This window comes from Capra hircus, chromosome 14, assembly GCF_001704415.2.
Source record: "Capra hircus breed San Clemente chromosome 14, ASM170441v1, whole genome shotgun sequence".
Taxonomy (NCBI): Eukaryota; Metazoa; Chordata; class Mammalia; order Artiodactyla; family Bovidae; genus Capra; species Capra hircus.
The window spans coordinates 80,805,644-80,908,780 of record NC_030821.1 but is presented as its reverse complement, the minus strand read 5'-3'; the positions used below and the strand labels follow the sequence as shown (position 1 = coordinate 80,908,780).

General features: G+C 62.0%; 3 protein-coding genes across 7 annotated transcripts; 2 read left to right on the top strand and 1 right to left on the bottom strand.

The window, feature by feature from the left end:
- On the bottom strand, positions 1,657 to 11,039 carry GSDMD (gasdermin D). 5 transcript variants are annotated; one of them, XM_018058675.1, is made up of 12 exons: positions 7,871 to 11,039; positions 6,674 to 6,929; positions 6,311 to 6,503; positions 5,569 to 5,737; positions 5,326 to 5,428; positions 5,014 to 5,067; positions 4,476 to 4,574; positions 4,294 to 4,352; positions 3,212 to 3,353; positions 3,046 to 3,119; positions 2,788 to 2,925; positions 1,657 to 1,959 (listed from the first exon to the last, which is right to left on the bottom strand). In XM_018058675.1, exons 2-12 carry the CDS (start codon positions 6,885 to 6,887, stop codon positions 1,672 to 1,674), a joined length of 1,533 nt encoding a protein of 510 aa, XP_017914164.1. In that variant the 5' UTR covers positions 6,888 to 6,929; positions 7,871 to 11,039; the 3' UTR covers positions 1,657 to 1,671. The 5 variants fall into 5 exon arrangements, with proteins under 5 accessions (XP_017914164.1, XP_017914163.1, XP_017914162.1 ...); XM_018058674.1 differs by having other exon boundaries at positions 4,177 to 4,352; positions 6,674 to 6,891; positions 7,871 to 11,036; XM_018058673.1 differs by having other exon boundaries at positions 4,177 to 4,352; positions 7,871 to 11,031.
- Positions 14,862 to 77,052, top strand: ZC3H3 (zinc finger CCCH-type containing 3). Its single transcript, XM_018058668.1, has 12 exons — positions 14,862 to 14,974; positions 16,765 to 18,100; positions 19,118 to 19,314; positions 40,020 to 40,173; positions 60,930 to 61,114; positions 65,209 to 65,251; positions 65,326 to 65,487; positions 65,577 to 65,646; positions 67,322 to 67,453; positions 74,249 to 74,433; positions 74,957 to 75,309; positions 76,681 to 77,052. Exons 1-12 carry the CDS (start codon positions 14,887 to 14,889, stop codon positions 76,710 to 76,712), a joined length of 2,937 nt encoding a protein of 978 aa, XP_017914157.1. The 5' UTR covers positions 14,862 to 14,886; the 3' UTR covers positions 76,713 to 77,052.
- MAFA (MAF bZIP transcription factor A) lies at positions 84,460 to 85,979 on the top strand. Its single transcript, XM_018058685.1, has one exon. The coding sequence runs from the start codon at positions 84,829 to 84,831 to the stop codon at positions 85,882 to 85,884; it is 1,056 nt and encodes a 351-aa protein (XP_017914174.1). The 5' UTR covers positions 84,460 to 84,828; the 3' UTR covers positions 85,885 to 85,979.

Here is a 103,137-nt window from a genome sequence, read left to right as displayed (position 1 = left end):
AAGCTGAAAGTCCAATACTTTGGCCACCTGATGCAAAAAGCCCCTGATGCTGGGAAAGATTCAAGGCGAGAGGAGAGGGGGATGACAGAGGATGAGATGGCTGGATGGCACCACCAACTCAATGGACATGAGTTTGGGGAAGCTCTGGGAGTTGCTGATGGACAGGGAGGCCTGGCGTGCTGCAGTCCATGGAGTTGCAAAAGACACGACTGAGCGACTGAGCTGAACTGAACTGAGCATGTGGCTGGGGGTTGGGCCAGCCCTGGGCGGAGTCAGGCAGGCTTTGCCCTGACTGAGAAGCTGTGCTGCCCACACAGGCCCTGAGCAGTCAGAGCTTAGCCGGGAGAGGCCGGGGTCTCCTCGTTGGTCACTCTGAGGGCAGGGGAGGCCCCAGCCAAGGGCACTAGCCCGTGAGAAGCCAGGGGCATAGTTTGGTGTATTAGTTCACAATTCTCCAAGGGGAATGCCAAAATTGGATTAAACTACAAGAAATATCCAGGGACACACTGGGGAGTCCAGGAGGCCGTCGGAGCCCGGGAGGCAGAAGGAAGGGAGGCTGGTGAGAATGGCCTCAGGGGTCTCCAGCCCGACCCCATCAGGGAGGTGCCAGGTCCCAGTCCTGCGGCCCCTCCACTGCTGCCGGCAGGGTGGTGGGAGGACCTCCCTCAATCGCCTGATGGTCGGGCCCCTCAGGGTCTTGCAGCCTGGAGCCAGAAGCTGGGGGAACGTCTGAGGCCCACTGCCCCCACCAGGCACGAGCCTGTCCAACCACAGGGTGTGGCTGCACAGGCGAGGGGCAAAGCCCCCAGCAAGGCTCGCTGGGAAGTGGGGTCCAGCCTCACGAGGGGCTTGGCAGGCAGCGCCCCGCCTCTTCCATGCCTCCCCGCAGGGCCTGGGCCTCTCTGCCCTGGAAGCCCACTCCCCTCCACTCCGCAGGCCATCTGGAGTGAACCTGCCCCCCGCCCCCCTGCCGTGAGGGCGTCCCTTGCCCTGTAGCTGGGCCCCCGCCAGACACCCTGCTTGCCGATTTGTCCTGGGAGTGGGACGCTTCTCAGAGATTTCTCTGCTGCGGTCCCCAAGGAGGCTCCAGTTGGGGCGGCGACACCGTAGCTCTGCTCCTGGATGAGCCCCGCTCCCGGGTGAGCGCTGTTGGTTGGTGGGCGTCCAGGTGACCAGGCCCAGCAGAGCCACCCACAGAGTGCTCACCTACCCCCAGGGTCTAGGGTCGGGGTATGCTGCTTTACACAGACGTCCCCCTGCCACGCCTTGATCTTGATGCTTAGATGCTCTCAAATGAGCTGTCACTGGAGACCTCCGGGCACTGGCGACCCTGGAGCCTGAGGGCCAACAGTGAGATCCTCCAAAGGGTGCCTGTGTGGGGCTCAGCAGACTGTTCACCACCTGATCCTGTGGGGAGTGTCTCAGCGCGCCAGAAGAAGCGCCGGTGGGCCCACTCGCTGCTTTCCAAGACCTGTGCTGGTCCAGTCCCGTTTGCCTTGATGGTGCCTTTCAGTCCTCTAGCCAGGTTCCCAAAAGAGGCTCTGGGGAACACAAACAGGCCTGGGAGGTGTCCAACTTCTCCCTTGCCCTGGGTGAGGGGACAATTGCTAGGCGTTTCTGTACTGGGATCTGGGATGTTTAGGGAGCACTCTTTTAATATTAATTTTACTGTCAACCTCGATCCTGAGTTTTCTCAGGTTGGTCACAGCTGGGCCAACCACCTCTTCTCTTTATTTTTATTTTTTTGGGCCACTTTGCTTGTGGGATCTTTGTTCCCCAACCAGGAATCAATCCCGGGCCCCAGCGGCGGAAGTGCCGAGTCCTTAACCAGCGGACCACCAGGGATTCTCCATTCCTTCTGTTTAGCCAGTCCTGGGGCTGCAGGGCAGCAGCAAGCCGGACAGGAAGGGAACATGGTTTCCCTCGCCTTCCACCAAGTGGAGGAGTGCCGACCGGCTCCTGTAGGGAGAGGCAAGTTTCTCCTGGCTGTGACAACTCCAAGGTGAGAGTAACTGCCTGGCTGAGTCAGTCACCCCCTCTCTGTGCCTGGCGAGGCCCAGGGACCACGGCTCAGGGCCGGGAGGTCTCCTCTCCTCTCGACAGACTCTTACCTTTGAGTGAATGAATTTGGATGAGACACACCCCAAAGCCCAGGTGTTCAGGTCATTTCCCCCAGGCCCCCAGCCCCAGGAGTGCAGAGCTCTCTGTCTGTTAGCGCCCAGTTCTTGCCCCCCTGCAGCTCTGCAGAGGGAGGGCGGCCTGCTGCCTGCATCAGAACGTCAGAATGCTCTCAGGCTCCCTGAGGTGGACAGAGAACAGTCCCGGGGGTTGGCATCGCCATGCACTGTTCTTTCCAGGCCAGCCTGCTGTTGGGGGGCACGGGCAGGGAGGAGCCTGGCCACGTGGCCAGTCGCTCCGGAGTGGCCGGATCCAGCACAGGGAAGGCCCCTGGTGCCTGCTCCCGGCCCTCAGGTCCCTCCCCGTCCTGTGTGGGCAACCCCCACGGGGCCCTCAACCCCTGATAGAGGCTCCTCAAAAGCTCGTGCGTCATTCCCCTGTGTTTGCCATCTCACATTTATTGGCTGTCCCCACCCCCTAGGTCTTGTGGAGAGGCGCCCACACGGCTGGGTGTGGCTCCTGGCAGCCGGTGGGCACTAGCTGTGCCTGCGGTGGGCGGGCCGCAGACTAGCAGAGCCGGCTCAGCCTGAGCAGCAGTGCCAGGCAGGCATAAAGCGCGCACACGCGGCTGCGGGCCCCAGGCTCCCAGCACACCTGGGGGGTGCCCACCTGGGGCTCCAAGCCGCACACCTCCAGCAGAGCCCAGGCGGGTGCCTCTGAGCCCCAGCTGTCGCCCAGGCGCTCTGGCGGCAGGGACACAGCCCGGTGCTCCTGCCACGGGCTGCTCTGCTCCACAAGGCACTCCACCTGGCAGACAGGGTGGGGACAGTCAGAGGGCCTGGCACCGGGCATCCGCCCATGCCACCCCATCGCAGGGCACCAGGTCCCACACTGGCCCACCCCTCCCCTACACCCAGGCCTTCTCACCAGCCAAAACGTCCCTGACAGGGCCCCCGTCTCCAGCACCTCAGCCAGCAGCACATGCTGGGCTTCGCTCAGCACTGTGGAGAGACCTCCGGTGAAAGGGCTTCCAGGGGCCAGCCAGAGGAGCTCGCGTCCCTGCCTTTTCCCTGCCCCGCCCCAAGCCCCTTACCTGCTAGCGCTTGCAGCAGGTAGAAGACGGAGTCCGCGAGCTCCATTTCCAGCTGTCCAGAGGGCAGCACCAGGGATTCAAGAATGGCGCCCACCGGACCGTCCCGAGGCTCCATCTGCCCACCACACAGGCCCTGCTCCAGCTGGAGGCACCCCGGGGGAGTTGGGGTGAGCAGGGTGGGACAGGCCCTGCTCCAGGTGGGGGTGCCCGGGGGACTGGGGGTGAGCAGGGCGGGACAGACACCTGCTCCAGGTGGGTGCGCCCGAGGGACTGGGGGTGAGCAGGGCGGGACAGGCACCTGCTCCAGGTGGGTGTGTCCGGGGGACTGGGGGTGAGCAGGGCGGGCAGGCACCTGCTCCAGGTGGGTGCATCCAGGGGAGTGGGGTTGAGCAGGGCGGGACAGGCACCTGCTCCAGGTGGGGGCGCCTGAGGGACTGGGGGTGAGCAGGGTGGGACAGGCCCTGCTTCAGGTGGGGGCGCCTGGGAGACTGGGGGTGAGCAGGGTGAGCAGGCCCTGCTCCTGGTGGGGGCACCTGGGGGAGTGGGGGTGATCAGGGAGGGCAGGCACCTGCTCCAGGTGGGGGCACCTGGGGGAGTGGGGGTGAGCAGGGCGGGCAGGCACCTGCTCCAGGTGGGGGCACCTGGGTGAGTGGGGGTGAGCAGGGCGGGCAGGCACCTGCTCCAGGTGGGGGCACCTGGGGGACTGGGGGTGAGCAGGGCGGGCAGGCACCTGCTCCAGGTGGGGGCACCTGGGGGAGTGGGGGTGAGCAGGGTGGGCAGGCCCTGCTCCAGGTGGGGGCGCCCGGGGGACTGGGGGTGAGCAGGGAGGGCAGGCACCTGCTCCAGGTGGGGGCACCTGGGGGAGTGGGGGTGAGCAGGGCGGGCAGGCACCTGCTCCGCTGCCCCACTCAGCTCTCGTGCTACCCTACCCCCAACACCCTGCACGCACAGCCCAGCTCACTCACCGACTCCTCCAGGGCTTGCAGAGCTGGCTCGTCCCGTAGCACCTGCCCCAGGCCACCCAGCAGCCGCCCACACAGCCCCTTGGACAAGCCCTCCAGGCCCACGGCCCAGGCCTTCACCTCTGCCTGGAGGCCCTGGAAGTCGTCAGTGGTCGCCAGCCAGTGCTCCATGGACCCATCTGTGGGGACAGGTCTGCAATTGCCCAGGTGCCCCTGTGGCCCCAGGGAGCCCTGGTAAGGGAGGGCAGATGCTGGGGGCCAAAGGGGAGCAGGGGCCCCAGGGTGGCCCAGAAGGTACTGACCCGACTGGAACTGGCAGGAGGAGTAAGAGAAACCCCTCATGGAGGCAAAGCTGAAGCACGAACGTGGATGGCCGTCTGCACTGCTGGAGGGCCTGTGGCCTGGGCAAGGTGGGGCTGGTCAGTGCTGGGGGCAGGGGCCCGAGCCAGGGAGGGCTGCCTCCCCTGGGCCCTCACAGCTTGTCATCCCAGTCCTGGCAGCCTGGGGCAAGGAGCAAGGCCAAACTTGCCTGGTGCCAGCCTCTCGCCATGTTACTCGTGTGTGTGTGTGTTTACACATGTGTGTATGTGTGCGAGTGTGCATGTGTGCATGTGTATTACATGTGTGTATATGTGCGTGTGCATTTGTACACACAAGTGTGCATGTTGCATGTGTGTATATGTGAGTGTGCATGCCTGTTTGCATGGGTGGGTGTGTGCATTTGCACTAGTGTGTGCATGTGTGTGTGCACGTGTGTGTGTGTGTGTGTGTGTCTCCCAGATGTACTGTTCTGGGCTCTCCTTATCAGCCTGTCCCACTTCCCAGGAGCGTGGGCCTCACCTGCCTGCAGCGACGAGAAAGTCCTTTGCTTCTTGTCTGGGAAGAGGAGGACGTCTAGAAGCCGGGAGGGGCAGAGATGAAGGAGGTAGGTTGGCGGAACACCTGGCCTCTCCCTGGCCCACTGGGCTCCCTGTGCAGCCCCGCTTTGTGCCCCGACCTCCCACCTGCCTGAACAAGGGGCTCTCGGCCACCCCAGCCCACAGTCATGCCACCAGATGTCCCCAGCACCGCCAGGCAGCCGGTGATTCTTCCAGGCCTCCCCGCCCCTGCGATGGAGCCTGGGCCCCAGAAGTCACTCAGACCCCAGCTCACCCCAGTCAGAGCCAATAACCAGCTGGGCCACCCGAAATGCGAGGGTGCTGCCTGAGGGGATGGTGACCGTCTTCTTCCGGCTCAGGTGGCCCTCGCCTTTGCCCTGAGGGATGGATGTGGGCTCAGGACTGGGTTCCGGGTGGTGGGGCTGGGGGCAGCCAGGTGCTGGTGGCGGGGGTCTGCGTGGGGACACTCCCCTCCTGCCTCCCCCGCTGTGCCCATTGCAGGGTCCTCGCCGCCCACCTGCAAGCAGAGGGCTCCCAGAAGTGCAAACTGGCCTAAGCCCTCCTGCTTGTGTGTCCGGGTGACCTCCACCTCCTTCTGTGTCTGCAGCACCTCGGTCACTACGAACACGTCATGCCCCCGACTCCGCAGCTGCTGCAGGGTTTTGGGCTCAGGCTGCCGCAGGCGCCTGCGGTGAGTGGGCCAGTGGGAAGCTTGCAGGGTGAGCCTTGCCCTTGCCTCCCCCTGCCCTGAGATGGCCTTCCCTTCCCTGGACCTCAGTGTCTGCAGCCATGGATGGCGTGATGTGGATGCCCCAGCACGGGACCCCTATCGCCCCATCCCCTGGATGCTCCAGTGCCTGTGGGCAGACAGGGGGCAAGAAGAAGGGACGAGGAAGCCTGCGGGCCTCTGGAGGGGCCCACCCTGCGGCTGGCTGCTCACCTGTCTGCTGTCTCTCTCCACTCCCTGGGTTCAGATCTCACGTATGTGTGCTGAGCTAACCGTCCTTCTCACCAGGGTCCCTGTGTGTGTTCCACCCCAGCCTCTTTGCAGCAGGGCTCAGTCTGACCCCTGGCCCTCTGACCTGCAGGATGCAGGCCCCCAGGACCTCAGCAGCCTCCTTCCCAGCCACTGGTCCCCGCACGGCCCCTGACTCTGGGACGTCCCTCAGCCTGCACAGACACCCTGTGACTGCTGCGGCCCCGAGGGCCTGCCCAGGGTCAGCTGCCCAGGGTCAGTGGGCCTGCGGCCCTGGGCTCACCTCTCATGGTGCATGGCTTCCCAGGTGTTGGGGGCCACTCTCAGAGTGCACAGGTCCATCGAGGCACTGGAACTGCCGGACACTGTGGCCCCGCCTGAGAGCCTGCCCTGTCCCGGGGCCTCCAGGTTCACGCTGCCCTGCAGCTGCCCGTCCATCGCATCGTGGAACTGGAAGGTGCCGCCACACTCCAGCACTGGAGCGAGAGCGCGGCTGAGGACCCGCCCGCCGGCTGCCGCCTGTCCCGCCTGGTGGAGGGGCCTCTGGAAAGCGCCTGCCCTCTGGAGACAGACCAGGGGCCCGAGCAGGAGCCAGCTGGCCCACCCCCCGCCCACCCACGGCTCGGACTCAGCACCGGTCGGGTACCTGGCTCCGGCGCATCGGGCTCTAGGATGTCCCTGATGGACAAGTTGACACACATGTAGCGCGGTCTCCAGAACCGTGAGTGCAAGGGCCTCCTGCTCAAAAGGCTGTAGGGCTGGAAGCTGGCGGAGCTCCACAGGCTATCCACGGGGGTGAGCTCCTTGTGGTCCAGCTCCCGGACCACGCTCCTGACCACCTTCTCAAAGGCCGATGCCATGCTCCTGAGGAGGGCAGCTGGTCAGGCCTTTCACCCTCAGGGCTGGAAGAGGGCAGGGGAGGGGAAGAGCAGAGAGGTGGCCGCTCAGGTGTCTCCGAGGCAGTCCTGCCTGGCCAGGCCTGCGATGCTGGCCCCCGAGTTTACCCTGTCACCCACTGTCCATCTCTGCAAGGGGCCCTGAGCGCCTCCAGGCTGGACGTCACTTGCAGCCCTCCATGGGACTCGGGCCAGTCACGCACACCATCTGTCCTGTGACCAGAGTGCCCACAGGAAGCCCCAGAAAGCCCTGGGACTCAGCACTTGTCGGGAAGGGGGCAGCCCTGGCCGCCCACCAAGCCCTCCATCACTTGGCTACTTCAACAAGGCTTTGGGTGACTCATGAAAAGTAGCCACTGAGGAAGGGCAGGGCAAGGCTGGGGCTCTGTCTGCCTTAGCAGCTGCCTTCGTGGCCGAGGTGTTCAGAGAGCAGGGAGCAGGCAGAAGCCATCGCCTCCTGGGCACTTGGTGCGAAGGCCCAGGCAGGGCCTGGCCCAAGCATCCCCAGCCCTGAGGCCTGTCCTCCAGGGCTTCCTCAGCGCCCAGAGCTCTGTGAGGCACCCGTCTGCCTTCAGGGCTCAGGAGCCATTGCGGGCCTGACTTAGGACCCAGGACGTCGGGGCTGTGGGAGGCCTCTAAGCCTCGGTGCTGGCCTGAGATCCCAGAGTGGGCCCAGGGGCACCTGGAGGTGCCTGCCTGGAGCTAAGCCCAAACCAGCCAGACTTTGGAGGGAGCCCCCTTCCCAAAGGCCTGGGGCTTCCCCAGCTGGTCTGGGATGCGGGGAGTCCCGGGGGGCTTGGGGAAGCCCAGGGAAGGTGACAGGACCTGGTCTCCACCCAGAGGTGCTGGCCTCCCCACCCAGGAGAAGCAAGGGCCGACCCCGGGAGCCAGGGCAGGCAGCCCCCTGTGAGGCACAGGGGCGAAGGGCATGGGTGGGGGCAGCTCACCAGTGACCGTGACTGTCGCGTGCCTGTGCCCACTAAGCCGAAGCCAGGCTGCCCTGCAGGCCAGGATTGGAAGCCTCTGCCGTGGAGTTGCCCAGCGCACACACAGCCTGAAGGTTCCCAGACCCAAAAGTGAAACCTCCGCGAGGCAACCGGAGGCGCTGAGAGGAGCCGGAAATGCCCCTGGTGAGCTCACCCGCAGGCTGGCTGGGAGCGGGAGTGCAGGGGTGGGGGCCTGGGAGGCTCTCACCCCATCCCCCATAGCCTCCAACCAAGCCGAGCTTCTTTGATCCTTCTCTCCTAAAACCCTAGGACAGGGCAAAGGGTCTGAAAAAACATTTCTTCAGGGAAAGTGTACAAATGGCCAGTGAGCTCGGAAGAAGAGGCTCAGGTCAGTGTCAGGGAAATGCGAATCAAAGCAAGGTTAGAGGCTGCCTCACACTCATAGGTTAACTGTAATATAAAAGGGGGAGTAACAAGTGTGGGAGAAGACCTGGGAGAATCTGGCAGCACACAGCGCTGGACTTGTAAAAGGGTGCAGGCGCCCATGGAAAACAGTCTGGCAGTTCCTCAAAAAGTTAAACAGAGAACTACGATAGGCTCGTCCATTCCAAGGCTAGGTGTGCATTCAAGAGGAATGAAAACATGTTCATGCAGAAACCTGCACGTGAATGCTCTCACAACGTTATTCTTAACAGCCACTATGCACTGCAAATGTCCATCTGTGGAAAATGTCCGCCTATGGACGCACGAACAAACAAAACGTGGTCAACACACACGATGGAGCGGTCGGTGTTCAGCCACAAAGAGGAAGTTTTGACACATAGCACAGTGTAGATGGACCTCAAAAGCGTTACACCAAGACAAGATGTCAGGCCCGCAGGACGACAGCTCTCAGGATCTAGGCGTATGAAATGAGAACAGGCAGATCTGCAGGGACAGAAAGCAGAGATACAGCTGGCAGGGGCAGGGGCGTGACAGTGTCTTTGGGGTGACGGAATGTTCTCAGATTGGTTGTGCTGGTGGTTGCCCATGTCTGGATATGCTAAACCCCCAGAGTTTTACACTTTTAATGGGTGAATTGTATGGTTTGTGGATTATATCTCACATACCACAGTAACATTCAGAGCTGTTAGTGTGAAAACCTGAAGCCAAGTGATGACATCCAGGCCTGGCACAGGCTCTCGATGTCCTTCCTTCCTGGGCTGTGTGTGGATCGTGTCCGGGGCAAGGCACCCAGGAACCCCATACCCCACTTCTCCACTGCCACATGCTGCCTCTGGATCTCCTGACCCTCTGGAGCTCACGCCAGGGCCCCTGCTGGCTGGCTGGCCCGAGACTCAGCCTATAGGCTCCACCGTGCACACTCACTCGCGGGGTGGTTGCATGTCAGCACCCAGCACTGCGTGCTCCTGCAGATGAGGGCTCTGAAGTGAACTGGACGAGGGCCCCGCCAGGAAGAGCTGCTGGCATCAGCCCCGATGCCAGTGCAGCGGTTGTGTGTTTTGGAACGTTGCAGCTGCAAATAAGTGGAAATGCTGATTCAAACGGAAAGGAAGCAATCTTGCGAAAGCAGAAGTTTGGAGCCGCTGTGAACTCTGGGCAGACACAGGCAGGCACCGTCCATTGGAGGGGGTGGGGTGGGGAGCAGGGTGGCTTCGGTGCCTCCCTGGGGTCTCTGAGGCCCTTTCTCTCTCCACGTCAGGGGACCAGAGTGCAGGCCAGCGAACTCTGCTGGCTGAGGGCCTCTGGGGCAGTGGGTCCCCACCCAGCTCAGTGTGGGGCTCCCACATCCGACCCAGCCGCTGGAGCCCATTTGCCAGTACGAGCAGGGCATCCTGCTGGTGGTGGCAGGATGCTCCAGGAGGCTGAGTGCGTGTCTGTGTTCCTGTGTGTATGTAACGTAAGCATGCATGCACATGTCCGCAAGTATGGGTATCCGTGCGTGATGTAGGTCTACGCACGAATGCGTGTGCACATCCGTATGGCTGTGTTTCGCGTGTCACGTGCTTGTGCCTGGGTCTGTGTGTGCACTCCTATGTCCAGTCCTGTATTCCGTATGGTGTGTGCTGGGCCCACCGGGCCTTCTCCTGCTTCTCCCTGTTCCCACAGCAAAGCTTCTGGAAAGCTGTGTAGCCTCCTAGTGGCCCCTGACTTCCACCTCTCCAGTTGGTCAGGTTCCAGGCCAAGGGTGGGGGTAGCAGGCTCTTCAGTATGTGGTGAATCTATTGTGGGCATCTAGCTGAGGTATGACTGGCCCCAGGTTTGTTTTTCTAGAAGGCCTTGCTGCCATGTGGGTGGACCGGTGGAGGCAGGTGCCATCCACACGGAGGAGCAGTGCGGCGGTCGCAGTGGCCATGGTAACGGGGGGTGTCGTGCTACACTGTGCCCCTCTGCCTCAGGCAGTGACCTGGGGCTGAATGAACCATGGAAGGGTGTTGTTGCTGCATGCTCATGGGGAATCTTAGTTCCCTGACCTGATTAGGGATCATGGAACCAGTGCTCCTGCAGTGGAAGTGAGGAATCTTAACTGCTGGAGGGCCAGGGAAGTCCAGAGTTCAGTTCTTTAGCAACAGCCTACACAAGAGGCACTGGGCTGGTGAGTGGTGGTGTCACTAGGCTCCTCAACGCAGAGGTCAGTCTGAAAGGGCAGGAAGTGAATCCACTGGAGAAGCAGAAGGAAGGTGGGAGGGGCTGGCCCTGCATCCCCCTCCCCCATGGCAGGCCTAGGGAGCCCCAGGAAGTCTGCGGCAACATCAGGCGACATGAGGGTGCAGAGGCCTCCCTGCGCAAGCTCCGGGGGCAGGCCCTGGGGTCCAGAGACAGGGAGGACACCGTGCCTGATGGAGTACTGTGACCAGGGCCAGGAGGGGCTCTGGGCTGCGTGCAGGGAGGCTGTGGCACCTCCGAGAGAGTTGGAAGGAAGAAGCTCACTGCAGCCGCAGGCCTCTACCACCGAGTGGGGCAGCACCCGGCCAGACCCTGGAGGGAGCTGGGCAGTGGGGGCCGGTCCCTGTCCTCGAAACGCCTAGCCCCTGGGAGGAACACAGCAGGTCCTAAGACGGGGAGATAACCAGGACCGGCTGTAGGATGCAGCGGCTGGGAGCCCCTCAGAGGAGATGGGGGAGCGGGCTGAGGGAGGGTGGTGTCCAGGCTGCGACAGCAGAGGCCATACCAAGAGAGACAGGGAGACGGGTGGGCGACGGTGTGGGGTGAGGGGAAGGGCAGTGGTCCCGAGGAACCCACCCGCGCTCCCGCCCCACCGGGCCCACCCAGCCCCGGACCATTCGGCTTCAGGGCACGCCGGGTCAGGGTTGCGGGGCCTCAGCGCGGGATGGGGGAGGTGCGTGGGGAGCCGCAAGTAGCGGCTCCACCTTGGGCCCTCCACCCAGTGGCACAGGAGTTCCCGGGGCGCCGCGATGTCGCCGTTGCCCCGTGCCTCTGGCTCTGGAACCCGCGCCGGCAAGAGGCGGCCCGGAGGGAACGAGCGAGGCGCTGCGGGGCCGAAAGGGTGCGGAGCGCACCGAAGTCCAAGAGTCCTTTCCTCCGGGGTTGAGTCCCCCGCGGTCCACGCTCAGCGGATCGCTGGGCGACGGGGCGGCCTCGGGCCCAGGGGAGCTCCGGAGTCAGGAGGGGCGGAGGCCGCAGAAAGGCCGGGCAGAATCGGGAAAGGGTGCGGTGGGATCAGCGGAGGCTCACAGCTGGTCTCCGCGCCGAGGAGGGTAACGAGCCGTTCCCGTCGCCCTGCCCGGCTCCCTCACGGCCCTCCCGGCCCTGATGCCTGCCTGCCTCCCTGGATTTTCTGCCGAGAGGGGCTGGGGAAGCGGCACAGAGCCCCGCCCCACCCCGAGTGACCCTGCAGGGGATGGGGCTCTACTGCTCTGAGCCTCACTTCACTTTGCCCTAGCAGGACCGCTAGCCTGACCACCAGCCTCCAGGCATCCCTTGGCTGGGGAGAAGTGTCTTTTGCACCTGGCAAGGTCCCTGTCCGGGCTTGTCCAGGACTAGGGCATGTGGGACATTGTGGTGATGTCCAACCATCAATCCTCCGTGGCCCCTGAGAGCCTTGTGGAAAGGCTGCCATCTAGGAAACAGCAACTAGTCAACTTTTCTTCCCAAAGGATCTGGTTCTGAGGGTCATGCTTTGCAGCGAGGGTGGAGTGGGGGTTAGCGGCTGGGATGGGGGAACCCACAGAGTCCTCAATGGTTGGTCTCTTCTACAGTCACTTCCTGCTCCTCCCCACTGGGACGGAAGGCAAGGGGGCATCCATGGGGTAGTGGTCCCAGCCAGTCAACACCTGTTCCTATGAGGGCCTGTGGTTGTGGTTAGTCGCTCAGTCTCGTCCGACACTGTAATTCCATGGACTGTAACCTGCCAGGCTCCTCTGTGCGTGGTTCTCCAGGCAAGGATACTGGAGTGGCTTGCCATTTCCTTCTCCAGGGGATTTTCCCAACCCAGGGATAGAACCCAAGTCTCCTGCATTGCTGGCAGATTCCTTTTACCAGCTGAGCTACCAGGGAAGCCTAAAATTACGAGGTGCCCTAAATCATGACATTTAGGCTTATCTCTGCTCCACATGGCATCGCGTGGGTTTATCAAGTTTGTGGCTAGCTAGCAACTGATGGCAGACAGCAGGCCGTCATGAGGGTCAGAGGTGTTAGCGGGCATGTGCTGCCCATCCCCCCGTAGGCCAGTCCTGGCACATTCAGGAGGTGATGGCTGCAGGATTCTCAAGAGCCAAGACAGCACCAGCCCAAAGAAGTGCTTTTCACGATCCCTGGTGGGAAATTCCATTTCATTCTCTGGGAACTCCCATACCCTGCTCTCACTTTTGCCAAGGCCTAAGGGTCTCACACAGTGTTCAGCATGACCCGTGGCTCACCTTGTCCCACAGCCTGAGTGCAGGGGCCATTCTATTGCCTGGTATTCCCAGCCTGGAGCTGCCACTGCTAAGAAACTCCAGGGTGCTCACTGCTGCGTGTTAAGCAGAGTAACACTAACACCCTGGGGCGGGCTCAGGCACTGGCCTAGGAGGCAGGCTGGGGGTTGCGTCCTTACCTGCAGGAGACATAATGCATGTGACCCCTTGCATCACTGTTGGCATATTTTACCTCTACCTACATTACAAACCCACAATACATTTTTATTATTTTTGTTGTATCTATCTTTTGGAGAAAATTAAAAAATTTAAAGTTATTAATACTGTTTCCTGTTCTCTTTCTACATAAAGATCTGTTTCCATATTGTATCATTCCCCTTCAGTTAGAAGAATTTCCTTTAACATTTCCTATTGTTCAGGTCTGCTGCAGACACACTCTGTCCGCTTTTTATTATTGTGGTAAAATATATACTAACAGCAGCAGCAATGGACGCTTTTGAATTGTGGCGTTGAAGACTCTTCAGAATTCCTTGCACTGCAAGGATAGCAAATCAGTCAACCCTAAAGGAAATCAAACTTGAATACTCATTGGAAGGACTGATGCTGAAGCTAATACTTTAGCCACCTGATGCAAAGAGCTGACTCATTGGAAAAGACCATGATGCTGGGAAAGACTGAAGGCAGAAGGGGGTTGCAGAGGATGGGATGGTTGGATGGCATCACCAACTCAACAGACATGAATTTGAGCAAATTCTGGGAGATAATGAAGGATGGGAAGCCAGGCATGCTGCAGCCCATGGGGTCCTAGTGTTGGAGACAACTTAGTGATTGAATAACAAAATATATAAGTTGTCATATAATTATTTTAAATTTTTATTTTTATGTATTTGGCTGCGCCAGGTCTTAGTTGTGGCATACAGGATCTAGTTCCCTGATCGGAGACCGCAGCTGGGCACCCTGCGTTGGAAGGTTGGAGTCTCAGGCACTGGCCCATCAGGGGAGTCCTCATATAATCATTTTGAAGTGTCCAATTCGGTGGATCAACTAGATTCGGAAGGTTGTGCAACCATCACCATATATGTTTCCAAAACTCTCTCGTCACTGCAAACATAAACTCTCTAGCCAAAAAGCATTAATTCCCTGTCTCTCCTCCCCTAAACCCTCCCTAACTTCTGATGCACTGTTTCTACAAATGTGTCTATTCAAGATGTCATGCAAGTGAGATCTTACCCTATTTGTCCTTTCGTGGCTGGCTTATTTCATTTAATGTTTTTGAGATTCGTTTACGCTGTATCACGGACCAGTCCTACATTCCTTTTCAGGGCTAAATCCTATTCCATCGTACAGATAAACACCGCTTACCCATTCACCCTCATGGGCACTTGGGCTATTTCTACATTTTGTTATGGCAAATAATGCTTCACCCAACGTTGGCGCACGAGTATTTCGAGTCCCTGTTCTCACTTCTTCAGGGTATATACCCCGAAGTATTTGACTGCCGGCTCAAAGCGTCCATTTTTAACTTTCTGAGGAAACATTAGTTTACCACAGCGGCCATATCATTTTACACCCCCAGCTGTATACAGGGATGTACACACCTGTTTTCATACTTGTTTCCACCGAAACGGCACAGTCCTTCACGCTTTCAGAGGTTTAACGCGTACTTGCAGTGCCTCCCCGATCCCGGACGTCCCTTCCCCTGTGCCCGGCCGCCCAATAACAGAGCCGCAAAGGCCCTCGCCGCGCCGGCTCACTCCTGCAGAGCCCCCCTCTAGCTCGACGCGGGAGGACCTGAGCCGTGGATAGCGTGGAGTCCCCGGCTCTGCCCCTCGCCCCGGGCCCACAGGGAAGGGACACTCTCAGCGAAGAACCCGGCCAGAACTCCTCAGGGCGCGGACTGTCCGCCACAACGTCCCCTCCGCAGGCGCAGAGAGGGGATTCCTGGCGCTCCATAGTGACGTGGCCTCCACCCCCAGCACTGCGCGTGCGTGACCCCGCCCCTCCAGGCGCAGCCAGAGCGTGGGCGCACGTCTCCCGAGGCTCCACTTCCGGCCGGCGGTGGCCCGGGCCCAGCCGCAGTGCACAGTCGTGGTGCCTCCCAGCGCTCCGCCCCGCCTTCAGTAAAACGGTCGCCCGGCGATGACGTCGCGGGGGCCTGGCCGGGCGTCGCGGACTCCGGAGATGGAGGAAAAGGAGCAATTACGGCGGCAGATCCGCCTCCTGCAGGGTGGGTCGCGCCGGGCCCGGGTCGCGCGTCCCCTTCTTCCCCCTTGCTTCACAGCGGGCCTCTGCCCGCCTCCCCGAAGGGGGCCGCTCCCGCCCGCGGGTCAGAGGCCGGGTCGGGTCGGTGGGGAGGTGGGTGGGGTCGGGCCGGGTCTTGGGGACCCTGAGGGGGCGTTCCCGGCTGGCCCAGCTCAGCCCCGCTCGGGTTTCCGCGGCGGGTGCGGGAGTTACCGGCGCTGCGGCCGCTGGCGGCGGGGCTGTCGCTTAGTAACAGGCGGGAAGCGACCCTCCCCGCCACCGCGGGCGTGCGCGGCCTCGGCGCCCCCCCCGCCCCCCGGCGCGCTCCCTTGCTCGGGGCCAGTGGTGTGTATTTCTTCCCTGGACGCCCGGTTCTGACTCCTTTGTCCCTCCTTACAGCCACATTTTGCTTGATATTCCTGGCCCAGAATCCCCGGCCTTCGGGGTTTTCCAAACTTTTCCATTTTTAGACCTAAGACGGCGTGTTGTTCAGTCGTTAAGTCGTGTCTGACTCTTTTGCGACCTCAGTGACCGTAGCCCGGGGCTGCCCCATCCCTCCCATCCCTCATGCTCTGAAGAACCCGCCTGCGGTGCAGGAGGCACAGGAGACGCGGGTTCGATCCCTGGATAGGGAAGATCCCCTGGAGGAGGGCATGGCAACCCACTCCAGTATTCTTGCCTGGAGAGCCCCATGGACAGAGGAGCCTGGCGGGCTATGGTCAGTGAGGCGACTGAGCACATGTGGACTGCAGTCTGCCAGGGCTTTGAAGGAAATGGGCTGCCGGTTCCTTCTCCAGGGGGTCTTCTTGACCCAGGGATTGAACCTGCATCTCTTGTGTCTCCTGCATTGGCAGATGGATTCTTTACGAGTCATGAGAGATGGCTTGCTGCATTTTTTTAAAAATTGTTTTAAAGGTTATTCCCACAAAGAGAAGACTTAAGAACTTGGGAAGTGTGTATTGGGAAGAGTTCAGTTGGGCTGAGCCCATCTACCAAGCCACTTCCTGGCCCTCCATCATACCTGCTCTGAGGTGTCACCAGGTCTGGATGTGACTCTCTTTGGGCCTGGAGGTGGGACATATGGTGGGGGGTGCTGTAACTGGAGGGCTTGTTGGCTGAGTTGTGACAGCTTGGGTGGTTCCAGCTGAGGCCTGTGTCTGCCTGCACAGCCACGCGGTCCAGGGACTTCCTTGGAAAGGCACCTGGTGGTCCCCTCTACTGGAACTCCAAATGTTAGGCCTCGTCTCTTCTTGTGGGAGGATGATGGACATTCTTATCACGTGTGGAGTACCCGGGGTGTCAGTTATCTTACACTCGCTGTTGAGTGTGCCAGGCAGGGAGGTCGTGATGGAGCAGCCCTGCCCCTTTGTGTTTGGGGCAAGCCGGAGGCCTTCCGTGTCTCTCTCGAGGCGCTGCAGCATGGGCCCTGCTGGTCTCTTCATGCTGGGTGACACTTTGCCTCAGAGGATTGGGAACCCAGCGTAATATCCCTGGTGAAGAAGGAATATTATGCCACAAGAGTGCATTTTAAGGATAAGCAGCCAGAAATAGGATTGAAGTAGGACTGATGGGAAGAGGCTCATGGAAAAGACTGGCCTAGGGGATTTAGGCTGACTGTCAGTGGTTCTCAGGCCCTGGGGCTGCCCGTCCTGTACTAGGACTTGGCAGGGTCCAGTGGGGTCTACAGGGTGTCTGGTCAGCTGATGCCCCTCCAGGGGATTCTCCCTGATTTTCCTCACCCTCCGGTTGACAGAGTCTATGCTCCTGCCTCCTCAGGTCTGATTGATGACTACAAAAGCCTCCACGGCAGTGCCTCTGCCCCAGGTACGTCCGCCGCCCTGGGCACCTCCACCACTTGCCAGTGGCAGCCGCCCACTTACAACAGCAGCAGGACCTTCAGTGCTCGCTACCCTCGTCCAAGCCGGAGGGGCTTCTCCCTGAACCATGGGCCTGCGTGGCGCAAGAAATACTCCCTCGTGAATCGGCCCTTGGGCTCTTCGGACCCGCCCGGTGATGGTGCTGCGCAGCCACCACTCAGGGCTGAGGGCAGCCAGGGTCCTGAACCACAGCAGTACATCCTGGAGAGGCAGGTGCAGCTCAGTCCAGACCAGAACATGGTCATCAAGATCAAACCACCATCCAAGCCGGGCTCGGCCAGCACTGCGGGGGTCCTGCGCACCTCCTTGGAAGAATACGAGGACCCCCCCTGGAACGACCACAGGCCTCAGGAAGGTGAGGGTGAGTCCCCTGGTGGGCAGCGGCAGCCCTCGAGGCAAGGAAGAGCCAAGGGGAGCTGCAGCGCGGAGGACCCCCTTCTGGTCTGCCAGAAAGAGCCTGGCAAGCCCCGGATGGTGAAGTCAGTGAGCAGCATGAGTGAGAACCCCTCGGAGCCCCGGCGGACGGTCAGTGAGAGTGCAGTTGCGGTCAAGGCCCGCTTCCTGCCCTCTAGTCTGCCCCAGCGAGGCGGCATGGCCCCAGGCCGGAAGGCGGGCTCACACTCTGTGGCCAGCTGTGCTGCACAGCTCTGTGGGGGCGGGGCCACGAACACCAGCCTCTCAGGCCCCTCCTCCGCCTCTGGCCTGGTGGTAGGCCCAGCTAGACCTGCTGTTGGACCCAGGCAGACCAGGGAGCCCTCGATGCTGGTGTCCTGTCGAACCAACAAGTTCCGGAAGAACAACTACAAGTGGGTGGCCACCTCGGCGAAGAGTCCTCGGGCCTCTCGGCGGGCCCTCAGTCCCAGGGCAGCGGCGGAGAATGTGTGCAAGGCCCCCTTTGCTTCAGCAGAACGAACAGAGAAGCCGCAGCTCAAAGCCGACCCAGACGCCAGGCCCAGGAGGTCTGCCGTGTCCTCTGTGCCTGGGGCCTCCCCCAGCAAGTACAAGTGGAAGGCCTCCAGCCCCTCGGCTTCCTCGGCCTCCTCCTTCCGTTGGCAGTCAGAGGTTGGCAGCAAGGACTGTGCCTCCCAGCTCTCCCCCGTCCCGTCTAGGTCCCCCCCAGTGGACAGACGGGCAGTGGAACCCAGCAGCTTGCAGCCTGTCTTCAGTGAGACTCCGCTCTCGGCTTACAAAGTGAAGAGCCGCACCAAGATCATCCGGAGGCGGGGCAGTGCCAGGTGCGGGCCCCTGCCCCTCCCCGGGTCTTGTCTGGGCAGGGGTGTGGGAGGCAGGGAGGAAGCATTGCTGCTGATGGGGCCTGAGGACGGAGCTTTGCCTGTGGTGCGTCAGCATGTCTGGCGGGAATGAGGCCGCGGTTACCGCTGTCCCTTTCAGTTAATGGGGAGGGGACGAGTGGAGATGGCGCCAGCAAGCCCTCCCTTTCCCTTGTTGGTGAGAGACCAGAGGCTGCTGGGGTGGCTTCCATTCTGGGCCTGTGGAATGGTGGATGGACAGCTTTGTGCCCAGGCCAGGGGCAGGGTCTCTGCAGGAGAAAGGTAGCCAGGTGACAGTGACTCCCTCACTGAAGGCACATCAGCTTCCCCGCCCTCTACCCACTTGGGTCCAGAGGAGGCTGGAAGATGGCATGGTGGCCCAGGGCTTCAGGGTCAGGGACTTAATTGTGGAAGCTGCCAGATGGCTCTGCCATCAGGCGTGGCAACACATGCCGTCTGCCAGGGAGTCCCACTCAGGTCCTTCCCACCGCTGACCTTGCCCTTGAGCCCTGCTCCCCTGGACAGGCGATGTCTGGGCTGCTGGGCTCTGTGCTCTCCTCCTTGCTGTTTCTCTCTAGCGGCCTCTGTGTCAGTGAGTGTGGGGAAGGGAGCCACGGGGCTGGTGGCGGCCCCTCCTTGCGACGACGCCTGCCTCCTCTGCTTCTCCCCCAGTTCCACGTGGGGGCTCATCTCATCCTGCCGGGAAAGTGCAGGAGGTGGTCGTGGAAACACCTGGTGGGAGTCAGGGGCTGTGCTCCTCTGCCCTCCACCTGCCCTGGCTCTGGGGTCCTCCAGGGTGGGGTGGGGTGCGGGGGATGGACGGGCAGGGAGCCACTGAGGTGGGTCAGGTGGGAAAGTGAAGTTGGGGGGCCAGACCCCGCTGGGGCTTAACTGCCTGCCAGGGCTGATCCATCGGTTCTGGGATCTGGGTGGGCAAGGCGGGGAGGGTGCCTGCTAGAGCTACCTACTCTGTCTCTGCAGCCTTCCTGGGGACAAGAAGAGCAGCCCCCCTCCTGCTGCCATGGCTAAGAGTCAGTTCAGCCTGCGGCGGAAGCAGGCCCTCCGGGGAAAGAGCAGCCCCGTTACGAAGAAGACGCCCAACAAGGGGCTGATGCCGGTCTCCAAGCCCCGGCCGTGCTGCCTGCCTCCCGGCCGCACCTACCTCCCCTCCAAGGAAGGTATGCTGGGAAGAGGGGCTCCCTGGGCCTGCGCTGGCTCTGCTCCCTGCTGGGACCCATGTTCCCCGTCCACCTTGTGCTGTCAGGCCCTGGCCCAAGAGCCGCTGGGCCTGGCGGCAGTGGACAGCCCGGGCTGTGGTGCTGTGCGCTGCACTGGGGGCCGTGGAAAGGCTGCCAGGCAGGCACGTGCGGCCTCGTCAGCACATCCCTCCGTGCCTGCACAGCCGCATCGTCTTGGCAGAGGTGGGAAAGGCAGATAGCCCTGAAGGGGGTGGAGGCCTGGCTGTTGCCGCCCAGGACCCCTCCCTCCTGTTCTCGCTGCCCTCCCTGCGGGCTGCTGCCTCCTCCTCTCAAGGCCTGAGCAGGCCTGGGAGGGGTCACTCTGCCCTCTCAGTGAGTCCCTGGCGCCCCCCGCTATGGAGATGGCAGTGCTTCGGGGGGCTGGTCCTGGGTGTCTCCTCGGAGCAGCTGGGGCTTCCTCACAGACACACCAGGGGTCTGGTCCTGGGTGCTGCCGCCGGGGCTTGTGCTCCAGGGACTGTGCCGCCTTGGTGCTCAGGGCCCAGCTGGGGTCCAGGACCGCGTGCAGCACCTACACAAAGCTGGCCAGAGAGTGTGGACCCTGGGGCCCAGGCGGAGGCCTGCGCGGGGTGGAGAGAGCACCAGCCTCCCTCCCACCCAGTCGCCTTTGGCTGCATGTCCCTGGGTCCTGGCAAGCGTGGATTTCAGCCTGGTGGCAGCAGAGGGAGCCTGTCAGCAGCCCCTGGGGGCTGCACGGAGGCTGGGTTGGGGGTTGGGCCTTGGCTGTGGGACTGACTGGAGAGAACGAGTGGAGAAGCCTCATGTTTTGAGAGGCTGGCAGGGGCTGGGGAGCCCGCCGGGAGCCTGAGGCCAGCTGGGGCCTCTTGGGGCAGCCGGGAGAGGGGCCAGGGTGCTCTCTGGAGGCTGGGCATCTGCGGGGCCGCGCGGCCCCTGTCCGGGTGCTCTCGGTCACAGTGCTGTCTCTGTTGGCAGAGAAGGTGCAGGCGGAGCTGTCCCCAAGTGGTGATGCTCCGGGCCTGGAGTGGGAGGTGGGCTGCCCCGGATTTGGGGGTCCCAGAACCCCGAGGCAGGGGTGTTCCCTCCTGCCCTTCCGGTGCCTGCATGCGAGCGGCAGGTGCTGAGGTGTCTCCATAGTAACCAGCTGCGAGCAGGGAGTGGGGGTGTCCAGGAGGGGTCTCGCATGGAGGTTGTGTTTCAGAGGGTCTTGAGGGAGGGACGTGGTAGGAGGGGGCTGGGGAGGGTGTCCCAGCAGGGGCGGCGCGCTCCTGCCAGCAGAGCCCTTGGGGAGCTGGTGCGTGTCTGCCAGGTGCTGGGCTCCTGTGGAAGCCAGTGTGTGTGGAGCAGCCACTGGGAAGGCGCTAAGGGCGGCATGGTCGTGGCAGACAGGGCCCTGGGCCTCTTGGCTGCCTTCCTGCTGCCCGGAGTGCTAGGTCCTGATGTAAGGACTGATGCTGGCCTCGACTGTGTCTCTGCCAGCCCTGTGCTGCCCCTGCCCCACGGAGACTGGGCTGCAGGCCTATGGGCCCAAGGCAGACAGTTGCCATCCTGTGTCCTGGGCCCCTGTGGAAGGAGCACCGTGCAGTCAAAGAGGTCATCCTGTGCTGTGGGCTGGGAGCGCTCTCCAGATGGTGGGGAGGTTAGCACTGCGGACTGTCCATGCAGAATTCCTGGGGGCCCGCTCTCCCTGTTCCAAGCTGGAGGGCTCTGGTGGTTTGGGTGTTGAGGTGAGGGCTGCCCCAGGCCCAGGAACAGCCTGGCTGCGGCCGTGCTGTAGGCGCCACGGGCCGAGGGGCTGCCAGGGAGCTAGAGGGCGGGACGGGCCCGTGGGCTGGAGACGCTCTAGGATGCTCACCCTGTTGTAGGGTGAACAGGGTGACGGGTTGACGGGGCCACGGATCTGGTGCCAGGCCACAAGGGGGAGGTGGCTTGTGTCTTCCCTGGAGCTGCACCTGCACTTGGGAACCACGTGGTCCCGTTTTAGGCCTCGGGCAGAGTGGGGTGCAGGCTGGGGACGGTGGAGGCTGTTCCTGCTGGCAGGGTGCTCTGCTACTCGGAGGGAGGGGGGAGCAACGCTCTGGGCACCACAGGGTGTGGGGTGCAGACTGCAGCGCCTTGTGCTCTCCCGCTCAGAGGCGGACAGATCAGCCTGCAGGGGAGATGGAGGGGGAGCTGGGAAGAGGCTCGTCTTGGGGGGCTTGGAGAAGGCTTCCACTCGCTTAGCCACTCTTCTTACGAACCCCACGTGTCCTCCACCTGTCAGCCTCCCATGTGCCACACCTCTGGGCTCTGCCCTGGCCCCTGTGGTCTGCACGTGCCGGGGCGTTGGTGGACGGTAGAAGCAGAAAGCTCCTTGGGTGCTTGTAAACAGGTCGAAAAACTGCCTTCAGCCTCTGTGGAAAAGGAAATGGGCGGTGGTGTCTCAGGAGCTATGGGGAGGTGGGGGCAGCTTTAGCCAGGCAGGCAGTCTGGGGCGTCTCTGAGGAGCACCCTCTGAGCCCTGAACCCACCTGTGTGAGGAGAGGTGAGAGCGAGGGGACACACCTGTGCAGGTGAGGTTGCGGCGGGGCTGAGCTCCGCTTGTCCAGGAATGGAGACCCGCTCTGCGCAGCGTCCCGGAGGGCGGGAGAGGCTCAGGCCAGAGGCAGGTGGGCCTGGAGGGTGGGAAGGGGTGCCGTGCTGCAGTAAGGAAAGGGGGTCCTGTTGGGAAGCCGCCGAGGGACGGTGGAGGCACAGGGGTCCTATGGAAGCATGCTCGGGGACACAAGGCAGCCATGTCCAGGCCCGAGGAGTGACCGGGCCGGAGGGGCAGGAGCCAGGGTGGGCCTGCGGGTGAGGGTTGACCTCCAGGCCTAGGGCAGGGGTCCTTACCTCCAGACTTGATGGCAGGGAGCTCATGGGAGAGGCTTGTGTGGAGACTGGGCAGGGGTGAGGCCTGGGGTGGGGGGAGGGGGGAGGCCTGGGGTGGGGGCAGGAGGGAGGGGCAGCATTTCCCCGGCCCTTCAGCTCTGTGCAGGACTTGGGCTTTTATCTAATGTTGTGGGTGCTTGGGGTGAGCAGGTGAGCCCCTCCTGACCCCCTTGGTGGGCCTGAGCAGCTGTGTGTGTCCGTGTGTCCATATCGCCGCAGGGGCGGCCCCTTCATCTGCCTATTTCAGCATCTCTGCTCTGTTTCCCCACACAGACCTTAGCGCCAGGTGCAGCCCTTCTCTCTGAGCTGGCTGCAGGCTGAGGATGGGGAGGGAGAGCCCTGGGGTCCCCTCCAGGCCTGCTGTGCGGCCCGGCAGCCAGAAGAGGGTGCGCTCGCCCTTCTTATCACTCATCCACCTTTTTCTGGTAATTGATTGCCTAATTTTCTCTTTATGTGAAAGAAAGCAGATATCAAGTAATTTGCAGCAATAACCTGCTAATGCTGGGCCAGTATCGAAACTCCCCTGTTCATTTCAAGTGGCAGATAAAACACTAATACATAATTATCCTTGCAAATTGGATTGTTTTAAATAACCAAAAGGCTGCGGCCAGGAGAAAGCGATCCCATCTCCCTTGAGTTACTATTGCAGTGTAATTGCCGCGTTCAATCAATTTCCCTGGCATTAGAAATTCCATCACAATCAACATTAAGCTTTATTCATTGTGATGGCTAAGAGCCGGGCCATTTCTCCTCTTTTTCTTAACTGGCAAAATTAATCAGGGAAAAGATTTTAAACATTTACCCGTGCAAAAGAGGTCAGCTCTGCCACTATATTGCTCAGCAGATAAGAGGGCTAATAAAAAGAAAATTGAATTACTAATGATCACCAGGAACAGAGTATATAAAACCTGGCAATCGCCGGCTCAGGAAAAGGGAGAATCAATTTTCTTGGGACAAGGTGCGCTCATTTTTTATTTTGGCGCATATTATCAGCAATTTAATTTGAGAGCGCATAAACAGGAGGAAACAGTTAGGGAATAATGAGCCCGGAGGTGTAAAGTGCCGCAGGATGTATGCTGTACACAATTTATTTGGCACAACAGATAATCACTTTAATTGAATTCAAAACTGCATTGTTCAGCAGGCGCGTGGACACTGTGCCTGGGGACTGAGCTGGAGGTTCAGCCTGACTCCGCCTCTTACTTTCTTTGCCTTCTCTGCCTCTCCCCTGCTTTCCTGGCTCCCAGCCAAGCCCCACCCCCACCCTCCCCCTGACCCTCCCCCTAGTCCCTGGGCCTAGAGGCCGGCTCTGGCTGGGGAAGGGGTAGGTGGTCCCTGGGGGTCACCATGCGACAGCGCCCCCCATGCTCCCTGGGGAGTGCCTGCACCTTGGTTGCCAGAGACCTCAGTTAATCTGCCTCAGGGCAAACAGACCCCAGAGAAGGCTGCCGAGAAGAGAACCTTCAGTAGAGAGCTTCTAGGGAGTATGTTGAGGGCGGGCACTTTCCAGCGCCTGGGGCTTCAGGGCCCGCTCTGGGGTTCCCCTCCCCACCACACTGGGCCCAGCACTGTGACTCAGGTGCCCTGAGGTGACAGGCTCCAAGTGTTCCGCAGACCCTGACTCCCCGTGTGCAAAGAGAGTGCAGCGGGCGCCACAGGAGCCCCGCGCTTCGCTTGCCACTTGGTTCCAGGCTGGCTTCCTGCCCCCCCCTCCCCCCCACCGCAAGGGGGCTTCCTGGGAGCAGCAAATGTTTGCTTCTTGGGCCAAGGAAAAGCCGCAGGCGACTGCACGGGCAGTGGTGTCCTCATCTCCCAGGACTTGCTGGGGTGGGGCCTCCTCCGCCTCACCTGCCCAGGACAGTGGGCACACGGCCATAGCCCCCACCACTCGCCCGCCTGTCCGGAGCCCTGGATGCGGCGGGGCTGTGCGTGTGGGCCGTGTTTGACAGGAAGGGCCCAGTTTCCTGGGGGAGCCAGGTGTGGGTCTGAGGGCGCCAGGGCCTTCCCTCAGGCCTGCTGGCCTCACACAGCGCCTGCCTCTGGCCGAGAGCTTGCCAAGCTCGTGGCGGGTGCTCCCCACACGCCCCTCAGTCTGCCGTGCCAGCCACACGGTCTGGAAGGTCTGCCGTCACCTGTTTGTGGGTGCAGTGGGGTGGGCACGCATCCTTGGTCACCAACAGAGAGGGCGGTCGCGGGGTGGGGCTTGCCCAGTCTTCATCTTGCAACTCCAATCCCTGTGTCCGAGTTTGTCCAGGAAGCTGTCAGGGAGTCTCTCCCGTGCAAGGCCCCCATGGGCTCCTGCCCGGCTGCCCTTCCCTGCCAGTGCTTGGGCTCCTCACCAAGGCCCCAGGTGACTGTTCTGCCCTCCCCCAGCCCAGAACAGGGGCCTGTGTGGACCGGGGTTCCCTGAGGCACACAGACCCGTGGTGGGCCCTCTGCTGGCAGACTGAGGGGACATCCTGGGGCTGCCCCCCCGCTGCTCGGTTGTTTGGGCTTGAAGGGCCTGCCTTGGGGCTGTCCCCAGGTCCCTTGGGTGCCCTTCTGTGCCAGTGGAGGTCAGAGCAGGCCCTCAGCTGCCTGGGTGCCAAAACCAGCCGGTGGGGCTCAGTTTGTCGAGGGCCTTCTGCAGGGCTCTCCTCGAGCAGCACCAGCTCGGGGACTTGGGGTGGACACCGACAGGGAGTGCTTCGCCCGCCTGCTGTGTGCTCAAAACCATCCTCACTTAACCTCCTCCGTGGCCTGAAGGTTCCAGGTGCACAGCAGCCCTGCTCTAATCACTCTGCCCACGCCGCCCCTCTTCACACCCTCCCTGGCCCCTCCCGTCTCACCAGGCCTGCACCCCTCCTGACAGGGCCCCGCCCCACCCCCGCTTCTGACCAGGTGTGCCCAGTGGACAGGAGCAGGCAGTGGGCCAGGTAGTGGCCCTGCAGCATGGCTCTCGGAGGCAGCCCAGAACCCACTGCTTGGCGCCGGGCAACCCCGTGCCTGGCCTTGCTGGCATCCGGGCCGCGGTCAGTGGTCAGAGGGGCAGAGCGAAGCCTGCCCTGGGCCTCCACACTCATCAGTAGCATTTTCATTACTAGTGCCCTTTGGGGAGTGCTTTGGGAGGGCCAGGAGGCAGGCTTACCGTGGCACAGAGGGGACACAGGCCTGGGGGCTTCCTGAGGCATCCCCATGCTGGCCTGTGCTCCGATCCTGGGGCCTCCCCAAGGTGTGAAAAGCCCTGACCCTGAGCCTCCAGGCTGGCGCTGACCGGGCCTTGCTCTGTCCTCGTGTTCTGGGCGTTTCTGTGCCGGCTGAGGGGACAGGGCGGTCAGGTGCTGAGGGCAGGTTTGGTGGATGCTAGACTGGCTGGCTGCTGGATTTTCCCACCTTGGAGTAATCTGTGATCCAGCCTCTCCCGCTGGGGTGCAGACGGGTTGTCAGTTTTACTGCCCCAACACTGCAAAGGGCGCAAGAGCAGTTCCATCCGGAGCCCTGCTTTCCTAAGAGAAAAGGAAAACGCTGAAGCAGGCCCTGTGGAAGGCAGTCGCAGCGATCCTGAGCCTTGCATAAATTATCAGGCATGTCGGAGGCTTCCCGGTTTACGTCTGTCGTGGCAGTGCTAATTAATTATTTGGGCAGAGCTGGCGTGGGAGCGTGTGCATGTGCACGCAGTGCTGTGTGGTGCTCGCAGGCGTGGGCCTCCCGGGGTGCTGTGGGCTCCAGGAGCCAGGGCACCGCCGTGTCTCTAGCTGAAGCCCTGGGACCGCTCCTGCCTGAGAAGGAGGGGTGGTGTTCCCACTGCGGCCCTGGCGGCTTGTGGGCAGGGTCCCCAGGTGTCTTAACGAATGTGGATGGTGTGCTGGGGCGGCCCCGCCTGGCCATGGCTCGGGGATTGGTGCTGGGAGCTGCCTGGGAGGCAGGGCCGCGTCAGCCTGAGTCCTCTGGGCGGATTTCTTTCCTGCCAGGGCTAGCCGTGAGGAGGAGGGAGACCCCCCAGGCCGTGGTGGGGGTGTCCCCAGGGTGGACCTTGTGGAGCCGGCCTCGGGAGAGGGATAGTCACTAAGCTTGGAGCGGTCCTGCCCTGAGGTTCCAGCTTTAGTGGGAGGAGCAGGAGAGACCACCATGGCTCCCAGTCCAGGAGCCTGCCCTGAACTCCTCCACACAACACCCCCAGACTCCCCTGGACACCCTGGCCGGGCCCTGTGCAGGGCAGGCAGTGATGCAGTGGACCCTCCCTCTGAGACTCAGAGCCAGGCTCTGGGCTGGAGCTGCTCTCCTGTCCCTCTCGGCATGGAGCTGCGGCCACTGGGGTGGGGAGCTGATCTTGGGCCCAGATGGTGTCTCAGATCTCGGCAGACGCCTCTCCCGGGGAGCACTCTGTTCCTGGCTCTCGTGACCCCGTGTGTTTTCACGGGGAAGGGTGCCAGGAGGGGTTGGGGCCTGGTTGAATCTGGCTCAGGCTGCTGCCTCCACGCTGTGCTGTGAAGGCAGGGAGCAGGTGCCAGGCTGCAAGGCCTTTCTGCCTTGATGGTGGGCCTGGCTGGAGGTGTCCCTGGCTGGCTCTGGCAGTGCCAGCCGTGGAGGCAGGAGCCTGGGCGGGGGCTGCTGTCAGAGCCACCTGGACGGGCCAGTGCGCCGAGTTTGGACGCAGCACACCAGGGTCAGATGGCTGGACATTTCCCTTCAGCCTCTCTTTTCTGAAATATGCTGATGTAAGGTTGTAAACTTCCCCCTGAGCGTAGCCTTAGGTGTTTTTTGCAAGTTAACTAATTTTGTGTTCCTCTAAAACGTTTTCTAAGTTTTTTTGTAATTTTTTCTTTGACCCAGGGTTATTCAGAAGGGATTGCTTCATTTCTAAATCTCTGAGGCTTTTGAGGTTCTTTGTAAAATGACCACTCCCCGCCTTCACTGGGGGGGTTTAGGGTCCACTTTGGTAAAGCTCTTGTGTGTGCTTAGAATGATTCCACTTGGTGAGATTGGGGCTGTAAGGAGAGTTGTATTCGTTGTGTTTTTCAGACCTGTGGTGAACTTCCCGATTTTGAGGGGCAGGAAAGACTTGTTTTTTCCAGTCTCTGAGAGGGTGTGGAGACTTTCCACTGTGCCTGTGAATGTGCTCATGTCTCCAGTTGTCACTTTTGCATTAGTATTTATTTTAAGGTTATTTTACTGAGTGCAAAGTATTTAGAATTGTTACATCTCCCTGCTGGAATGAATCTTTACTGTTATGAATTTTTTTTTTTTTAAATTTCCAGCTTTTTGCCCTAATGTCTACTTTCTCTAAAGTAGGTATATATAGGCCGATTTTCTTTTAGTTAATGTCGCAAACTGTGTACATATACACTTGTGTACATACATACATTGAGAAGGAAATGGCAACCCACTCCAGTACTCTTGCCTGGAAAATTCCATGGATGGAGGAGCCTGGTAGGCTATAGTCCATGGGTCTCAAAGAGTTGGACACAACTGAGCGGCTTCACTTTCTTTCTATAGTTCCTTTTGGAGAAGGAAATGGCAACCCACTCCAGTGTTCTTGCCTGGAGGATCCCATGGATGGAGGGGCCTGGTGGGCTACAGTCTATGGGGTTGCGCAGAGTCAGACACGACTAATCAACTAACACACACACACACACACACACACAAACACATACTCTGCAAATATTGGTGCATGACATATGCAAACATGTTTACTTTTATAAGTAAACAACACAAAGTATTGTAAACAATCCAAAAAAAGCCATTTTGTATTATGGTTAGATTTTTTTTTTGTATTTAGCAAATAGTTGCTTTTAGAAAAGGGCAACCTGAAATTGTCCTTGTAAGAAGAGATTTTCTGTTCCCAATAAACTACAGTTGGGTGTATTTTGTGTATTTGGGTTTTAACACGGTCTCTTCCTATGTGCTTTTTCTTTGTTGTACCTATTCTGTATTTTTTTCTTTTTTTTTCTTCTTTTGGATGTATATGTTTAAATTCCATTTTTTCCTCCATTAGTTTGTTATGTCTCCTTTTATTTTCCTTTCAGTCACATTGTACGTTTTTGAGTCTATTATCAGGTCTTGGAAATTGCCGTCTGACCCCTCCCCAGACAGCCTAAGAAGCTTACAGCACCTTCCCCTTGTTTCTTCTCTTCCATCAGACGTGCTGGAACTACCATGATTTTAATTCTCCATGTGTTTTAGACTCTAGAAAGCGTTGTGTATGGTCAGCCTTGACCCAGACTCACCTACGTATTCATTTTCCCATTTCGTTTCATTCCTTCCTTGCCTTCTGTTGAGAAACACCTCTTGAGATTTCCTGTGATGTTGCAGCCGTTCTGGGGGCCATTGCTCTCAGTGGATGGTTATCCGAAGGCTTCCTCTCTGGAGAGCGATTTTGCGTGGGAGGCTGTGGGACTCCGGGGGGAGGCCTGGCCATTGCCGGTCGGCCCTGCTCTCCTGTGGGGTCCGCTGTCCCCGTCTGGCTGCGGAGCTCTCTCCGTCTCTGGTTTTCAGCAGGTGTGTGACGGTGTGCTTCCCGCGCGCTTTATCTATCATGCTTAGGTGAATCGCGGCTTGAAGGTTTTCATCAGTTTTGGTCTAGCTGAGAGCTGAGCGCCTCAGTGCACACTCCTCTGGGCCGCCCGAGTGTGGCGAGGCCTCTGCTGGCACTCACCCCGGGAGGGCAGGAGTCTCTGCTCCACGGTGCCTGGGGGCTGGGCCGGTGGGGCTCAGGCTACTGGGCAGATCGCTCCCGTAGCTTGTGGGGAGGAGCAGGACCTGGTGCCATGCGGCCCCCAGCTCCATGCGCCCGAGGCCCTGTCTCTCCCCGTTGGGTGGGGAAGGGGCCCTGGGCAGGAGGCGCTGCCGCCCCAGAGCCGGCAGGTGGTGGCCACTGGTGTGCTTGCTTGGAGCCCCCAGGACTGTGCCCATGTCACCCACTCCAGCCCTGGGGCCGTATCGGCACAAATGGAGCCCGCTCAGGACAGGCCCCAAGTGCGGGCCTCCCCCGGTCTGAGCTGAGACCCTCTGCTTCCCACGCTCTGGCGCCCCACAGTTAACTCTGCTGCGGGAGGGACTCGGGCTGAGGCCTCAGCTGTCCTGGGAAGGCGGGGCCCGGTATCCCTCTGCAGGGGGACTGCGCCTTTTCCGCTGTCGGAGCATCTGCACGGACCGCGTGACCCTGCGCGCGCGCCGGTGTCCTCGGGGCCCTCTACTCTTGGTGGCCCTCCTGCTTTCTTGTCTCCTCTGGTGTCTGTGGGAGGTGAGCCTGGGCTCCCCAGACTAATCGTTGCCAGGCTGATGCCATGCTGAAAAGGCCTTCCCGCCCAGCGGGACCTCTGGTGCCACTTGAGCATCACCTGTGTGGCCCGGGGCCCTCAGTGCTCCCAGGGATCCTTCCGGTTCCAGGTTTGGTCCTAATGCATACAATTGATGGGATTTGCAAAGAAAGTCTATAGTTGCGTACAACGACTGCAAATCCATCAGCTTCTGGCCATGAGACGTGCAGGTGCTTGCTGCTCTGCCCCGTGTCTTCTCCTGGCCCCCTGGCATCTCGCGCTCGATGGTCCTCAGGAGTCTGCAGTCCCGCTGCTGGCGGTCCGGGCGGCGTCAGGACAGGGTCCAGCCCAGGGCAGTGGCAGGTCCCTCCTGTGGGGTTTCATGCGTGGGAGCAAGCCGCTGTCCTCCCCACCTCCTGTGCCCCCGGCAGCTGACCCTCGGGTACGTGCTCGGGCAGGCCCTGGGGGTTCTGGGCCAGGGTCTCTGGGGGCCTGTCCTCACCTGCTACAGATGTACGGTGCCCCCCCCAGGTGCGCTGAGGGAGTCAGTGTGCTCCCGGGCGTCCACGGGGTGGCGCTGGGCTGGGCTCTGGTTCTTGGTGTGCTCACTCCCTCCCTTTGCATTGGTTTTGGGTGGCGAGGGCCTGGGGGCATGGTGCTCCTCCTGGTGCTCCTGCCCGCCTGGCTGAGGAGAGTCTGAGAGTCTGGGGGCCCAGTGCCTGGGCCATCAGCCTGGCCCCAATCGCTCCGCCCTAGAGAGGCGCACGTCCGGCAGGGCCTCTGGGGGTCCAGACAGGGCCTCTGGGTGCCATGGGCCTGGGGCAGGGCCCAGCCCCCCACATTTGCTGGCTGCTTGCTGTCCTTCTCTGGAGCACAGCGCTTTCTGAGCCAGTTCGGAGCTGTTTTCTCCTCACGGTGTGCCCCAGGCCGTGCAGAGCCCCAGGCTCTGGCCCCTGTCCACCTGACTGCCTTTGCACATCGGCGGCCTGTGCGGAGCCTGTTCTCCGTGGTGCTGGGTGTGACAGTGGCTGCTGCTCCAAGCGCTGGGCACGGGTGGGCCCCGGCGGCTGGCAGCAAATGGCCTCGCCACCCAGCAGGGGGCATCCTGTGAGGCTGGGGCGGCGGCTGAGCCCGTCTGTCTGTCCATCCAGCCGTCCCAGGGTGCAGGGGCGAGTGCCTTCAGAGCCGCTCGCTCCCTCACACCAGCAGCAGCTCAGCCACCTGGTCCTGATTCGTTGCAGGCGGCAGAGGTATGTGGGGTGGGCAGTCGGGCCTGGGGTTTTGGGGGAGAGACGGCATACTTCGCTGTGTGCAGGAGACGGAAGGCAGGCCCTGGCCCTGCGAGCAGACCCACACTCCCAGCCCTGGTGCCGCCATGGAGCCTGGGGGGTACGGCGGGAGGGTGGGGAGGAGCAGGCCGGGCCCACGGCTCCCAGCGCGTCCGGGGTGAGCCTTGCTGAAGCCACGCTGTGCAGCGAGTCACCAGCACCACGTGTTCCCATCTCTGCTCATCTGCACCCGTGTGGAGTCTGGAATGTTGGAATGGGGCGGGCTCGCCCTCAGGACCTGCCCTCCTGAGCTCGGGCACCCCGAGTACCCCTGCAGAGTGCGGTACTGGCAGGCCCTGTGACCTGGGCATCAACAGTGAGGGGTGGCCTTCCCTCCCTCCGGGCACCTTTGCCTCCGGCTCCAGACGGCAGCGCTGAGCCTCACGTCAGGCGGCGCCCTCTGCTGGAGAGCCCACCAGCCTCAGGCAGACCAGCCTGGGGCACCCACCACCCTCAGATTGGGAGGCCTCTGCTCTGGGCCTCTGCCTGCCCAGCCCCCTCCCACCCCTCCTCCCCCCTTGCCAGCCACAGAGGCCCAAGGCCCTGTCTTCAGAGGTGTGTGGGGCTACAGCCTCCTGCAGCCTTACCCTGGCCCTAGCAGCGTGCTTTCTGCGGGTGGAGCCTGGGAGCTGTCCCTGAGCAGGGCTGCTGGGCCAGAGGACCCTGAAGGGGCCCAGGCCCAGGCTCCTCCCTGAGGGCTCAGAGCTGAGGGTGGGGGGCCCCTGGTCCACTTCTTGGCCAGCCCGTGCTGCCCTCCCGCCACCTCCACGGTTGGCAGGGCGGCACATGGCAGCGGGCCTCCTCTGGCCAGTGAGCCCCAGTGGCTCTTGCTGCCTTCTCGCCTCCGCCGCGGCGCCCTGTCTCCGGCTCGTCTGTGGCTGGGCCGGCTGGCTCCAGGGCTGAGTGAGGCCAGATATGCCCTGCACCCAGGTGCCCTCAGGCCTGCTCGCTGCCCCTGGGCTGCAGCTCTGCTCCTGTGGCCACCGGATAGGACAGGTAAGTGGCCAGGAGAATCTGGGTAGCCTGGCACTTGTGAGGACACATGTGGTTTTCTCTCCGTGGTCACTGCTTTTTATAGAGAGGTTATTTCCAGGCTCTCTCAGAAGCATCTGTCTCTGGCCCCGACTCTGAGGAAGCTGGGCTGGGCGCCCGAAGGGCCAGGCTGTGGCCAGGAGGAGCGCTGTCCTCGCCCGGGCCACCGGCTCTGGGCCATGTAGTGGGACTGAGATTCCTGGGGACGACTGAGGCCCGGTATCTGTCACACGTCTAGGGGCACACTCCGTGTCTGCTGGGTACCTCCCCCCCCACCCGTGGGTGAGGATGGGGTCCCTGAGAGTGAGAGGGTGGAGGCGGGCATGTTGGTTGGCGCCTGTCCCGTGGCACTGTGCTTAGTATCTGGGCCAGCCCCGTGGGGAGAGCAGGCGTGTTCTGCACCATGTCCCCCGTCGCTCACACTTGGAATGTGGGCCTCTGTCCACCTGGGACTGGTGGGCACTTTCCTGCCACCAGAAACCTCAGCAGAAACTGCCAAGGTGGGGTGGGCCTTCACCTCCCAGGATTGGCTTTGTCCCTTCAGCTGACCTGGCTTGTTGGGGGCCCTGGTGCTGTCAGTGGGGTGTGGACAAGGCCCCTCCACTGCCTTGGTGGACCTGGGAGTCCCTGATGCTCCCTAGGGCTCTGGCCTTCTGGGGTCGCAGCCTGGTGGGGGAGCGGGTTCCCCCCCAGGCCATCTCCCTCTCCTCCGGGCTTGCCTGGCCCAGGCTCCCAGATGGACGGACACAGGCGTGAGAAAGGCCTGCTGTCCTGTGTGGACGGAGACCATGTGCGCACAGACCCAGTGAGGGGCTAGGTGTTGGCTGGCCCCTGGTCCCCTGGGCAGTCAGGCCTTGGACCTCTGCAGGCAGGCGCGTCAGCCCAGCACAGCCTGGTTCAACCCGGGCAGGGGCTGCCTGGTCTCCTGTGGGAGGGGGTTCAGCCATGTCTGGACACTGCTCTCTGCCCACTCGGGCCTGGCCCTGTCTCTGGGGGAGTGGGGGGAGGGTGGGCTGTCTGCCTGGCCTGGATCCTGCCTTCCCTGCCTTTATTTGGGGCGCCTGGCCTTGGGGTGTGGCTGTCTCTTGCACCTGTGGGCCCTGCTCCCTGAGTTTGCCCCCGCGCCGATCCCCAGCCACACGCCGTGCTGTCTCCTCTGCCTTCTGGGGCGCGCCTCCCTGGAATGTGCTCGGGCTCCCTGCCCCCTGTGCCCAGGGCCTGCAGGTGGGGCGGGGGCTAGGAGGTGCTCCCTTCCCCTCCTCCGTCCTTTAGAGTGTCGCCTAAAGGGGTGGGAAGACCCACCCCCCATAATGTACAGCGACTGCCAGGGAGCAGACTGCCCCCATTTCCCACAGACGGGGCGGTGTCATCGTGCAGTCGATGGCTCGTGCACGATAATTACAGGAACCGGCAGCTTGTGTTGCTTGAGTGAGTTTGGGAAGAGTAGGGTCTCAATCTTCCCTCTAATAGGGCCCTGACAGTCCCGGCGCTGTGCGTCTCTGGCTGACAGTGTCGTCATTAAACACCAGGTAGCGTGGGATGGCGGTGCGCGGGGCCAGGCGGCAACAGGGCTGTCTGTCACCTCCCCGGTGCCCACGCTCCTCTGGGCAGGTGACGTGCAGCCCAGTCGGGCTGCCGCTGTGACTTGGTGATGGTAGTTGTTCACCGTGGCTGGTCCCTGGAGCAGGAGACAGGAAGCCTCGCGGGGCAAGACCCAGGCCCACCTTTCCCCTCTCAGGGACAGGCGTCCCTCCCCCTTGCTGACATGTGCCTGCAGCCTGCGTGTGAGTGAGCGAGTGTGTGAGTGAGCGAGTGTGTGAGTGAGCACATGTCCACGCGTCCACCCCTCTCCCCAGGGCCCCCTGTGCAGACTCTGGCCTGGAAGGCACGGGTGGGTCCTCTGTGTGTCAGAGTCTGGCAGAGCCTCTCTGCAGGCTGCCTGAGCCGTTCCTGGGGGACATGCAGGAGGGCTGGCCCTGAGGGCACAGCTGGGTGCTGTGGGAACTGGGAGGGGCCTCGGCAGCCCCGTCCCTTCCCCCCATCCTCTACCCTCCCCCCCACCTCTCCCCCATACCCAGGCCCCGGTGTGGCTGCCTGCGGGGACGCGGCCGAGCCACTGACTGTGGCAGGGCTTGTCCACCGTTTGAAGTGCCAGCAGCCATCAGGCACAGGAAAAGTGGAGTGATTTATTAGACTCATAAAAATTCATACTTTGCGATCCCCGTCATCCCCTGTTTGAAGCTCGTTAGAGCGCTGGGGGCTGCGATTCCTGGCAGCTCCCACTGAGCGAGTGCAGGGGCGGGGCGTCTGCCTCCTCCAGGAGAAGGCCCTAGCCAGTGCGGTTTGTCCTGAGGCTTTGTCCTCCTGTGGTGGGAGTGGGAGGGCCAGGCCTGGTCACCGCACGCCCTGCACCTGCAGGTCCTGGGCTGGGACCGGCCAGAGCACTGACTGCAGTGGGCCCAGGGTGGCACCACGTGAGCGCTGTCCCGGTGAGGACTGGGGGCGCAGGGAGCCTGCAGGGCGAGGTGGAGATCTGGGGTGCTGGGGGAGGTGTGGGTGCAGGGGCAGGTCGCAGTGTGTCTCTGGCTGTCTTTATGGTTGGAGCCGTGTGTCTTCTAGGCTGACGTCAGAGTTGAGCCCCTTTTTTGTCCTTCCTGAGAGACTCCTACACAGAGGCCCCTGGCCTGGCGCCCGCCCTGGCCCAGCCTGGGTCCCTTCATGCGGGGCAAGGTGGACAGGTCATTTTTCTTCTCGTCCTTAGGGCTGATGTGCCTGGCAGCTCTGCTGCACGGTAGGCACTGTGGATCCTCTGTGGAGTGGGTGGAGGGCTGAGGGTCCCCACTTCTCTTGACAAGGAGGCACCTCCTAGAGCCAGCCCCCCCTGGGTTTTCCCCTGAGAACTGAGGTCTGGGCGGGGTGAGGGGGCCCAGCCTCCTGCCATGACGCTTGCTTTCATCCACCTCTTTGCAGGCAGCATCTCGCCGGCTCTGCTTTAGGTCCCGGACCTTCCGCAGGGTGTGTGGGGCCAGTGTGGGAGCTGCCCTGCCCCTGGTGTCTGCTGGGAGCACCCCTCTGGGAGCAGCTCTGGCCTGGCAGCCATCCCCCTGCTTCCCGCAGGTGGTGGAGCTTCTCCTGGTGGCCCTTGGGGTCTGTGTGCCCCTCCTCAGTCCTCCTGATGCTGTTGTGGTCTCACTGTCTCCAGGACCATAGGTGTCATCAAGGGAACAGCTCAGATAGGCTGATGTTCAGAAAAGGTGGTGTCCAGAGACGATAGGGCTGTCATTGGCGATCTGGCAGGCTCTTTTCTGCTGGCCAGGTGTGAGCCTTCCACCAGCCTCGAGGCAGCACAGGGCAGTCCCAGACTCTCTACCTGCCTGCAGGCCTCCCTGCTTCCCACTGTCCCAGGAGCTGTGGCCATGCCGTCCCCTCTGTCTAGACCCACCCCCCCACCCCGGCCAGCGATGTCATTGTGGGCGTACTCCCTGAGTTCCCTGCCTTGTGATTCCTAAGCAGGCAGTTAGCTGGAGGGGCCTGTTCTCGTGGAGGCTGGGGGTGGTCTGGGGGGCGCCCTAGGAAGAGGCGCCATGGGGAGCCCTCTTGGGAACTGTGGGCTTGAAAGCTCTTTCAGACCTCGGAACCCAGGAGGAGCAGGTTTGGGTGCTCAGAAGCTGCTTCAGTTGTTGGTGCCCACGGCCCCAGTCAGGGGGAGGCCTCCCCCGATGTGGGGCCCTTGAGCAGCCTTAGGGAGTGGGGTGCAGTGCGGGCTGCTGGTGAGGCGACAGGCCAGTGGGACCCGTGTTACTGGGAGTGGAGGGCAGCTCCCAGGGCTTCTGAAAGCCTGAGCCATGACATGGCCTCTTGGCTGTCTTACCCCGGAGTTGGGGGTGTGAGGAAGTGTCAGGGCAGCTGCTGAGGAAGAGCAGGTTCGGTGACAGGGGGACTTTGAGCCACACAGGACTGGGCACGGGACACCCAGGCTGGCAGGAGGCTCACCCCACAGCCTGCCGGCCGTGCTGCAAGACCCTGGGAGGCTGGGTGCTCGACTGACCCTGTCCACTCCGTTCACTGGCGGGGCCTGGGGCCCCCTTCAGGAGCAGAGCTTGGTTTCTGGGGTGTCTGACAGGCGGGTGGGGTTATCGGTCCTCAGGCTGTGCCTGGCCCAGGCGCCTCGTGCGTCTGGTTCTGCCGAATCCCCTGCCTGGACGCCAGGCGGTGGCTGTGGCCCAGCTGTCCTGTTCTGCACCCCACTGAGCGGGAGGGCTGGAGGCGGCCATGCTCTCCGGCTCAGCCTTCCCCGGTGGCGCTGAGCTGTCTCCTCGCTCTGCTGGCCCTCAGGTGCGAGGGTGGCACCCTTGGACTGCGCGGGAAGCCCAGCCGTGACTGTCTGCTTTCTTGGGTCTCTTCCACGGCCTGTTGCTCAGTCTGCCCATTCCAGAGGCTCCAGTGCCCGTGTGGACCTGGAAGCTGGTGCACGATGGGCCGCGGGACCTGGGGCCCAGTCAGGGGAAGTCTGGCGACAGGCCTCTGGTCCACGTTCCTCAAAGTCCCAGATCTGCCTTGCCACCCCCGCCCCGCCTTTCCTGACGGCGCCCACCCAGCCTCATTGGGATGTCCAGAGCTGACTGGCCAGCGGCTGTCGGGGGCTCCTCCTGCCGCCTCGTGCTCCCATCAGCAGCCCCAGGCAGCCTCTGCTCAGAGGCGCTCCGGTTCTAGCTCCTCTTCACTCGTTAAAACAGTCGTGAAATCAGCTCGTTTCCTCCTAGTTCTCGCCCTTTGAAGTTCCATAAAAGCCTGAACTCCCTCTCAACCCCAGTCCGCAGTGACACAGCGAGGGCCTGCCCTCCGTCCGGTGGCTCTGCTGTCTGTGGTGCTCGTTGAGGGGGGGTGGGGGCCAGGGTCAGCTGGAGGCCGGGCTGCTGCGGACGGTGCTGCCCGACGGCCACCCCGAGGGCTGGTTCTCCCCCGTTCCCAGACGGCCGGGCCCCGCGGCTGGCCTCCCTGGCAGCACCCCCCCACCCCAGCCGTGAGCTCAGCATGCGGGGCCAGGGCCTAGCTGATAGATGGGCTCATACCCATTCAGATATGATGCCAGCAGTTTTTTTGTAGTTTGTCTTCCACTGCGGTAGTAAAGTTTTTAATTAGGGAAGCTAATGAGATCGATTAGTCATTAGAAGTGACCTCTGCACAGCGGGGCGGAGAGGGCTGTGTGTGTGGGCCTGATAACGCGGCGCCCGGGCGTCGTTGGCAATAAAGGCGCGAAGGGTTTGATTTGAGTGAAATGTGCCACGGGGAATACATCATGCGGAGAAAAAAATTACAGCCCTGGGAGTCTGTAATGAAGGGAATTAAACCAACATCCTATCTAAATAACATGATTATCTACACAGACCTCAGCCAGCCAGGAGGAAGGGGAGAGCCTGCTGCCTGGCGGGGCTGTGCTGGGCTGGGCTCAGGTGGCCCTGCCTGCTCGAGGAGCATGCTGCCTCCTGGAGACCACACCCGCCGCTCTGCCTGCACACAGGCTTTGGGGCTGCCGGGCCTCCCGCCCCAGCTTTCTGGCCCCTGTGTGCCATGTGCGGTCTTAGGAGCCCCCAGTCCTACCACCCCTAGGACGAGGGTGGCACGCCACCCGTCTCTCCGCCTTGCTGAGCTCGTGCCCTGGACAGGGGCGCCCTGGACAGTCCTCTCTGGGGCCGTTGTCAGGCTTGTCCACCCCTGGGCCCATGCTTCCCACTGGAGAGCGGGAGGGTCTGCAGGCCCAGGCCGGGGGCCGTAGCACGCTGTGGGGGCGGGGCACGGGCTCTGTGCTCTTCCCCTGCCTCTTGGATCTGGAGGGCGGAGGTGTGACGCGGGAGATGTCTGGAGAGTGACAATGAGCCTCTTAAGAGGGAGGGTCTACTTAATTAATTTGTGTATTTTTGGAAGCGGTAACGGGGCACCAATAAGGAAAATGCAGTAAGTTGATGATAAAGTTGCTCTCATAGTAGGGCTGCATTGCAAAGAGATGTGAATATCAGTGCTTTTTGCAGGCGGGAGTTAGGGCCAGGCCTGGAGGCTGTGTCTCAGTCCCTTGGGCGATGGGGACTAGGGGCTTCCTGAAGGAGGTGGCACCTGGTGGAGCAGGGAGGGGATGGGAGAAGGGGGCCTGCATCTGGTCGAGGGGGCGGAGCGTGGGATGGAAGCAGCCAGGCTGGGGCGGGGGCCTCCTCAGGGCCCAGCGCCCATTCCCACCCCACACAGCTGTGCCCCAGGCTGCAGAGCAGGGCACTCCTGGGCTGTGCGGTGCGTGTCACAGCCCCAGCTGGTGGGTGGTGGCCGCTGTAGGGGTCAGAATGGGGCGGGGGGTGGGCGGCCCCACTGGAGGGGACAGGCAGGGGTCTGTCCAGGTGCAGAGGCTCTGTGAGCAGGGGGCTGGGGTGGGTTTGGAGGCCATGAGGTCAATGTGGGGCTTGATGATAACTCAGAGGAATTCTCATGTTTCTCAGCTCATAGTTGGAACAAGCTATTATTGATTTTCGTTGGTCTCTCCTTGTTTGTAAGACCTTGAAAATTCAATTCAACAAACATTTATTTATTGATACCCAGGGTATGGTGGGCTGTGTATGGTGTGGGGCTGCCCGAGGCTGCAGACCCGCCCGCTCGGTCACTCACCAGGACTGGCCCCCCAGGTGAGCCTGTGCTTTTGCTGAGCTCCCCACGTTCTCCGTGACCCCTCCTGAGCTTCCACCCTTGCGAGGAGACCGACAGATGGAGACAGGTTGGGGGGGGGATGCCAGCCCGGCCTTGCCCCGACTTCTGTGGACCCCCTTGGTGGGCAGTGGTTGTGGGTCCCTGCCATCAGTCCCGGGGAGCAGAGGCGTCCCGCGCCCTCAGCATTCCCTGGGCCTTGCAGCCCACACCTAACCTGACCCGGCTGGGTGCGTGGAGCCTGCACTTTCCTCTGTTGTGGAGATTGCTAGGAGGGCCTGGAGTCTGTGCTGCGTCCTGGCCATCTCACATGGGAAGGCGGGGCCCTTCCAGCATCTGGACAGGGAGGCATACTGCCCGTTCCAAAGGCTGTGCAGGTACGGTCACTTCGCTGGGTGGGCGGGTGGGCATGGAGAAGAGGTCCAGGCCGAGGTACTGATTGCTGACAGGGGAGGACTGGTTGTGACTTGGTGGGCTGTTGTGTTCCCAGCTCTGGGAGATGGTTTTTAGTTAGTTACCGTCACCATTCACAGAGCAGTAACTGCTTCCTGTGGGGTTTGCAGGTGCTGGGAAGATGTGTCCTTGGCCCAGGGGAGTAGGTTCAGGTCAGGACGCACTGGTTTGTGCCACTGGACAGTGGGGAGGCTGGGCACCGCCGGGACTGGCGTAAAGCAGCGAGGCACGTGGGGCCCTGTGGGGCCGCGCCCACTCCTGGGCCATGCCGGGCCCGGGCGGCCTTCAGCTGAGGGTTAGCTGATCCTTGCCCTTCCTTGTGCTGGAGTTCTGGTGGTGAGACCAGTGCATTTTCCTGGCGCCCCCGTGTGTCCATCCCCCCTAGCTGTGCTGCCCAGAACTCACCCGCTGCGGGGGTGGTGGTTGTAGCCCCCTTCCAGGCAGAGCCCTGGGCTGCATGAAGGCATGTGGAAGTGGGCCCCAGGAGAGGCGCCCTTGGGAACCTGGGCCCGAGCCGCCTGGCCTGAGTGCTGGCTGAGCCACGAGGGGTGGCAGCGCTGCGTTAGCTTTAATTATCTGGGCAGTTAGAGCCGTGCGTTACGAAAGGCGGGAATTAGATGCGTTCCTTGAAGCCATGGAGAAATTGCTGGCTATCAAGTTGAGGGAACTGGGGCAAAACAGATCCCTGTTAATTGCATGAAACCTTCAGCAAGGAGGAAAGCTGTGGTGTATATCACTCTGCAAAATGTTATGGAAACGGAAGTGATTAAGGACATAAATCTGCGTGGATGCAGGGGGCGAGTGAGGGTGGCCAGAGAGATGAGCGCCTTGCACCCCAGCCTCCGCGGCCCACCCACAGCCCCTCCTCACTGCCCACGGGAGCTGGGCCTGCCCTGCTGCTGGCTCTGGCTGCAGGAGCTGCTGGGCTCCCCGGAGCGGGGTGGGTGTGGGCAGGGTGGATCGAGCAGTGGGCAGCTCCCCCACCTCCCCTGACCACTGTGTCTGGGTCTCCCTGCAGCCTCCAGCCTGCATGGCCAGCGGCCCCCTCCCACCAGCAAAGTGATCAAGACGCGCTACCGCATCGTCAAGAAGACCCCGACCTCGCCTCTCAGCACCGCCCCCGGCCCCCTGGCCCCCCCGTCCTGGCGGGCCCGGCGGCTCTCCCTATCCAGGTAAGAGGCCTGCGCCTAGTTGGCTCCAGAGGCTGGGGTGGGCCGGAGGGCCTCAGGGCCTGAGCGCACCTCCTCAAGTGCTTGGTCTGTAGTTGGCTGATTTTTTCACCCAGCAATTTCTGCACAAGTCGTGTGGCCAGCCTGTGTGTGCCACGCACTCGTGCATTCTCACGCTCCCTGTCCCGTTATTAGCAAGCCGCTGGAGCTGGTCTGGGAGCAGCCACGGCCCAGACTGTTGAGGCCACACCACACTGGGTGTCCCTCAGGGAGAAGCTTCTGGTGAGAGAGGCTGGGCCAGCTCTCTGTCCTACGGCGATCGTCAGGGGCCGGAGGCAAGGCTACAGCCTGCTCCACCTGCCGGCCCCAGGGGCCTGCTGCTCGCGAGGGCTGTGGCCTGGCTCCGGGCGGCCTTTGGCTGAGGGCATGTGCAGGCTGGGTGGCCGTGGGAGAGGAGCTGGGGACCTGTTGGCCCGCGGTAGGTGTGCCAGGAGGTCAGCCTGCCCAGGCGGTCAGCAGTGCCCACCACCCTCCTCCCTCCCGCTAGGCCAGACGAAACTTGGCCCTGCTGCCGGCTTTTCTGGAGGCGATAGCTGGAAGTATATTTTAAATTAATTTTACTGTACTTTTTGTAATATTTTTGTTTTAAATAGATTTATAAGCATCTTGGGGGCTATTTCTACAAATTTATGAAGATAATTTTCACTCTCTCGATAAGGTTAAATTTACACCTGCTATTTCCATATTAATTCACAGTGCTAAGTGGGTCTAATTTTCTTCCGTTCTCCTATCTGGTGAGCATGGCCTTTCCTAATGCAATTTCCCCCTCACTAAATCACTGTGATCGGGAGTCATGATCGAGCTAAATTAACTTAAATTAATTTACTTAATAAGAGCCCCAGATCATCGTGAATGAGGTTCAGATTTATTGATTCTTGCTCCCGCCTCCCCCCCTGCAATCGGCGTCCGGCCACCTCGGCAGCCCAGGCCTGTCCCCGCCTCTGCCAGGCTGTGTGACTTTTGTCAGGAGGCGCCAGTGGGCCTCTCCTTCTGGCTCCTGGGGTCACGGGAGCCCAGGTGTGGATCCAGCTGGGCCAGTATTGAGTGCTGAGTGTGCCAGGCTGTGATGGGGTCACTGATCAGAAATGAGCGCCAGGCTTAAGGGGCAGGGTTCTTGAGGGGGGAGGTGGCCAGGCGCGCCCCCGAGGCAGCCTCCGCCTCAGTTTCAGCCAAGTGTCCAGCCCCTCAGGCGGAGGATGGCCCAGTCAGCAGCAGAGCCTGGGCTGTGCCTCCCCTTCAGCTCTGGGGACTGGCGGGGCTGCTGCATGGACAGGTAGTGGGGTCCACATTTGGGTCGGGTGCACAGCACGGGCTGCTGGGACAGGCCCAACCAGCCTGGCCGCCAGCCCCTCTCGGCCACTGCCTGCCTGAAGCTCCACATCCCCGTCAAGGCGGTCCGGGCCTGGTGGGGAGGCTAGGTCGCCGCCCAGGAGCCTTGCCAGGTGCCTGGGGTGCCAGCCCCGCAGCCCTGGCCGTGCTTGGTGGCTGCAGCTGCTCCAGCTCTCAGCAGCCCGGTGCGGAGGTGTGGCCAAGACACGTGTTAGCTGAGGGCGGGTGTGGGGCCTGCTCGGGGGCTGCTTCCCTGAAGGCCTTTCTGACCCTCGCCAGGCGCCTGGGCGGCCCCTGAACGTGGTCTGGGGGTGGGGGAGCTGAGTGGCTGAGAGGCCCAGGAAGTGTGGCTGCCAGTGGATGAGTTCCTGTGCCCAAGGTCACCTGTGCCCTGGCGGGGCCTCCTCCTCGGCCTCCTCCTCCGCCCACCACTGCCCGGCCTGCCGTCAGCTGCTCACGCCCAGCTCAGCTTGTCAAGGCAGCAGGATGGGCCTGTCCCCGGAACCGGCGGCCACCTTGATGCCTGTCCACGTTGCTCCTTCAGTCCCTCAGAGTTGGGGCTGCCTGTGTGTGGCTGGCAGGTGGTGGAGAGGCCCCAGGGCCTGCTGGCCTTGACTCTGATCTCTGTCCTGCAGCGGCAGCTTCCCCAGCTCTCCCTGGCAGAAGGAGGAGTTGGGATGGCAACTGGGCTGAGGCCAGGATGGGCTCCTGGCCGCTGAGTAACCACGAAGCAGGGCTGTCCACCAGGCACCAGACTGAGCCCAGGGACCAAGAGCTTTTCTCGGGCTCCTGATTGGTGCCCCAGGGAGAAAGGACACCAGCGGTGGGGCTGGCGGGTAGGCCCTGCTGTCCTGAGGTCTCAGGAGGGCGTGTGGCCTCCGAACGCTGCAGCCTGCTCTCACCCCACCCGCTCATCCTCGGGAGGCAGCGGCCTCTCTGCCTGACCCCTGCCCTTCTGGAACCAGTGGGGTGGGTGTCCCCAGACCTGGCTCCTGGTGTCCAGGAAGTGACAGAGACGGCAGCGTCCTTGGCTTCTGCCCCCCGGAGGCCCGTGAGCCTCACTGTGGCCTGACCCACGTGCCAGCGTGGCCACCGCTGTTAGCGCTGTCCCGTGTACCAGGGCGCACGTCTGCCTCACGAGATGGCTTTGCATTTTGCCCCCTGATTTAGACGGAAACCTACCTACTCTGAGCCCCCAGTCAGTTTTGGCCTCATGTTGTGGGGGCTAAGGCCCACCTGGTAGCCTACATTTGCAGCAGGAGGCTGGGGTCCCCGCCCACCCCCGTTGTCTGCTCTGGAGGTGGAGGAAGTTCTGGTGCTGCTGTGGTGAGGCTCTGACTCCAGAAACACCTGAGAGGAAAGTCCGCTGGAAGTAGGGGCGTTAGCCCATCAGGTCCATCTGCTGGTCAGCCCTCATCCCATTGGGGCAGATGGAAGGTGGGAAGCCCCTGAACAGCAGGTCCTGGAAATATGCACTCCCAACCCGGACACTGCCCACCAGGCTCCCTAGACATGTGTCTGTCGTCACATTGAAAGCCCTTGGCTGCCCTGGCCAGGAGAGTGTGCAGAGGCCCGAGCAGGCGGGACACAGTGGCGTCTGCCCCTCCTGGGAGTGACGCTGGCATGAGTTACCCTCGGCGCTGTTCCATGCTGCTGTCCAGGTTGGCAGATGCCCCACTGGGGGGCTGCCTGGCTGTGGGGGCCACAGAGACTGGCCCTGCGGGCCCAGGCTGGTGCTCGCTCCAGAGGGGCTCACGGAGTGTGCCCCAGAGCTGAGGCTCACGCTGAGAGAGGGCTTAATATTTTTATTCTAAGATTTGTGGATTTGCCATGCCCTCGCTGACTTCCAGCAAGTTCATGAATCTGAACTGAAGCTGAGATGTGACTTATGTCCCTAAACGGCCTGTCACTTGTTTTCTCTCCGAATTCATCTGATGGGAAAGTGCGGAATAAACAGAAGCCGCTGTGCTTAAGCAGCCGCGTCTGCAGGCTGCGCTACCCTGACTACAAATGGTGCTGTCACCGGGCCTGCCGCCCGCCGTGCTGCCCTCTTTTATTTTATTTTTGTGTCTGTGCAGTAAATCTTAAGTAATCTCAAATGTATGACGAGGTTTGGGCCATGACTTTGAAGGCTCTAAAGCGCTTCTCCAAAGTGACACTCCTCGTTGTGAGGATGGGCAGCGTCCCTGCGGGGACCATGGCTCCGCGCTGTCCCCTCAGCCGCCCTTCTGGGGAGCAGGCAGCCCCCTTGCCCCACCCAGCCTCCCCCCACCTGCCTTGCCAGGGTGCTGGGCGGCCTGGGCTGCCACGAGCAGACGCTGCACGTGGGGCTGCTCACACAGATGTTGACTGCTCCGTCTGGAGCTGGATGTCTGAGGTCAGGGCCACCCCTCCTCCTGTGGCACACGGCCGCCTGCCTGCTGTGTCCTCACCTGAGAGGGAGACAGAAGCCCGGGTCTCACGGGGACACTCATCCTGTCACGGGCCTGCCCTGATGACCTCGCCTCACTCTCGTGCACGCGTGTGTGCTAGGTCGCCTCAGTCATGGCTGACTGTGACCCCGTGGCTGTAGCCCACCAGGCTCCTCTGTCCTCGAGATGCTCCAGGCAAGAACACTGGAGTGGGTTGCCACGCCCTCCTCCAGGGGATCTTCCCGACCCAGGGATCGACCCAGGTTTCCCACATCGCAGGCTTTACCGTCTGAGCTGCCAGGGAAGCCCCATCTCACCCTCTCACCCCCCAAACGCCCCGTCTCCAAACAGTGTCACACTGTGGCTAGGGCCTCAACATGGGAATTTGGGGGGACACAGCCTTGAGTCAGTGCAGGGGTGTCCTCTGAGGGCAGTGGGACTAGGGTCCCCACAGTCCCCCACCCTGGCCTGAAGGGTCTGTGGCACTTGGAGGAGCTCAGGGGGCACCCCTGGGGAAGCAGCACCCCCCCCCGAGCCCCACCCCAACTCCGGGGGCCAGCCTGGGGGTGCGCAGAGGCCCTCCCAGCTCAGCCCAGGTGGGGCTCGCAGGGTGCCCCGGGCTGGGCAGCGGGGACCCCTCCCCCGAGGGGCTCCCCACGGGCAGCCGTCCTGTGCCGGGCAAGTTCTCTGGTCAGAAGTCAGCAGAGAGTGAAGCGGAAGCTGCCGTGGGTCGAGTGCCAGGAAGCACTGAGACTCGTCCAGGCTGACAGAGGTTGTGGGCCCAGAGGAGGCTTCTCTGGGCAGGGGCCGTGGGGTCGGTGAGGGCCACGTGGCGGGGGCTTCCCAGGGCGGGGACGTAGCCCAGGGTGTCTGCTCAGAGGGCAGTGGCCGCGGGAGGTGCTGGGGGTGAGATAGGCCTGCTGCTGCACCTGCGGGGGCCGCAGCCTTCCTCCAGACGGCCCCCTCCCCAGGAGACTGCTATGTGCAGCCCTGGGTCACACACGGGGTGCCTTGTGCTGTGAGGGCGCCCTCCTGCCCTGGGGCAGAGCCTGGCTCCACCCAGCTGTGGCTCTGGCTGCCCTGCCGCCAGTGAGTGGCCTGTCGGACAGCGGAGGAGGGCCCTGGGCCAAGCGCCACTCAGGCAGCTCCCATAGGGGCTCTGAAGGGGCCGTGCAAGTGGAATGCAGTTTTGAACTGGTCCTGCTACAAAGGGACGTGTCCGTTTCAAGCGGGGATAATGATGGGTGTGGGGGCGGGGCTGGTGGCTCTGTGGGCAGTGGGCCTTCGAGGTGGTCCTGGTTCCGTGTCAGAGGCAGTCTCTGCCCCCTCACTGGGTGTGTGAGACGCCAGGTGAGAGCACTTCCTTGGGGCGTTTGAGTGGGACAGGAGGGGCCCCCACACTCTGCAGGGCCTGCCGTGGCCCCCACGGGCTGCTCCCTCTGGAGACAGGCCTTCCACTTGGGCTGGAGATCGCGGGTGTTTGCACATGAGCCCTGGCTGAGTGTTTTCTCTCCTGGGTCGTCAGTGCCGCAGCTCAGTCCTGGCCAAACAGAGCAGGCACAGAGTCTGGTACCCAGGCAGGTGGCTCTGGTGACGCCTCGCTGCCCCTGGGTCTCTGGAAGAGGAGCCAGTCCATGCCTTTCTCTTGTCCACTCAGTCCCCAGGTACTCGTGGAAGGCCTGCCCTGTGTCAGGCCCCTGCTTGTCTGGAAGCTGTGGCCCAGTGGCAAACAGACTGTGTTGGGCCCCACCTGGGCGTGACTGCCGCCGAGGTCTCCGCCAGGCCTGGCTGTGCTGAGTGGAGGGGGCCAGGCACAGCTCTGTTCAGACGGTCACTGCCGGGCTGCAGCCCTGCTCTGTGGCTCGTGCCCTGAGTGGCTGCTTTATGTCAGCATGTTGGGGACACTGCCCTGTTGCGGCTGACCCCCGTCCACCCCAGGGGAGCTGTGAGCCAAGGGCTGTCGGGGAGAGGGCTGCGTCAGGAGGCAGGGTGGGGCTGGGCCAGTGGGCAGGGCGGGTTGGCAGGCAGTCGCCATGGGCTCACGGCCTCACTCTTGGTCCCTTTCCTAGTCAGTTTCTAGCATGCAGTGTTTCGGGTAACTTTATTCTCACCTACACAGAAGCAGAGAAGAGTTGCAATAATGGTACATGGAACCACAGTGTTCTTTGCCTGGGCACCCCGATTCTGGGCACGCCGCTCCATCTGCTGCGCTGTCCCCTCTGCTCCGTCCCCTCTGTGGGGACGCCCTTCGGCAGGAGCCCTGTAGATCCCTCAGGGTGTTTGTCGTGCCCAGCCGTGTGAGCGGCCTGTCCCTGCTGGGCCTCCTGCCCCGGGGGCGCAGCGTCCTGCAGGGAGCTGCCGCCCCTCCACCCCATCGCCCTGTATGTCCTTCTCGCATGCACTCGAGGTCCTCACTTGACAGACTGTGAGCTGTTACCGTTTGCTCCATTCTAACCGTCCATTTGCCTTCGCACTGGCCTGTGGAGGCCCCTCTGGGCTGCTCCGGCTCCCTCCATGTGGCACCGCCCCTCACCGAGCCTCCTTCGCCCGCACAGCAGAAGCTTCCAGGCTCACCTGGGACTTTGGCTCCATGGGCCCGACTCCTGGGAGCCCAGTAGCTCCTGGTGGTTCTCAGCCGTGAGGGGGCTCTCTCAACAGTGCTGACGGGTGACGGGAGCTTGTCGAGGGGTCTGGGCGGGGGTGTGCCTCCTCCTCGCAGGCCTTCTGGGTTCCCGTCATGGCATGCTCTCAACGTGTATGGCTCTCTGGCGCTCTCACTCGCAGTCTCCTGGTCACCAGGGGTGTTGGACACTTAGGCACAGACGCTCGAGGCCCTTCCTGTCCCCTGTGTCTTTCGTGCTCACAGCCTGGGTCCATTTTTAATGGCTGGTTTGTCTTCTGCTCCTGAGCCACGGGACCCATCCACTTGTGTAGGGCTCTGTGTCCAGCTTTTCCCACCTCGGAGCCTGGGGTGGGTCCACCAGGGCTCTCGGCCCTCTGGGGGCTTGTGTCGCCAGCCTTGGCCCCCGTTCAGCGTGAGGTCGAGGAGTGAGGTCGCAGACCCCTCCTGGGGGCTCTTGCCTGGCCTGGCGGCGCTCTGCGGCATCGCCTGCCTCTCGCAGCGCCTTTGTGCTGGAGCCTGGCCTCTGCCCTCACGACAGACGCCTGTGTGCTCCGAGAACAGACTCTCCTGCGCCCGCGGGAGCCACCGAGAGCACGCCATGTGGGATTTGAAGAGAGAGGAAAGAAATCACAGCAGGAAGTTCAGCCTGCGGGTGACAGCAGGGGCGCAGAGGGGTTGCGAGACCAGAACTCTTGGTGCTGAGCTTCAGAGGGGTTGGGGTGCCTCCTCTGGGCCTTCTTAGGGACTCGGTGGGACTGGCAGGGGTCAGGGCGGGCCCTGGGGTGACCCCATCCCCTCTCCTGCCTCCCACCCGCCTGCCTCCCTGCATGATGCTGAAGCAGGTCTCCTCTGGCAGGTTTTTTAGGATTCTATTTTATGAGAACAGGCGGTTACGGCTCCCCGAGTGCTGTAAAAGTTAATGTGATGGCCTCCCTGTGCCTGTGCTCATTTTTATAATTTTTTATTTTATGAAACAGGACAGAGAGCTTAGTGACTTATTACTATTCATTTCGTTTCAATGCAGTAAATATTGATTCAGTTGGGGGTTTTCAATTTAAACCGCTTGGCGATTATATAAAATATTACTGGCCTCTGAAATTATGCTTACCGATCCCTTCGGCTGCTCATTAAGGAAGGAGTGCAGTTGTGGGTCCCTTTGCCTCCATCATTCTAATAGATGGTCTGAGGTGCGTTTCTGCGCGGGAGGTGCCACGGAAACTGCTGGCGGGGGCCTGACAGCAAGGATGCAACTCTTAATTTGGAAGTCGCTTCAGAGCGAGCCTAGGTGGTTTATTCATTTCTCTAAGTCTAGCAGGCCTTTCGGCTGTCGGCAGCCCTGAGGCCTGAAGCCTGCCTGCCTCCTCGGTGGGGCTTGGGAGGGCCTGGGGCCTTGGCTTCTCGCCCCCTTGGTGGTTTCGGGGAGGTGAGGGAGGCCAGCCTTGCCAGGTCACGGCTGCCCCTGTGGGCACAGGGGCTGGGGTGCCATGGGTGCCTGCTCTCCCTCCAGAACCTGGTCCAGAGGGGCCTTGCTTGGCCTCGTTAGAGCCCAGTTCCTGGCTGGTAGGCCAGGCGTGGGACATAGGACCCTGAGGGGCCCAGGCCGGCCGCCGTCTTCCTCTTCTGTCCGTGCTCTGTCAGCGCGCCACCCTGGGTGGGCTGGCACGTGGAGCCCCCGCCCAGGGCTGCCCTGACTTCAAACCAGCTGGTCATCTGGGCCCGGTCTGTCCCCCTCCTCCCCAGCACGGGCAGCTCCAGGGTGGGCCATGTGAGGTCGGTCGGGGGCAGCGGCCAGCACTGCCGGGGCCCAGCACCAAGGAGACGGTGTGCTCGGCGGGGCCACCGGTGCTACACAGCCCCTGGGCAGGGGCGAAGCTGGGCCGTCCTCCTTGGCCAGCTCTGAGCAGACACTGACAGAGGCGTGCAGGTGCCTGTGTGGGGCTCCGTCCGAGCCTCTGGTCCACCCTCCTCGGCGTCCACACGGTGCTGTGACAGTCACCCCTGAGGCAGCTCCGTGCCCCGCTTCTTCCTCGGCTGTGGGGCTGCTGGTGTGGGCCCGGGTCACGGGCCCGGGTTGCTGCAGTGTTTGTGGCTAGACTTCATGACAGGTGGCACCTGGGTTCCACCTGTGGAGGGTGTGGGAAGTGGCACACACCGGACTCACCTCTTCTGCATCTCAGGCTGGAGCTGCCGGCACACGGCACTGGGCCCTTCCCTCTCCAGGCCCACCGCGAGCTGGCCCGGAGCCCATGGGCCAGGGCGTCTCTCTGGGCTGGTGCCCCTGAGGCCATGCGGGTTGGCAGGAGCCGAGGAGGGCTGGTCGGGCATGGTGGCCCCTGGCGTGGCCTGTGTTCTGCTCCCGCCAGGCTCTGCCACAGGCCCCTCTGGGACGGTCTCTGTCGTCTGCAGCCCCAAGTTGCCCGCCTGTGCTGCTGGTCTCCCGTCTGTGTGTGACTCGTGGGCCCTCCAGCCTTTGGCCTTCTGTCTTCAGTCTCTCTGTCCTGCTTTCCTGTCACTGCCTTCTCACGTCGGTGGCTTCCTCGCTCTCTGTCCCTTTTCTCCACGCACGGACACGTGCACCCCTCCCTCTGTCCTGCCCCCTGGCACCTTGGCTGCTTGCAGGTGCCTGGAGCAGGGAGGCGAGGAGGCCGCCCTTGTCCCTGGCCCCTCTGGCAGTGACCCTCGAGCCTCCCTTGTGCAGCCTGGCAGGGCAGCGCTGCCCCAGGTCACCCTTGTCCTTGCCACACGTGAACCCCCCGCGTGGACCCCAGGCCATCCACAGCGCACTGCGTCTCGATCGTGGCCCCCCCGCTGCGTGGACCCAGGCCATCCACAGTGCACTGCGTCTCAATCGTGGACGTGCAGCTGGTGTCTCTGCTTTTCGGGAGCTGGCTCAAGTGTCCAGGGCCTGCCCGGCAGCCTTCAGACCAGCAGAAGAAAAGAGTCGGGCAGGTGACGCGTCACGCAGGCCAGCCCTGCAGGGCCCCGTGTGACTGGCCACCGCGTGGCCGCCCCACGTGCTTGGCAACATGCCTCACGGAGATACCAGTGGATAGGCCAGAGTGCTTCAGAGCAAACCTAGAGGGAACCCTTTCGTTCGCCTGAGCGAAGCTTCGCTCTGTAGGCAGCAGGACTGTCAGAAGGACGCTGGGAGGGTCCCTCAAGGCCCCTCCCCCTGGAGCCCCGTGGGGCTTCCCTCAGTCGTGCCCAGGCCCCAGCCACACCTCGCACCAAGCCTTTGTGCGTCTGTGTCGGTGCCCCCAGGGGTTCCTGGGGGTGAGGGACAGGGAAGCTGGGAATACTGCTCCTGACAGGAAGAAATGAAACGGCCTTGTCACCCAGCGGTTCCTGGGTGCCTTACACAATCAAACACCGTTTTAAACACCACTTTTATCTTGGTTTTAGAGGTGGTAGTAAAGCAGCATTCAGATAATCAATACCACATTTAACTCTTTGCATATATCAACCTCCAGCCTGGTCGTACCCCAAAGCACAGTTCCCCTCTCAGGGCCTCTGGAGATGGGTGAGGGAAGGCGCTGTTCTAGGGGTTTCCCTGGACGGGAAAACAGGCTCCCTGAGTTGGCTGTGGGGTGTGGGGGCTCGCTGTGCTGCGGGCCATGCCCTACAGGCCCTGCTGGGCCTCAGGCCGCCTGGCTGCTGCCTGTCCCCAAGGCCCCACGTGCGTCTCTCAGGCGCTCTGGGCAGGCAGCTCCCAGCAGGCACGGGCACCCTCGGGTGGGCTGGGCACGTGCTACCCCTGCCAGAGCTCCAGTTAACCTCCTTCTCCCCTCCTGTGCTTGCCCGCCCCCAACAGTGTGTGCCCTGTGGGTCCTCAGAGGGGGGCCTTCAGTAACCCCTCAGCCACCCCTTGCCATTTAGGGCTCCGTCCAGCATCTGCTGAACCAGACGCTCAGCAGCGCTTGCTCCAGGTGGGAGGGACTGCGGGTGCAGAGTCTCTGTGTGCTGGGACAGGTCCAGCGACTGCTGCCCTCCCCCGCCACCCGCGCTCCCCGCAGGGCGGGACCCTGACCCCGCTGCTGCGAGCCTGACTGGCAGCCTGCCTCCTGGAGTCCGGGCAGCCGGCGAGCGAGCTGGTTTATTTTTCTCTGACTTTCCTCGAAGTCAGCAAGGTTTCTGTGGCTGCCCCGCCCACTCCCCAGAGTAAGGAGCCCCGGTTTAATTTGCGGTTAGATGTCTGTTAAGATTGCGTCCACTTCCCAAGTCAGCACTTAATTGGCAAGGCGCTTGATTTAACAGCGTGGGAGCCTCCACCGGAAAAATGGCTTGAATAAATCACCGCCTGACGCCAGAAAATAGATATAATCTCAGCATTAACTACATTAATAGTAGCAGGAGCCGAATTAAGAAAGCCATAAAGCATAGGCGGGGGAGCATAAATTATGGCCCGGGCTCTGTCCCTCGGCGGGGCTACTCTGGGGGCCCCGTGGGTGTGTCCGGGGCGGGGTTTGCTTTGGGGCGCGGGCTGCCAGCTGTGGCGCCCCACCCTGCTGGGCTCCGGTCCTTGAAGGGTGGGCTTCGTCCCCTTGCCCTTCAGGGCTCCCCCCAACCCGCCCCTCGCCCTAGTGGGGGTCGTAGGGGCTGAGTGCTTTGCACCTGGATGGTCGTCCGCTGGTAGGTGCGGCAAGGACTCTGCCATATGAGACCCTGTGCAGACTGCGCTGCCTCCACCTCCCGCTCCCACAGAAGGCTTCCCCCAGGGTTCTGCCTCTTGGGGAAGCCTTCCGGAGGCCTCCCGGGGCTGGCGGTGGAGGTGGATGCTGCCTGAACCGCAGCCTCCTAGGGTGGTGGATGCTGGACTGTAGCCGGGGGGCCGGTCTCCGCGGCGGCTGCCCTAGTCTGCCCTGGTGCCGCAGCAAGGGGCTGTCCTGCTCGGCGGTGACCTACTGTCCGCCTCGCTGAGGTGGGTCCATCCAGGCCGGGCCTCGGCCCCTGGGCTGTAGGGAGAGTCAGGTACGCACCTTCTGCCACGCTGGTATGCGTCTTCTGTCCTTCCAGGTGTTAGCTGCCCCTGCCAGAAACTTTGCCTATTCTGTAGAAGAGATTGCGATCCAGTGTTCATTCAGACTTTGGTGGTTTTTGTTGCTGCCACGCCACCTGGCCTGTGGGATCACAGTTCCCCCAGCAGGGATTGAACACCCGCCTTGGCGGTGGAAGAGCCAGACCGCTAGACGCACCAGGGAGCTCCTGTGCAGGGTGCTCCCCCCGTATGTCCCCACCTACCCTGTGGTCCCTCTCCTATGTCTGGAAAAGCTATGTCTCCTTTAATGTCAGTTGCATGCATGCTCTTTGTTCATTCAGTTCAGCGTTTTTTTTGTGCACTGATCATTTGCCTCTAGCCTGTTTCTTACAGGTTTTCAAGAATCTAAATATTTGGGGGGGTGGGGGGGACACCGTTTTGTCAGACTACACATTTTTCCTCAGTTTCTGTTTTGCCTTTTGTTTGTGAAGGTTTTTAATGGAGCTTTTATGTTTTCTGTGTTCTTAGATCTGTCGGTCTCTTAAGACTTAGTATATATAACACACTGAATTGCTTAGAGCCACTTTCCTTGTCCCGTGGTTACATGGGTTCAGCTATTCTCTTCTAGAGCTGTACTTTCTAGTTTTACATTTAAAATTGTAATCTACCTGGAATTTATTTGGAGACTTGGTGTGAGATTAAAGGTCAAATTTAATTTTGTTTAACGCTTATCTGGTTGTCTTCCGGAACATTTATTAAACATTCAGACCTTTTCCCATTGTTTAAAAATGTCACCTTTATTATGTAAAATCTTGTTGCTGAACTTGGCCTTCTGAACAGACCTTTGATTTCCATAGGCAAAACGTGTGGTTTGTTTGTATTTTCAGTGGTCAGTTCTGTGGATTTTTATCTTGTGTACCTACCACAGGGTGTGCCCATTACCTACCCCCGGACATTACCTACCCTGTGCAGGGTGCTCCCCCCGTATGTCCCCACCTACCCTGTGGTCCCTCTCCTATGTCTGGAAAAGCTATGTCTCAAAACTCTTGAAATTCATGTAAGTAGGTTCGTAATAATAGGTGCTGTTTTGTGTAACTCCTTTTGCTTACCATTTGTTATCCAAACAGACTCTTAGGCTAAAAGTCTGAATCCCAGTGTGGCTTTTTGGAGATGAGAGGTGATCAAGGCTGAATGAGGTCGTCAGGGTGGGGCCCTGATCTGATAGAATTGGTGTCTTTATATGAGGAGGGAGAGCTGACAGGGCCTGCTCTCCAGTCACCTCTGCAGGCGCCTTGATCCAGGCTGCTGGCCTCCAGGACTGTGGGGAGATGGGGTGATCTACAGCAGCCTGAGCCAGCTTGTCCTGCTCCTCCCCAGGTGTGCCCACACTGCTCTCCGTGTGCTCTCAGTGGACATCTGGGGGCCACTTGTCTCTGCTGCTCTGTCCTGTGGGGCATGCTGCCGAGTGACGAGGAGCTGCAGCCTCAGTGGGCAGGTGGATGCTGGGCAGCGGGCAGCTGGGGAGGACCCCCAGGCTGCACACGCGAGGTAGTGTGCAGTGCCCTGTGCAGTCTTTCACCCACGTTTTTATTAGTTGGTCTTTTTATTGATTTGCTAGTACTCTTTATATATTACGGCTATATTCTTGTGCCAGAGATCTTCTTAGCGTGTAGGGCTTGCCTTCAGTGCTGTCTAGTTTATCAGTCTTCTTTTATGAGTGTCCTGTTTGAGAAATATTTGCCAAGGTCACATTTTCTTCTAGAAGCTTGGCTATTTCAGTGTTTGTATTAAGTCTGAGATCCCTTATGAGTTAACTTTTACTTGGGGTCTGAGGTGGGGGGGTCAAGGTTTCTTGGTCTCCTTACAGCAAAACGTTTACTGAGCTGACGCCCCCCTCACCCCCACCCCCAGAAAAGCAGAGCCAGAGACTGTGCTCTTGCTGGGCTGTGCCTCCGTATCCCTCAGGTCAGCCATAGGAACACTGGCTTAGTCTCGGCCTTCCCCAGTGGACACCTGCCACAGCGTCACCTGCGGTGCTTGTTCGGCTTTTCCTGGTGGTCCAGCTGGCCCCACTGGTGGCCTGGCGGCTTCAATGGGCGAGCTTCACTTGTAGTTGGCTCCCTGCTCACCCTCTGGCCCCGCAGGAGCTTTTACGCTGAGCTCAGGGGCCTGTCCCTGGGGTCTGCAGGCCCATCGCAGCTTCTCCCAGGAGCTGTGCTGTGCTCACATGATTCTGAGAGGAGCCCTCCTGCTGGGGCCTGTGGGGCGGGTCGCCTGCCTCCCCCATCTCCCCTCTTCTCGAGTATCTCTAGGTAGCCGTGACACGAGGGTCCCTGATGGCTGGGGCTTGTGGCGTCTGGGGGTGTTGTGATGTTTCCACTGTGTCGCGTGTCCCTGGCTTGGGCCGCCCTCCAGTGCCTCTCAGCTCGGCTGTGTCCAGGTGCTGGGGCCCCTTCATGGCATGCGTGTGAGTGTGAGTGTCCTAGGGCTCCCCAGAGGGGCGCAGGCAACTGGTGTGAGACCCAGAGGTGAAGAGGGGCTGCAGCTGCAGGGACAGGGAGGCTCGAGCGAGGCGGACAGTGGCGCTAAGTCCTGGGGCCAGTGATGGGTCCGCGTGGTGGCAGGGGGAGCTGGAGAGACAGCGTGGGGTCCAGGTGGCCAGCGCCCTCCTACTCTGAGCAGTAGGCCCTGCGCGGGGCTCAGCGAGGGACGGGCTGTGAGCGGTGTCCTGGGAAGGGCAGGCTCTAGCTTGCAGAGAGCCAAGTGCCGGCCAGCAGTGCTTCCAAGGAGGGTGAGGGCAGAGACCCCAAGTGAGATCACCAGGCAGGATGTGATGGGAGGCCTTGCGAAGGCGTGCAGCCCTCTGCTGCCAGAGGCCAAGCAGGCAGACTTTTGATCGGGGCTTCAGCAAGACCTGTCCTGCCCAGAGGATAGTGACAGGCAGCAGCTGCCAGGGCTCCTGGGGAGGTGGTGGTGGGGTGCGCTCTGGGCTGGCCTTCACGCCCTTGGTGATGGGGTTTGAGCCACGGACACCAGGGCACAGAGGAGGGGTTGCAGTGAGGGGGCTGTGTGGGCAGCGGGGCTGACGGCAGGCCCAGAGTGGAGGAGGGAGCCCCAGGAGGTGCTCCCCTGGGGTGTTCTCTGGGAGCCATTGAGCCAGGTGGGGCCTCAACTTGCTGAGTTCCTCCCAGAGGACTCGGGGCACAAGTTCTGCTACCCCAGCTTCCTTCCGTCCCCTCTTGCCCATGTGGGGAGAGGACACGGATGGGCGAACTGGACTTCATGTGCACAGCGGGCGGGGGCTAGGGTGTCAGTGGGCCAGAGAGAGAGGAGAAGGACGCCCGGAGCGAGGGGTGCGGGAGGGGTGGCTGCGGCGGGGCCAGGCCCTCCCCGCCCTCCCCAGTGTCAGGCCCGGGGCCTGAGCGACAGCCCGGCCTGCAGGATGACACTGGGGAGCAAGGATCGGGGCAGCTGAGCCGGCCCCCTGGCCTGTGCCCGGCACGCTGAGCTCTGCACTCGGAGGGGGGCCACTAAGGCCCAGTGATACCTGCTTTTTGTAGCTAACACACAAAACACCAATATCTTCAGCTAAAATGGATTTTTAAAAGTGTCATTTTATGGAGAATTTTACTTTCTATCTTGTTGTTTATTAGGCTCTTAAAGGGAAAGCTTGTAATGCATCCATTGATCGCAGTACCGATTGAATAGATGAGAACACATAAAACAGCCCCCGCTCCTTAAGCAGCTGCCGTGCTCGCACTGGGGGCAGTTAGTGTCCCCCCACCTCCCGGTGCCGCTGGCCACGGTGCCCCCGAGTCACTTCTGCTTGTGGCTGGGGAGAGCCGGGGCAGTGGCCCCTGGGGAAGGAGCAGGGCCTTCAGGTGTGTCCGCACCCCCACCCCCAGTCCCTCCCAAGCGCTCAGCCTGCACCCTGGCCCGCCAGCCTACTCGGGGGCCGTTCTGTCCTTGCTGTGACCCACCAGGGTCCTCAGGCCTCAGCTCCCACCCAGGCCACAGGCCCCAGCCACTGTGAGCAGGTGCGTCCTGGGAAGCCCAGCCATCACCTTGGCCCTGCCGCAAGGTGGCCAGAGCTCAGCGGGCAGGTGGGCACACTCGGGAGGAGGGTCCTAGGAGACCAGGTGGCTCCAGTCACCCTGAGACCCGCGCCGTCCGTCCGTCCGTCCGCTGAGTTCCTGGCCCTCCTGCCCTGCCACCCCGCCTGGGCCCTTGTCCCCAGCGTGTTCTGTCAGCACCTGTGGGACCAGCCTGTGGGGCGCTGGGCGTCAGCGTTTCCGCGGAAAGCCCGCTTAAGCAGTTTGCAGCCGTCACAGTAGCGGCGCCAAGCCTGACCTACTTGGGATTCGCTGCGCAGCCGCCTGGCGCCCTTCTGCTGACGGCGCACTCCTCGCTTGCTCAAGCTGCGTGGAACCTGCTCCATGTCCTGAAAACTGCTTCCCCGCTTGTTTTCTCTGCTCCAGGCAGGCTGCCCACCTCCTGGCCTGCCATGCTGAGCCAAAGGCCTTTCCTGGTGTGAGTGCCCACACGTCCCGGCTCCCGCCCACCAAGGCCGCCCCATGTTTCTCTGATGGGCCCTCTGGCAGACCCCAGGGTGAGAGACTCAGGTGGTCCCCAAGCCTCCCTCCTGGTGTGCGCTCACCCCGCACGAGTCCCTGGAGCCTGCAACTCGCCAGCACGGCCCCTGTCCCAGGTGCTTGCTCCCAGGTGTGACTGGGCCCTGTATAGGGTCAGGGGAGGCTTCCCAAGGCCCCGACATCTGAGCTTGGGCTCAGAGCAGGACTCAGGTGATGGCAGAGGCCCAGCATATGCACAGGCCCTGCGCAAGGATGGACAGCAGGCAGTGTGGGGGGGGGGGGCCCGCAGCAGAGCAGGGAGCGCTGCTGGAGTGGCGGGGAGGTGACGGGAACTGGATCAGATGCGAGGTGTTCAGATGAACTGCCGGACAGGGTGCGGCGGGGACCCCGCCAGGGAGTGTCAGTGACGGCAGGGCCCCAGACTGCCTCTGGGGCGAGAGAGGAGGCTGGCTCAGGAAGGCAGGGTCCTCGGTGACTGGGGTCTGGCCTGTGGTCCCCAGAGAGATGAGAGTCTCCAGGAGGAGGCAGGGGACGCAGACTGTGGGGACTGGGAAGAACGTGCCAGCAAGACGCCTCTGTGCTGAGAGGCCTTCCCGTGGGGAAGGCAGCCCTCAGTTCCACCAGCAGCTCCCTGTCCACGTGTGGGCCCCTTGGCCTGGCCCTGTCCCCAGGGGCTCCCCACCCTCTCTGGGTGCACAGGACCCGCCCTTGCCAGGCTGCCTTAGGACTGGGCGCTGAGAGGCAGTGGCACCGTCAGCACTGGGTGTGCTGGAGCCGGGCCCCTTCAGCTCCCGTGTGCTCCTGCGGCTCTGGCGAGGCAGCGGCAGCCAAGGCCGTGTCTGCGTCCGGGCTGGAGGGGGGCACAGCTCCAGGGTGGAGCTTGTCCTGCCTTGGGCATCCTGGAGGCTGGGGCCGCTTCCAGAGTCTCCCCGGCCCGGCCGGCCTTCTGCCCCTTGCCTCTCTGCACCCTCAGGGGGAGCCACTCTGCGGCCTTCAGGCGACACAGCCCCACAGGCTGCCTGTCCCCGGCCCGGGGCCCGGGGTGCGCTCACTGTGCATCAGGTCCTGTCAGTGGGCTGGCGAGCCACGTGTGCACGCGTGTTTGCGAGCCCGTCTGCCTGTGGTTCTTTGGGTGCACACCTGTGCCCCAGGCTGCCAGGCCACTAGCGAGGATCCCTGGGTGGGCCCATCTCAGCCGGGCAGCTCGAGAAGCAGACTGGGGCAGGCGCCCTGCACACAGTATTGGGCCTGCCCCAACCTGCTTGGGCAGTGGCCAGGGAGAGTGCAGGGAGCCCAGGGGGACTCTGGCAGGGTGGGCTCGGCACTGCTGGGGGGGCTGCCCTGAAGGGTGGGCTCAGCATTACTGGGGTGGGGCGCCCTGCAGGGTGGGCTCGGCGCTACTCGGGGACCACCCTGCAGGGGGGGCTCAGCACTGCTTGGTGAGGGGTCCTGCAGACCCAGCAAAGGATGTGCCACAGTCATCCTGGCTCTTGGGAGAGCCTTCCTGTCCTGCCCAGACTGATGCCCTGGCTCTCAGGGTCCTGCTTCCATGGGACTGTCCTCTTGCTTCCTGGGCACAGCAGCTGAGAGGGTACCTTGGAGGGCAGAGCCCCTGGGAGCTCCTGGACGGCCTCGGGCCTGGAACGTTTCAGCTGCTCCCTGGGCAATGGACATATGGATCGCTTTTCTTTTTAAACCTACTTTTGCGGTGTGTGTGTCTTTCTCCCCATTACCAGCTCTTTTCATTTAAAATGTTATCTCCCCCCAACCCCGTCCTTCGTGGCCCCCCCGGAGGGGGGCAGGAGAAGCCCAGCCCTCACCCCAGTGTAGTCAAGGTTATGGTGATAAATCCTGGGGCATTGTCACTTCTATTCGGAGTAAATTGGCTGGCCGCTTTCGGGCTGAAGGAAAGATAATTTGCTGTAGTATTTCAAATGGATTAGAAATGGATTTGAAGGGAAAGTTCATGCCTCCCATTACAAAGGCGAGAAAGAGGACTATCTTAAGGCACGGTTCCCTCCCTGGCCTTCATTATCCACGCTTAATACCTTTCCTATTTTCCAGCGTTAATGAAATTTCCTGGCGGCGTGGGCCTGCCGGACGGATGGGAGAAGGCTTTAGGTCTGAGGCTCCTGTTGTAGAAAAGGAATTACAGGCCCTTGCCGCGAGGGCAGGAGCGCTCCCCGGGTCCTTGGCCCTGCTATTATCTCATTAATTTTATCCCCTCTTCTCAATACAGCTCGTTTCCAATGGCTGTCCTCTCCATTAGGGTAACAATTTACTGGAGTGCCGTGACACCCACAGCAGTGAGAGGCTGTGAGGCGTTTGGGGCAAGCACCCCCAGCCCAGTGTTCCAGCCCCTGCCTACCCCAGTGTCTGCTGGCCACAGGCCCAGAGTCAGCGGGCCCAGTGGGTGAGGACAGGCAGAGGGGACTGTGTGGCTGCTGGCTGGGCCGGGGCCCATGGGCTCAGGGCCCTCCCTGAGTTGTTGGGGGCGCCCACCTCCCCCCGGTGGCCCCAGGGCACCATATGAGGACGCAGCTCCTCCCAGCCTGGCTCCCAGGCTCCAGCCCTGCCGCAGCGCTGCACCCAGGCCCCGCCCTGAGGCCCGTGCATGTGGGTCCTCAGGCCCGGTTGTACATGTGGGCCATGAGCACAGAGCGGAGGCCTGCTGCACCCCTACCCCGCCCCGCAGGCCCGGGGCAGAGCCCAGGAGCAGGTCTTCTCTCTAGAAAGAGGGGCTGGGTTGGTTGGTCATACTCATCCATAAGAATAGTCATTCCCAGGCCCTCCATCCTCCACCCGCTGGGCCTGCCAGGATTGCTCGCCGTGTGCTGCTGGGATCCATAGCTTCACCTGCGTGACTGCCTCTGGGGGTGGTGTCCTGTCCAGCCTTAGCCCGGAGCGCGTGCCCAAGGAGGGGGCGCTTCCTCACCCCCTGGAGGGCTGGTCTCAGGGCGTCCGTGGCTCTGCTTCCTCCCCTCCACTGTCTCAGAGGCGTCATGCAGCCTGTGTCTCACATTTCATGGGGGCCAGCGCAGTGGACTGAGGGAAGGTGGGGGAGGGGGTGCCCCAGCGAGGCAAGGATGGCTGAGAGGGCCCTGTTCCTGCAAGTGCGTCCTGGCATCTGGGAGCACAGCCTGTTGAGGGGGCACTGGGGTGGTGCCCTGATGGTGAACCTCCATCCGGCCCCCCGCCCAGGGCACATTGACGGAAGGGCAGCTGCTTTGTGGGCAGGAGGCCCCTGAGGGCTCCGGGCAGTGCGGGGCTGGCACTGTGGGCGCCTCTTGGCCTTGAGCTGGGGGCTGTGGTGACCACTGGCTGGGCTCCACGCACCTTGGGGGTCGGGGCTCAGGCCAGGCTGAGCCTTTGGGCGGTGTCCCGGATGCCTGCAGGGGCTCCAGAGCTCCCAAGGCTGACGGGCTTCTTCAGTGAGGGTGGACCCCCATCCCCGCCGCTCCTCAGCCCCTCCCCGCCTTGGAGGAGCCCAGGAGACACATCAGGTGCCCACTGGGCATGCAGATGCCCCGAGCCCAAGGCGTGAGACTTGGGTCCCGGGGTCTGGGGAGGGCCTGGGGTCTGGCTATCTCCCCAGCGCTCGGCTAGGCCAGGGAGCGGGCAGCGGGAGCCCCTCTGGCTCAGCCAGGGTGGACAGGGCTGCCAAGGACCCTTGGTGGGGGTCACTCCCTCCAAGATTGGTGTTTGTGAACTTGAATTTTAATTAAGGGAAACTGGGTCAAGTACTTTCTGGAGGCCTGCTTGGCGCTTCCCGCCTGACGCTGCAGCTTCAGGTCTCAGCGCGCCTGGCTGCTGAGAGCAGCCTGCAGGTGGGGAGTCAGGCCAGTGGTGGGCCACCTGTGGGGCCTGCTCTGCACTGCAGACCCAGATCCGGGCCTCCCTGCCATGTGGCCCCTGGGTTGCCAGAAGAGCACATTCTGCCACCCCAGTGGAGCTGGAGTTTGTAGGCTCCCGTGGAAGGGGCTTCAGGGCATGGGAGCCTCAGCAGAAGGTGCTGGGGAGCCCAGGACCCCCTGACGACCCGGAGCTGCGGCTGGTGGTCCCACCCTGCCGCAGCAGAGGCGACACTCCTGCCCAGCTTTGCCAGTGGCCCAGACTTGCCTTGAGCTAAGAGAGAACTGAGCTCAATTTGCATAAGTAGGTTTCTGCTAAGACACGAGGAAGGTCAAGGCCAAGTCGCTCTGGAGTCCTGAGCCCCTCCTGAGGCAGCTCAAGGAGCAGCCCACCAGGGCACCTGCAGGCCCACTTCTGTGGGACCTGAGTTTTGGGGTATGGCCCCTGTCTGCTTCGGCCAGGGGGTCTGTGGGGGACTTCTGACCCGTCTGCCTTTGGGTTGGCCTGGGCCTGCACTCAGGTGACCCCCAAGGCCTTTACCAGCCCTTGACCTTGAGGGGACTCCATTTCAGCCCCCAGATAGCTTCCCTGGGTTGGAGGTCCGTGAGGCTGTCCCTTCCCGGTCGTGATGCTAGGCGCTCCGTGCAGAGGACAGAGGAGCGGAGGGTGGGCAGAGGCCCTTGCTGACCTCACAGCATGGCCGTCCCAGAGCCAGGGTGCACCACGGGGCGGCGTCCAGGAGGCGTCCCGGACCCTCAGGGCTGCCTTAGTGCTGGCACTGAGGGCTTTCCCCCACAAAAGTGCCCCAGCCTCAGAGGTGGGGTTGAGGGTGCCACCTACTGGGCCCTTGAACGGTGGGGGACAGAGGTCTTCTGACCACCCCAGGGCTGAGCTGACGGTCCTTCCTGTCTCTGCAGGTCCCTGGCGCTGAACACCCTTCGTCCCGCCGCAGGTGGGAGAGCCCAGACTGGCTCCCCTCGGTGGCGGAGCAAAGGCTACCGCTGCATTGGAGGCGTCCTCTACAAGGTGTCGGCCAACAAGCTCTCCAAGACCTACAGCCGGCCCGGCGGGGACGGGGGCAGCAGGCCCCTGCTGCGCACAGGTGAGGCCCCTGGGGGGGAGCTGTGCCTGTGCTCTTGCAAGGGCGCCCCGACAGTGTCCTGGAGCTGCCCCTGCCAAGGCGGCAGCAGCAGGGAGGCCCCCAGGGCATGCAGGCTGCACCCTCTCGCTTGGCTGAGCCTCCTCTGATTTTCCGTGTTTTGCTCCTGGACAAAGGAGATGAGCCAGGTATGGTAAACACGGCCTAGCGAGTAAACACCTGGGGCCGTGGTGCCTGATCGCATTGGCAATGCCTCCCAACTGTGCTCGGAGGCGCTGACACCCCCACGGGCACGCCTGCGGGCCCGGGGAGACAGGCCACGGAGAAGGAAATGCTTCAGATTCGCTTATTGTACAAATTAACTAGAAAAGTGTTTCGGTTTCAGTCCAGTTTTACTGCTTTCGTTTTCTTTCAAAAAAAAGGTGGGATTTGCAGGGGCTGTGGAGATTGCACCGGCCCAGCTACCCTCAGTCCTTAGCCTGACCACCCCAGAAGGGCAGAAGGGAGAAGAGCCCAGCTCAGGAAGAAGGTGGGGCGCAGGGCCAGCTGGTGCAGGAGACAGTGGAGGGCCCCCTGGAACCTCCTCTCTGCCAGGACAGCTGCAGGGGGCTAGGGCCCAGGGCTCTGCTCCCCCATGTGCCCTGCCCCGCCCTCTGCCTGGTGGAGCCACAGGTACAGGCTTGTCTCTGACGCCCTCGCCGGCACATGTGGTCTGTGGGCCTCACAAACAGCTCTGGATGTCTCAGAGCCCAACACTGTCCTCCCCAAACCTGGGGCCCGCACAGGGCTCAGCCAGGTGGTGTGCCCAGGGCCCTTCCACATGAGTCCACGAGGGCTGTGGAGCGACCAGGTCTCTCTGTGGGCCTTGCTCTCTGCCCCCTCGGGCTGGGCGCTGGGGACTGTCCTGACTCTGGCGGAATCCCAGGCTGCACGCGAGGCCTATCCTGAATGGACTGGTGGGCTCTGGTGGGCACCCATGACCTGGGCTGCTCCTCCGTGCAGGGCGCCCGCCGGCGGAAGGAAGACGCAGGTTTGCCCCCTCACAGTCCAGCAGCCCTGTCTGGTCAGGGCAGGCAGGGGGCCGCCTTCGGGGGGTGGGGGTATACGTCCCCCTTCCCCTGGGGGCCCCTCCGCCTGGGCTGGCAGCAGCCGGAGGAGTGGCCGCACTTCTTTCTGGGGGGTCACCACACTGAGTGCTGAGCTCCACAGAACCCACCTCCCCTGCAGAGCTGCTGGGGTGTCTTGGCCTTCCCCAGCCTTCTCCCCCAGCCCCCCAGCCGCTGGGCCTATGGTGAGGACAGAGGCCGCCTCCCTGCCCACCTGCTCCTGCAGGCCGCCGCTGCCCACGCCCTGCTAACCAGTCAGCTGGGGTAGCCCCCCACCTCCGCGTGGGGGCAAGGAGGTGGGGTTTGGGGTACAGACCACAGGGGAGCCTGTCCCGGGGACACAAGGCTGGCCAGACAGCACCAGCCACCTGGACCCCTGCCCGGTGGCCAGCTCCTGGCTTTAAGGAGAGTGGATTGCTCCCAGCTGTGGGAATGCCCACAGACCAGCAGCTCACTTAGATGAGTAATAATTAAAGAAATAAATTTTCTTCTCTGGTGTCAACAGAACTGTGACTTCAGCAAGAAAGTGCAGCCTTCCTTGGGGGACACGGGGGCTCCACCCCCCCTTCCTGGCTGCAGGACTCTCAGCACAGCCTCAGCCCCGTTGGGGTGCCCGCCATCCCAGGCTTTGTGGGGAAGAGCCGTGCCCTGCCCATCTTTTAGCTCCACGGGCAGGGCCTTCTAGTAGGCACACCTCACTTCCCTGGAACCGGAATCAAGCACTTCCTCCTGGTCTAAGTCTGCCTGCCCACAGGACCCAGCCAGGGGCCCCTCCCCATAGGTTCGGCCCACATGGGTCAGCCGTAAGAGCCTGCAGGGCCCGGCGGTAGAGCAGACCCCGAGTCTCCTGCCCCAGCCCCCTTGCTCAGCCTGCGCTGCAGGACTGGCTCCCAGGCTTGTTCTGAGCCCCAGGCCCCAGGCGTAGGCTGTGGGGGGGCAGTCTCTCTGCTGCCAGCCTGTGTCTGTGGGCCCTGGGCAGGCGGGGGGTCGCTGCACCTCACCTGTAACCTGTGACCTGTCGCCCCCTCCCTGGGTGCTGCAGGGTCATGCAGAGCTGCATATGAGAGAGGGTCCCCCTGGTTGGTCAGTCTGCCCCTGCGCATCCAAGGCCCTGCCCCATGGCCTGGACGCCTCTTCCCCAGGGTGGCACATTCCAGGGCAGCGTGGGTGGGCAGGGAGTATGGGAGCTGGTGGTGCTTGCCCCTCTGTGCCCTCGGACCCCAGGGCCCTCGACTGGGGGAGGGTGAGCCCCTGCCTGGGCGGGAGAGGGGTGGGGCGGCCTTGCTGCTCTATTTCGGGAAGACCCCTAGGAAGTGCGAGTTCTCCAGAAGGCTCAGCCCTCCTGCTTCGAGGTTGCCAGGGTTTTCAGCTGAACTTTTTAGCGCCTCTCAAGCCAGCTACTTTATGTGCATTTTTTAACACTGCAAAGCATTTGAAAAGGTGCCTCCTCCTGTTCCTGTAAAAATTCCTACCGAGGCCTACACTGGCATTTTTTTAAGAGCCACAGTGGAAAGAGGACTAAACTTGAGCACCCCCCAGAGGCCAGACCTGGGGCTGTTCTGATGACTCTGACGACGGCGGCGTCCCTGGAGGGCAGATGCTGCCCCAGCGTCACTGGCAGCCTGGCTGATGGCCGGGAAGCCGTGCTCACTGACCGCTATCAGACTGCACTGTCATCCTTGGGCTAGCAGGTGGGGGCCACCACGTGCCGTCTGGACTGACCTCCGCTGCCACTGGACGATGGGTGTCCCCTGCCTGGAAACCAGATTCCAGGACGGCCTGGAGCCGCCCTAAGACCCCTCCCCGCCGGCCCCCCAGCTCTGGGCCCCCCTCTCATTTCCGTGTCGTGCCCCCGCCCATTCAACCCTGTAACTCGGCCCCCTGGGCCTGGATCCCCGCAGGAGCAGCCTCCCTCCCAGGGGTTCCGCTGCACAGCCTGGAGCCGCCTTCTAAACGGAGGAGACGGGCTCGGAGGAGCGCCCCAGCGCGGCAGTGCAGGCGCTGCCCAGAGGGCTCGGTCGGCGCGTGTCTGGGTTGGCGCTGGGCGCCCTGCAGCAAGCCAGGGGGAGGGCCCTCCAGGTGGTGAGGGGGCCGCCTGTCCCATGGCCGCCTCCAGGCCAGACATCTTGGGGACGTCCCTTTTTAAACCAGGAATGCTTTGTCATCGCCTCAGGTCCCTAGAATTTCTGAGTGATGTCACTTGTGCCTCCTGCCGTGACTCCATTTCAGCAGCCGCCTGTGGGAAACCTGATCTGGTCTGGGGAGGGTCACGTGTGTGTTGAGGAACTGTGGCTGTCTCACCCTGCCTGCCCGCCTCAGTCCTGGGGACTACCCGGGTATGTAAATGGCAGGCGGGAGCTGCGTGTCAGGCTGGATGCCCCCTCTGCAGGCAAGCCTGGCCGCGTGTCCACCTGTCTTCCTGTCACCATGGACTCCCCTTCGGGCCACAGTCAGTGACCTCAGAGAGGCCCTGCTTGGTCTGCACACTTGGGGTTTTGAGGAGTGTCTTACGGGATGCCTCCACAATTTCAGGAGCCAGGTGCCTGCCTGGGCCTTGGAGCCGCGTGAGGCAGGCCAGCCTGCACCTGCTCCTCAGGCCATCTGGGAGTCTGGTTTCCAGGCAGGGGACACCCATCTTCTGGTGGGTTTTAGCATTTGTGGCCATACACTTCTTAGCTTCTGTTTTACAGTGCTTTAAACAAGCCGTTCTTAGCTGCTGCAAAACTGAGTGGCATTCCCAGACCCTACTCAGGTCCCATGTCCCTGGGTTCTGCTCTGAGCAGAGGGAGGTGGCAGGGAGGCCCTGCCACCCCCTGTTCCTGTGACCACCCGCTTTGAGGCAGGACCACTGGCCAGACACCAGGGTGGCCTCTGCCGGCTCCCCTTGGCTTCCCCCCTGCCCTGGCCAGGGTGGTCTGGCTGGTGAGCAGGGGCAGGGCAGAGCCCCCGGCGGGCTGTGGGCCTGGTGTGACCCGTGCCCTCCCCCCACAGGCCGCTTGGACCCTGCTGGCAGCTGCAGCCGCTCCCTGGCCAGGTATGTGCCTCGGGGTTGGGGGGCTCCCTGGCCTCCCTACCTACTGGGGCTCACGGTTCTCTCCCTGCCTCCAGCCGGGCCGTGCAGCGCAGCCTGGCCATCGTGCGGCAGGCGCGGCAGCGGCGGCGGCGGCGGAAAGAGGAGTACTGCATGTACTACAACCGCTTTGGCCGGTGCAACCGCGGCGAGCGCTGCCCCTACGTCCACGATCCCGAGAAGGTGGCTGTGTGCACCAGGTGCGCCCCCACCCCCAGGTGGGCGTGGGGTGGTGGGGGGCCAGGGCCGCCCTGGGCTCCCGCCCCTCAGACCCACCCTGTGTGCGCAGGTTTGTCCGGGGCACCTGCAAGAAGACAGACGGGACCTGCCCCTTCTCCCACCACGTCTCCAAGGAGAAGGTGAGCGTCCCCCGCGCCCGGGCTGGAGCGGCCCCAAGGCTCTACCCCTCCTCCCTGCTAGGCCCACCTGGGCCCCTCTCCCATCCCCCACATGCCCAGTGCCCCTCCCAGATGCGCCAGTGGGGGGCTGGCGGTGGGAGAGGGAGGCGCACAGCTGTGCCGGCCCCCCAGTGCGGGCAGCTGAGGTCAGGGGTCCATGCTGGCTGCGGGTGTCCTGCTGGCCCCAAGGGGGGGTCGCTACAGGCCCGGGGAGGCAGTGCTGCTGCTACAGCTTTTCCCCTTGAGGAACTTGGGAAGAATCAGCATTTTTCTCCCTAATAGAGCTTCGAAACTCTGTTGTGAGCAATTTGGAAATTCACGTCGAGTTTCGGGTTCATTAGCTCCGGCTTTGGAGCCAGCACAGGCTCGGAGCTGTCTGAGGCTGATGCCCCGCACCAGCGCCCTGAATTAATGTTATTGTTATTTGTGTGGACGTGCTGGGTGCAAACAAGGTTAATTGAAATGAGAATGCAGTTTCCTCTTGATAGCAGCGCTGACAGCTAGGAGGAGTTCCGTTTGGTGCAAGAGTTGGCGTTATTATCCCTTTTTATTAGCGCTAATTTGGGCCCTGTATCAAAACGCACATTAAGGGAATTGTCTGCAGCCGCAGCTCCACCAGCCCCAGGCCGGCCGCTCCCCTCTGCGCTGCAGTTAAAAGACAATTAAAAATAAACTCTCCTCGCTAAATCACCCTTTGTTTCTCTGCTTCCTCCCTCCTTCCCTCCTCGGCTACAGTCATACCAGCCCTCCCCCACCCCCCCCACCTTCTCCCAGAAAAGTGAAGCCCCTGTGTGTTCTCTGGAGGCAGGAGAGCGCCCAGTGGGTGCAGTGGGCACCACATGGACAGGGCAGGCAGGGCTGACAGCACAGGGAGGGCCCGGGAGAGGCAGGCGGTGTGAGACCCACAGGGCCACAGCTGTATGAGCTCCTGGCAGGGTTCCCCCCCCCCCCACCGCCCAGGAAACTGGCCTGCAGGGGGCAGGCCTCACTCCAAGGGCCCCAGCTGCAGAGGTTGGTGTGGGTGGGAGACACACACACCCTCGCCTCTCCGCCTCCACTGGCCCTCAGGCCTCACTTCCCCCTGCAGGGCGCAGCAGACTGCCAGCCTGTGTCCCCCACCAGGCCTCCCCTGGGCCGGCCTGCCCTCTGCCAGGCCCCTGTGGTGCCCACCCACAGTCAGTGCCAGCAGAGCCCCTGCAAGGGCTGCTCCTAGTCAGGCCTCCAGCTCACGGACGCTGCCGGTGCCCACGCGTCAGGCAGCTGGGAAGCCTGCTGGCTGTCAGGCCCTGTAGGCTGCCACCCCGCTGGGGCACCCGCATGCTGCCCCCTCCTCCCCTGCCCTGCTCTTCTTGGTGCCAGCGCCTCCAGGCCCGCCCCACAGCCCAGACCAGGCAGGCTTGGGGCAGGCAGCGGACGTGGGGACAGCACATCTGGGCCTGAGCTGTCCCACTGGCCGGGTCCCCGTCTCTGTCCTCTTGTGACTGCAGGCCCGGGCAGCGGCACCCCCAGAGAGGCTGGGGGTCTCCCTTTGGGGTGGGCCAGTCTCTGTGTGGCTCACGCCTGATGATGGAGCCCTGGGTGGGCCCCTGGGGTCCTGGGGGAGCTGCCCTGGGCCTCACTGCCTCCCGCCCCGCAGATGCCTGTCTGCTCCTATTTCCTGAAGGGCATCTGCAGCAACAGCAGTTGCCCCTACAGCCACGTGTACGTGTCCCGCAAGGCGGAGGTCTGCACTGACTTCCTGAAAGGCTACTGCCCTCTGGGCGCCAAGGTAAGGGGCATGAGGTGGAGGGGCACTGGGGGTGAGGAGCTGGCCCGGGGCCAGGCCCACCCTGCTTCGCGGGCCTGTCCTCCCCACCTGCCCATCGACAGCTGAGAAGCACGCCCGCTTCTCCCCCGCTCCTCCAGGGAAGGCCCCACCCACCCTGTGGGCCTGGGTGGGGCCCCTGGGCAGGGGGTCCCAGTGCCCTAGAGGGAGCCTCCTCACCAGCTCAGGGGCCTCAGCAAGGCCCACTGCCTCCTTGTCCGCAGATGCTGTGAGTGACCACCCTGCCTCGGGGCTTGTGGGCTGCCCTAGGGGGCAGGCCGGGCTCTGAGCCCGGGGATCGCGTGTCTCTGCAGGCCAGCTCCTTATTCTGGGCTGGGCTTCACCCTGTGGGGAGCACGGTGGGAGCATAGCCATTCCCCTGCCTGCCTGTGCACAGCCCTCGGGGGCCCCCCGCGGAGGCCCCTCCTGCAGAGGTAGGGCCTGGCTGGTGGCTTCAGAGCAGCCCAGGTGGGGTGAGGTGGAGGCGCAGGACCCCCAGGGAGGCTGTGGGTGATTATCGTAAAAGATTCCAATGTAAATGAAAATATCAAGGCGATATTTAAGTTCTGCTTCTATTAGTGGAAGTGCTTACTGCGTGCGTTTCAGCGTGTGGGCGCTGCGTGGCTGCCACATGATGGATAGCGGCTTGTAATTATAGATGGGAAAAGCGCTGAGCAGGCCGGATCCAGTGGGGGCGGAGGCAGCAGCCTGGGCTGGCAAGGGTTAATTTTATTCTCTAAATAATATAAAAAGTGCTGAGTCGTCACCTTGCTTCTGAAGTGGAAGTCCTCAGATGGGCCCCAGAGAGTTTATAATATTCCACTGAATCAAGTGGAATTGTTAACCTTGCTTCATGAAGCGCTGGCTTGTTAAAGACACACGTCCCCTTTTCTTGTGAATAATTTAAGCTGGAGTAGATCCGTGTCCTTCACCTCTTCAGGGCCACGTGCTGCTCCTGGGCCTGGGGCTCACTGGTCAGCCTCTCTTGTCTCCTCAGTTTGTCCCTCTGGACTCTCAGGACACTTGGGGACATGGCCAGCCTCCTGTGAGCCGCTGAATGTCACGGCGACCGCCTCACGCTTGCTCCGCCACTCCTGGTGCTGGTGGTGGGCTCCCCTGATGGCTTGCTGGTGAATCCGCGCGTGTTGGGGGAGACACCGAGGGCGGGTGCTGCAGCGCGGCCCTCCGCCCCGGCCAGCCTGGTCGGGCATCTGTGGCGCTGTGGCCTGGCACGCCCACCAGACTCATGCTGCTCGCACATCCCCAGGGTGCTTTCTGGCCAGAGGTCCAGCCCTGCCTGGGCCTGGAGCACTGCGCCTCCAGCCCCTCCTGGCGCAGAGCAGACCCGAGCGTGGGTATCATCCGCAGCCACCTCTGTAGCAACAGCGACTCCCCGGCCCTCATGGTCCCCCTCCACGACTTCCTTATCTCTCTGTCCCCCGCCTGTCAGCGGCCCACCCCCACCACCTCCTGCCCTGCAGAAGCTCCTTTTCCTCTGGACGTCTTTCTTGGAAATCACAGACAGTGTCTCCGTGTCAGTTCAGTTCAGTCGTTGAATTGTGTCTGACTCTTTGCGACCCCGTGGAATGCAGCATGCCACGCTTCCCTGTTCATCACCAACTCCTGGAGCTTACTCAAACTCATGTCCATCGAGTCAGTGATGCCATCCAACCATCTCATCCTCTGTTGTCCCCTTCTCCCCCGGGCCTTCGATTTTTCCCAGCATCAGAGTCTTTTCTAATCTTCACAGCTTTACTGAGATAGAATTCATATCCCGTACAAATCACCCATTTAAGTGCACAGTACTATGGGTTTTGGTGCATTACATTTAAAATTTTTTAATTTTAGCAGAATTTGCCATTTTTAAGTGTATAGTTCAGTGGTATTAATTACACAGACAATATTATACAACCACCACTATCTGTTTCCAAAACTTTTTCATCGCCCCATACAGAATCTCTAAACAGTTGGCAATGACTCCCTGTTCCCCCTCCTCCACCTCCTGGCAGCCACAAATCAAGATTTTGTCTCCATGAATGTGCCTATTCTAGGTATTTAACGTAGGTGGAATCTTATAGCTATTTGCCCAAATCTTTTTTGTATCAGTTGAGATAATCATGTGGGTTTTTTTCCCTTCATTCTATTAAGCTAGTCAATCAGACATACTAACCACATCGATCAATCACAAGTATATTGATTGATTTTTGGATGTTGAACCATCTTTGCATTCTGAGAATAAATCCCACTGGATCATAGTCTGTAATCTTTTTAATATGCCATTAGTCCAGGTTTGTAGTATTTTATTGAGGATTTTGACATCTGTATCCATAATAATATTGATCTGTAATCTCCTTTTCTTGTAGTATCTCTGTATGCTTTGGGAACCAAGATAAGGCTAGCCTTGTGGATTGTTTTGGCTATTGTGTGTTAGGAAGTATTCTCTCATCTTCTGTGTTTCTGGAGGAATTTGAAAAGAAGAGGTGTTAATTCTTTACATGTTTAGTAGGATTCACCTGTTGAAACCATCTATCTTGGGCTTTTCTTGATTGGGAGGTTTTATGATGACCTGATTCAATCTCTATACTATACAGCTGACCCTTAAATACCACCCCACCCCCAACACAGTAAAAAATCTGCCTGTAACTTTGCAGTCAGCCCACCACATATACTGTTCCCATACCAGCAGCTCTTGGTATACAGTCAGTTCCTATTGCAACCTGGATTCTTGGCTGTTACACTAGTCTAGGTCTTATTTAAACAGTCCCAGGTTGTTGTTCAGTCGCTCAGTCGTGTCTGACTCTTTGTGACCCCATGGACTACAGCACGCCAGGCTTCCCTGTCCATCACTATCTCCTGGAGCTTGTTCAAATTGATGTGCGTTGAGTCAGTGATGCCGTCCAACCAACTCATCCTCTGTCACCTCCTTCTCCTCCTGCCTTCAGTCTTTCCCAGCATCAAGGCCTTTTCCAGTGAGTCGGCTCTTGGCATCAGGTGGCCTAAGTACTGGAACTTGAGTTTCAACATGAGTCCTTCCAATGAATGTTCAGGCTTGATTTCCTTTATTGATTGGTTTGATCGCCCTGCAGTCCAAGGGACTCTCAAGAGTCTTTTCCAGCACCACAGTTCGAAAGCATCAGTTCTTCAGTACTCAGCCTTGTGGTCCAACTCTCACATCCATACATGACTCTTGGAAAAACCACGGCTTTGACTACAGGGACCGTTGTCAGTTATTTGAGCTTTGGGATAAGTCATAACAAGGAAGCAGATTCCTTCACTTTTTTCTTCCTTGTGGCTATTTTAGCTGTTCTTGCCCCTTTATCCTTCCAGAAATGTATTTTAAATTCCAGGTAAGGTTTTTAGAGTTGAAATATGGATTCAGGTTGTCTTGAATCTGTGCTTTAGTTTGGTGAGAACTGGTCTCACCCACCGGTCTCTACAGTGAGTCTCCTGTGTATGATCAAGGCGCTGTTTCTAGTGACACAGACTCTCCTTTGATGTCGTTTGATAAAATTCTTGCTTGTCTTATCTCTGTTAAGTTTATTTCTCTCACATCTATTATTATTATAAAGAGCTTGTTTTTAAATGTTATTTTCTTACTGTTCATTGGTTATGGACATACGATTTTTAATATTGATTTTGTTTCTAGCTGTCTTGCTAAATTATATTAGTAATTGTAGTAAGTCATCCATGAGACTTGGTCTTTTGGGTTTTTCTACATAAACAATCATATCTTTTGCAGATAATGACCATATTTTCTTCCTTTGAGTTTAAATGCCTGTTCTTTTTCTGCCCTGCCTATTAGCCCAGTCAGATAGTAACTCATGGCCGTGGGCTTCCAGCCGCACCCCTTGGTGAGTGATGATGGTGGTTTCTTGAAGGTTCTATATTAAGCTAAGGAAGCTCCCTTCTGTCGCTAATCTGCTAAACTTTGAGTTGATTCTGACTTCCATGGCGCTCTTGTTTCTTGCCTCTCGAGGTGATCACGTGGTTCCTTTCTCTTAGGTTGCTAATGTGCTGATTTCTATTCCCTGATTTTCTAATGTTAAACTAACCTTGCATTCCTGAGATAAACTCAGCTTGGTCCTAACATGGTCTTTTTACACATTTCAGGACTCATTTTTTACACATTTCAGTTTATTTATGATTTGTGTAGAACGTGAATCATTGTTCATGCAGTTGGCCTAAAGGTTTTTTGATCATCTCGCTGCGGTCAGGTTCCAGTTTTAAGACCCCTTTGGCAGAGTAGACTGAGCTGAGTGTTCTCTGCTGTCCTCTTCTGTGCGCTGGTTCATGAGAGGTTGGGTAGCGCATTCTTGAATATCTGGTAGAACCACCGTGAAACCCTGGGCTGGCGCTTGCCTTATTTTTTTAACTACTGATTCAAATTCCTTTATGGTCATAGGAATATTCATTCAGATTTAATGTCAGATTTTGGCAGTTTTTCTAGAATTTGTAGATTTTGTCTGGTTTCAAATTTATCGGCATAAAATCTGTTCATTGTGTCACCTTCTGCAGCGCCAGCAGTTAACGGCACTTTTGTCATTCCTAATGTTGTTTATATGTCCCTTTTGCCCGTATGTGCTTCTCTCTGCTTTCTCTATTTTTCTGTTTCCTCTGACTCTGAGGCGTCTCCTCTTTGCTCATGTAAGGCTCTGAGGCTGAGGGCTTTGCTCCGAGCACCCCTTTAGCTCCAGTCCATCGACTTTGATGAGTTGTTTCAGTGTTGGCATTTGGTTTTAAATATCACCTGACTTCTGTTGCTTCTTGACTGACTGACGCATTATTTAGCAGTGACTTTCTTTATTTCCTGCCTTCCCTAGTAGCTCAGATGATGAAGCATCTGCCTGCAATGCAGGAGACCCGGGTTCGATCCCTGAGTCAGGAGGATACCCTGGAGAAGGAAATGGCAATCCACTCCAGTATTCTTGCCTGGGGAATTCATGAACAGAGGAGCCTGGCAGGCTATAATCCCAGGAATTTTCCTCGCTTCCAGCTCTGCTGGGCGCGTGGGGCGGGGGCAGGGGTGTTGGGTTTGCTTTTTCCATGGCAGCCTTGCTTTAAGGATGGCAGGGGGCCCTGAGGTCTGAGACCAGCCCTGCGCCCAGTAGATTTTCCTCCATCATTTCACCTGCTCAGTAGTTCTTGGATGATTTCAGAAAGTTCTTTACATCTGAGCCTAGATTTGGGTTGTTCTGGGAGGACGGTCAGTTCAGACGAGCCATCTCTAGTCCCACAGTCAACCGGATGTGAACTGCATTTGGGATTTCACAGTTTCTAGTGCCACCATAAGAAAGTGAGACAGAAACAGCTGGAATGAGTGTACGTGACCCAGTAGCTCACAGATGTCACCGTGCAGTCAGGGAGGAAGCCGAGGTGCTGCCTTTTACCGGGTCCCTCTGTGCTGAGTCCCGCCTCCCGTGTGTTGCTCCTGTTGAGCTACCTGGGCTCAGGGCAGCAGCGGGGCTCATGGCCACCATGGGACGGCACAGAGACAGCACCCCCCAGCCACCTCTCTGCACCCAGCCCAGGGTGGGCTCTCCACCCAGAGGCCCTGCCCATCCCTCTGCCTGCCCAGGAGACCCCGCTGCAGCATGTGCCCCCGAGGGGACCGCTGGGATTCAGGGCAGAGGGCCATTGACTCTGGGGCTGGGGGAGCAGGCACTGGGGGGCAGGGCTGGGGCTGCCCAGCACAGGGAGGGGTAGCCGTCTGGGTGCAGGGGTGCTACCTGCCTGTCTTCACACCAACCCCAGCACCGGTGTGAAGGGCCTCTAGTTCCTGGGTGGCAGCCAAGGGCCAGGTGTGGGGACAAGAATGGGGTCAGTGCCCAGATCCTGCTCACAGAATGGGCACAGGCTCCGTGGGGTCCTCGGCCAGCCTTGTCCTGGGTGCTGGGAGCCAGGCCGACATCTGGGGCTCTGAGGACACGTGCCCAGTGGGGGTGGCGGGTCCAGAGGAAGTGGTCTCAAGGCTGTTGCCATGACTCTTCCAGTGGCTGTGCCAGGGGTCACCCCCAGGCACCAGAGCTGGCTTTAAACTTGACTCTGGGTGTTCTTGCCTGGAGACCCCATGGACAGAGGAGCCTGGTGGGCTACAGTCCATGGGGTCACAGAGAGTCAGACACAATGGAGCTGACTGAGTGCATACTGGTGGCTTTGGGGCTCTGCTTGCAGGGGTTTCCATCTGGGTCTCTTTCTAGCACGTCACTTGTCACCTGGTCAGCATGAGGGTGGCTTCCTCCTCCTGGGTGGTACACACTGAGCCAGCTATTGGGGGTGAGAGAATAGGCCCCCTCCTCTAGGAGGACCAGGCAAGAAGCAGGCACATGGCAGGGGGCCCATGGAGAGGCGGGCCTTGGGTCCAGCCTCTCTGCTCCCTGTGGGCCTGGTGGGCAGAGCTGAGGCCACCTGTTGCTCCGACCTGCCTGACAGTGCACCCTCCATGGGGTGCCCCCCACCCTGGTCCTCTGCCATGACAGGTGGGCTGCAGTCAGGAGGAGGAGGTAGCTCCCTGGGAATCCCCACCCCAGCCTCAGTCCAGGCCCAGGGCCAGGCTGGGTGGTGCTGCTACAACCAGGGAAGTGCCCTTGATCCTAAAACTGACCCTACCCATCTTTGAGATGGGTAGGGGTGAGCACCCTGGGGCCTCTCTGGCCTGAGGACCTCAGACCCCCAACAGGAACCCTGGGCAGAGCAGGCAGGGCCCCCAATGTGGTGCCGAGGTCTCCACCGGCTCGCCCAGCCATGCCCCTTCTTCTGCAGTGCAAGAAGAAGCACACGCTGCTGTGCCCCGACTTCTCCCGCAGGGGCGTGTGCCCCCGCGGTGCCCAGTGCCAGCTGCTCCACCGCAACCCGAAGCGCCTGGGCCGGCGAGCAGCCACCCCCACGGCCCCAGAGCCCAGCAACACGCCCCCCAGGAGCAGGGCTTCCACCAGCCACGGGCCCAGGTGATGGGGACTGTGGGTGTGGCATGTGTAAGCTTGGGGTGGGGGCAGGTGGGAGCCCTGCACCCCTGCCCAGCTCTGGGGGCTTCACACCCCGCAAAAAACCTCTCTCCAAAGTTGGTGAAGTGACTCCAGAGGTGCCCTACTCCCAGTCCTCAGGCTGGATGAGCAGAAAGCATCCCTGACCCACCCCACTCCCCAGGGGCGGGGGAGGTCCTAAGCAATGCCCGTGGCTGGGCCCCACAGTGTGCTCCCCTGTCTGCGTGTGTGGGAGCCCGTGTGGACGGGGAAGGCTCCAGGAGGTGAGGACAGCGTCAGCGTGCAGCTGCTGGAGGCCCTGAAGTGTCGCCAGCCTGTCCTTGGGCCCACAGGCCCACCTTGAACCTGCGTGGCAATGCCTGATAGCTGCTGGGCAGGGGTGGGTGTGGGGTGGCCGGGCGGTATACAGGTGGTGGGCCAGCACCCTCTGGACCCCGCCTGCCCCACGCTGCCCGCCTCATACCCCACTCCCCTCCTGTTCCTGCAGGAAGCCCTCGGCTGCCCTGCGCCCCGCCAGACGGATGTCCAGCCCCACCAGCTCCAAGGCTGCTGGCTCGACCTCGCCCCCCTCCTCCCCGCAGGTGTTAGCTGCGGCCTCCCCCTCCCCCTCCTCCCCTTCCTCCCCCTCCCCCTCCTGCTCCCGCTCCTCTCCCTGCCCCCCCTCCGCGTCCCTGTCCTTGGAGTCAGAGGAGCTGTGTCTGCAGGCGGCTGCGGTCTCAGCGGGAGCTGGCTCCGGCGGCCTCTCCAAGCTGCCCTCCTTCATCGCTCTGCAGTCCTCGCCCAGCCCTGGAGGCCAGCCCAGGGCCCGGGCCCCCAGGAGCGCCTCCTCCAAGGACTCAGGTAGGCAGCCCAGCTCTGGCTGCGGGCACCTCAGGCCCCTGGGTCAGCCTGGGGAGCCGGCAGCGCGGTCTCTGGCGCGGCAGGTGCGCGCCTGCAGGCCCACAGGGCGGGCGCGAGGTGCGGGCACAGAGCACCACTCACAGACCGCCCAGCCGAGGGCTGATTTAATTAGAAAGCACCCATTTCTGTTAATTTGTTCTGGAAGATCTCCGCACACTCCTGGAGAGAACAGATGTTTCCTCTCCCCCGATGAACATTTGGGGCTTGGTAAATGGCTCCACTCAGCCTTGTTTAGGAGAGAAAAGAGGATTTTATGGCTGCAAACGACCCTTTCTGTAAACATTTTACAGCTCTCTGCGCATTTGAGTGACGATAAACCCCACGCAGCTCGGCGGGCTGCAAATTTGCGACCATACGGCCATCATTTTATTGTCATATTTCACGGTCGTAACGTTAATGGGAGGTGCTTGCCACAGCCTCCTCTCCCAGCTCTGCTGAGCGAGCTCGCACGCTGCCTGCTCAGCCCCCGAGCCAGGGGCCCCAAGCTGTGGCCAGGCCCTCTGTGGGCAAGACGCCCTGAGGGTGAGAGGAAGGAGCAGATAGCCCCAAGCCACCAGCGTTTTAATTTTCGTTTTTTTTATTACAGTGAGAAACCCTGCAACCAGCCCTAGAATCAGAGGAAGCGGGCGGGGGAGGGGTGACTTGTCGACCTCCACGGACGGAGCCCAGCAACCGTCCTTCCCTGCTCAGGCCTTGCTGGCTTCCTGGGGGCCTGAGGGGCCCAGGGCTCTGGCTGGCTGAGTAGAGGACTGGGGTCCTCGGCCTTGTAGTGGGGTCCCAGGAGGAGTCATGAGCTTGCAGGGGGCACATAGACAGTGCCGGCCTGTGGGCAGCTGGTTTCCTGCCAGGGGTGAGGCCTCCAGGAGTGTCCTTGGTGGGGAGAGGCACCGGGGTGCCCAGTGGGCGTGGGGCCCAGGGCGGCAGTCTGCTCAGCCCTGGGAAGCCTCTCCCACCCCAGCCCTGCAGCCCAAGCCGGTCCCCAGGGCCTCGGGGCCCCCAGCAGCTGCTCGCAGACACCCAGGCTTTCCAGGCTTTCCGTGTGGAAGGCGCCGTCTGGCAGCACCAGACACCTGTCCCCGTGTGAGCCCGAGCGGTGTGTGCGAGCCGCCAGCACCTGGTCCTCAGGGCTCAGCTGCAGGCTACGGGGCTCCCTCGGGGCTGCCCGCTGCCCAGCGCCAGGCCTGGACCTGCTCCACGCGGGACCTCGGGCCATTGGGTGGTATCCCAGCCCCCTTCCAGTTTCAAGCAACTCCTGAGCCAGAGGTTTTGAGGGGGGCCTCCTGTGCCTGACCTTTGGCCTTCTTGGAACAGGGAAGTCACTGCACATCAAGCCGCGTCTGTGAGGGCCCAGGGGGCCAGCCCGCGCCTACCTCAGCCCCATCCTGAGAGGAAGGAGGCTCCGCCCGCCACCACCCCAGACGAGGGGCCGCCTGCCACGGAGCGCCCCCAGGGGCCGCCTGACTCTCAGCCCTGTGTGACCAGTGCCCTCGCCTGGCCCCCCTCAGGCTGGGCCCCACCACTTCCCCACCCCTGGGCCTTCAGCCTTGCCCCGAGGGGTGCCCGGCAGGGCTCCCCCATGCGATGCCTGCTTTGTCCTCCCGCTGGCCTCCTGCAGGAGAGACTGCTGGGCGGGCCTCCCTGGCAGGTACTTTGTGTTTAGCAATAAAGGTTCTGTCCTGTGTCTGCTTGGCTGTCCCGACCGTCACTGCTGCTGCCTGGTCTGCTGAGCACACCGCGGGTGGACGCACAGGGCCCAGGGGTCCCAGAGCCTCCCCCGGGATGTGACTCCAGGGGGACCTAGAGGCCTGAGGTTGAGGGGAAGGTGAGGGGTATGCCGCAGAACCTCTTGCAGGGCCCCGCCACCGACCTGCCCACCTGGCCCGGCCTCTGGTTAGGGATGTGGGCCCCTTCCCTGCCGCCCTAGGGTGGCTCACGGCTGAGGCCACTTGTCCCCTGTGGACTGGAGGCAACAGGCTGGGGCCAGAGGGCCTTCCTCAAGCAGAACTCTCCTCCAGAGCCCCTCCCCCGGGGCCACTCGGGAAAGCAGCTGGGCCAGAGTAGGACCAGGGGACAGGCCAGGACCGCCGGACAGAGGGGACAGCTCGTTGCTCCCTGAGCTGTCTCCAGTCCCAGGGCACCTGGGCAAGCTGGCTGAGAGTGATGGCCTCAGCCCTGGGCCCTGATAGAATGCAGCCCAGGCTGCTAGCACCCCCACTGCCAAGGCCTGGAGCGGAGCCGGGCCGCTCAGGCTATCTGCCCCCCACCCCCAGGCAAGTGAGGTGTGCTCCCCTCGAGCACCTGCCCGCAGCCTCGCTCCTAGGGTGCCCCTGCCCCCGCCTGCCTCCATCTCTGCCAGTCAGTCGGCTGCCACTGGGACCTGTGCCACAAACCACCCTGTAGGCGGGGCGCCCTCGGGCTCCCCTGCCCGAAGTCCCACACGACTCCTGCAGTTGACCACAGGGGAGTCGGCTGCATAGCTGCTCATAGTCCCTCTGCTTCTTCCAGTCCGGGTGGGAAGAGCACTGTCCAGCACTGGCTGACAGGGGCAGCCCGGGCCTCTGCACACACTGCCTCCTTGAGGGTTCCTCGACCGAAGAAGGCCCCTTGACCCTCCCTGGCTCAGGACGAGGCGAGGTCCCACAGATGACGAGAGCCAGGTGGGGCCGTGGAGAGGGGCCCTCCCGGCCTCAGCGCACGGTGGCCCGCTGTCCAGCAGAGCAGGGCTCCCGGCCTCAGTGTGCGGGAGCCTGCTTGTCCAGCAGAGCAGGGCTCCTGCCGTCCTGTGCCGATTGCTGGCACCTCTGCCCCGGGGCCCCGAGCCCTGTCTCTGGGGCCTGACCTGTTCTAGTTCAGCAGGCTGCCGGAAGACTGGACACAGACCTGACTGCGAAGAATGGGCCCGCAGCCTGGCAAGGAGCTGAGGGGACCCTGCTCTGGGCCCGCTTGCTTCCTCCTGCTGGCCCCTTGGGACTCAGTGCTGGCCTCAGCCACGCCTTGGAGGAGCCCCGTGGGTTGGCGCGGGGGAGGCCGAGGTCCCTGGGGTGAGTGCTGATGGAGCCCGCAGAGAGGGGGCAGCAGCCTGCATGGCCGGGCGCCCTGGGCCAGGGCTGAGGCCCCTGCCCAGCTCCTAGCCAAGGCTGGCAGGAGGAACAGGCACCAGAGCGCAGCCTAGGGGCCACCAAGGCCTCCCTCACCTCCTTCCTAGGCTGTCCTTGACTCCCACAGTCGGCTCCACCACAGAGGGGCAGAGGGTCCTCTGACGACGGGAGGACCAAGGTTCGATTCTCCCTCCCTCGCCTGGACAGACAGGAGACCGAGGGAGACTTGGGTGTTTGTTCCTCCCATCCAATTGACCTCCCTGCACTTCCGTCCATAGTAAAGGAGGGGACCCCAAACCGTGAGGCAGACAGGAGCTGGGCAGGTGTATCTATTGCGCGGGGCGCTCCCGACAGACCAGTGGGTGCTGGGCCCCTTCTGTTGGCTGCCCACCACCTGGCCGGGACCAGTGCTGTGCTCCAGGGCCTCCCCAGCCACTCTGCCTCCTCAGGTGTACTTCCTGTACCCGGGCCCACTGGGCATGGCATAGCCCACCACCCTGAGGCAGCCAGCCTGAGAGCTGTGGGCCTGCGGGGAAGGCTTAGGAAGGGCTGGGCGCCCCAGGGCACGGAGGGAGCCCTGCCAATGGCTGCCCTGTGCTCCTGGGCCCCTCCCCCGCAGGCCCACACCCCATGACCCCCTGAAGACCGGTCAGCCTCCGGCTCAGCCTGGTCAGACTCCCTGCCCCTGGCAGGGGAGGGCGTCGCCATCACTCTGGGCTTCCTGTGCTAAGGGCAGGTCAGCTGGGCCCCCAGGAGGAAGGGCCCGTCATCCCCACCAGCCCCGACTGCGTGAGGGCCGTGGAGTCCAGGCAGGCCCTGCACCTTTGTCCCCTTCACAGGGGCCCGCTGCTACCCCGGGCCTGCATCCCCGTGGACTGCCCTTTGCCCTGGTGCAGCCTCTCAGGTGATGGCCCAAAGGACAGGGAGCCGCTTGTGAGGGCTGCGGGGTGCGCACAGTGATGGTGAAGCGCCCCTCCTGCGGCAGGGCGGGCCCTCAGGTGAGCCCCGAGGTCATGCGGCCAGCAGGGCCTCGGGATCTGGGCTGCTGGGCTCGGGGGAGGCATCTGACGTGGGGGCCCGAAAGTGTGGGGTCTTGGGGAGGGGCCACTTGGGAGGGGCCTGCCTCTCCCGGCTCCTCTGCAGCCTGACTGACTGTGGGGGGTGGGGAGGGCACCCGCCCCTCACTGTCTGAGCCCAGGAAGGAGCCCCTGGCAGACAGTGGGGCTGCTGGGTCTAGAGCTGGCCTGGGCCCGCCAGAGCCTGCTTAGCACCTCTGAGCCCCGCCTGGAGAGCAGGGGCCTCCGCTCCCGACAGGGACTCCTGCGGCCTCACCTTGTGACTCCCGTGAGGCTGGGCGGCTGGGTGACTGTTGGGCCTGGGCAGACCCTGCAGCGCAGTGCTGAGTGATGGCGCATGGACCCTGCAGCTGGACTTACCGAGAGCCTAGGGCACTGAGCTGGGACCTTGGCACCATGCTGCTGCCCGAGGGTGGTCCCGGGGTCCCCAGAGGGGCCGCCCCCCCAGGCTCCGATCCCCCCGCATCAGGCCAGGCCCCTCGGCCTTTCCCGTCTCCCATTCTGTAGGGCCCCCTCCATCTGCCTGGATTCTCTAGGGCAGTCATCAGGTACGGGAAGCCTGGGCGGCCTCCAACCCCTCAGACGCCAAGAAATGGTCCCGAAAACCTGAGAGAGCTTGGGAGTATCTTCCCCAGAGGAGCCTCCAGACAACAGCGCCCCCTCAACAACGACCTTGAGACTGTAGCCCCACAGGACTCCGGACGACGGCGCTGGACTTGTGCTGACTTCCTCCACAGACGTGCTATGTAGTTCACTTTCTATTTTATGGTTTATTTCCTGCTCTCTCACCCACTCTCTGGTAGATTGTACTTTCCAGAGATGCTGTGACTATAGTTTTTCCTATAGATCCCATGGGGGATGGTGTCTGTGCCCCTTGGATATGAGCACTGCCACCCCTCACAAAAATGCCAGGCATATTTGTCTGGCTCCCTTGGACGCTCACTCTGAGAGCCAGCCGCCATGCTGTGAGGAAGCCCAACCAGTTAGCTGCTGTGTGCAGATGCTGGTCCAGTTACGGCCCCATAGCCTGCCGACTACCAGTCCCTCAGCCTTCAAGTCCTCCCAGCCGCCACGGTCCAGCTGCACCCAGGATGACCCGTCCACTGCAGAGTGCACGAGCGCCTGTTTCCTACTAGGGACCCCTGGGCTACCTCCCTGGTGGAAGGTGCTGGAAACTGCCCCTGGACAGGCCTCATGGCACACACAACTGCTCAGTAAAGCAGATGCACCACGTGGAATCGGCGTGTCCTCTGCTGGCTCCACTGCTGGTCGAGGGAGCTGAGAGAGCGCCACGGCTGGGCCTGCAGCACTCCTGAGTGCCATCTCGGGGGCCTGCGAGCCTTTCATGGCAGAGAGGAGGTGGCTCTGGGCTCTCGTGGCCTCTGCCTCTGAGACCCAGCTGAGAGCCCCTCCTTGAACTTCCTGGGTCCCAGGCCAGCAAGTGGCGAAGAGGAGGTTTCTGAAGAGAAAGGAGCAAGCCTGAAGCCCGCAACCCAAGTCAGGAAGGGACAGACTTTCCCTGGGCTGGGAGAGCTCGTCTCGCCTGTAGTGTGGGGCACCAGGGGGTCGGGGCCTGTGTACAGGGGCGCTCAGCCCCTTTCCCAGCCCCCTGGCAGTGACTCAGGACAGAGGAGGGCTCAGCTGCCACCATGAGAAGCCAGGGAGCAGAGTCAGGGCCCCTCCACCCTCCAGGGCTCCTGCTCCAGAGAGCTTAGGCCAGGCCTGCAGGCCCAGACACCTTCTGGGAAGCCAGTCTGACTCGAGGTCAAGCCCAGGACTGGAGAACTTACCGAGGGCCCGAGGCAGTCAGGGACATGGGTGCCTTGCTTGGTCCCAGGCTGCCTGAAGGCCGCTGTGCCTGTTCCCAGTTCTGAGTGCAGTTCCTGCAGCCGGTCCTGCACTGGGTCCCTCTCCCCTGGGGACAGACAGTGAAAGGCCTGTGAGTGTGACTGGGCAAGGGGCTGGCTGGCTGTGGCCCAGCACCCTTGAGCACCATATTTTGGGGCCAGATGTGGGACAGCTGTCCCTGACTTAGTGTGGCTGAGCGTGGGCCTCGAGGAGATTTGGGGTGGGGAGGGGCTGTTCTGCAAGGCCTCCCTGGCTTTAGCAGCCTTACTGCACCTCTCAGGACAAGGCATGGCGACTGGGTGGGACTGGGGGTGCCGCAGAGCTCGGGAATGGCTGCGGTCGGTGGCCCTTGGCCTGGGGCCAGGAGCTGTGAGGAAGACCCCCACCTGCACCAGCCTGGCTCCACCCAGCACCTTCCCAAGCTTGGGACCACACTCTTGCCTGGTCTAGCGGCCTGGCTGAAACCACACCATGAGGAGCAGAGGCCAGGTGGCCAATGCAAGGGCTCGCTCCATCTCAGACGGGCAGATGGACCACCAGCTTGCCATGCAGTGTCTCCCCTCTGAGCTGTGGCTTCCCTCTGAACACCAAGTGCTTTATGTTCAGTTCAGTTCTGTTGCTCAGTCGTGTCCAACTCTGCAACCCCATGAACCGCAGCACGCCAGGCCTCCCTGTCCATCACCAACTCCCAGAGTCCACCCAAACCCGTGTCCATTGAGTTGGTGATGCCATCCAACCATCTCATCCTCTGTCATCCCCTTCTCCTCCTGCCCTCAATCTTTCCCAGCATCAAAGTCTTTTCAAACGAGTCATCTCATCGCATCAGGTGGCGAAAGTTTCAGCTTCAACATCAGTCCTTCCAGTGAACACCCAGGACTGATCTCCTTTAGGATGGACTGGTTGGATCTCCTTGCAGTCCAAAGGATTCTCAAGAGTCTTCTCCAACACCACAGTTCAAAAGCATCAATTCTTCGGCGCTCAGCTTTCTTTATAATCCAACTCTCACATCCATACACAACCACTGGAAAAGCCATAGCTTTGACTAGACAGACCTTTGTTGACAAAGTAATGTCTCTGCTTTTTAATATGCTCTCTAGGTTGGTCATAACTTTCCTTCCAAGGAGCAAGCGTCTTTTAGTTTCATGGCCGCAATCACCATCATCATCCACAGTGATTTTGGAGCCCAGAAAAATAGTCAGCCACTGTTTCCCCATCTGTTTGCCATGATGTGTTGGGACCGGATGCCATGATCTTAGCTTTCTGAAAGCTGAGCTTTAAGTCAACATTTTCACTCTCCTCTTTCACTTTCATCAAGAGGCTCTTTAGTTCTTCTTCACTTTCTGCCATAAGGGTGGTGTCATCTGCATATCTGAGGTTATTGATATCTCTCCCAGCAATCTTGATTCCAGCTTGTGCTTCATCCAGGCCGGTGTTTCTCATGATGTACTCTGCAAATAAATAAGCAGGGTGACAATATACAGCCTTGATGGACTCCTTTTCCTATTTGGAACCAGTCTGTTGTTCCATGTCCAGTTCTAACTGTTGCTTCCGGACCTGCATACAGGTTTCTGAAGAGGCAGATCAGGTGGTCTGATATTCCCATCTCTTTCAAGAGGGCTTTAAAGGGAGCCCAAACCTGGCAACACATGTCCCTGAGCACCCAGGGCCATCCCTGTGGGAGGGGAGAGGAGAGAGGAGCCGGGTCACCCTCATGGTACATTAAAAAGTTTCACTTGCCATTGTGACAGTTTCCTTCTTATAAAACACTAGACACTTGTGAGGAACTGGGTAGAAGCCCTGATAGATAAATGCCCCCAGCACATGGCTAGGCTGCCCCTGGTGACGTCCTGCCCATAGTCCCTCCAGACTTTTCCTTCTGTGCATAGATGGATGGTTGCATTTAAGAATAAGTTAAACTGTAGAAGTCATATAATAGTATAGAGAATGGGGGGAGGGCTCTCTGGGTCATGGCTCCATCTCAGTTGACCCTAGAGGGCCCCTGCTCTGGGCACAACTGGCTCCACAGATCACTACCCAGTCACCAAGCCCTGGGTAACCAGCCACCTCTGCTCCCCGAGTCCAGCTCTCAAGGCTTCTCACGCTGGAGGCCTCCCACCTCCGCCCGCCCTCCATTCCCGCCGCCCCCCCTCCCCAGCTCTGAGCCCCATTCTCGGCCAGGAGGCCAGATCTGGGCGGATGGGCAGCAGGGGGCCGATTCCTAACGTGGTGTCGGCCTGGCAGCCCTCCGGCCCTGGGACAGCCCCCGCGCCCCGCCCGTGCCGGGTCGGTCCAGCCCCTGAGCCCCAAGTCCCACCAGCCGCTCAGGCTCTGGCCCCCACGCTCGGGTTCCTGGCCCCACCTTCGCTGCTCCCCGCGAGACTCCCTCTCCACCTGCACCGCAGAGCGGGGGGCACCGGGGGCCCGGCGGTGAGTCCCGCCGCACCGAGGTGCCAGCAACTTTGTTGACTAAATTCCTGAACCCGCCTGAACCGCCAAGCTAAAAATAACCAGCGCTCCCGCGCAGCGCCCGGCCAGGCCGCGCAGCGTCACCCGTGTCGAGAGGCCGGAATGTCCCAGCGCCACTACGCTAGCAGACTGAAAGCGGGCTCCCCGATGGACCGACGGAAAAAAATCTTGGGAAGGAGCTGCGGGGTCACCGCCAGCCGGTGGCGGGGGTACGAGGTCACCAAGGAGCACCCCCCCCACCCCGCTCCCTGAGGCTCTGGCCACTCGGTGGAGGACGCGAGGCCTCGGAAGCCGCAGGCCTGGCCCCGCGTCCCCCGCGCGCCCCCGGCGCCCCAGGCCATGCCCGTGCAGCCCCCCGAGGCGGCCACCAGAGGGCCCTGCCCCTCCTCTCCCGGGCAGCGGGTCACCACCCCTTCCCACAGCTGTTCCCTGCAGGAGATTGACAGCTGGGCTCCGGGTTGCCATGGGGATATGCAAATTGGAGCGACGGGTCTGGGGCTCTTATTGGCCCGGAGGCGCATACTCCTCCCAGAGAGGCGGGCCCAGGTGCCCGGCCCTATAAAGGGGAGCGTGCGGCGCGGAGCTTGGCGGTAGAGGCGGGGCCGGCCGTGTGCGGGCGGAGCGCGGGGAACCCGAGCAGCCCGAGGCGGTGGCTGCACCGCCGCCCGCCGGGCCATTGCCGGGCCGCTGGCGGGGGGGGGGGCCCAGGGGACCGCGGCCGGCCTGCATCCGCCGGGGAGCGACCCAGGGTTGCGCGAGAGGCCCTACCGACGGCGTCCCCATTGGCCACCCCAGAGTTGGCCGAGTGAAACTTTTCCCTTCGCGCTTCGGCTCGGAGCCCGCGCCTCTCGCTGCCCGGATCCACCGCCCGTGGGAAGCGAAGTGGGGGGGACAGGCCCGCGGCTCGCCGCCCCCCCGGCCCCGCCTCCCGTCTGGGCTCAGCCGGGCGAGGCGGCGGGGCCCCCCAGGCGATGGCCGCGGAGCTGGCGATGGGCGCCGAGCTGCCCAGCAGCCCGCTGGCCATCGAGTACGTGAACGATTTCGACCTGATGAAGTTCGAGGTGAAGAAGGAGCCGCCCGAGGCCGAGCGCTTTTGCCACCGACTGCCACCCGGCTCGCTGTCCTCGACGCCGCTCAGCACACCGTGTTCCTCCGTGCCCTCTTCGCCCAGCTTCTGCGCGCCCAGCCCCGGCACCAGCGGCGGCGCGGGGGGCGGCGGAGGCGCGGCGCAGGCCGGGGCCACCCCGGGGCAGGCGAGTGGGGGCCCCGGCGCCGTCGGGGGCGCCTCGGGGAAGCCGGCGCTGGAGGATCTGTACTGGATGAGTGGCTATCAGCACCACCTTAACCCCGAGGCGCTCAACCTGACGCCCGAGGACGCGGTAGAGGCGCTCATCGGAAGCGGCCACCACGCTGGGCACCACGGCGCGCACCACCCAGCGGCCGCTGCGGCCTACGAGGCCTTCCGGGGCCAGGGCTTCGCGGGCGGCGGCGGCGCGGACGACATGGGCGCCGGCCACCACCACGGCACCCACCACGCCGCCCACCACCACCACCACGCCGCCCACCACCACCACCACCACCACCACGGCGGCGCCGGCCACGGCGGCGGCGGCACGACCCACCACGTGCGCTTGGAGGAGCGCTTCTCCGACGACCAGCTGGTGTCCATGTCCGTGCGCGAGCTGAACAGGCAGCTCCGCGGCTTCAGCAAGGAGGAGGTCATCCGGCTGAAGCAGAAGCGGCGCACGCTTAAGAACCGCGGCTACGCGCAGTCGTGCCGCTTCAAGCGGGTGCAGCAGCGGCACATTCTGGAGAGCGAGAAGTGCCAGCTCCAGAGCCAGGTGGAGCAGCTGAAGCTGGAGGTGGGGCGCCTGGCCAAGGAGCGGGACCTGTACAAGGAGAAATACGAGAAGCTGGCCGGCCGGGGCGGCCCCGGGGGCGCGGGCGGGGCCGGCTTCCCGCGGGAGTCCTCGCCGCCGCAGGCCGGGCCGGGCGGGGCCAAGAGCGCGCCCGACTTCTTCCTGTGAGCGCGGGGCCGGGAGCCCGCGCCACCGCGGAGTAGAGGCTCGCGCGTGCGGCCGGGGACCTAGACTTGGACTCCGCAGCTCAGGGCGAAGACGCACGGCCGCGCCGAGCCTCCCCAGCGCGCCGGCCCCCGCGTGACTACCACCGCCTCCGGCCGGGCCGGCCCCGCACGCCTTCTCTGCAGGCGCCGGCCAGAGGCCCGTCCCTCGGCGCGGCCTCCTCGCTCCCGGCCTGCGCACCTTCCCGGGTCGCCATCCCGACGCTGCTCCAACTCCTCTGCTCGGAGCACGGCGACTCCCAGGAAGCTGGACCGGGTCGAAGTCCTTCCTGGCGTCCGCTTGTACATACGTGGAACGCGGTTGTGCGCCCGACCTCACCCGGACCGCCGCGGGCAGCCCGCGCCGCCCTGCACCCTTGGTCTCCTTTCTTTCGGCCTGCCTACCCAGGCCTTTTGTACTCCTTTTTGAAGCGGTCTTATTTTCGAAGTATTTATATTTATTTTGCTCGGTGATCAGAAAAGGAAACCCCGGAGAAAGCTCCCTTTTTCCCGCCGGGGTTGCCCTCGGATGTCCGCGTGTCCCAGCATGTGTCGCTCGCTCGGAGGGTCCTGGCCCCTGCCTGCCCGCTTTCCCGCCTGCCCCCCACCCTGCCACTGGCGTCCCCTAGAGATTGACGCGGAGGAGCCTTATCTATGCTGTGTTCAGTCTTGCTGCCCTACTGTACTCCACGGGGGGGAGGGGGGTGGGAGCTGGTAGGGACTCCCGAGCTGCTATTTCTCTATGCACCAGATCGTATTTATGGCTCCTGGGGAAATATATCTTATTTTAACCCTCAAGAGAAGTGAAAAAAAAAAAGTAACGCACAGTATTTCTAGCAGAAAAAAATTTTTTTGAGAGGAGGTTTCGCCTGAATCTCCTGGCATGGAGTCCGGTGGAGAAAGTGTATAATTTTATTTTAATTTAAAATGTGTTTCGTTTTGTTTGTGGATTCTTTTTTAAACAACCTGATCACTTTTGGAGTGACTGGAAGAGAGGGAGGGGAGGCCACGCTCCGGCCCCTGAAAGCCCCGCTCCGGCCCCTGAAAGCCCCCAGCCCCGGACTGCACCCCGGCCTGGGCTTCTTCAGTGCCTGCTCGTGGGGGGCCCGGGAGATACCAACTCCTTGCAAGTTTTGTTGTGCTGTGGGGTTTTGTTGGGTTCTTTTTTCATTTGCTACGAAACTGAGAAAAAAAAAAAACACAGAATAAATTCATTTAGATCCAAAAGTCATTGGAGCCTGGCTGGTTTTTCTGTGGTTTTCGTTTCTGCCGTATTTTTTCCTGGATAGAAAAGGAGTTTCCCGAACTAAGCCCTGCCTTAGCTCCAGGTGACCCACCCCTGCTGAAGCGGGGAGTGGCCGGAGTTGTTTAAAAAGGCTGCTGCCAGAGCCCGACTTGGTGGGAACCTGCCCCCGAGCTGCCCCGCAGGAAGGAGGCCACACAGTGAGGCCCCGACCCCCATGACAGCCCAATGCAGCCCCAGGCTCAAGGCTACCCTTGGTAACATGATGTGTCCTGGGCAGGGCAGGCGCTGTCCTCAGCTCTTCTGAGCCTTCGGTCTCCCACCTGCAGGACCAAGGCCTGGACTGCGGGAGCAATGGGCAGGGCAGCACCCTGGAAACTTCGCCCTGTGGGGCTGGAGTCAGCGCAGGGGCCTGGGGTCAGTGCAGGATGCTTGGCCAGTACCTCGGTTCACACTGGGATGGGGGCAGGGTCCGGTGAACCCTGTGGTTTGCACGTTTGGAGCCTGCCGGCCTCAGCAGAGCGCCCCGCTATTCTGTCTGGGGGTACCAGCTCCTCCTCTGGGCTGGGAGAGCTGCGGTTCCGCGAGGACATCACCTGAGTTGGTCTGAGTCTCAATCCAAGAGACAGAACAAAACTGAGGGCCGCCCCCTCCCTCTTCGCTTTAGAATGAAACTCAAAACCAGGAGGCTGGGTCTCTGGGAAGAGTGGAGCAAAATCCCCAAACACAGGCTGAGCACCCTAACCGCCCGGGAGGGAACAGGGGAGGGAACAGGCTTCTCTCGGTGGGCAAAACTGCTGCTGCAGAGAGAAGTAGAAATACGGGATGGGGACGAATTAAGGGCAGCTGGGGAGGCTGCAGCATGGCCAGCGCTGCCGGGAGGGTCCCTGCCAGCCTGGCCAAGGAGGGGCCCAGAGTCTGCGTGCTTGGGAGGGCCAGCCGCTGGCTGGTGTGGGTGAAGGCACCTTAGTTTTCACCGCTGTCGCCTAAGGAACCACTGGGGAGTCCTCCTGGCAGAGAAAGCAGGGCCTGACAGTATTCTTTACGGGGAGGGGGCCAGGCTCCCTCCAGCACCCCAGGCCTCCCAGAGCCCAGTTCTCGGGGCCTGGATCCAGCGCGGGGGCTGGGGAGGCCTGGGAAAGGGGCCACCCCCACTGCAAAGCGAGCGCAGCTTGGGCTCGCTGCTGGCTGCCGAGCAGGGCTGCGGGCCGGGCTGGTCTCACTTTCCTCTTCTGTTTCCTTTTCCTCCCTCCTTCCCTCTTTCCTTCCTCCCCACCCACTTCTTTCCTTCAGTTTTCCCTCTAAGATAAAATGGAGAAGACAAATGAACATACAAGACGTGGAAATTATTCGAGGAGACAGGAGGAGCGCTTATGTGTGAGTTTAGAGACAAATCTTTTCCCGAAAGCTTTTGAGGGAATGCAGACCTCCTGCAGGAAAGCAGGCAGCCTGTGAAGAGTAGAGCGGAGGCTCCCACGTGCCCCCTCAGGGCGCCCCCTTCTAGCGAGACGCCACCCCCATAAGTGCTGGGGGCTAAACCTCTGCCCTCCCCGGAAGGATCGCTGCAGCCCGTGGGGGCCCAGGAGGGAAGTGCCTGGTGGAGGGCCGCCACCTCACCACACCTGGGGACCTCGGGCGCGCTCAGTGCTTGGGGTGTCTGTGCCCACGTGTGTGCCTGTGATGAGACTCGCGTCCTATAGGTGTGAGGGGCAGTGACTGCACCGAGACCCTGGAGCCACCTGGACCGGGCTGAGGGACCTGGCGGGGCAGCGAGGGCCCTGGCCTGGGGTGGAGGGCGCTGCCCATCCAGGCTGCATGCCCAGGTCCCTGGGCTGTCATGCCCATCAGATGTTCAGGGGCCGTAGTGGCCCCTCACCTCCCAGCTCAGCCTAACCCAGCGCCTCAGGCGGGGCAGGGATGCCAGCTCACACCACCACCCTCTGTGCTCTGGGAGGAAGCTCCCTGAACCACCCTGCAGACAAAAGCTGCACCTCGCAGCCTTGGGCCCACCCCCGACCCCCACCCTGCCTCCGCCTCAGGGGGGATTCATTTTTCACTCCTTTGTGACTTCATTCAGTGTGAGTCCCAGCTCTGCCTCGTCCACTTGAAGACCAGAGGCCAGACCAAGATGACAGCCCTGCCCGGAGCGGGGAGAGATGGCTTAGCACCTGGAGGAAAGGGGGGGCGGCAATTCGGGGGTGCCTGGGACGTTAGAGCAGATCTGGGGCAGCCTGGAGGGCGGCGTACTGGCAGCGTTCCCAGGGGCCAGAGTCGCCCTCCTGAGGCCTGGGGGCCAAGAGTGCGACCCTGGAGAGGACGGGGAGGCACACTCACACAAACACGCTGGACACAACACGTGTCGACTCATTACACACGCGACACATACGATCCACACGTAGACAGCTGCACACCTGTGGCCTGCACACACTCCCTTAGGCTGCCCCACTGCAGGGAGTCCCTCCTTGCCCGCTGGGATCCCCAGGGCTACCTGCCCCGACAGCCCCAGCTCCCAGCCCAGGGAGGCTGCCTGAGCTGAGAACCGGTCACCCGCACCCCACCCCAGCCCGCCCACCTCGCAGGGCCTGCCCCGGCCTCTGGGGGCTGCAGCATTTCAGGCCCCGCCCCACATGCAGAGCACCCGGCTGGGCCTCCCCCTCCACTGGTGCAGGGGTCCCTACAACCCAAACACACATTCACAGATGCCACAGCTGCCCACCCTCTGCAGCTGGTTAAGGGCTCCAGCAAAATCCCTGAGCTGGGATTCCAAGAGACCGAGAGAGGCTCTGGCCCCCTTCCCCAGCTGCTGGCCCTACAGAGGGGGCTCTATACTGGGGGCACCCCACTTCCATTTGTAGCCCCCCCCCCTCTCCATTTCCACAACAGCCCTGCCGTCTGGAGGGGACTGTCTGAAGGCCTCTCCCGGGCCTCCTATTTATAGCTGCTCAGGGTGGGGTCAGCCAAGGCCAAGGTGTCCTCCTCCCTGGCCTCCCCCTCCCCAGGATGGGCGTACACTCAGCCACAGGGGCCTGGGTCTCCTTACCTCTAGCTGCTCCAGGGAGCAGACAAGCAGGAGGTTTGAGCTGGCCACAGTGATGACAGGCTGCGTCGTCCCTAGCACTTGGAGGGGACAGTTGAAGGACAGGGAAGGGACACCAGTCAGTCCTGCGGGAGTCCAAAGCTGTCCCCCTGCTGAGCACCTCGCCCTGCCTGCGGCTCTGAGCACAGGACCAGCCCACTCACCTCCCTGGGCCTTCCCTGGGTCAGCAGTTCCCCAGGCCAGAGTCACCCCCACCCACTCGCTGGGGAGGCCTTGTTAGGGTGCTGGGAACTCGGCTTCGTCCCTGCCCACCCGCCCAGATACAAGCCCAGCCCTCCTTGCCACCAGGGGACACTGGCCCCGGTGGAGAAGGGCCAGCCTGGAAAAGAAGGCCTCCTTTTCTCCAGGGGAGGGGGCTCAATCATTCACTCAGAACTATCCACTAGGCACTGTTGCCTGCCAGGCCTACTCTTGGAGGTGAGGTCAGACCTGGGAGCAGGGAGCCCACCGCCTTATCCTATTCTGGTGGGAGGCCACCCTCCAGCCAGGGGGGCAGACCAGCTGTAGGGGCTGACACGGGGCAGGGGGAGCCAGCAGAGACTCACCGCTGACACCTGGGGCCCCAAGACCTGGGATAGAACTTTCCTGGCAGAGGGATCTGGGGGAGGAGAATGTAGCCGGAAGAGATGGGGTGAGGTGTGCAGGCGAGAGGAGCTCTTTGAGGGTCGGGCTGTCTGAGAGGCCCTCCGGGAGGGGCGCTGCGAACGGAGCAGAGGGTGATGGCCCCTCGAGTTGGGGGGTGGAGGGCCGGCCCGGGCTGCAGCGTCCCCAGGCAGCAGAGTTTAGAGCCGGAGCCCCCACCACCAGAGGGCTCAGAGGACACTTCGCTGGAGGCCAGCCGAGGAGGGCCGGGGCGCCAGGGCCTGAACTGGGCAAGTGCGGGGCGGAGGAGCGCGGAGGCCGCCGGCGCTGGCTCCTGGTCGCCGGCAGAGGAACGCCGGCCCGGGGGCGGAGGCGCGCTCCCATCCCTGCGGGCCAAGTTCCGAAGGAGCAGATCAGCGGAGGCGGGCGAGGACCGGCGGTGGGGGCCAGGCTGCGGTGGGCGCCGGCAAGGCTGGGGGCGGCAGAGAGGCTGGGGCTGCCGTACTGGGAGGGGTGGGCTGCGGGGACGGCCGGGAACGGTGGGCCGCGGGGCGCGCCTCGCACACCCTCACTCGGACCGAGCCCACGGCACACGTGCCCCGGGCTGTTCGCGAGGCTGTCGCCGCCGGCGCCGCAGCGACGAGTAATTTGCGGTTGGCGGGCTCAGCGCCTGCTAATGCGCGGTGACACCGCTCAGCTGCGGAGGGCTCGAGCTGTCACAGCCGATTACCCGCGACCCAGCAGGAAAGGAGGCTGGGGGCGGGGGCGGGGGACAGGATGGGGCGGCGACCGCCGGCGCGGGGCCAGCCAGGGGCACCGGGCGGGGGCGGGGCCTCCCCGGCTCCTCTTCATCCCCGGCCCCCTCCTTCAGGAAGCTTCCAGGTGGACCCTGCGTCCTCGTCGAGAGAGGAGAACCGGGTCGGAACATTCTCACGACTCGGCTAGACCCATGCTAAAATACAGGTCCTGACTTGCACTTCTAGGACGCTCAGACTGAAGTCACACAGCAGGGGGCAGAGACCAGGCTTTCTTTGGGGCCCGAGTTGGTCGCAGGAGGAGGCAAGTGTGGGGGGTAGAGAGGCCTGCAGGGAGACCCCCCAAAAGTCAGGGGGTGGTGCTGAGCAGGCGGTGGGTGTGGGAAGTCAGCCCAGTGCTGGCAGGAGCCAAGGGGGAGGGCTGCTCCAGCTGCCCACAGCAGCAGCCCTCCGCCTGTCTCTCTTGGCCCTGCACTACCCTAAGCCTCACCACAGCCTCCACGCTGGCTTCCCTGACTCTGGAGTCCTTGCTGGCTGACACCCCAGGGAGGGGGCTGAGGCCAGCTGGGATCAGCCATGCCAGGCTCAAAGGCCCCCGCCTTCCCAGACCACCGCCCTCTGCCCCATCCCATCCCACCCCATCTCCTCTCCTCTCACTCCCCCCTTGGGGCTCTACCTGGACACTTGCATCGCTCTAGTCTGGTCCCAGCCCCCCAGGGGACTGGCCTCCCTTCTCTCCCATGGCCCTCCTCTGATGGCCCTCTGTCCTGCCCTGTCCTCAGAGAGGGCCCAGGAATGTCATGGAGTGTCCAGCATGCACCAGACTCCAGATCTCCTCCTGATGGCCTCCTGGGAATGGTCCTGGGGTGGCAATGGCCCGTTCTGCAGATGAGGGGCTGGGCGTGGGGGAGGAGGGACTGTCCTTGAGGGGGCTCAGCGGGGCTCAAGTGGGGCCCCAGAGGCCAGCTGATGATGCCCAGGTGCCCAGTTGCTCTTCTAAAGATGGTCCCGCTGTCCCTTCTTCCTCAGTGACAGACCTGGGGGAGCAACGGGGACCCCTCACAGCTCCCTCTGTGCAGGGCACAGGTGCCCCAGGGAGCGCTGAGGACGCGGCAGGAGCAGGATGCCCCCTGCTCCCCTGAGACAGAAGGGGTTTTAAACAACCACCGAGGTTAGGCTCCACCCAGAGCCTGGCCCCAGCTTCTCCCTCCTGCTTCTGGTCTCTCTTCAGCTCCAGGCAGGAGCTGCCTGTGGCTCTCTAGTGCCCTCACCCCCAGCTCCTGAGGCTTAGGGCTCTCTGATTCCTCTTCCAGGAGGCTCTTCCTTCTTGTCGCCTCAGCTGCCTCCGACCCTTTCCTAGTATCCCCTTTGCTGACCCCTATGGTCCCTGCTCATCCACCCCAGACACAGGCTTGGTAGACTGAGGGCTTTTCGCCCAGCCATGAGCAGTGAAGGCCCCACCATGTGGCCAGCAGATCAGCCCAGTTCCACTGCCCATGGCTGGGGCCGCAACACAGCTGACCCCTCCCCATTCCAGGGCACCCCCAGAGTGTAGAGCTGGGGAAGGAGCAAGAGGGGCCCTGATGGGTGGTGGAGGATGGTCCCTGACCTTCACCCCTGGGCTGGAGGAGGCTCTCCTTCAGCCCTGACGGCGGAGGTGAGGAGGGCCACGTTCCTTCCCGGGCTGGGACACGTGACTGCGGGTGTAAGTGGCAGAGGGTGTCGAGGTGGCACTTCCAGATGTGTGCCTCAGTGTGTGAGACGTTCGGGCTGGGTCGCCGCGGGACACACGTGGTAGCACCGCGCCGGGACCTGTTACTCCGGGGCGGTCGGGTGTGAGCGCAGCTCGGAACGGCGGGGGCCGCGCTGGTGCGCTGGAGGGGCTGCGCTGGGGGCTGGGGGCGGGCTCTGCTCGATTAGGAATAAGCCCGTCAGCGAGTTAAGTAAACGACAGAGTAAGTCAGAGTGAGGTGAGCACAGCGGACAGTAAAATGGGCGGGGCAGCGGCGGGGAGAAGGGGCGAGGAAGGGGCGGGGAGGGTGTGGGGAGGGGTGTGGAGGGTGTGCGGGTAGAGGAGGGTGGGGGAGGGGTGCGGAGGATGGGGGAGGGGGAGGGGTGGGGAGGGTGGGGGAGGGCGGGGTGGGGGAGAGGTGGGAAGGGGAGAGGCGAAGAGCCACCAGGGGCAGGGGTGCCCAGCCAGGTCTGAGCCGGAGGTGGGGCCCCACCCCATGGGGCTGTAGTGGAGGAGGGGCTGCGGTGGGAGTAACTCTGGCCCCAGAGCCTCCACCCCCACAGCGGTCAGAGCCAGTTCCTCCGTCCCACCAGCCCCCCGGGAGAGCTAGGGTCCGAGTCTGGTCTGGGTGCCCCCGAAGGGCAGCCCCTCAAGCACTTTGTGGGTGCTGGCAGACCCTGACCCCTCACGAGTCCAGGAAGCACAGGGTGGTGTGGAGGGTTCCACCTGGAGCCAGGCAAGGCCCCTTCCCTGGAGCAGAGTGGGGTTGCCCGTGCCTGGGCACTGGGTCATGGGAGTCTGGGTGGGCACAGGCCAGGCTTAGGGGCCGGGTCGGGGTGGGGAGACACCTCCCCTGGCTCCCCAGTCTCCCCAGCCCCAATCACCACCTCACCCACACCAAGGCCAGCGTCAGACCTGATTCTGTTCCCAGTCTGCTCCTCACCAGCTGGAAGTAGGAGGAGCGACTTCTGTGGGCTCAATCACCTCGTTGGTGAAAAGGACACTGAGCTCCCCTTGTCCACACCTGTGTCCACCAGGGTTCTTGTGAGGGATAAAGGAGAAAAGGCAAGCCCGCTGTCAGTCTGGGAAGGCTTCCTGGAAGAGGAGGCTCTGTACAGAGGGGAGCAGGACATGTCTCTCCAGGTGCACTGGGGCAGGGTTTGCAAAAGGGGTTGCAAACCATGACCACATTTGTGGAAGCCACCACCTGCAGGAGCCTCATGCCAGGCTCCTGGCCCCAGTGGGAGGCGGGCAGGGAAGGAAGAAGTGCAGGAGGGGCACACAGCTGCCCAGCCCCCCACTCCTCAGAGCTCCTCCACCTCCAGTCTGGGCTGCGCCTGCACCGCCTTTGCCCAGACCTGTACACCAGGAGTTATTCCTGGGGGCTAGTCCTGTTCCCATCCCTCAGCAAACACTACTGAGTTTGGGAAGCTGAATTAAGCTGAATTCAGAAATTCTGAGGCGTGGACAGGGCATTTAGGGTCACGTCGAGATTACCATCCAGGAAAGCATGACTTACAGCCCCAGGCAACTGGCCCCCAATCCAGGGACCAGATCCAGACCCCAAGACTCCTACTCCCACAGTCCAGACCACTAATGGAGTAGCAGCTGCAACCTGGGCAGGACTGGCCATGTGGAGTGAAAAGACATTTGATACATATGAGCTGGCTGGCTAGCTGGATGGATGGATGGACAGACAGAAAACTGGATGGATGACTAGGAAGATGGAGGGCTAGGACAGGTGGGAAGACAGGAGGATGGTAGCTGGATAGAAGGAGGTATGCATGTTTGATAGATGGATGGGGGTATTTGGATGGGTGGGTGGATGATGGATAGATGGGTGGGTGGGTAAGTGGGTGGGTGGGCAGGTAAGTGGATGCTGCAAAAAGCTGTGGGGCAACTCCAAAACTATTATTCTATCAGAACCTGCTCACCTCTGTCCCCTTCTCCCCTCTTTTCAGAAACCTCCTCAATCTTGCCCTTGCAGATTCGAGAAGCCTGTGTCACCACTGGAGACCCCATTGCTCCCCTCAGCCAGCCTTGCTTCTCTCTCCCGGCTATTATCACTTCTAATACACCTTACTTCTTCACTCACTTGTCTCCCCTCACCACACAATGTCAGCTCCAGGAGGGCAGCTTCTGTGTGACTTCTCTGTTGGTTTCCTAGAGCTTACGACAGTGCCTGGCACAGACTATGTGCTTAAAAAATAGTTGTTGAAAGGGGAAAACAGGAAAAGGGGGTGGAGAGGTGGACTGACCCTGTGAGGGCTCACCTCCCCTGGCTCGTCCCTTCCTAGAGCGCCCACCTTTCCCATGCATGGTTGCCCCTCTAGCCGGTCTCTGGCTCCCGCTCCACTCCAGCTCGCCTGGGTTGCTTAAGAAGTACTGAGGCCCTTGTCTCCGTCCGCACCCTCAGCTGAGCAGGGAGGGCTCCCTGAGACCCCCACCTGTGGTGCTCTCTCCTCAAGGCTGAAGTTTGGGCTCCACCTGCTACCACCAGAAACAGTCCAGATGGGGGCCTGGCACACAGGTGGGGCGGGGGACACAGGGCAGGGTCAGGCAACCCCCGGGCTCTCTGCTCTGTCCTCCTTCGGGGTCCTTCGTCCTGAAAGTACCTTCTGGGTACAGGTAGCCTCCTGGCCATCAGTCACCAAGACAGGTCCCCGAGTGCTCTGGGGACAGAGAGCCGCGCTCGCCACATACCACCCCCCCACCCCTAGATCCCGCGCTCGGCCAGCTTCCCCCGAGGCAGACCTCCACCGCCCTGTGGCTGGGACAGGCTCTACCAGCAGACCCTCCGCCTGCCCGCGGGGTCCTCCTGTGCCCTCCACGGGGCGTCCTTTCTCCGGCTCTTGGTCCCACCGACCATCTCTCTCTCTGCTTCTCTGTCACACTGGCTGTTATTTTGGAGACTCCAGGAAGTGACACCCTTGCCCCCGCTGCCACGTCTAACAGAAGTCTGGGCTCCCAGGACTTGAGGGGTGTTCCCACGCTGAGCCAAGATGGGCAGAGCTCAGACCCTTCCTATCGCCGGGCTTTTCCCGAGAGCCCGGGGCGGGAGGCCCCAGCCAGATGGCGGGGTGGCCAGTGGAGGCCAGCCTGAGCCGGCCGGGGCCCCCAGAGCTGGGTTCGCGAGGGGCAGGGTGGTGGGCCACGCCAGTCCAAGCCATGGCCCCTGGGCCTGCAGGTCCTTCAGGGATGCAGGCGGTGAGGAGGGGGTCAGGTCAGCAAGCGAGGTGGCACTGGCTCTCCAGCCCATGTCCCCATTAAGGGGACAATGGGAGAATAAGCACTTTTCTTTCTTCATTTCCCCGCTGTCTGCTAATATCATATTGATGGTAATTTCTCTTTAATGGGCTATTTGCGGTAATTATGATGCACGGAGTGAGTAATTGTATCTGACTCCCAGAGCCCACCAGGGCTGCAGGGGTGGGGGGTACCAGTCCTTGGCCCTTTCAGCTGGGTCAGCTCCACCCTCTCCCCGGGACCGACCTCCAGTCCGTGGCCCCTGGGACAGGGGTCCTCTTTGGCCTCACCTTCTGGGGAAGTCTAGGCTCTCAGCTTCCCAGAGCTGATGGGAGTCCATCCCAGGCCAGCGCAGGGGCCCAGGGCACCCCCACCAGAGCCAGCACGGGGCCGTGCGCCTCTCTCCCTCCCCAGGAAGCTTCAGGCTCCCTCTGTGTCTGGCCTGGACTCCTTGCTCCTGCCATGTCTCTGCTGAGACATCACTTCCGGCAGGGACTGCCTGGGGGCGCAAGTACGCAGTGGGGCAGTCTCAGTCACTGCAGGTTGGTGCTGGGAAGACCCCTGGGGATTCCGGCCTCGCCTCCCACATTAGGGAGCTGCCTCCAGCCCCTCAGCCCCACCTCAGAGGCCCTGGGCCCCACCCCACCCCAGTCTCTCTTCTCCACATGCTTGTCCCTCTGGGTCCCTGTCACCTCCGAGGCCTAGCTGGGTAGAGGGCACTGGGGTCCTCAATAGTGTGGCCTTACTGTGTGCCTGGGACAGAGGTTAAAGGTCAAGCGGAGGTCTACCCAGGGTTTCCCCACATGGACGGTGAGGTCAGGAGCCAGAAGCAGCCCAGAGCCCACCGAACATCCGCCCAGGTCCCTGGGGCCCACACCCTGCGCTGCTTTTCCTAGACAAGGGCACCTTCCCTCAGCCTTGCCAGGCTGCGTTCAAGACACGTCATTCAAGCCTGTAAGAAGCATCCCAAGGCAGGGCCCCTCACCTCACCATCACCTCTACTGCGACCATCACCACCATCATCACCAGTATCACCACCATGACCGTGACCATCACCACCACCAGTACCAACACCACCATCACCACAGCATCAGGGACCAAGGGTCTGCTGTGGACCTTGCTAGATTCGTGACCATCTAGTTGGGAGATGAGACACAACCTCTTGTCATTTCTGAGGAAAACTAATGCCAAATTGACTGTTGTCGCCCACAGAACCGGAGAAGGCAATGGCACCCCATTACTCTTGCCTGGAAAATCCTATGGATGGAGGAGCCTGGTGGGCTACAGTCCATGGGGTCGCTGAGAGTCGGACAGGACTGAGCGACTTCACTTTCACTTTTCACTTTCATGCATTGGAGAAAGAAATGGCAACCCACTCCAGTGTTCTTGCCTGGAGAATCCCAGGGATGGGGGAGCCTGGTGGGCTGCCATCTATGGGGTTGCACAGAGTTGGACACGACTGAAGTGACTTAGCAGCAGCAGCGGCAGCCCATAGAACAGTAGTCTCTGGGCTGGGCTTGTCTGGGAGGGCCATGAGCCTTGCCACTGTGGTTGGCGGTCCATCATAAATTGAACAGCTTGGCAGACGGACTGGGGGTGAGCATGCCAGGTGACCCGGCTGGCGTGGGCACACACCTGCTTCAGGCCCCAAGAGAAGAGGGCTGGGCATGGGTGTGGCCTCCACTCCGGGAACTCCAAGCCACACATCCACCCTGCCTGAGATGACATCAGGGACTAGAGGTGTGGAAAGGGTCACCCAGGGACCTGGGTGGGAACTGGGCTAAGGATATGGGGCTGCCCCCCGACACACAGGGCTGAGGGGCTCCTGCCTCCCCTACCCCTCACTCACCCGGCAACCCCCTGCTGCCAGGGTCTCCTCATGTGTCTTTTCTGGTCAATAAACCTCGGCTCCTGGGGGGCCCAGGCTGATAGCGCTGCCCCACCCTGCCAGGCACTCTGTCATAATTAAGCACGCACAGCCTAATTAATTGAGTGGTCAGGATGCTAATTAGCAGCTTGATTGAGCCTGGAGGAGGGTGAAGGGCAACCTTGGCAGTGGGTGCTCCTCCCCGCTGGGCCGCTCCCTGGCTCTCCCAGGCTGGCCCCACCCTCAGGCCAGCCCTAGTCTTCAGGTCCTGTCCTTAGCGCTCTGCTCCCTGCGTCTCCTGGGTCGGCCCTGGCCCTGGCCCTGGGCCTCTCTTGTCCCTCTCCAACCACTGCGGACAGATCGGGCCCCTGCCACTCTCCACCTCAGCACCCCTGCCCAAAGGACTTGAGCTCACCCAGTGGCAGGGAGTCCCTCTCTCTGGAGACAGCTCTCCCAAGGAACACGTGTCCTCAGGCTCCTGGCCACACCCCTGACCACAGCTCTTGGCCACAAGGGCAGCATGCCCACACCGCATGGCAGGGCCCTTGCCCTCCCTAGGGTCCTGACCCATCTGTGACCCCTGGGCTCCTCTGCCCACCAGCTCTCCCTTCCCTCACTCCAAGCAGCCACAAACCCACAGGGACTGGGATCCAGTGGCCTGACAGGCAGGTGACTTTGGCCAGACCCCCACACCTTTGCAGCCCATCTTCTCTGAGTGGCCACTTCCCCACAAGGTCATCGGGTTGAGTGGACCCAGGGTGAGGAGTGGGAAGACTGATGAATTCAGAAGAGGGACTTCCCAGTGGTCCAGTGATAAGACTCTGAGCTCCCAATGCAGGGGCCCTAGGTTTGATCCCTGATTGGCAAACTGGAGCCCACATGCTGCAACTAAGAGGTCACACACTGCAGAGACGATCAAAGACCCTGCAGCCGGCAACCAAGGCCTGGCACAACCAAATAAGATCAAAAACAGAAAAGAAACGGGGAGGGGGCAGGGAGAGGGGAGAAGAAAGGCTGGAGGTGCGGGGCGGGGAGCCCAAGGATCGGGTCTCTCTGAGATATCTCCTGCGGCCCTCCTCCAGCCCACAGTGCCTGCCCTGCACTGTCAGGCCTGGCGGATTCCGTCCCACTGCCCCAAGGCAGGAGCACCATACCCGTCCTCTCCCTGAAGGAGCCAATGGGCAGGTGCAGAGGGTGGGACGGCCAGAGGACGGCCACACCCCCTCGAAGCCTCTGTGGCCTTATCTGTAAATAAAGTGACGGGTGATGGGGACCCTCCCTCTAGGAATAGTGGAGCCAGCCCCCCTCGGGGGTTTTTGCTGCTCAGCCCGGTTCCAAGGAGAGGAGAGGCGGCATGGCCCCGGGGGCCAGGGGGACCCCGCTAGCGGTCCTGAGTAGGGGCCACGCAGAGTGAACCAGCGGCGAAGTCCCCCCAGGCTCCTCGCAGCTCCAGGGCTGCGGAGGTCGGAGGTCGCTTACTAGAGGTGAAGGGCACTCAGGAGCCTGGAGGGAGCGCTTGGAGAGCTGGAGCCGGCTTGGGGGCTGTGGGGGCAGGACCTGGGGCACCCTGAGGGCCACAGCAGGCAGGCGTGTTTGAACCCGAGGAGGCCCCAGAGCGGAGTCCTTAGGAGGGTCCCAGGGGCTCCTCTTTCGGCTCCGCAGAGGTTTGGGCACCGCAGCTCCGACACCCTCCCTGCCCTGCTTCGCCCCAGCCGCAGGGGCGTCACCTGGGACGAGCCGGGGGGGCCGGGACGGCTGGCCGTGGGGAGCGGCCGGGGCGCCCTCCCGGCTCTGGCCCCTGGCCTAGCTCGGCTCCAGCGCAGACAGATGGCGGCGCGCAGGGTGGGGAGGATGGATGGAGGGGGCGTCAGATGGCGCTGCTCCGGGCGGACCCCAGCCTCCACCAAGGACGCCCCGGGCCCCGCGCATCTGGAGGGGCCGCGTGCCCGCTGCGCCGCGCGGGTGGCAAGCGAGGCGACACGACGAGCTGCCACCGCCGGTGCCCGCGGCTGTCCCGACGCGCCCGGGCGCGGCGAGGTGGGAACGCGCGGGAGGGCGCAGCTGTCAAGTGGCAGCTGCGCAGCACCGGGCCGGGCCTCCAGTGCGCACGCGCGGCCGGGGCTCCCAGGGATGCCGGGGACCAGCCCGCGGGACCCCACCCTCGAGCCCTCCCCGTCCCTCGCCTTCTCCAGCAGGCTCTCCCTGCTCCTCGCATCCCCCCGCGGGCTCTGCCTTGCCTCTGTGCCATGGCACCTGCCCCGGGCTGGCCCTGCGGCCCAGGTGAGCTGTTCGCTCCCCACCCCTGCTCTGGGTGGCAGGGCGTGGGGCCGGATGATGATTTGAGGTGATGTACACTACATCCCTGGTGGCTCAGGTGGTAAAGAATCTGCCTGCAATGCGGGAGACCTGGGTTCGATCCCTGGGTGGGAAAGACCCCCTGGAGGAAGAAAAGGCAACCCACTCCAGTGTTCTTGCCTGGAGAATCCCATGGACAGAGGAGCCTGGTGGGCCACAGTCCATGGGGTCGCCAGGAGTCAGACAGGACCGAAGAGACAGCACTTACACATACAGGACATCCAAAGACCAGGTAGAAAACTGAGGTTTAAAGACAGAAATACAGCAACAAAGAGTTCTCGGAGGCCCAGCTGAACTGTCACCCCCAGCACCCTTGTCTCCTTGTCAGAAGGTGAAAAACACCCCTGTTTCCCTGGGGGCTGTCCCATGGGGACCCCTACACCAAGGATCCAGCTAAAAGGGCACCCACCCTCACGGCATGGATGGTGGGCCATCTTAGCTGCTTCCAGGCTGGCTGCTCCCAGATGAGGATGGGAGGTATGGGGCGGTGGGGGTGGACACACAGCCTCAAAACGCAGGACAGGGCGGGGGTCCTAGGGCACTGGCCTTGCCCCTATGGTCTGTCTCTAAGGGTCCAGGGGAGGCAGGTCCCCTGACTCTTGCGGCCACTTGAGCACTTGTCTTGAGCACAGTCTGAGCACAGACTTGTAGTCTGTGAGCCCCTGTGAGGCCCCCAGTTGGGTTGGGAAGGGGGCGCTGGAGACCAAAGAGGTCATGGCTCCTGGGGGCAGGCAGCAGGCAGGGCAGAGCAAGGGCTGGAGCCCTGGAGCCTGGGTCTGCTCTGAGCGGCCTCGCCTCCTGCCCTCTCCCCTGGGGATGAGGGGTGGGCGGTGGGCTGGGAAAGCTTTCTGGAAGGAGGTGGTGGTCCCAGGAACTCACTGGCTTGTGGATAATTGAAGCCGCCCTGGGGTGGAGGCAGGTGTGTGAGGGGCTGCTGGGAGAGGGGCACGGTTTCTGCCCAGGCCAGCTGACTGGGTCCCTGCTCCGAAGGGAGCTCCCTGGCCTCCTGTCTGCCCTGGGTGGGCTCAGTGCTGACTGTGGTGGGCCAGGCTTGGCGGGGTGTGTGTGTGTGTGTGTGGCCGCACGCGAGGGGTGGGCGGTGGGAGATCCGCAGAGGGCCTGGTGCTCTGGCACTGGAGGAGACCGTGCTGTGGCCCTCGGGGAGAATGGGGCAGGCAGGGTGGAGACTGAAGGGCAGGCATGGGCATGCTGTAGCCCAGAGACCACCGTGCACAGTGGGCGAGGTCCCTGGGCTCAGACTGCAGAAGGGTCTGGAGGGTTTGAGAGTGGCGTTCGAGGGTGGGATGCCTGCCCTGGAGGCAGATGGCTGCTGTGGGGACCTGGGAGGGGCTGTAGGGTGTGGCCTTCTTTTAAAAACCACCAGGCTTGATGCACTTTTATTAAAATAAATAGAATTTCTTTCCGGCCTGCATTTGCTTTATTTTCTCAAAAATAAAAATTTTCGTTTTCTCAAAAACGAAATTCAGCTCAGTGTTTTCCTAATTAGATCTATTTGACCAAAGTGAAGTATATAATATTTATCACAACGTGTTGGTGGGAGGGAGACGCTGGAAGACTGAGAAGGGCCGCAGGCTCCTGTCCCCCAGATGCTTTGTTCTGTAGGGGCCCCAGACCCCGTGTGGTTAAGGGGCCCCCCGCCACAGCGCCCACCCATTACCAGGAGTCTTGGGGACCCCAAGGGGCCAAAGACCTGCCCAGAATTTGCCTTCAGGGTTTGGGGCCAAACTCACAGGGGCCAGGTTCACATGGCTGGATCACAGGGGCTGTGGACGGTGGAGGGACAGTGTCGGAGAGGGCTTCCTGGGGAGGTGACATGGAGGTGACCTTGCAGGTGACCTGTAGCCAGGGCAGAGAGGCCAGGGAATGGGGAGGACAGGGCCTGGGCACATTCTTGTGGGCAGCACCCACACCCACCCCTGCCCTCGCCCTTGCTCTGGCCAGTGATGGCGCTCCTCAGTGGGCCAGGTCTCCCGGCCCTCCTGCCAGGCCCTGGGCTCTGCAGAGGGAACTGGAGCCGTGGGCTTGGGTTTCAGGTCACTCCGCCGCGACATGAATAATGCAGCTGGCTGAGATTGGAAGGTGACCTCAGCCCGGGGGTGGGGGCATCTCCGCAGCCTCCAGCCTGCCCTAGCCTCCCCCTTGCCAAGCAGGACATCAGGTTCCCAGCCCCTGCCCTGCCTGGCATCCAGTTGGCTGCCCACCTATTCCTCAGTCTCCCTCGGCCCCCACTGGGTGGCCGAGGCAGCGGGGGCAGGCAAGGGGCATGGCTGCATGGAGAGGGGGCACCCTCTTTTGTCCTGAGAGGTGGGATCCTCACAGA

Bases quoted from the DNA above. Each gene is read 5' to 3' on its own strand.
- GSDMD (XM_018058674.1), bottom strand. From the start codon at position 6,887: ATGGCATCGGCCTTTGAGAAGGTGGTCAGGAGCGTGGTCCGGGAGCTG. The intron at 5,738-6,310 runs GTGAGCCCAGGG...CACTCACCGCAG, and splicing joins GAAGCCATGCACCATGAGAG to GCGCCTGCGGCAGCCTGAGC. The intron at 3,120-3,211 runs GTAAGGGGCTTG...GTCTCTCCACAG, and splicing joins CCTGCTGCAAGCGCTAGCAG to TGCTGAGCGAAGCCCAGCAT.
- ZC3H3 (XM_018058668.1), top strand. From the start codon at position 14,887: ATGACGTCGCGGGGGCCTGGCCGGGCGTCGCGGACTCCGGAGATGGAG. The intron at 14,975-16,764 runs GTGGGTCGCGCC...CTGCCTCCTCAG, and splicing joins GCAGATCCGCCTCCTGCAGG to GTCTGATTGATGACTACAAA. The intron at 67,454-74,248 runs GTAAGGGGCATG...CTTCTTCTGCAG, and splicing joins ACTGCCCTCTGGGCGCCAAG to TGCAAGAAGAAGCACACGCT.
- MAFA (XM_018058685.1), top strand. From the start codon at position 84,829: ATGGCCGCGGAGCTGGCGATGGGCGCCGAGCTGCCCAGCAGCCCGCTG.